The sequence below is a fragment of the Thunnus maccoyii genome, chromosome 4 (genome assembly GCF_910596095.1).
Source record: "Thunnus maccoyii chromosome 4, fThuMac1.1, whole genome shotgun sequence".
NCBI classification, from domain to species: Eukaryota; Metazoa; Chordata; class Actinopteri; order Scombriformes; family Scombridae; genus Thunnus; species Thunnus maccoyii.
The window spans coordinates 11,491,438-11,628,230 of NC_056536.1; the positions used below are offsets into that span (position 1 = coordinate 11,491,438).

General features: G+C 39.5%; 1 protein-coding gene across 2 annotated transcripts; it reads left to right on the forward strand.

Moving 5' to 3' along the window:
- Positions 1 to 40,522: 40,522 nt before the first annotated feature.
- Positions 40,523 to 121,234, forward strand: sema3b (sema domain, immunoglobulin domain (Ig), short basic domain, secreted, (semaphorin) 3B). 2 transcript variants are annotated; one of them, XM_042408171.1, is made up of 18 exons: positions 40,523 to 41,136; positions 93,313 to 93,915; positions 99,426 to 99,583; positions 101,048 to 101,110; positions 109,581 to 109,700; positions 110,426 to 110,519; positions 110,768 to 110,887; positions 111,410 to 111,552; positions 111,784 to 111,898; positions 114,282 to 114,351; positions 114,505 to 114,649; positions 116,980 to 117,199; positions 117,317 to 117,408; positions 117,540 to 117,581; positions 117,963 to 118,120; positions 118,252 to 118,307; positions 120,058 to 120,197; positions 120,639 to 121,234. In XM_042408171.1, exons 2-18 carry the CDS (start codon positions 93,735 to 93,737, stop codon positions 121,149 to 121,151), a joined length of 2,430 nt encoding a protein of 809 aa, XP_042264105.1. In that variant the 5' UTR covers positions 40,523 to 41,136; positions 93,313 to 93,734; the 3' UTR covers positions 121,152 to 121,234. The 2 variants fall into 2 exon arrangements, with proteins under 2 accessions (XP_042264105.1, XP_042264106.1); XM_042408172.1 differs by lacking the exon at positions 40,523 to 41,136 and adding an exon at positions 85,271 to 86,040.
- The last annotated feature ends 15,559 nt before the right edge of the window (positions 121,235 to 136,793 follow it).

Consider the following 136,793-nt stretch of genomic DNA (forward strand, 5'->3'; position numbering starts at 1 on the left):
TAAAATGTAGACGCTGTTTAAAGGCCACGTTTGATCAGCATTAGATCAAATCAAATCAGATCAAATGTCCTCCTTTCCAATTACACCCTGCATCACCTCTGTACTTCTAACCCTTACCTTGACATCTACTACCTCCACCTCCACTTTTCTCTCGGTCCATGTGAAGTGAGTTTCGACCACACTGCCCGGGGCACGATGAGCTCACAGGTAACCCCAGCCACGTCCTTTCTCCTCCTTCTCCTCTTCCTGTCAGCTAAACAGGTCTCTACCTGTCCAGGTGAGCCAATAGCCGCAGTGCTCATACCACTAACACACTGTTTTTTATTGCCTCAGGAGCTCTGTGTGAGTTTCGGTTGAGAGAGAATGAGAGATGAGATGAGGGATGTGAATTTTTTTTAAATGATGTGTTTGACAAAATGCATTTTACAAAATACAATTTAATTGAAAAAACTCATTGTGAGATGTTGGTCTTGATTCTGTTATTGTACGTGAAGAACTCGTTATGTAAAAGCAAGTCAGGTGTAACAAACTGAATAATGTGAAAGTAATGTATTGAAATACTGTCAATTACTAAAGTTATTATAAAAAAGGTTAATAGGGTATAAGGGTTTAGAAGGCTATAATTTAACACATGAATCCACAATATATTGTATACTGTAGAAAAAAATCAATCAAAAAAGCATTTTATATTGTTTTACTATTCACAGTGAAATCATAAAAACTAAACTGTTCCTTATTTTTACAATCAAAGTCAGTTTGTTTGAGTATTTGGGGCATTTTTTGTTTGCCGTCAAATTTCTTATTTTCCACATTTTCATGGCTTTGAGACATTAACAGAGACACAACAGTGAATGTGACTAAACTGATTCTTCTTAATGCACTGATGATAAATCCATAGCTGCTAGTGTATAGGTGCCAGCACCTACAGTTTAAAAATGATATATTGACTGCAGTTACACAAGGAAAATAGACTTCAACGATGAATAATGAATATTTTTCCAGCACGACTTTATGTCATTTTATCCTTAATGATACTGTGTTTACACAGTCTTTGTATTCATACATTGATTCCATTAAGTTATTATATTTCAAGACCAGAGGCCAACTCATTCACATCTGCTTTTGAAATCTGAAGACCAGCCTACTGTTCGGATCTGCAACCTTTCTCAGCTAAAGGTTTCCTAATTTCATCAGTGATTGGCATCTGGCCTGAATATAGTGTAAAAGGATCTGTTTTCAGTCATGCTGTTGGAAGCGGCTTCTGTATGGAGGTATTTTCCCAGATCTTGTTTCTAGCTCTTTTTTTTTTCCACAATAGTTGTAAATGTGACATTGAAGTTTTGTTTGATGATTGGCATGTGGCCTAAATGAAGTGTAAATGGATCCCCACTTTGCCTAAACAACCTGTACTGTTAAGTGTGTGTGACAAAAAAAGTGTTATAAATCTTTTTTGTACTGCTCAGTTCTTTTCTCAGGTGACGTCTTTCACACGTGCTCAAACTTCATACACAGGCGTATCAGTGTCATACTGTAGGGATCTGTGATAAGGAAACAGATGTGGTTCTTACTGATGGCTGCTTGGAATGTTGATGATAATGGAAATTAGACTTATTGTAATGGACTGTGTAAAAGGAATTACAGTGACTTTTTTATTTAACTTTGATATTTCGGGTAGGGTCAACTGTAGACAGATGTAGGAGGCTGTGATGTATTCAGTTTTTCAGACCAAATAAGATGAAAGAGATTTTGCCACTGACTGGATCAACTTTAGGTGATGATGGTTTGCTAAAAGCCAGATTAGCCAGATGAGATAGTATTTTTCCAAATGTGATTTTCAATAGACTGATTTCAACCTCAGAGACCTGCTGGTGATGATATGGACAAACTCTGTTCAAACCCACAAAACTCTATTTTAATTATACCTGAGAAAAAGTTAACATAATGCATTTGGAAGTTTATGTATTTAGATTTGTTTTAACTTGTGGCAGATGTTGCTTCTCTAGACATGAGTACTGTTCAGATTAATGAAAACATGTTTGATAATCTAGCTGTAGAGGAATGTAGGTACATTTACTAAAGTACTTTTGAGGTACTTGTACAATACTCAACTATTTTCATTTTATGTTACTTGATGCCTCTACTACACTACATATCAGAGGTAAAAACTGTACTTTTTACTCCACTACATTTATCTGACAGCTTTAGTTACTAGTTATACTTCAGATTAAAATCTTACATAAAATAATGCCATGATAAAGCTTATAAATTACACTGCGTTGTTAAAAATTAAACCAGTGGTTCCCAAATTTTTTGGCTTGTGGCCCGTTACAAACAATCAGTGTATATTTGTCTCCTTGTCATGTTTCAGATGTCTATGAGCTGTTAGCAGTTCCACCAAAGAGACATTTCCCCTCGCATGGTTTCAAATAAATAACTGTTTGAGGCCCAAAGAGGTAAAACTCTCCAATATTTCACAAAAACGCAAAGGTTAGAAGGAAAAAAAGGAAGAAGAAAAGAAAAGTTCTGAAAAATAAAACCAAATTTATGTAGCTATGTTGTTGTTTTTTCTTTCCTACCCAATCCATCCTTTCAAGACCCCTCAGATTGATCTTGTGACCACAAGGCAGGTCAAACTAGCTGCACCTCAAGCAGTCACAACATTAAAATGCTGCTTTTGCAATGACTCATCAGTATTAATAATTTACTCTGTTAAATTTATTTAACATATCAGTCACAGCCTGATTTTCTGCAAAATGAGTACTTTTACTTTAGTACTTAAAGTAAATTTAGCTGGTAGTACTTCTATACTTTTACTTAAGTAAATGCAGGACTTTTACTTGTAATGAAGTATTTTTACATTGTGGTATTGATACTTTTACTTAAATAAAGGATCTGTTTACTTCTTCCACCACTGTAAGCTACAACCAACAAACGTCTCTCTTCCTTCCCTCTTGCACCACAGGGGACGCTGCATCCTTGAGAACTGCAGTTTATGAAATTTCAGCCATAGCGCAGCCCCGCCTGACTTGCAGTCAGTCTGCTGCTTTTCCAGCCCATAAACCATAAATAACTAACTAGTAAACTAATAGTAAATATTCAGTCATGAACAATAGTAACGTAGCTCCTCCCAGCACCAGTTAGCCAACCTTCACCTATAAAACTTTTTGACTGCGCCCCTGTGACACAGCACATAAACCTCTAAACAAATTTCTCAAACGTGACTCACTACTTTGCCTCGATGTGAGAATAACAGTGATTCACACACAATCTCCAAGTTGTCAGCAGGACTATTATCTGCTCCTCTCTGGCCTTGACTTTTAATCAAGCTTTTACCTGTAAACCGTAACAACACATCTGCACTGACGCAGCCCTTTGGGGAGTTTCATCGTAGTGTGAGAGCCTCCTAAATATTCTCAGCTGCTAACATATAGAGACAGATTTGAAGTGCATGTACTTGAGTAAGTGCCTCACTCCTGTTATCATTCATGTTCACCCCTCTCCTTCACAGTCAGATTTATTGTCCTGTCGGTGGTGAAAGGTTTATGGAGCCTCATGGCTCATTCCATGATGAAATAAGTTGGATGAGTAAGAGGATGTACGTATCTGGGGACAGGCCATTGGGAAACAGAAGGAGGGACACAATCCTGAATTTTTACACAGCAACAGATACGCTCATGCATTCACATAAACACAACGGAGGCACATAAACACATTCTCATATACTGTACAAAAGCTCCAACACACACATACAAGGACACATACATACAAGCGCCGGCATGTTTTCTGACATGCAAAAGCCTGAAGGTTTTTTGTGTGAAATACTGGAATGTATGATATAATGAATTGCAAAAAAATACTATTAGATGAAAACTGAATTCAATGACCACTCAAGATACTAAATATCATCTATATGGTTTTGGTTTATGTGTGTCATCTCATGTTTCATTTTGTCTTTTCCAGTTTCTCCCTCAAACTTTACTTCTTGACCTACTGTCTCCATGCATTTGTCTGTTTTTCTCTGCCTTCATCCCCCTCTCTCTTTCAGGTTTTCCCTTATTTTTTTCCTTGTCTGTCTTTTCATTCAACAGTATATACAGTAGAGTATACGCACAGTATATTCATACACTGTATGCCATGAGGTTGTGCTGAATAGCCTCGGGGTACAAAGCAGAGAAAAGAAAGGTGGGGGTAGACTAGAGACTAGAGAGGAGAGAGCAGGGAAATAAAATTAGTTTTAGTTTCAGAGTTGAAGAACTATGGACTGTCCACGTTTTTGGGGAATGGAAAGTTTACAAGTTCAACTTAAATTTAGATACAGTCAAAACTAAAATTCAAGGTGAGGTATTTTTGCCTCTGTCTCTGTTTGCACAGCAGTGAGGATGAACAGAGGTGGATGTGATGATAAAAGCAGTGATGGAGCTACTTTTTAGCCTTTGTTGTTTCAGTGATAATCTACAAAATATTTTATATAAAATATATCTGTTTTGCTGTTTGATATAACGTAGCAGGTTGATTTTCATGTAGTGTTGTTCCATGATGAGTTGCGGACCTTATCAGTTAACATTCTTGGTGTCACCGCCAGGTTAGGAATTGATTCACAAATAAGACGGTTCAGTCAGTTAAAATCACTGTCAGAAAACAAAGTTAACACTGTGTTTTAACACCAACTATCAAACACTAACTCTCCTCAATTTGCTGTGAATAAACCACGACAGAGAACCACAAACAGTGAATAAATCACACTTTGTCTACAGAACTTTCATTGCAATAACATCATAATAGTATTCCCCAACTCGACTGACAGCTGATCTTTGTACATTTCAGTGAAAGACACTTGACAGGTGCTTGGTAAGTTGTCACCAAAATAGAATGACACAAAATGATTTAAACTTCCACTAAATCAAACGTGAACAATGACAAACCTTGATAAATGAAAATAATAATACATCAATTATTATATAGTTATTCTTTTAAAAACAATGCATTTTAAAGCAGGTAAGGACAGGCACTAATGGCACCCTCATCTGTGTCTTAACATGATGATCCTAGGATCTCATAACACTGAATACATTGACCAGTAAATGCCCCTGAAGCTCCCTCTGAGGTATCCTGGTACAGTGGTATAGTCTGAGCCTGCCTGCCTGCGGGGGGACACCCTCGTTAGCACAGAGGTGTCACTTTACATCTCAACCGCATCATTTTCAATAACTGATATAATATTTCACCAGTTATGGTCCTAAATAAGCAGTTTCACTTAATCAAAAGTGCATCAAAACTTTAAATGCTTTCTGCAGTCGTTCTCCACACATTTATTATTCAAGAAAAGTAGCTGAAACTGTAACTTTCCTGCTAAATCTCTTTCATGGAAAGAAGTCCTAAAACAACCCGAACTTCCCATAAACTTTAACCAGGGCTATCATTGGTTGTCTCTGGAATAGTATGGAATTTCTCAGTGGTATTTTACTACTAGACACATATGCACAAACCCACATACACAGACATAGACAAGATAGAGGGGAAACATCTACCATGGTTCTTCAACAGATTGATTTAAAATGTTTCCATTTTTAAAGCTAGGGTTGATTTTTTCTCACACTCAGTTCAGTTTATTGATGTCTCTTGTCTCTGGCAACTCCAGCCAGCCCTGTTTGACTTGCTGCATCTTTCCTGGCCAGCAGACTGCTGCATGCAGTAAGTTGTCAGAGTGGGAGAGAAATATACAAGTAGGAGGAAAAACAACTTGACATGAATCTTGATGTAAAGTGCTTCCTGACACTAGTTTACACTGGAGGGCCTGTCCACTCCTTCCCCATTAAGTACTGCAGTGTCTGTATTTGTGTGTGTGTGTGTGAGTGTGTGTTAGCGAGCTGAGCGCTGACTCTGCGAGAAGAGCCTGACCTATATTTAAACCCATAAGGAGTGATGCATTCATACAGTGTTGGAAGAAGTACTTGGATCCTTTACTAAAGTCAAAGTACCAATACAGCAATGTAAAAGTACTCCATTACAAGTAAAGTCCTGCATTTAAAATCCTACTTAAGTAAAAGTACATAAGTATTCACAGCAAAATGTAGTCAAAGTAGGCTATTGAAGTAAAGTGAGTCCCTCAGAGTCCCTCTGACTGATATATTATTATATATGACATCATTAGATTATTAATACTGAAGTAGAGCTGTCACGGTGAAGGAATTTCCCCTGCGGTGATTTAGGGTGGCTCAACACCACGGTATGCAGTCATATGCAGTATTAGCGCCATTTTTTTTTTAAAATCAAGGTACGTTAGTCTGATTATGAGTCAGTTGAATGGAGCAATAATACCTGACAAACACAGAAACAATTTAAATCATGTTGTGGCAGGAAACAACGTTGGCCTACAGCCGAGTCCTCTTAAACCTGAGATTTATGAATGGAGTCTGGCTGGACGCACCTTTAGATTTTATAATTGGTGGAGAACTACTTTATCTTGCAGGTGAAATGGCAGCCAGCTCGGCCATGTGGTGACCCCGGAGAGTTTAAACATACAACCAAGACAAAATATTCACACAGAGATGTTTTTGACCACTGAGCATCAGCACCAACCCCCAGTCAGTTCTGCTATGAGGGCTGGATGCCAGGTTAGCTTGTTAGTCTGTATGCGAGCTGTGGGAGGCTTGTGCAAGGCTCCTTGGAGTCCCACGAGCGAGAGCTTGGCACACAAGACGGAACGCACCGTGGGCGGGATCCTTCACAGCCGCTGGACCAGAGGAGCCGTCAGACTGGACCTGGGAATGGCCCTATACTGATCAGTGTGTAAGCAGCATGTCCAGTGGTTCCCAACCCAGGGGTTGGGCCCCTCCAAAGGGTCACCAGATAAATCTGAGGGGTCGTGAGATGATTAATGGGAGAGGAAAGAAGAAAAAACAAAGTTCTGATACACAAATCTGTTTTCAGTTTTTGGACTTTTTCTCTCATCTTTGATTTTTGGTGAAATATTGGATCATTTGAACATTTATTGGAATGAAACCATGTGAGAAGTTTAGAGGGGAAAATCACTATTTGGTGGAGCTGTTAACAACTCATAGACATATGAAATGTGACCCCGACTACACACTGCTTTTTGTAAGATGTCATGAGCCAAAAAGGTTGGAAACCACTGGTTTCATCTTTAACAATGTGTTGTATTTTAAAAGCTTGTTATATTATCCATTGTGTCAAATCTTCATCTGAAGAATAACTAAAGCTGTCAAATAAATGTAGTGGAGTAGAAAGTACAATATTTTCCTTTGAAATGTAGTGGAGTGAAAGTATGAAGTAGAATCAAATGGAAATACTCAAGTAAAATACAAGTACCTCAAAATTGTACTTAACTACAGTACTTGAGTAAATGTACTTACTTACTTTCCAGCACTGCATTCATACCAGCAAAAGTATCACATTAAAATGAGCGGATTCTTACTAACTCTTTCCATTTTTCTCTTTCTAACATACTGTACATACATGCCAAAGTTGATCCAAGTTAAACTTTAAACTGTTTTTTTACCCACCGCTGAACCCCTGCTATGCCAACACAGTGTTGTTTTTTTGATGCACTGCTAATTCTGACCTTATCCTCTCCTTCTTCCTGACTTCCCCCATTCTGTCTACCACCAATGGGAGAACAGCTACATTGTGAGGAGATTATTGTCTTTTAATGTGCAATCAAGGTGCGGTTACTTTAGCGTCATGAACGATTGCTTTAAAAATCTTAAAAAGCAAATGTCAAGACTATAACAAAGCAGATATTATAAACACACACTGTTATAAAGGTTGTTTGTTATCTGATTTTTATTTTTAACTAGCACACATGAATGCAACCAGGTGTACCGACTGCTGAGCTGCAGTCTAGCTTTTCCTAATTTGACATATTGTGAGTCGTTTGTGGTTCACTGCTCTCTGTCACTCACACACACGCAGAGCCAAGCTGTGCGTGTACCAAGAACAGGAAAAAGTTTCTTTTCAGAAACGTAAAGAAAGAGAAAGAAAATGGCTCGCTGTTTGTTTGGAAAGGAAACGAAGCAGAGCAGAACAGCTGGCTGAATAGCGAACCAGAAAAAGAGAGAGTGGAGAGGTGAAAGGAGAGGAAAACAGTGTGTGATAAAGGAGAGGCAGGAGGTGTGTGTTTTAAGGGTGAGAGCAGGAGCTTAGGGTCAGACCTCCCCCTAGTAGCTCCACAACAGGAGGAGGAGGAAAGCGGAGGAGGGGGTTACAGACCACACAGACTACAATAGATCCTGACAAAGCACATATTTGAAATTGCTTCCGATTTGAAAAATGGATGCGTTGGTTTGCTTTTTGGCTGTCTTGGTATGTGATGTTTTCACTTCTGAGGCTGTCTGAGTGGGAAGACAATTCAAAGACTTCTCTAGAACCACTGAGCCTACAGTAGAGGGGACATAAGGTCAAAACTTCCTTCATCGCTTCAGTATAAATAAACACTTTCAGTGATAAATTAACTCCTTTTTCTCCTCTCTCACAGGGAGACATTGCTGTGCAGAGTGATTGGGATGGAAGGGATTTAACAAGAAAAGCACTGGCAGTGCTGTGTGCAGAGCGAGATGTGGTTAGACACAGTAATTATCCTGTGTAGCCTTTTTTTTTTTTTTTTTAATAAAGTGAATAAAGTAAAGCTAATAAAAAGTGGCATTAAGCAATCTCTCACTTTCGTCAACCTGATGGCCTGATATTTCGGCCAGATCTAAATCTTGAAAAAAAAAAACCCCAAATGAATTAAAATAATAAAAAACAAATTAAAGAATAAAACATCTATTAGAAATGATTATACAGTTAATAACAAGACTAACAACATGGTTTTTAATTTTATTAGATTTAGTAAGAGGCTTCTCAATCTTTAAGGTGTGATTTTTAATTAAATTTTTTCAAATGTTAGATGATAAATTATAGCACCATCCTCTAGTCCAAAAGTGAGATATGAACAGCATAAATCTCAGCACCAGGCTGTATAATAGTCAATGCCATCTACTCATACACAGTATATTATGGGTTTTAATGAAGTGAAATATGTAATATTTCTTGTAATGTAAATATGCATACAATGATGATAAATTGACCTTCATTATTTGATTTTGGCATAGGCAGACAGCAGAATATCAACCAAAAATGTCACACTGAGTATAAGGCAAAGTGAAAATACATCAATAGACGTGTCACATAAAACATTAACTAGATGGATAGGCGGAGAAAGACGAAATCCCCTCAAAGAGAGCAGAGCATCAATCACTTCATTGTGGATGTAAAGTTCACATTAGCAGAGTCCGGCCTTTCTACTCGAAGACAACACAACATTTACTTTCTCTCCTGCAGACACAACAATGTGTGTGTGGTCAGGGGGTCTGACTGTCCACACCTGTACGGGTCGTTTCTTTCACACTGTGATGGACTGTTAATGATGTGTGTGTGTGTCTGTATTAGTACAATTGTGACATGTGTGTCTTGGGTTAAGGTGGACTGTATCAGAGAGAACAAGATGTAGGAACAAAGGGAGATAGTGCACCATTACAACAGCTGTGAAACACTTTACAACCAAGGCAAATAAAACGTTTCAAATTATACATTAACACTACAGTCGAGGAGTGCAACACTTTAAAACGATATTCTCATTTTGTCTTCTGCAATTACACATGTGGTTGCACAATGAGTGATATGCAGTTTTAAAGCCCCAGTTAAAAGAGAGCCTTAAAAAGATGCGTTTATTAAAAGATTAAAAACATAGGTAGTCAAACATGTATTAGTCTCTCCAGTGTATTAATGTAATGTAATCATTAATTTATGTCTGCTCTACATGCAGTGCAAATATAGCAGTGGCCTTGGATGTGGAAGAGGTAGAGAGATAGAGCAATGTACATCATTGAGAGGGCAGCAGGCTACATCCTGAATGATAGATAGAATTGAATGTAGAAATGAAATGAAAATGAGTTTTTCAAGGACGCTAATCTGTACAGCTGGAAGGTAGACTGACGTGAGGCTTGAAGGAGTGAACGTGAGGTTAGAGGTGTAATGAACAAGTGATCTAGGAGAGGAGAGGAAAGGGAAGAAAATAAAATTGTGAAATGGGCTCAGGGCGATACAGTGAGGAAGTCACCCTGATGGCAGAAGAGAAAAAGGGGTGAAAAATGGATACAAAAGCAAAACATGCACGCACACACGCACATACAGAAGTCTAGACGGGATGATTTATTCGTGAGATTACTTGTTTGTCAGAACGGTTTGCTAAAGGTCGTTGTTCAGTTGTCTGAATACATGCATGGATGTATGCATGAATGAATTTGGCTGGCATAAAATATTTAGTCATCATATACATGAGTCTGTCTGCATGCATGCGTGCACGCAGATGCGTGTGCGAGCTTTCATATTAACACAACATGCAGTGATGTGCTTAAAAGATTTTCTAATATCAAGATGTGAACACCTCAGCACTGGAGCCGCTTAACCTTTTTAACACTTTGATTGTTGCACTTCTTTCTTGTTATGGTATTGCTTATGCACTTCTCTACTTCCAGTTGCTTCTTACTTTAATAATATATATATATAAAACTTCTGTCTAGCGCTCTTTCTCATTGCACTTGTACCTGGTCAGCTACTTGAGAGTTTGGACCACAGCTCTTTCTGAGTCACTGTCCTCTAACACTTGATTGTCTTGCCTTGCTTGTATGTCGCTTTGGATAAAAGCATCTGCCAAATAACAAAATGTAAATGTGATATTTGGTCCAGTCTTGGAAAATCATGCTTATTTTTCAGTCAACTAAAACTCCACATACTGGTCGCCTTTTGTCTTGTCTTCACCAAGCAGCAACTACTACAGTTTGAGGATTGTTCAATTGCTAAATTCAAACCCTCTAATAAGTGTGCTTGTGGTCATTTTAGAAATGATTCCTCTGTTAATAAGATTTGAAGACTTGTAGTAGGCTTTGATGTCTGCCGTGTGGGCGTGGATTGACAGCTGTGACTGACAGTTTGCTCACCTGCTGCTCTCCCCGGTTCTTGGCCTTGCACTGAGTTGGATTATGGTCACAATATTTCAGTAAGTTTAATGTTACTGTGCACCACTCAGTGTTCCCAGCAAGCTAGCGTTCACTTCGGCCCTAGCAGGGCGTGTTTACCAAGCGTGAAAGGCAACACCCGCACTCATTACTTGGAAGGCCCTGGGACCAAATGGAAAAGATGGCGCAGACCATAAGCAGCAGTTCTTCAAACAGGTTCCAATGCAAACCAAAGGGTGACATCACATCTCACTACATCCATTTTTATATACAGTTAACGGTCTGCATACTTTGGAAGAGGCCTATGGTAAGATGGCAACAGCAGCTAGCCTCTACCTCCTTGCATGTAGCATGACGGCACTGGTGACTGCTTCTTGGGTGGTGGTGTTTTTAGGTTTTCTTAGTTGTCTTGTTCATACCGAACACCCCTCTATTGTTGTCTTATTTGCAGTTGGCATATTTTTGCCATGAGAAGTCCTGGTCATGTCACAACCTATCAAACCTCTTAGAAGCAAAGTCTGTTCTATGAACAATCTTGTCAACCTGCCACACTTTAATTGACTGACTTCCAAGATGCTGGGTTACTGTAAGCTAGACTTCCGGGATAACATTTCATGTCTCATTGTTACCTGAAGCAACACACCCCACAGTGCAGCCCCCTGCATTGTTATTTTGTTCTGAACGTGGCGAAATAGTCCACACATGGTCACTGGTCAAACAGAAAAGGAGGAGTTTGGGGAGACCAAAGGAAAGTGTGAGAGGGAAATGGAAAAACGAGAAATTGGGGAAATTCACAAAAAGCGAAAGAGGGGTGGGGAATTTTTGACATTATTGTTAATGGACGGAGCAGGCAGACATCTGCTTTAGCCATAGGGGGTTTATGGTGCAGGTTAACCATTAAATACACAGAAAAGTTGCCATATGGAGAGGAATAGAGGATGGAGAGGAAGTGTGAAAATTGACTGTTAAAACATATCAGTGCCATATGCCGGAGAAAGAAGAGAGAAATGCACTAAAAAAACTTACTGCAAGGAACAGGCCAACAGCTTAACCCTCGGAGCCTATACTTATATTTATAGTCATGAATAAGTATAGTTATAGTCATAAATCACAGAATGTGAAATCTTGTCATTGACAGGAGACTGAATTCTATAAACCAGGTAGGAGAAAAAAAGATGGTTAAAAAAAAAGCCACAAAAATGAGTTTAGACTAACAGATGCTTTGTTTCTTTAAAAAAAAAAAAATCTTCACATTATAAAGGATAAGCAGATACATGCTGACATACACCTCCACATGATGTCCACAGAATCAACCTTGACACCTTATTCAACAGTAACTTCCTCCACTAACAAACATGGGATATTAAAAAAGAAAAAAAAATGGCGAGGGGAGAAAAGGAGAGTGAGGTCATGTCTGTATTTTGCTTTTCACTGTTTTAACAAGTTAACTATGAAAACACTGCGGTGTGTCGAGTCAGATGCAGGAACACAAACAAAAGAGGATGGACGTTGGAAAGTTGACTAAGAGGAGGAGGACAAAGTAAAGGGAAGCAATGAAGAGATGAGAGGGAGATAGAGGACGGTGAAGAGAGACAAAAAAACACAGGGGACAATAGGAGTGAGACAAGGGAGAATTTAATGTTAGTAAAGGCTGAGAGCTGATTCACTTTCCAGGAGATGTTGAGAGTGGTTGCCAGTATGCTATGTCTGGGAAATGTTCATTCCAGTTTCACTTCCACTACCATGGTATTTTCCAAAAGTCCGCTTTCAAGTCACAAACTTCACTCTCAGCCAAGAAGTAAAAGAACTGTGACATGGAAGATGTGGACAAATGTCGCATGGTTAGTCAGTCTGACCTGACAACTGCTGTGTGTAAATAAACATGTAAATAAAGCTTATTAATTTACTTCCTGTATAAGGCTCCATTCAGATGCAGCTTCTGCACTGATCTGTTTGAGCCTAAACAGCAAACATCATGGAAGCCAGCAGTAAATGACATTTGGATTCAGAGCACAACTGATCTGACCACAAGTGGCCAATTGTGGTAAGCGGTGCCTGGCGGCCTCGCTGTGTTCAGAGGAGGGGAGGAGAAAGCGGAAAGAGTGACATAAACTAAAGGACAGAAACAGAGTAAAAAACAAAGAATGAACTTAACAGGTTGAACAAAAATTATCCAAGAAAAGCATAAAGATGGAACATGATGTCAAACTCTCTATATGCAGAAAACATGTTGGTCATATTTCAACAAGCCGAGTGTTCAGTCTTTTCTCTATTACCAATGTTGCATCATGTTGTGACGGACGGGGGACGGAGCTCTCTGGACTCAGACTCTGTGATAGCTAGATGTGAGGGTGTGGAGAAGAGAAATGTGTCTGAGATGTGGATGGAGAGCAGGTGGTGTATTGTTAATTAGGACGGACAGCAGCTCTGCCAGGAAACACAAAGCAGGCTTTACAGGTGTGTGTGTGTGTATGTACATACCATTGTGCACATTAAAACCATTAAGACCAATCATCCTAAAAAACAGAGAGAAAAATTCTAAATGAGGACATTTTACTGGCTTTCATTTCTTAGAAGGCAAGTTTAGGGTTTAAATTATGGTTCAGGGTATAGAACTGGGACCTGAACCAAGAGGTGAGATTTGTGGGTTCGCGAACTTTCTTTGGGCTTAAGTCAGATTTTCCGGTATCATGAATCTGCCAGTATGACTGTTTATTGTGTCTGTAACTGAATTTTCCAGCGGGTATCACCATTTTTGATGATGTCACTTGAAATGAACAGGTCATGCTTGTAGCTGGATCGGAAAACCCAGAGTTAACTGAGCCAGTTGTTAATCAGCTGTGTGATACTGATTATTTAGGATCTCCATTGTTGGGCTAAGTGAGACCAGGGAGCAAAACTAAGTTGAGCTTGATTCTTGATACATGTTTTTTCTTCTTTCTTCCTGAACTGAAGCATGACTTTTATGGTAGTCACCTGCAAGTTGTGACTGTAAGGTGGATGTTGGCTGTTACTGGTAGTTTTGATTGTACATTTACAACTTGTCTAAAACTCTTATTTACCACTATAAATTTACTCCATTTTGAGTAACTGGAAAAGAAAAAAAAAAAAACTTTATAAGGAATAAAAAAAAACTTTATAAGGAGTTGATTGTAAAACTTGCTGCTTTGTGTTACTATATGTAAATTTTTGTTCTCTGATGTGGCAAAAAGAAGGGAAACAAGGAAAATTACAAAGACGTAAGATGACTACTACTGTGTGCTTTGTATATGTGTCTGAAATACCATAGATATCAATGGCCTTAAATGTCAAAATCATGCCATTTTGACATTAAAGGTTAGCTATAAGAAAGATGACGGTATGTGTATGTCGAAGTGTGTTCTCGGAGAGCTTGGTGAAAAGTTCACAGAGAATGAAAAATAGGAGGTTTCGTCAAAGTTGCTGACTGTGAACAGATTCTGGATCTCCAACAAAAAACTACCAGAGCGTGTAACAGCAGCACGCCGCAACAGATTAGGGTGAGAGTTAAGGTCATCTCATAGTGTCAGGTATTCTACAAGGCCATCCGAACAGATCTGCACGTATTTACTGTACATTTGTCAGTGTCAGAGGGAGACAGGTAACAGGAGGATTTCCTGTATGTGCAGATTTGTAGCACCTTATACTCTGTTAAGCCTTATAGTACTATTCAAAAATAATGCAACTGAACAAGAACTGCGAGTCATATATACGTTTCTGTCAACAAAAACTGACAGAAAAGTAAACGAAACAAGACCAAAAATATCCATAACTGCAATTGCTGTAATTAGTTTCTTTCCATTGCCGGGCGAGATGGGGTGAAACAAGGGTGAGGCAAAGGCTGCTGAGTGAGTATTTCCAGAGGAGAGCAGCACGCTCACATTACGGAAAATACTGGCAAAGACAAAGAGGCTGAACTGATGGGAAGACACCAGAAAAAGATCTGGTTGGGTGAAATGCGGAGGAGAAAGGTTAGCGAAAGGTTGCTGACTGTGAAATTTCTCAGGAACAGAACCGAATAAACATAGATTCAAGATCAAGATTCAAGATTTCTTTTTAATGTCATTCAGCAAAAACATCAGTGATGCAAAGCAGAACGAAATTACAAGCATGGTACCGTTAAAAACACAGATAAAAAACAATATATAAAAAAAGAGAGCTCGGTAAAAAAATATATATAAAAAAACTGAATAATTTCTGGACATTGCACAGGTGTGAGGTGTAAGGACTGTAAACATGAAAAGAAAGGGGGAGAGTTGTTGCACACATGATTGTGTTATATTGCACACATTTACATTTTACTGAACCTGACAGTGCTGCTACGCAGGCTGCTGTACCTCTTGCCTGACTTCACCTCCTCTCTGCAAGTGTTCTCCTGGTTGCTCTGGATCAGGCCCGCCACTGTTGTGTCATCCACATACTTAATGATGTTATTCGTACTCCACTTTGCACAAGAGTCGTGCGTCATCAGGGTGAACAGTAAGGGGCTCAGGACACATCCCTGCAGAGATCCGGTACTCAGTGAGACGGTGGATGAAGTGTTATCGCCTGCTCATACAAATTGAGGCCTGTCTGAGAGAAAGTCAAAGATCCAATTGCACAGTGGAGTGTTTGGTCCAAGTGGGCCAAGTTTGTTCACCAGTTACTGGGGGATAATGGGCTAAAATGGACAAACAACATCCATACATAGCAGCATCGCTCGCAATATGCAATAAGGTGGCTAAGAATCCAGGGAAGAGTACCTTCAGCTCATCAAAATTTAGTGTATGATTCCAGGAAAGCACTGATACATACACTGTAGGACATCAGCTTTACATGAAAATAGTTTTCCAAATGTAGCCGGAAGGTTCAATCATCAGGCATCAGTTACACAAATAATTCAGTCAAGACAACTTAAAAAAGATGGTGTATCGTCAGCATGAAGCTGTATAAACTGAGCAATTGCTGTTGTACTACAAAATATCACTAAGGAGGAATCGTCAGGAATAAACCAACAACATAACATCTCCAGTTATTGTGACTCCCTCACAGGTGCAATCAATCCCGGTGGAGCCAAGCAATCAGGCACAGGACTTGAAACACCTGAGACCCAACACTGAGGATGTTATGTTGTTGGTTTATTCCTGCAGTTTTTTTGATTGAGGACAGATAATGAGATGAGCCAGGCCATCGCAGAATCGATCACCACACAGTGCATACCGCTTATGCCAAGCACACACTACTTGACTTTCAAAGTTGTCAGATCACTGTACTGTTCACAATACACAACTTTCTGTCCTGTAATCGGGAATCTTGAAGCTGTTCTGGTTTGCATGCTACATGACTGATTGGCAACAGGAAGTCACACATTACAAGCTCTTGCACCAGGAGGAATCCCTGATGAGTCTGTCTGGTCTGCAAACTATGTTTTGTCGCGAAAAAACATGTGAAAAGTGACATGGGAAATGTTTCCTCTCAGCCTGTGTCTTGTGCTCTCATTGGCTGTAGCTTGTTGCTGACTCATTGCCAGGCACAACACTTTTCACACTACAGGACTTAGACTCCCCGACAGGTCCAGATATTTAGCCTATTTAGCCGATTGCTAATTTGCAAGCGCTGAGCAAATGGCGATTTGCCTCTCATCTGGGGCTTTTGTTGGCATTCTCCAAAAACTGTCAAAAAACAGGCTTAAAACAAAATATACTTGTACTGTAAAAACTGAACAACTTCTAGTACAACCAAACGCAGAACAATACTTTTTAGGTGACCAAAATGTTACAATTAACTTTCATGAACTGAAAACACTAAAATAGCAACCGCTACAGCTATACTCCTGTTCTAATCTGGGTCTATTTTACGCTAAATGGGACCCGCCATTGTGCATGCGTAGACACGTGATTCTGTTTACAGAGCTTTGCTAGCTTGTTGTGCTACATTTCACTCACACACCACCTCTTGACTTTATACTGAAGTTCTTTGAGAAATTTATAATGTAGTACAAAGTCAAGAGGTGTTATGTAGCAAGCTAGTGAAGCTCTGTAAACATCACATGTTTCTGCATATGCTTATGCTTATGGCTTACTAGGAACTTCACTCCCAGTGTCACCCAGTGCAGCGGTGTGGCTCATTTACATGTTTTTAATAGTTTTTGGACAATAGAGATCTACGGCACAGAGGAATATGACATATCAGACTTTGGATACACACATAGTACTTGTAAGTAGGATGAGTTGATTGTTGGTTTGGCTCTGCACATGAGAGTTGTTGACAATAAGAAAAATATAGAAAATCGCCAGTCAAATCCTTTAACCTCTGATCGCTTTTTCTTTTTACAAATTTACTGACTTGTAAATGACATTATCCCGAACTACACTTAACAGTCCTGGTGAATTTATTTTATTATATAAAAAGTCTGTATCTCTATATGATATTTTAAACACGATGATACTTCCTAGGTAGTAGCTTAGTCACAGTTATCAACCCTCAATGACACCAACCGTTGATCCAAAGAATAAAAAAATCTTGTCACTTTATTTGAACAGAGCATCATCATGTTATACTGTTATACTAATATCCGTTCTCGAGTATTCATATTTTGTTTATTCATCATCATTGTCACTATTATCATCATAGTCACAACAACTTCTACATCCTCCTCCTCCCTCTGATTGCTTCAGGTTTGTAGATTGCACATTTCTGTGCACTTTAGTTTGTTGGCAAGTCAGGAGCAGTCTGGAAGCTTGCAGGTCTGTCTACACTTGCAGGCCATAAGTTCCAGGACGGCCACTGGTGTGGGGGTTCCCTGCATCCAATCTAACATCAGCATACCTGTAAGAATAAGTGGTACTGGAACTGTAAGATATTTCTCATCTGTTTCAGTGGAGAGCCCAAATGTCTAGAAATTACTGATACATATTTATACTATTTTATTGTATTTATAAAGCACTTGCACTTAAAGGCATGTACACCTACAAGGGCATCATGCAGTTTATCTTCTTACAGTATCCAAGACAAAGGATCATGACATCCGTATCCTTGCGCACAATAACAGTGATTTGATAGCCATTCTGGCTGGGATGATTTGCATGCAGGAGCATAGGGGTGTCTGCCTCCTCAAGGGAAGATTTCAGCTCTTCAACAACATTCCAGTCTTTTTTGCTCAGACAATAGCAGGTCTCTCCACAGGTTGTAAATAGCTGCTTGTCCTGAAGCTTCACCCGGTTTTCTGCTTCCACCAGTCCACAATGAATGTTATCAAGGCTGTTTTGCTTTCTGTATTACTTAACAGCTTTCTCCACTGCACAACATTGTGTCCTGGGGCAATATTCTTTCATTGAGTGCTACTTGCTGAACCACGACTGCATCTCTCAGCATGTTTTCCAGCACACATCAAACACCACATCTATCTCTTACTGTTTCCTCCTTCGTGCAAAGTGAAGTTCAGCACAGAACCAGCGATCTCTCCAAAAAACTTACTACCACCTTTCAGTTTCTGAACAAGGCTCATTGCATCAATGATGCATGCAGAGTGTTCTCCAATATCTTCAACTGCTGATGCTGATTTCTCTAACTCACTCAAGAGCAGCCTTGTCAGTTTTCTGCAATGAACCATCTGGATTTGAGAGTGCCCGAGAGAGTGAACGTCCCCCCATAAATGACAGGTTCTATGAGTTTTTTTTCAGTAACATGTTTATATTCTTTGTATATATGTTATAGTCTATGCATTTGTAATTTTATGTGTGATTCAAACTTAATTATTGCATATATTGATATATAAGATCTTACAACAGACTGCACACAAACTTACCGTGTGGATACTGTGGCGATAATGACAAAAACAATGATTGTCCTAAGAAATTAGTAAAGCTACTCATTTGAAACGGTTATCATGTTTCAAAGTACTTATGGACCCTACAAACAAACTGGTAGCAAAGAGATTTTGCCACTTTAGGTGGTACCAAATTCTGGCCTGGCCCATGGATTATACTGTGTCCTCTCCTATAGTACTGCAAAAGTTAGCTATAACAATTCCAGCTCAACTTGAAGACGCTTGTCCAGCTGTCGTAATACAACAAGCAAACAGCACGGAGAGAGTGAGAGTTATCATCAAAAAAAAAAAACAGCAAATTTCTTAAGCAAAATGCACACAGCCAAGCAACCATTAGTGACGGACACTTCAGAATCATGGACAGAAAGAGCAATCATGGTGTTTTTGAACCCACCACCAAAAACAAGCAATATTGTTGATAAATAAAATCATTCAAAGTTAATCTTGAAAATGATGTGGATAATAAATTTGCAACAATTTCCTTCTCACTGGCGGTAATGTCACTCGCAACTTCCATTGTGAACCAACAGGCTAGCTAGCTAGTTCATACCTACCCTTACTGTTTATTCTATTCATATATTATACTGTATGTACATTACACTGCACTGCACTTTACTGCTCCTTTTGCCCTTCTGGTTAGATACTAAACTGCATTTTGTTGTCTCAGTACTTGTACTTTGTGCAATGACAATAAAGTTGAATCTCATCTAATCTAATCTAATTTTTACACTTTCTAAAACTAATAAATTCTAATAAATGTTTTGTACCATGCTGTATAGCGCTGAATTAAGGATGAAAATTGGTAAGTCAGACTGAGGTGTGAGGCTTTGGATGTCATTTCCAGATCTCCAACAGTGCAAACCAACCAGTGTATCCCCTCTGGAAGAGATTAGGAAGTACAGATCAAAGACAAAGAAAGAAAAAAGGAAAAAAATATCATGCTGGGTAATTGAAAGAAAGTATGAGAGCAAGAGGGAGGGAAAGGCTAGTGGTAAAAAAAAAAACAATGAAATAAGTGAGAAAAAAGGTGTTGGAAGTTCGACAGAAGAAAAGAAAACAAAAAAATAAATAACGGGAGGAGGTGAGGATTAAGAGGCTATTGTTAGGTGATAGAGGGGAGAAGACTTAGGGAGCGAGGAATAATCTGAAGGTCAAAGCGAGGGTTTGTTATGTTATGGAGGTCTGAGACCTTTTTAGCTGCTAGAAGAGGTGGTGGAAAGGATGCAGGGAATGAAAGAAAGCTGCAGGAGCAACCGAAAGGAACGGGGATGAGGAAAGCAGGAACAAATTTAAAAAGGGAGTTGAGGGGCGATGGAAGAGGTACATACAGTACAACAGGCATATCTGGTGGACTTGGGAAAAGAGGAGAAAAAAAAAGGTGTCAGACTTGAAGGAAATCTAAATTAGGTAGTTCCTGTGCTGATATACACTGCAGGTGTGCTATCATACAAACTTGATTAAGTTACCACATTGAGAATGTCATAAAATGCATCGGTATTACATTATTCGGAACTGTGGGCTTTGGTTAGGGCTCATTAAAAGCAGTAGGCTGCCACACAGGCTCATAGAGGTGTTGGTGTTCTGGTTGGGCCTGGATCAAATTTTCAGTCCTGTCAAACTCCAAAAGGAAATGATTGTTATGGTCTCTTGTTACGCAGTTACAAATAAGTCATCTGGAATTGCATTTTAGAATTAAAAGCTGCTTCTACCTTCATGTGGCAAGCATAATATGACACATGTGCACAAGGGGACACACACACAGATCTCTCTCTCCGACAGGCTGCAGGAGAAGGGGAAGCGCGACCTTGAGCGAATTATAGAGATGAAGGGATATAAATTGAAATATGAAAGCAGCGTGAAATGAGTTGCAGCGAGAGCAAAAACAGAAAGACACTTTTGATTTCTCTGAATGAATCATTGTTTCCTGTATTTGCTGAGGACACGCGATAGAAATGGCAGTCTCATGGGTCAAGAATGAAGTGGGTGGTTCTGACTAACTGGTCCAGACCACTGTGACATGTGCTGTCTGTATTGTTTTTGGGGACATTTATAGGATCTTGTCATTAGTGATTACCATGGCTGCTGAGGTGGAGAGATGCCCTCAAATTAAATCAGATCCAAGGTTCGTCGCTTCATGACACTGACAAGAGTCTGTCTTGTGTGGTTGCTTCGGGAAACAATTGTTCATTTTCACAAGTACAAGGCTGTGCTGTCCAAAATTACAGGTTTAAAATGATGACGTCTTGCAGCTCAGGACCACCTGTTATATTTAGGTGATACTTTGTCATCTGTTACTCGGTCTTCTGTGTCACTTTGTCATCTGTTACTTGGTCTGCGTCGATTAGTTTGTCATTGTCAGTCCTATTGTGTATCACCAGATGACATCAACGACAGCTGCACATGTCGAGTTCAATAAAACGATGAGCTCACTGCTGCACATGACATGACAACACAAGTTTATTTATCTTTCTATCTGCCTTTTATCTACACATCTTGTGAGGTGATAAAAACAGGGACTGTGTTTATGTGTGCGTGAGAAACAAGAAGAGAGGGAAGAATAAATAGAAAAAGTGTGAGTGAATTAGTGGCCATTGCTGAAAGTGATCTCATATGATCCACTTGGGCCACCTTAAGATCTAAGTAGTTAATGAATAGCATTCTCGGATATATACATAAAAAATGACATCATTCACTCCTTGTTCTGGCTTTTGGGATGTGGGAACTCTGCCATTTATGTGGCTGTGTGTGTGTTTTGAAAAAGCGCATTTGATGTGGAAAAGATGTTGGTGTTTGCTCGTCTCTGTGATGGAAACTTCATCTTGCTATTGTACAGCGGTCAATGGTTTGCATATTTTGCTGTAAAGCTGCCACATAACTAAATAAATATTTTTTTAATCAAATCACATTTGATCAGTTTTTCCATCCAGATGTCAAGCAAAGTTTAGGTTTTTGAATTGTCACCAAACAAGACTAAAACTCTGCAACCACGCTAGCGGCCCTGTGAGGCTGTGATGGTCATTACACTCCAGTCAACAAATTTGGGTGGAAAAGGAAACAACTTTGCTTTTCTTAGATTCTTATCAGTTTTAGGGCAAAAAGTGAAAAGTCTGGCCCGAGGATGGTGTGAGAGGTTGTTGTTGTTAGAGTAACATTTATCCCATGGATGTATTTTGAGAACTGGATACCGGACTTAATGATGGTAGTTGTTTCTTTCAATGACAGCTGCTTATCCTTTGTGTACGCTGCCTCCGCACAGCGCATTTCACTGCAGTATTTCTTACATCACTCCCTCACATAACAATAGTAGTAATACAAAAGTTGATAATTGTTCTTGTTTGCAATTAAAAGTGTGTTGTTTTACAAAGGTCTTTTTTATAATGTAGTCTATGGGGAAAGTAAATTTTGTGCTTTAGGTAATTTATTTTGTTGTTGTTGCTGCAGTACTGCAGTTGGCCACTGGGAAAATTGGCAGCCAGACTGACTTACTGCGTTTGATCCAGATGAATGCTGCTGTATGTATCCTTAGATTTTCAAACATCTCAGACTCAGCTTGTCAGGCTTAGCTGTCCGTTGTCATCTAAACTTCCATTAGGGTGAGGGTTAGCTTGCTAACATGGTAACATTAGCATGTTTATCATGTCTAGAGAGAGAATGTTAACATGACGTTATCAACTATTAGATGTTACAGTGACATGTTGATGTTAAAGGATGTGCCTGGCAATTTTCTATATTTTCTTGTTGTCAACAAATCTAATATGCAGAGCCAAACCAACAATGAATTGATATACTTACAAATATTATGTGTGTATCCAAAGCCTGATATATTGTATCCCTCTGTACATCCATTGTTGTCCAAAAACTATTAAAAACAAGTCATTGAGCCACACTGTTGAACTGGCTAACATGTTCCTTTCTAACAAATAGTTTGGTTATGGTATTTTTTTAAACAGCTTAAAGAGTTATACCAGTGATCACATTTTCAGTCTCCAGAGAGTAGTGCCGTGTAAGGTAGACACCACTGCTCATGTACGGGAACGCAGTTCCATTTACAGAGCTTCGCTAGCTTGTTGTGCTACATATAGTGAACTCTTGACTTTGTGCTACATTGCAAATTTCTCAAAGAACTTCAGTACAAAGTCACAAGATTGTGATATGTAGCATAACAAGCTAACTAAGCACTATAAATAGACTACTTTATTAGTCTTTGGAGCCATTTCTAGACAAACTACTGAGCCCATACTCTTCATGATGAAGGACCCAGTGTCACCCAGTGCAACGTTGTGGCTCATGTCTCATGTCTGGAAGAAAAAAAATATGCTTTGACTTCTTATTTCAAGAGAATTCTTGTCTGTCACTTTGAAGTAAAGATGTAGCAGCCATAACAATTGACTCATCTGAAGCCACTTCAACACTGGGCTCAGCGCTCAGTTGTGGTGGTGGCTCCTACTTTAGAAATGCACACAAGAAAACTTATATAGATTCAAATGCCACAGTTTGGTGATAATTTGTGGGATTTTCCCAGTTTCAACACCCATCATTAAAACATGTTCTCATGGCTGCACCTGCTCATCTCTGTTTTGTGTTTTTTCTCTATCATCCCTCTCTAATGCTCTTGCAGGTGTGTCAATTTACAACAGGATTAACTCTTACAGGAGCTCCGTATCACCTTTCACCTGCGGTTCACTGGTGAGGAAATGACGTAGGATGATTTGTGAGGATTTGACAAAGGAAACAGTTAAAACAGACAACACAGGAAAATAAATCTTGAAACTGGGAAAATTCAATTTAGCTTTGTGAGTAATTTTTTACAAACTTTTTTTTACATTCAGACTTAATGCAAACATACTGTAAACATTAAGTACTCCAGTAATTTAAATCATACTGTATTTCTAATAAAAAAAAAAATGTCACTGATAAACATTGTACTTAGACAGCTTTTCCTAAACAACTGAGCTGTTAACCTTACAAATGTCTCAATCTTCTATCTGCTCAGTGTAAGTAAGTTTATTTGTGTGTGTTTAAGAGAAATTCTGTTTTACTGTGGTTTCCTTTTCCTCTTCTCTGACCTTCGGATTTTATCTTTAGCCAGTTATCATATACAGCATATAAATCCTTGTCCAAACTGAAAGAAAGCCTATTTCTGAATGTAAAATCTTGAGGTTTGGGGTTAACCTCGTCCAGTTTATCTGCTTGTTTTAGCATTATCTTGCCATATATTCTAGCTCTCCACTGTCTCTCTGTATCACAGTTTCTGTTTGTGTTTACGGAAAGTGTGTCTGGAGATCCAAGCCTTTGTCTAAGTGTGCCAGTGTGTGTGTGTACATACACTCAGGGGAGATGTCTGGGAGACTGGCCAGCACGTCACTGGTTCTGTGTGTGTGTGTGTGTGTGTGTGTGTTTGTGTGCATTTAAACAGAAGTAAATGGCCATGACTCTCGTCTGTCTCTGGAGGGGACTTACATAAGCCTATTTAGCCTCCTAAGGGGATCCTCACCTTCCTCCTCGTCTTCCTCAGCCCTCTCCCTCCTCCTCTTCTCTCCTCTCTTTCTCTCCTGATCCTACCAACCCACCCACTTATCCCTTTAGCACACAGACTTCAGCAAGGGGTTTTACCGATCCTTAAGGGTTTTTTGGCCGAGTCTTTAATCATATCTGGCACAAGTTCACAGTCTTCAACAATGGTGATATCTACTCCCAGTACCTCTATTATCTTCTGTCGCTCTAAAACAATCTCAATCTCTCATCCGATCCTTCTGGCACCCGTTCTTTCCCCTTTAGGTCACTTTCTTATCCCCTTTGCACACATTCTCCCATCCTCCATGAAACCCCATTCATCCTACCTTTTCCTCTATCCCTTCCCTCCCACCCAGCATTCACCTTCCTCCTCTCCCTCCAGCTCTCTATCTCTCCATCCCCTCCTCTCCCGGCAGCACTCCCATTCAATCCCCCAATCCAGCTGCTCCCTCATTTCCCACCTTTGTGTTTTTTTGTTTTACTACTTTTACTCACATCTATTCATCATTTACTTATAGCCTGGGATGTACATGTATGCATCCCATTGAGAGATGCTATACATAACACACATCACTCCTTCTGTCTTTCTTAGCTTCTTTTCCATATTTTGTCTTTCCTTCCCTGTGTCCTCAATCCTTTGTGAACATCTTCCTGCACCCTCCAACAAAACAACATAATTTTCTCATCGCTCCACCCTTTCTCCCCTTGCTCATCTCCCTTATTCTTTCCTCTGCTACCTTCCTAAAATTTTTGCCAGTTCTTTCCTTCTTTTTCCCAACATACTGTTCCTTTCCCTCTTTTAAAATATATCGATTTAAAACAAACACATAAAAATGCTTTAAAGAGCTAATTTAGGAACATTTTTTCTTTGCTAAAAGTGAGAATAAGACATTTATCTTGCAACTAAATCCTATTCAAAATGTAAGAGTAACCTTTAAGAGCAACTCTCAAAGGATCTCAAGGTGTATGCTCAGAGAGAAATTGCCAGATATTCAGTATTCAACCTACCCCATTGTCCAATATTTTAAAGAAATCATTACATTTCTCGGTGAAATAATATTCAGAGAATAAAAAATAATGTAAAAAGTTAGAAATGAAATTATAGGAAAGTGGCCGAAATGGAAACAAAAAGAGAACCAACCTGGAGCAGTTTAAAGGTGGTACATCAAAGAAAACATACAATTAAATGAATCTATTACCACATTCACAAGTGCAGACAAAAAAAATCCAACGGTTGCAAACAAAATCAATACCAGCTTTATTCTTGCCTTTTTCACAAAGTGGTTTAACATCGTGTGGAAAGTGTGTTTGGAGATAAGAGTTTAAAAGAAAGCAGCAGCTGCAATTGGTAAGCATTAAACTACCCGATTCTAAACTAAACATTTTGCTGCAGAAAATGCACTTTCCATCATGACCAGTTAAACTGAATAGTAAATCTGAAACACTTCAGGCGTCTATACTCTCTTTTGTCTCTGTACTGCAGTTATATAAGGCCCTAACAGGCTACTCTAAAGCAACATAAGAGACCGGGCCAGACCTCTCTGAAATATTGGAGTATGTCAAATAAAGTTGATAAATAGCTTTTATTCTTAAATTTGCAAGTATGAGTAACAATAAAGGGATTTTACTTTTATCTTTAAGTCCAATATTTCAGTTTAAATGGTTTTGGTGAATGTCTCCCTTGTCTCCCTCTTTTTTCCTACTTTGAACCTTCTGTGGTCTCTTCTCACATTCTTGCTTCCTCCTCTTTTTTTAGGGACCTACACATGTGCACTAACACACTTACGAATACAATCCCTTACCTGTAAAAGAAATCAGCATACAGAGCACTCTCAGTGTGCATAGCTGTTGTCTATGGAGATAAAGTAAAGAAGGCAGTCAGATATAAAAGAGCCACGGATGATAACAGGAACAGACAGAACAGAGAGTGAGCGGTGAGAGCCAAGGGCAGGACAGGAGAGAGAGAGAGAGAGAGAGAGAGAGAGAGAGAATGAAGGGGAAAGTGATACAAGAAAAGACAGACACAAACAAAGACAGACCGATGAAAGTCAAGGACAGGACAGAAAATAAGAGGAGGAGGGAGGGAGTGAATATAAAAATGGGGGATGAAAAAGAGAATCAGATGGAAAATACTGGAGAAATAGAAAAAAATAGGGTAGAGCAGAGTGCAACCTTTTGTGTGTGCGTGTGTGTGTGTGTGTGTTCAGGCACTTTATTGTGTGTATTAAGTCAGTGTTAGCGACTAATCACTATATGTGTGTGTGTGTATCATATATATGCTGCTGTCCCATCTTGTGTGCTTCAAATATTGTTCATTTGTCTTCCATTTCATGCCAGAGACCATTTTATAACCATAAGTGTCTATTTCCTTGTGTATTTGTGTGTGTGTGTGTGTGTGTGTGTGTGTGTGTGTGTGTGTGTGTGTGAGAGAGAGAGAGTGTTTATCTGTTAGTGTGTGAGACACTTCGGCTGACTGCTCTCAAGGTTTCTAGGTGTGGGGCTGTTGTGTCGTTCCACTTATCAGCGTTTAAGTGTCCTTGGGTAACACTGGAAACACACACACACACGCACACGCATGCGTACACTCACACACATCCATGAGCATGTTTGTGTCCATGTATTAAAGTAAATTGACACATTGTAAAAAGAGGTGGTGTGTGAAGAAACAAAGAGATGGAATTTATATGAGGATATATAATAAATACACACACACACACACACACACACACACACACACACACACAAAGACAATTTTGTTGGACGGTGGAAAATGGAGGAGCATAGGCTTGGAATTTGACCCTCACACAACACACACACAGTCACACAGACACACACACACTTTGTGCTTGTTTCCCACGGCACGGTGTGAGTGTATTTGGTCTGTGAGCGCCAGGCTTATCTGTCCGTCGTGTCATAACAGCCAAGTGCACGTGTGAGTGGTGTGAGTGAGGCAGGGTGCATGCAGTGCTTGTATACATGCACACACACATATGCAGGAAAATTTGGACACTTTGCCCCTAAAAAGGTCAGGAAGGCCTCACACAGGAAGTAATATTTCAGCAGCGCTTCCTGATAAGATTTTGGAAATGTGTACGAAAAATGGGCAGACGTAGAATTACATTCTGTATATAATCGCTTGTCTACATTTTATTTTTCAGTCATTTAGCTGAATTTCTTAACCATAGCGATTTAGCCCTATAAGGTGAAGACCCACCGAACATGGTGTGACACATGGGACATGAGTCAATTGCCTCTCAAAGCATTGTGGGATGGCGGGCGATGCAGGAGAGACAATTGACATGAAAAATGGGAGAGCGGTCGAAAGTTGAACATTTTTAATTTAATGCAAATTGAAGCTCCAGTCTTATTTGTTGAAAGTGAAGCAGTGTTGGATCAGGCTGTTTACTCTTTATCAGGTATGGATACATATCTGTCGAAATCATTGTTGTGATATCTGGAATTCCTCTTTTGTGTGTCACTTGATTCCAAGATTACACATACAAACAAAAACGAAGTGCTGCTTGGCACAAAGGAGAAAGTGTTGGTTGCTTATTTAGATAACGTTTGCTAACGAGAGCTGACACGCCTGCAACAACGAGTGAATCTTGTGGTGTAGCCTAAGAAAGCTACTACCGCTAAAGCTTTTGAGAACCTGTGCTAAAATGTACAGTAACTGTAAAAAGGGCAAAACAAGACTATAAGAGCCGTGATTGTTACATATTTCAAATCCATCTTCTCCAAATAAGCAAATACAGAGAAAATAGTTCTGTATGAAAGCCTTTTTGTGTCCTAAAAATACATGGAATCACAGCACATTTAAAGAACAATGTTGTAATTAATTATATTTACAACTTTTAAATTAATTTTGATAAATAAGATGGGTTTCTGACTTATACAATTTATACAGTATTTCAAACCTGTACCGCATTCAGACCTTCCTGAGATTTTAGAGCAGACCTCACGCTACATTCAGATGTTTAACATGGATACCAGCCTGAAAGAAGTGCCTGACACATCTACACTAACAAACTCATCCTCTCTTAAAATTCTCTGCCATTTATAGCTCCTTACATTTCTCTGAACCATCACACATCTGTACTTGTTAGTTTATTGTCCAGATCTTAATTAGTTAATTGTTTTAGTTGAAAACATGTCTGCTGTCATTATTCAATAAAGGAAAGTAAGCACATACATGTGATCCCGTCTTTACAAACTAACCTCTTAGAGCTCTGCATTAGCTGCTGGGGAATCCCTTTTCCAGATGGTGTTTGTAAAAGTGTCTCCACAGTGAATATAAAGCCAATTTTCTTTCTTGTTTATTTGGAGAAATTTCAGCCTATTTGGAGTTCAGCCTTTTCATATACAGCTGATAAAAAAAATGCACTGGTGTCTGTAGCTGTAGCTACCTAAACACACACACACACACAAATTATACTGTAATGTCAAACATATTAACCACAAATTCTACACTCAAGTTGAAACATTTTTGATTTGCATCCCTGGGGGCAAATCTGTGTTTGTATCTTACCACTAACTTTGTGTTCAGTGTGAACACATTACGGTGTGTATGTTTCAACTTGAGCGAAAAATCCATGCTTATCCCGGGGCTTTATGAATGTTCAGAGACAAAAAAAACTGGAGGGAAATAACAGAAAGAACATGAGTTCACACACACACACACACACACAGGCACTCCCACATACACGGTTGGTGCATATGTTGCTAGCTCGCTTAAAGCCAACATCTACAGTTGATACATTGGCTGTTTGGGGTCCACGGTCCAGTGGTCAAATTTAAACTAAGGGACAAGTTATATTTGAAAAGAACTAGTTTGTACAATGTTTTGTTCAACCTTGTCGGGAATCAAATGTGTTTATAATTGTTCTGAAAGGCCGAATGTTATAGAGAGAGAGAGAGGGGGGAGATGTGATATAGCCTATGAGGAGAACAGAGCACATTTTCAAACAGTCTTTCCTGGAAGACATTCATTGTTTTGCACTTGGTTGATGCATGAACAGTGACAGAAATAGTTGCATAAAGAATAGAAAAAAGAGAGCAAGAGAGAAAAGTCCTCCTTTTCTTTTCATGCCTGGCCAATCACTGCATGAAGTGGGTGTAAATGTCAGATTCTCAGTTTCACAAAATTACAGAAATTCTCAGACACTGAAAGTTTGGCATAGCTGTGATTTTTTTTAGATGGATCTTTCACAGCAAATGCTATTTTATTTTCACTGCATGTTCCTGTGTAGGTAAAGTTTTGCATGTTTGTGTGTGTGAGAGTATTTGTGTGTGTGTGTGTATTAGCAAGGATATCCTGGTTTAATCATAAAACACAATGCTATCTCCAGTCGTCATTACACTGAGAGAACAAGGTCACTTCCCATTTAAACAGGTCATAGTTTTAGTGTTGGTAGTTTTTATCTAGAAGGTCACTGTGGTAGACTTCATGTCTCTGCGCAGTGTTGCCTAGTAACAAAATACCTGTAGCTGGTTGACATTATATTACCCTTCCCAAAGATGTGTCCTGGTAAAGATTTAAAGTGAAAGTTAGATCACAAGAACATTTGTATTGTGGCAGTGATGATTTTAATAAAAATGAAAAAAAAAGAACTTAGATGTCTTAAATGTGACGCAGTAATACCAAAGAGTCAATCTGAAATTTGGACGCTCTTGATGGCAGCTGCTACAGTTTACTGAGTGATGCAAAAACTTAGAGCAGACTCAGGAACTGACCCAAGCAAAAGACTGGATTTGTTTCTCTTTTCCTTTCACTTTGTATCAAGTTTCCTGTTTTCCATGACATGTCTTTTGATTTCATTTCTGGACGAAATTAAGGAAATATTTAATTGGAAATCGGTCGAAGATGAGCAATTCAAGATTATGGGAAAAGAGAGAAGCTTGTGTGGGGGAGGGAAATGAAATGGATGAAAAGTAAAGGGCTGAGAAAAAGAGCAACGACTTCAGTGAAAGACTTCAGGATCATGTTGCACTATCAGATCAGTGTCCTACTTGGCACCGGTTACGTCATTACACAATTCTCACTCTTAGACTGATAAAGTTTTAAAATCTAACACAATGTACCAGATATATTTTGTCTGCACTGCTTTGACAGACACAAGCAGCTCATTTCCTACATCTTTTGCTCATTTACAGTTTCAAAACAAAAGCAATGTTCAAATGGAAATACTCAGTTTTGAAAGAATTTAGTGTCTAATCAAATCAGATACGCAATTGAAAAAATATTTTACAGGAAGGGAAAGGCAAGAAAAAAGGCGCACAAGACGGTCTGAAGAGAAAATTGGAACAAAGAAGGACAGACTGTTTATCATGTTTATGGCGAGTCTGCTTGAACAACCCGTTGATTCGGCATTCCCAACTCTGTAAGTCAAGTGTTTACTGTGGTTTTGGGGGTTTTTTTTTCTTTGTTTGAGTTACCTCCTTATATTTTCATTGACAGTCTCCAACAGTGTTCTGTTACAGCACTCGACAACAACAAAAAAAAACTGTATACTTGAATTTCCTTGTCTAAAATACACCCTGACAGGTTCCATATCAAGGAGGCATAAAACCAGAGGGACAGGTTGAGGTGAGAGACTGATATCGAAGGAGACAGACTGAGGAAGGCAAAGACTAAGTAGAAGAAGGAAGAAGACATGCAGTGACAGTGATGGATGGACGAGGGAGAGAGGGAGTGGAGAAGATAAAGAATTGTACAGCAATCGTAAGAGCCGAGCCATCCAGTCTGCCAGAGCTGGAAGAGATAGTGGAAATCATTAAGGGAGGGAAGGAACATGCAGGTCATGGCCTGCCAAGCCAAGTTAAAAGCTGATGCAACTTTGAAAGATCAATACTACAAAAAAAAAAAAGTTGATATTTAGGTTCAATTAGATTATGAACAGGGTTGCATAGCATTTATAGCTGTCAGTGGATTTGAATTATCATTCCTGGGGTATCAACTCATAAACTCTGCTAATGGACGATAATGACGAGGGATTTAAAAATGTGCTGCTAATTGCCATTCTCCTCCTTTTTTTTAACCTTTTTTTCCCTTTTTATCTGATTGGTGATGATAACAGGATGATAATGACGTATGATGACGAGGACAGTTGATGGGAGGATGATGGGCTAGAGGACGAGCTGAGGAGGAGGAAACTTAAGAGCGGGCAAATGAAGATGAACGATGATCCAAGTTGAGAGGAGCTGAGGACAGGGGAAGGGTGAAATTTAGATACAGTAGCTTCTGATTACACTGTTTGGACAGGCAGTTTATCTAATTAGAGGGGCCCTGAGCAGTGAGCGATGGCAGGGAGTGAAGGATGATCATCCTAGTTTGTTTACCTTCAGACACTTGTGGATTCCTGTCCTCCCTTAAAGGGGAGGTTCGGACGTCAAGAAAGAGAGATACTGAGAAATGAGAAAAATAAGTTGCTGCTGGCGCTTGTGATGAAATCTGAGAACATGATTTTTTTGCGCCAACTATATTTTTCCTACATGTTTCCAAGAGTAATCCATTTCAACTGCAGGAACATTTGAGACATTTAGGAACTTTACCTGTGTTTCATTTATTTAAGTTTTTCCATTAATTTGTCATCTGTCTGCCTTTACTTGTGGCTCCTAAGTTCCTTGAACTGTTTGGTCAAGGTAGCTGAGTTGCCAAAACAAACAACGAAAAAAGCTCTGGCTCTTTAGACCTAATGTGCTCTTTTGGTTTGTATTTTCCGTTATGTTTCATTGTCGTCCAGTCTTGCACTGTGGATCACTGGCTCTCGGTTCTGGTACTTGGTTGACCCCCAGTCCTGGGAGAATCGCCCAGAACTGTTCTAGGATTCACAGCGAAGCACAGGGAACACTTTGTCCTCCTCTTTCTCTCCTTCACATCCTTTCATTTTCATCTTTCTCAGTCTTTCTTTCTCTCTCTCACTCACTTTCTTTGTCTTTTTTTCATGGATCACTATTTCCCATCTCAGAGAGAGAGAGAGAGAAAGAGAGAGAGAGAGAGAGAGAGAGAGAGAGAGAGAGAGAGAGAGAGAGAGAGGGAGAGAGAGAGATTGCCATGGGCTCAAATGTCAGAATGTCAAGGGTTTCCCAGCCAGGCAATTACACAGACTGCAGGACAGCAGCGACACACACGCACACAGGACATCGACATCACACACAAGCATGCAGTCTAACCACGCGACTCACACTTTCAAAAAGTCACTATTTCCAAGTCTATGCACAGATTTACTTTCCGGTTGCCACCTGTCATTCATACTGAGGCCTGTAAACACACACACACACACACACACACACACACACACACACACACACACACACACACACACACACATACACAAGCACGCACACTCAATGAGGTCAGGTGGTTTTCCAATCGACGCAGCTGTGTGCTCTCCAGAGCAGTAAAATGATTTTAGGTTCAGTGTGTGACGGCTTTGATGGGTCTAACACACCACTGAGTTCTGCTTCATTCTATCTGCCTACAAAGACTCTGACTGACGGCTGCTAGACTGTTATTAGACACTGCAACTGCACCTGTTTGATGTGAGCACACACACACACACACACACACACACACACACTGAATCACACACAACAGAGCGCATTTTTCTGTATGCATTTACGGGCCACGGGAGAGTGGGGTACAAAGTAAGGCAGACTGGATTCATGCTGGCCTTGAAATTGTCCTCTCCTGGCCAAAAAAGAAACAAATTAAGGCCTTGAAAGTATTTGAAAATGAATGTATGACTTTAACAGTAATAAAAATAAGATAGCAGAGCTGTTTTTACATCCAAGAGACAGCTCACAAGTCCTTGATGGCGAGGAAGTCACAGTTCTTCACAATGAAATTGCAAGTCAGTCGCACGTATTTCAGCTGCATGTTTTTGCTCTCAAGTCTCAGGTCGAGTCTTTAGAGACTCAAGTCTCAAAGTCACTCAGCAGTCACATCTACCTAAAGTCTCGAGTCCTCATTTTTGTGACTTGTCTGTATGATTTGAAAGCAAGTCCACAGCTCTGGAAACAACATCTAAATTCCTCAATAGAGCGCGTCTATCTGTCCTGTAGCATTTCAAAAGTGAGGAAACAGTTGTGACCAATATGTCGTAACCCAAAATAAACAAGCTTTGACTTTGAGGTCATATAATAGAGTATAATAACAGCCTTAAAATCTCTGAAATAATAATTGATGGTCAATCAGAGAAAGAAAGAGCGAGAGTGTTTCTTGTCCAGTGTCTGCCGATGTGATGGGTGCTTTTTTCGGTGTTGAATCATTTTGGATAATTATAGGAGAGGCACTGAAGAAAATGAATTCTTTCCGGACTATTTGGCCTCCTGTGCAAAATGACACTCAGTTCCCAGAGTTCTAAATATAATCTGCACTTTGGGTTTTCTGACTAATGCAGTATTCCAATATGAAACTAGTATGGCAAATAAAAGTCTCGACTTAAACAGCTCCCCAAGATCTCTATTATGCTTTTGTTTGGTCCAAACTGGGAGAGTAGTAGGAGAGAGTTTTGTGAAAAGATACTGGATGGTTGATTTTTAGGTGATACGCTGGCTTTCTTTTGATATTTCCATGAATAACCATGAGGCCCTCAGCAGTATCTGTGTTTTGGTCAAGCAGGAAGCTATAGGAGTGTTTTAGAGAGCAGAATCTATCAGCTCTTCTCATCCTCATGACATAAATCATTAATGAGGTGTGTGTATCTGCCTGCACACCTCCCTGGTCAGTCCAGGGCCTGCAGTGCACAGCAGCGTCTGCGTGTGTGTGTGTGTGTGTGTGTGTGTGTGTTCAAGTCTGCAATTTGTGTGTGGGGATGTGTTGTATTTCTTTATATACTTGTAAATGTGTGTGCGTATGAACTTGGTGTTACTGTAAATGTGTAGTTTATATGTACATGGTTGCGTGTGTGTGTGTGTTTGTATTTGGTGTGTGTGCAGGCGCGTGTGTATGAGGGAGTGATGCATACACCGGGGTCTTTGAAGTGTAAAGTAACAGGCCTTTTTAAGTTTTGGGATGTGAAATATTTATATGAGCAGGAGTGCTGCTCTGGGAGGACGAGTTGAGAGAAAGAGAGAATAGTACAGAGGGATGAACTTGTATTTAGACAACAAATAAGCAACGGACCACGGTCACATGGAGTCACTCCATGATTAAATTGCACTTGGTCCTGTCTCGTCATTATTGTCTCTCATGTGTGTAAAATCTCCAATGAAAGTTTCTGCAGGGTTGAAGAAAATAGCATTAAATTGTTATTTTGCCAATTTGGAATGTTTTCTCTTTTTAAATACATTTATATGCTTTTTTCTTACTAACTGTTTTACTTTTTAATACCAATATGAACAACTTTTGGATTGCCAGGTTATGAAAAGATCTTTCTAGCTAGTGTGCATCCACCTATAATTACTTGTTTCATCCTTTTAATTCATTAGGACAACCTCTCCAACACACATTCACATTACACAATAAATCTATTCATTCTATTCAAACGTGATGGATTATTAGCAAGTGGAGTAAGTCATTATTAAAGGAGCCATTAAACATTAATAAATCCCCTAGTTACAACTTGTAAACTGCTTAAAAACAGCTTCATATCAATATACCGCAATTATGAAAATGATTGAAATGATGCATCATCAAGAGATACTGTTCTTCCATATACAAGAGGTGAAAATAAGAGACTTTGGTTTTAAAGTGAATGTGTTAAATAATGTAAATATATTGTTGAAAGGCACAACAACCTCCTGTTAAACCAGATTGTCGAAGGCAGATTTCCAAAGCTGTCCTCCCAAGAAACTGATCACCAGTTGTTTCAGCAAATGTCAAAAAATGACAAGTGCCTCGTGTCCAACTGACAGGGCCCTCTAGCACCCAAAGAAAACCCAAGTCCAAACCAAGAGCTTTCTTTATCCCTAAGTCGTTTTTGCCTAAACCTTTGGTTAGCCCAAACCTAACCAAACTTTAGCCATAGCTGTAATTTGTGATGGTTTTGAAAGGCACTGACGAGTTATGTCATGGTGCCAACATCGTAACTTCAGAAAATGCTTATGTGTCATTCTGGAGGGCAGTTACACATCATGTATTTTGTTGTTTAATCTGGAGCACATGTTGATATGAACTCTTTGGCTCCATTTCTGTTGTCGTGATCCAACACTGAGCACAGCGTCCTTGCTGCTACATCGCTGCCTGCTTTCTGCATATTTTTAATTCCCTCCACCTCCCCAGCTGCTTTATGTATTAGCATGTATATAAAATATTCAAGAGTTATTGAATGCTTTTTTCAATATGTGTTCATGTTCGTTGCATGTTGTGTATATCAGGCTCTGCCAGTGGTTGTGAATTCAGAGACAGTCTGTGTCAAACTTGCTCAGATTCAAACTAGTATTACTGTTTCAATAACAGTTAATACCTTGACATGAGTGTTGTGACTTAATTGTAGTGATTTTAAGGTGGTTATTTAAATGCAAATTTCCTATCGCCTATAAATTGCCTGTTATCAATGTGGCTCTTTTCTCTGCATTACAATATCCTGTCGATCTAAATCAGTGAATACAGGCCTGAAAAGAGCTCAGTGGTGGAGACCTGGTGAACTTGGTACTCATCCTGTGTGTGTGTTTGTGTGTGTGTGAGGGAGTGATAAAGCCTAAACTAAACGATTAGAGGTCACAGGACAAAGGACAGAAGAGGCTGAGACCTTTATAGAGAGCGGTGTGTACTTTCGGGTGCATATTCATAAGTCTGTGGGTTTGTGTGTTCGTGCTCATGCACAAGTGTCCGTGTGCGTGTTTGTGTGTGTGTGAGAGGCCAGACGTCAGTATTGACAATAGCCTGTTGAGACCTGGGAGGAGGTTGGCTTCGTTAAAAGAGGCCTTGAACAAACAGAGAATAGAGACGGAAGGTTAGAGGAAGGGAGGGAAGGAAGGAGGGGGTGCAGGGGCAATGTTTGGTGGGGAGTAAGTGAAACGGTGGGAGAAAAATGGAGGGAAAAGGTGCAAATGAGGGAAGTGTGTGGAGGAAAAAAACAAGACTGGCATGGAGGGGTGTATGGGTGGAAAAATTGAGGGAAATAGGAATAGATGGAGGAGAGGATAAATGAAACAAAGAGTTTTTAGAGGCGAGGAGTGAGAGAAATGGGGGATTAGAGAGGTAGTGAAGGAGGGAAAAGAGGCATGAAGGGGGCAAATGAAGTCAGAATATGAAACACAATGATTAAGGATGGAGCGGTGGATGGAGAAGAGAGAGGGAGGGGACAAAAGAAGGGTGGGGCGATGAAGAGTTGGATGAGAGAAGGCTGGGATTGGCTGGGTGGATGGGGTGAATGATGAAGGGATTTAAAGGGGAGGTGGGCAATTTTAGATAAAGGTAGAGGGAATTGAAAGGAAAACCACAGGCATCTTCTGAGTAAAGGTTAGCTGTGACAGAAGACAGGCAACAGGATCAAGTGCGTGCGTGTGTGTGTGTGTGCGTGGCAGAGAAACACAAAGAGACAAGAAAATATGCTTCGCCTTGCACATTCTTCACTATTTCTGTGTAATGAAAAAGTGAGGGAAAGGACGTTTGTGTTCTGGTATAGCAGGAGTAGCAAATCAATAACTGATAAATAAATGATAAGCCACAAAATTTCAAAAGGCACCAGCAAAAACAAATGATTGAAGTACTCACAAGCTACTAGAGGGAAAAGATGGGTGTGTGGGCACTGTGTGCATGTATATGTGTGTTTGTGTGTGTGTGTTTCTGTTGCGATGGAAAATATGTGTCGGCTCATTTGTGGAGGTGTTGATGTTGTCAGCACGGCGTGACATTTTTCTGCACTTATGTCCGGTTTGTGACATCAGAGAATGTCTTACAGGCTTATCAGCCTTTGTGTCTGGTATCGGATGTCAGTTTATGTTGTATAACTCAGTCACACACATGCAAGCAAGTGCTTGGAAGTATACACATGCTTAAGAAATAAGAGAAAGAAGAACGGAAGGACGGAAGGAAGGAATTAAACAAACAATAAACCCTCCGAGAGGATGTAAACCACGGTGGTAGACAGCCTCAGCACAGGAACAGGTGGACGGATTATTGATGCTTCTTATAATATTATAAATTGGTGATATTATTGATATAATTTTCTATTAACAATTGAGACCATTGCCAAGATTTTCACCCTGCACTGGCCTTCACACTATCTGGTGTTTCAGCAGGTTGTATTTTGTGGTAAAGTCGTTTTCAAGGCCAGAGGCAACAAGGAAGATGGGACTGTTTTTCAACCACAATCAGACTAAACATTTGTTGGAATTAATGAGGAGCTGATGGGACAAATAACTTCCAACAAGTTAAGTTTTGTGAGTAAAGTAGAAAAAGGTTCATTCCACTGAGATGTAACAAATGTGAAATGTGGCCTTACTGTTGAGTAGTACTGACTATATCACTGATAAGCTTATAAAAGTGTTACAGTTACCTTGACAACAATAGCATGTTTTAGCCCACTGACTACCAGTCACATACTTGACATTCCCGCTGACCTTCTATGAATATGTTTTCTAGACAGCCATTTGTTTCCATTGATATCAGCATACTATAAAAAACACCTTGAACAGACTAAACACTCATCTCACATTGGTAATCCATCACAGTGAACATCATGTTGGCATGTATATATAAACAGTATATGTATATATGATGCATATGTAAATACAAATTTATCAGAAAGATCTGCAAAAATATTGTAACTTTAAAATAAACAGACATTGTCATTGTGATGGTGGAGTCATTTTATATGTACATAGTAAATTGAAATGAGTGGAGGCCAGTGGATGCCTGGGCAGTAGTCTATAACACTGTTCCCTGGAAACTGGCCGCTAGTAATTATGCATGATTTTGTATAAGGTTTGTAACAACAAATCTGTTATTTAAAATCAATTTTTTATTGGAATTTTGGTAATATTATTTTTCATATCAAATCAAATAGCAAAATATAATAAAAACACAAAAAATAATAATCCTTATAAATAAAACATATCTTTTATAGGAAATGGAAGGAGAGAGAACAGCAGATGGATGAAAACTGAATGTAGAAATAACTCAGGTTGCTGCAGTTGCAGCAGCTGCGTCTACATGCTGCACAAAAACAATAGTAACACGGAAAGTAGAAAGGCTGGTTGAACTGTCTTTGTCAGATGATAATGCAGCTTCTCCTTCTGGCCCAGTCAGCACAGCTGGATGAAGAATGATTACAGCAGAAAGACAATTAATAGCAGCTAACAGTGTGCACATCTGTTGATACCATTATATCACTGAATTGTTTCATTTTTCTGTTTCCTGTGATTATAGTTGCGTATTATCTCATTCTGATCTAATCACATGCACACACTTACACACTTCTCCCAGTCTGGAGTCTCTTTAGGACCCACTGTGTGTGTGTGTGTGTGTGTATATGTGTGTGATAATGAAAGCTGCTGACTGGCAGTTGTGATTGGCTACATCCACAGCCTCTAGAGATGGCCGTCTGAATGGTGCCAGCTAGACGCCAGACAGACGGCACACACTGTGTTTATGTGTGTGTGTGTGTGTATGTGTGTTTTGTGTGAATGAGTGTTTGTGCTTACATGAACGTACCTACAGCAGGTGTTTATGTGTGTGTGTGTGTGTACCCGCATGAGTGTGAATCTCCATGTGTAAGTGTGAATGTCCCTATTGGCAGTGTCTACATGAATGTGTGTTTTGTGCGTGTGTGTGTATGTGTGTGTGTCACTGATACTTCGCTGCGCCCTGCTGCCTGGGGCCTGATTATAAATACAATAAATTAGTCCATGTTTTGTGTGAGTGTATGTCCCATAAGGTGTAGGTTTTCACCCTGGTTGTCTCTTTTGATTTCGGTCTTTCTCTCTGTCTGTCTTCCATGTCGGTCTCTTTTTGCCTCTTATCGTCTGTTCCCTCATGGATTTACTGTGATGTAAATAAACACTGCTCTGGGGTGTGGACGTCATATAAAAAAATCATTAACAGGTATGCAGATAATATACTGTCAACTCATAATGACGTAATTTTAAAATAGTCCAAACATGTATTAAAATTGAGCTTCTTATTTATCTATTCTATTCTTTATCCATCATCAGCCTTTGCCAGTTAAGGGAAGGATGTTTTTGTTTCCATACACATTCATGTTTTCAAATATGGAAGCTTTACAGGTTAGGGATTAAGTGCCATGCTCATGGGCATGTCGTCAGCTGATTGTGAGACAATCTGTCCTCAGTTTAGAGTCACCCTCCAAAAATAGTTACAAGGGATCATGGCAAAATAACTCCACTGTGTAATTAGAGGATGCATTTGTGACTTGAACTCGTCATCACAATGCCACAAAGTCCAAGTGTGGCTGTTAAATCTACATTTTAAGGTGAATTGTAACTTCACTGAGACGACGTCCGAACTGGAACACAGATTTGGGTCAATTGGAAAGGTTTCCCCAGAAGATTCAGGATTCAGAGAAGCAACTTTCCATACACAAAGCACATCTTTTTAATCTTCATTTAGACATGACACATGTTACATTACAGTAACACAACCTTCCCCCAAATCCCTTATCATGTATCTGTGCTACATCAGTCGTTCATGCAGCCAATGCTGCTTGTTCTTTTTGTACAGTTGCAAAGCTGAGGTAAAAAGGTCAGAGATATCACTGTCAAGGGTTTATTTATTACTTATGCATTACTGAATCTTGAACTCGGCTGTTTGAATAAGAGAGAATAGGATGCAGGTTTTGTATAAATGTCAAGCTGCACAAAAAATGCAAGAGATTTCATATCCAATGTTGCAAATACTGTATCTTCTGTGCAGAACAACGAATGCACGGATGAGTTGACATTTTTAAAGAATGTGTGAACTTTGTGAAGGAACTTAAATCCGAGCGTTAAGTGCGCCCTCATCCTAGTCTCACCCTGATCTTTATCTTCATGACTGGATTAGTTAAAAAAATTTGCTGGGTCACTGAGAGAAACACAAGCACAGACACAAGGACTCTCACAGTGCTGTATCTTTGAGGATGAAGCGTGTTGAATCATTATAGCAGGAGAAAGACACTGCGGCTGGGTGACAGAGCAAGGGAGTGACTTTACCTCTGGACTGAGGCAGAGGGAGTGGCGTTGGGAGAAAGAGGAGGGTGTGAGTGTGTGTGTGTGTGTGTGTATGTGTGTGTGTGTGTGTGTCAGAGAGAGCTTTGCTTTCACGCCTTGCTGAGCAGTGAAAGAGTATCTGTCACACAGAGGAAACCAAAAGACAGGGCATAAAAGTTAGGCAAAAAGAAAGAGACACAAGGAAAGGGACAGTGGATGGGAGAAGAGACAGAGAAAGAGTTGGTTGAAAGAAGCTTCTGTCCTCCGTCCCACCCCCTGACTGTCTTCCCCTCCTCTCTGCTCGGCCGGGATCGAGAGGAAAAAGAAAAGGAGTGCAGAGAGAAAGACAGAGAGGGAGCTCAGCCACGCTCACTCTTATAGCGCAGGACTCAGGAATTCCAGGACCTTTGGAGTTGTGTGCGCATGCACACACACACACACTCACACACACACACATACACACTCACACGCTCACACACATGCTGCTTTTCTCGTGCTGATACAAATCACAACAGGACTCAGAGAGGGAGTATAAGAAAGAGAGATAGAGAGAAGATTAGAGAATAGCCCTTTCCAGCCCTTTCCTGTGGACTATTTGACCATGATGGCACCTGCCGAGGGGAAAGTGACTCGCAGGAGCTGAGGACTCACACGGGACACAAGCAGAGGAAGCTGCTGATGAAAAAGGTGAGAATTTGATTTATTATCAAAACCTTCTGCTCTAACATCTGTCTTTGTATTGTATGCCCTTATTACCACATAAATCTGTCAAGTGAAGGTATTTATCAGAGGTTTTTTTCATTTAATGAGTAACTGATGTAGGAAGTTGTGTGTTTGACTGTGGGGTATGCTGAAGTGAAATGTGTTTGCCGTGTTTTCAGGTGTATTTATTTTTTCAATGGTTGTTAAGAAGTGATTACAGTTCTTGTAAGTGTTTTTAAAGCTGGGGAATACCCTTTTTGAAAGACTGGAGGTGTTTGTGTTGGAATCACTAATGCACTTGTGTGTCAGCTCTGCTTTATTTGGCGTTTCATATCTATGTTTATCATTAGGGTGATTCCCTTGAGTAATATAATGGCGTAGCTGGACAAAGTGTTTGTGGACTTTGTTTTTTTGGATGGAGAATGTGCCAGCGAGAACATTTCGTGGTTTTCTTATCTGTAATTGGATTTGATCAGTGGGTGATTCATCTCAGATAAATCAGGAAGGGAAAGAGTTTGCATGTGTGAGTGAATGTGTGTCTTATTTCCTGATGGTCCACCAGTGGAAGTGGGGGATTTAGAGGGAATTATTATTGCTTTTGAACAGAGTCTGTCTTTTTCTTTAGGCGTTGATAAATAATAACAATGAAGTTATGTTTTTAATTTGAAAATGTGAACTGTTTTTTTTTTTTACTTTTATTTTTTTATGCTTTTATATGAGGCTCAGGACCTTGCACTCAAGCAGTAAATCGCACAAATTTTTACACACAATAAATCAGTGGTGAATAAAGAAACAAGTGGACATACAGAAGATTATAAGTCTTTGGATCTTTTACACATGCGGTTATTGTGTGCCTCATCCTTTCACTCCTCCCTCTACCCTCCATCCTGCCGCACTCTGCCACTTTTGTTCTCTAATCTCATTTACTTCTGCCTTTTCTGCAGGTTTTCAGAGAAATCCAACAACTAATGACAGGGGCTTATCCCATGCCACTCTGCCTCGCTCTCATCCTTTCTCACACCCCTCTCTTTTCTCTTCCTCATCCTCTTTCCGACTATTCATCTGCTTTCATAAAGCTTTGAGTATCTGTTCTCTCTTTTATATACTTTGGCTCCTTCTCGTTCTTTGTTACTATCACGCAGAGTATCTTTTCTGTTTATACCCAGTTATCACCGGTATGTTTTGTGTGTGAGCGGGAGTTTACGTGTTTTCAAGCTCACAGGTGTGCATTGTGTCTGTCATCTCACCTATTCAGCCCTGTAATCCCAGGTCTCACTGGTCTTTATAAGCCCTCCACCCCAAACCCACCTTAACCTGCACAGTAACCCTTCCATTACCATACCACTGAACACACACATTAACCCTTATAGTTTACCTTGGCGGTAAGGTGTGTTCTGCATGCAGTGGCTGGTCCAACAAGGGTTTACATGGTTGTTATCTATGTGTTCTGTTACACACCCAGCTCATGAGGTGGACAAAACATGGGAAACACCTTTCAATATAATGCAGTCAGGTGCAATATCACCACCCACTATGACCTCAATAATAAACTGAAACTAGAAGTATTTTCTTACAGTGTCAACAAAATCTGCTTTATTGCATATTATGTATTCATAAGCTTCAAATTCAGAGCTCTTTTTTTTACTAGATTACATTAGGTTGTACAGGTGTATCTAAAAAAGAGTTTCTGTAGGTGTCACTCTTTGTATTGTCTGTTCAGTCGTGGTGGCTATTGCCTCTCATACTAATTAACCAGCTCTTCCCCCTGCTGATGCACATTTAAAACACATCACTTCCTGTGTGCCACAGGATCCCCCCCCCCCCCAATTACAGACAGGCAGACAGTCTAGAACAGCATACATGTAATAGCTTTTCACCACCTGGTCAGAGGTTGCATTCGCTCTTGTGTCACTTTACAACGGCGAGCAGCAAAGTGGACATTTATTTAACCTAACAGCTCCTGTGGGTTCAAGGTGGGTCTGTTGATTGCCTGGTGATGTATCGACTACTGAGGTAATTTTACGGTTAAGGTGGCTATTCACTGATCCTCTGCCACACCTTAAAACCCATTAACCTCCATCTCAACCCTTCCTCAGTGTAAAAACCCATTAACCCTTCCCTCACCCTGTAATATCTGGCAAGTCAGCAGAAAGTAGGTAACAAATGTGTAAAGCAGAAACACAAAATTTTTTGGGAAGTATGATACAATAGTAGAACACGGGATAAATATCTTCTCTTGCACTGCCCAGTGTTGGTCTATTAGCTCTGTATTGGTTTCCTATTTGCCTTTTTTCTCTTTATGTGTATTAAGTATAGAGTGAAAAAAGTAGAAGAATAGGCTGCCAAGAGCAGATGAAGCAAGGTACAGAGCGAGAGAGAGAGAGAGAGAGAGAGAGAGAGAGAGAGAGAGAGAGAGAGAGAGAGAGAGGGCAGCGATGTCAGCTTTCCTTTGTTTGAAATATTTAATGAGTATCTCTGCTCTCTTGAAATATTGACTTTTTCCTATATAGCCAGAGGGGACAGACGGGAGCGGAGGTTGTTCTCTCATTCAAATAAAAAGCAAAAGGCTGTTAGCATCAAACTTTCATCGGCTTCTTTTATTTGTTTATTTATTTATGTATTGTTTTCCTTTTAAATTCTGTTGATTAAAAAAAAAAAACATGATACTCGCCCTTGATGTTAAGTCGCGGTTAATAAAGGGTAAAATATGCGTGTGTGTGTGTGTGTGTGTGTGTGTGTGTGTGAGAAAGAAAGAGAGTTTGGGTTCAGCTGTAGATTTTCTGTGTGTGTGTTACAGTATATGGGATCGTGTCTCCAGAAATGTGTGTTATGATTTCTGTACTACTTATATTCAAAAGTACACTTTTCACATTCATATCATGAGTGCTCAGGGTTCTTTACAGATTTTAAAAACTATTTTTTTTACTAAGACTGTTTTGAACTAATTTCTGGCTCTGATTTGATGTCCGAGTGTATCTAAAAGTCGATCTGTTTCCTGCTTCCGTAACAAACTGCTCATCTGCAGTTTACAGTAAATTGAGTCCTCTGGTGGCAAGGTCGACTCAGAATATTACTCCACTAATAGAAAGCGAAACAAAAAATGGACAGAAAGCTCATATGGTGCACATAATCTAGTGTCCTTCAGAGTAATTAAAAGCATACATAAATACCTGCAAATTGTATCTTTATAGATGGATCATCAGTTTTTATTACTCAAAGTAGTATAACTGCCTCAGTGCATTTGTGTATATGCAAGAATGTTGACTGTGTTAGAGATATAGGATACGGTTGAAGATAAAATATCTCATGTTTTAAAGGTGTCATTTGATATGTGTAGATAACCTGCACACATGGATGGATGGATGACAAATGAGTTGAAGCTGAGGTCAGGGAAGCTAGCTTCCCTAATTCATCACTCTCTTAAAAAGGAAGATAAAGGATGTTTAGTATTCTAGGTGATCAGTGTCGATAAAAGTGTAGATAACACCTTAATTGATGTTCAAACTCAATCCTTTAAGTTTAAAGAGGTCTTAAAAGATAATAGGGGAAATGGAGGCACTAAAATAAACCAGGATGGCAGGTTTCTTAGAAGAGTAGTGAAGCTAAAGTTGGACATGTGTAATAACACGTGAGAGAAAGTTAACGGTAGATTCCTATACAAGGTAAAGGTATTGATCGTGACTCAGACAAATGAATAATTTTCACTAAATGAGGCAAGAAAAGACATGAAAAGATGACATATTTTGACAGGTAACAGTCAACCTTTGTCATCGCATACAGGCAATTTAGAAAAATGAAGAGAAACAATCTGCAACATGTTTTCATCACTTGGTAAAAAAGACATTGAGTCCTGATATAACAGGAAAAAAAAACTGATTTTCCATTGTCATGAAATAAGCAGTAGAAGAGAATGAGATGTTATGAACAGTATTAAGCATCATCAGTATAAACCAAAAACATCTGAAAGACATTCAGTGGGAGACTTCATGTCTGTAGCGCTGGGTATTGTTTGAAAATGTTCAATTATGATGCCAAAATAATTGCTTAGGCACAATACCAAAATAAAAAAACAAAATCCAAAACTTTTATGCCAAACTTTTATGGTTTGTCCAATAATTTCACCGACCACATTTTGAATTGAGATATCTTGTTAAAAAAAAATGTTGTACCTGATCCCTGATTGACCATCTCTACAACGTTGTTGAAGTATATCAGGCCCCAAAACATATAACACAGTGTGAAAAAAAGAAAATCATGATTTGAAGAGGAAATGTCAAATTCAAGAATAGGTTAACAAGAAATATCAGTCCAAATATTCTCTGCTAGCTTATGGTAGTTCATTCATTTTCCAATGACTGTGGGTTACCAAAGCAATTCTGCACTCAAAAAACATTGGCATTTCATAACACAGTGTAACAAATTTTTACTTGTCTAGTAGAATAATAGGGTAGTAAGTGTTATGCCCTAATTGCCTATGCCTAAGAAGTATAGGAAATGGCGATTATTCCCTTCAGACTTTGCTTTTGTGACCAGGACAGTGATATTTTGAAATTTACCTCAGGTGAATTTGCACATTTTCGTTCTCATTAAGTCAGAAAAACAACATATGAATTACTGGATACAATAATGGGAGACCATATTTAGGGGCTGATTTGTGAAAGTGATTTACAGCATAATCGTAAATCTCCAGAAACACCTCACTTCTAAATCTTTTGTGGTCACTTTTGTATAACATTAGTAGAAATACATGTTAATTTTGATTCATATGTTGTTTTTTCTGACTTCATGTAAATGAAAATGTGCAAATTTGCTTGTTTTCCCATTGGAAATAGTTTAATTTCAAAATATTATTGTCTAGGTCACAAATGCCAAGTTGGAAGGGAATAATAGCAATTTCTACACTTTAGGCATAAGCAATCAGGAAATAAAACTTACTACTCAGGAACAAAAACTGAGTTATCAGTGATCAGCTGAGCAATAAACACCTATGGCATAAATGATAAGCAAAATGACAGCAGGATGATAGTAGATGGGCATAATTAATGGATCAGTAACTAGATGTCACAATATTAAACCAGAGACAAAAACATGAGAATGAGGTTAATTACGACTGCGTATCTGCACTTGTTGTTGGTTCAGGAGGATTAATGGTAATCTGGCTCCATGTCATCAGATAAAAGCAGATCACTTAAACATGCTGATGGCCTGAAGTTAAAGTTAGGCTGAAGACGGGACAATCTCAGATCACTATCAGTGGACTGCTAGGAATGAACCGACGGATGTGTAACCTGGAGGTTTGACCACTGGGTTAACTGGTTTTTGATCAGAAGGTTGCTGTTTTGAATCTCTACAGTGGCTGAGAAGCTGTTCAGGAGGAAGAAATATGTAGCTGATACTTTTTCTCTTTAGCTTTTGTTTATGTACCCTGGTGTAAAAACACGTCAGTCAGAATAACCACCTGATCAAACTCAATGAAACAGATATTGGACAAATAGTTGCAAAAAACGTTCAACTAAAAGATTGTTTTTCCTCTTCCTTTAATTTTGTAGTGCAAGACGGGAACAGTCTGGTATAAGTCTGAGGGGAGAAAGTGAACATGCACACAGTAGGAAGGATAAAGAGAACAAACATGATTTAATGGACGAGAGCTCTACTTTCTGCTTTCTTTTGGCTCACGATAAGACTCACTGCTTGACTTGGACAAGACTCGTGCTCCTCTTCATTCCTTGTGATCGTACTGACTACCGTCACTACACACACTTCTCTACTCCAGTGGGAGTGAGATAAAAAATGTAATAGGGTTTGAGTTAAATAGCATTTTATCAAATCTGTATCTTTTTACATCTATAGTTTATAATCTCTTAAGTAACAAAAGCTTTAAATAACTAAAGTTTAAGTGGCGTAGTTGATGAAAATGTTTTGTATGTTACTCTTTGGTAAAGAAAAAGCATGAGATGATGAATGGTTTGTAAGAATTGTATTAATAATCTGGGTATTTTCTGGCATTTCAAAGCAGATCCAGATTGGAGCTATGTATTGAAACCAAACCTTACTGGTTTATGTACGTCCGGTTGAACACCAGATGGAGACCAATGAGATCAATATGCCTTACAATAAAACAGACGAACAGTCAGTGTCATCACCCTCTGATATGAAAGACATGATGTTGTTTGATCTTTATTATTTTTATGGTTCAAAGGGGGGTTACAGTATCCAGTGTTTTTTTTCACCCAACCAATAACCCAAACATCTCAATATTCAAACTTGAACATGTTGAATATCAGTCGTTGGCACTTCTAGTCTATAATGTAAGTATTATGTAGTATCAGCATTAAAAAACCCACACCAGTCAGTAGGGATGGGTATCGTTAAGATTTTATTGAAAAGCCGCTGTCAGTGTCTTTGTGTTCCCTTACTTTCCTTTCCTATACTGTCTCACACATAAACACACAAACATGCTCACACCCTTCCTGTCCTTCCTCATTTCTTCTTTCTTCCTAGAATGCTCAAGTCTATCCATCGCTGTTGCGGAACAGCCTCTCCTTTGCCAGACTGACCTGTAATTGCACTCTAGATTTGTGTAGATGTGTGTGTGTGTGTGTGTGTGTGTGTGTGTGCATACGTGCATGTACATGTGTGAGTTGGACTCCGGGCCTGTCCTGTCCTATCACCTTGAGCGGCCATGCAGTGTTGAAGGTGAGGTGGAATTAGGAGGCTTTACACAAGGAGATAGGAAATAGGAAAATAACGAGATTCTCGCCATCCCCGTCTCTCTCTCTCTCTCTCTCTCTCTCTCTCACACACACACAATATTCCACACATACAAGCACCCTTACACCCCTATAGTTTAAGAAACTCTCTCTGCCTCGACACACACACACACACACACACAAATATACACACATGCACACTATGTCCCAGAGGAGTGCTCGAGGGGCTTATGCAGGGGATTTTGCTGTTCTGCAGTGTGCCTGTCAGATAAGGAAGGAGACGCAGGCCTGCCTGGTGACACGCTACTGAGCGTGTGCAGTACATCCTCCTCTCCTTCCCCTTTCCCTCTTTAACCTGTCACTCAAGTCACCTGCCACCCTCTGCTGCTACTGGTGATGATACTGCGCGCACACACACACACACACACACACACACACACACACACACACATACACAGGGACTGTCTGGTATCTCATTTGCTGAGCTCACAAAGAAACAAACACACACATACCGGCAGGGTTTTTTTTTCCACTGAGTTCCCTCACACTTCCTCCATCTCTGTCAGGCTGGTATGGCTGGGACCAGTCTGCTCTAATGAGAAGAACACTGGAGAGACTATATTATAAACAGTCCTGATGCCAGTATTTGATTAAAAGTGGGTCAATGATTGGTAGATTTAGGCACAACCCCTTGCTCTTCCTTCCTTCTTTTGTTGCCATTTTCTCGTTTTTGCTCTCATCTTCTTCTTTTTTTTCTCATTTTTATTTCTTTCACCTCGCCCCTCCACCTTCTTTCACAACCCCCCCCCCCCCTCCTTTTCCTCACTCCCTTGGCCTGTTCCTCCTTCTTCCCTCTCCTCCATGTAACCCCCTTTCCTACCTCCCTCTTTTCCTCCCTCCTCTCCCTCCCTCCTCCTCTTCCTCTCTTCTCACCACCTGTAATCCTGCTTACTGCTGTTGTGCAGCTGCTCGGGATCACAGATGGAAAAAGATATAGTGAGCGCAGAAGGAATTTGAGTGTGTATTCATCAGGGGTCTGTTTTTCAGCACTGTTGCTGATTCTTCAATATTATTTTCATTAGTATTTGATGGCTGAGGCTAGTCTGTATTGCCAGTAGTGATTTGGTTCAGTAATGATTGATTTGGTCCATGAATGAGCTGCTTGGTAAGAGAATGGCATTTTGCCAGCAGCTCCAGGCTCTCACCATCATCTTTCCATCCACCCCTGTTAGAGTCTGCAGTACGGCTGCTGTCTGCCGTAACTTCATGAAAAGGACAGATCGGTCAGTCAAACTTCTTAGTTTTTCACCGTGTCCTTCATGTGTCTTCCAGTTAGTCCTGGACTTAAAACCAGTCTTCATGTCTTCTTGTCCCAGTCTAGCATAGTATTCAATCAGAGCAATGTTGTTCAGTGTTTGTGAAGCTTGCAGAAAATGTTTGACATATTTTCCTGATAAATAATTAAAACAATTGATTGTCAGAATAGTTGCTGATTAATGTTCTAAATCATGATGGATTAAGGAACGTGTCCAAAGTGTTTCTGCCTTGTGCACAAATGTGATTGGGCTTGATGAGAAGGCTGCTCAAACATCCTCCATCTGCAGGTATTACCCACTAATGTAAATGTTTCAACCTTCACTTTTTCTATTTTCCTACAAGTGAAATATCTTGCCCAGCAGGCCTTCATGTTGCAGAATGTTCAATCCTGTCTATCCACCATCCCTCCAGTGAAAACCCTCTTGCCTACGCCCTTGGCCTCTCCTGTCTCAACCAGTAACCCCCACTACCACCAGCCTCTTTACCGCCACCATCCCCCAGCCCAGCCCCAGCCTCTTGGCAGCTCCTCCAGGCAGGCTAATTGACTCAGTCCCAGGAGGGGGGGGATCATGCCACATTTCTAATTTGGCTTCCCCTCCTCCAGATAAAAGCTACATCCCTCCTTCCTTCAAACCCCCCCCTCTCTCGTTAAGCTCTCGGTCTCTATCAATCTAACCCCTTGTTCAAGTATTAAGGTTTATTTAAGGCTGAGCAACTTACAATTTCAAGTTAGTAAAAACTTCACTTTATTTTTGTTTGTCTGTGTCTACATATCTTCCATTTTTTCATCTTCATTTCTTTTTCTTTAGCAAGCTGGCTGTCTACGTGATTGCCAACCCCAAATACAGACATTATAGACAACTGAATACATGAAAGGACAGATACACACACTCACAGAGCGCAGCACCCCGCCTTTGCTCACCATGGGGTTCACCTTCAGAGAGCCTCCATCTCTGCAAACTGCACCTGGGGACTACAATGGGCGTGTCTGATTGCACGCGCGTGTGTGTATGTGTGTGTGTGTGTGTGCTTTATCCCACTAACAAGCAGACAGATGGAGAACAAAGACATTTTGTTATTGATTGTAACACACTTTCAGAATCAGAAAAAATAATCTAAAAAGTCTCCAATGTGCCCAGTTTGTGAATTTGAGGTTTTGCACTTTTGTACATAAAAAAAATATTTTTCTGAACCTTTAAAAAGTGTATTTATACTGCACTGCTACTCAAATGGTCTGAATGCATTTGTGGACATCAGTACTGGTTGTTTCTGGGTATTTCTCTGTGTGTGTCTAAGCATACAAATCCAACCCAATGCATACTGTATGATTTAAATGGTTAAATGGACTATGTGCATGTGCTTTGCGTGCCTTTGTGTGTGTGTGTGTGTGTGTTTTATGTGCCACTGACAGACTGTAGAAAGGCATTTAAGGTGCTGTGTGTTAATACCTCTACAACAGAGAGGTGGAGTAAACCTCAAGTGCATTGACCCAAGGAGGAGTTTCACGATACAGTGACTGAAATTAAACAAATACACACACACAGACAAGCAGGTATGCCCACAGTAACACAGCAGCAAATCACAAGTCAGGCATCCTGACAGATTCTGTGCAGGAAGCATGTTTGGTATGTTGCAGTAGCTGTGGCCATTAGTAAAATGGCATTTTCAGATGGACAGATAAGGTACTTTAGTTGGAGGCTCGGGGGTGGCAGGACTTGTGGAAAAGACATTTGACACGTAGAGAGTTGTTAGCTACAGTACAATATGTGGAAAGACTTCAGGTCTGTTCTCAGTATTTGTAGAAGAGTGGAAAATGTTATTTCTACAGGTCAGAGCAGGTTGGACCGATAGTTTGGACTTTTAACGGAGATTTCTAATTGTACCTTTTGTCTGTTTTTTTACTCACTCAGTGTAGAAAAAAATTCACTGCAAATTTAGTTCTCTACATCTGTTTGTACAGAAGTACATTATCGCAATGAATTCATCACAGATGTACCATAACAAGAACATAATGGGCCCCAGATGACTTCACCTTTTGATCGACCAGAACGGCACAAAGTCATTTTTTGAAGTTTAAAGAACAAAAATGAATACCAGTTACGCTTGAACTAGAGGTAAAGTTTCAAATTTCACCATTAGGTGGTGCACTATGGCAGAGACCCAGGGTCAATTCAATGGTGGTACTTCCAGCTGGGCCACTGCAAAACTGATACTGGTACATTTTGTTCATGGGTGGGAAGCCAGTCAGGGATCATGTCCTTGCAACACTTGCAACTCCTGCTGATTAGTCTGTCTGCACTGTCTCTGCATCATCCTCAGGTAAAGAGGGGGAGTCAGACGCAACATGGACTGTGTTTAAGTGACCACTCCCTCACTCAAAGGGAAAAATGCAACAAAGAAAAAGTTGGGTACTGATTTTCTCAATACTGTCTAATGATTGTGCCATTATTTATAGGCATATTTTGGCTTACTTGGAGTATATTATTGTCTGTTCAAAGATACAAATGGTATTAGGGTTTCACGTCTCACCCTTACGGGTGCTAATATGCTCGAAAAGAACTACTTCATACATGTTGTCCAACCACGTCGGAAGGCAATTGTTTAAAGCTGTTTCAAATATAGCCACATTCAAAGGCACAGTGAAAAAATCAGCCATCATAGAGAGGTGTGAGACATGATAATTGTTTAAATATGGCCGCACACTTTCACTTTCTCATGGAAGGCGTTGATAGTATTACACTCATTTGTACCCACAAAAACTGACTCTGACTGACTCAAGCAATCTTGGCGAGCCAAACTTGAGGGAAATCCCCAATCAGACAAGATGTCATATCCCATCTTACCTGAGAATGCTTCAGGATACCCCAGGAGGAGCTGGAGAACGTGTCTAGGGAGTCAAGACAGCCTTGCTTAGCCATCTGCAGTGAAGTCAAGTGCAAAAATTTCACAGAAACTTTACTATAATGCATTAAATATACTGTCCCACTGACACGTTTTGTACACCATAAGGTACAATTTCAATGTTGTTTTCAGAAAAGTATGAAGTTGTTCTTTTATTCACCATTCTTCCTTTACTTTACAGCTAAATTGAGTTAAAATAAATTGAAAACAACATGATGAACTGGCGCACAGTCTAAGGTTTACCTGACCAAAAGCATATTCAGTTCTATTAAGATGTGGCCGGTTCCTTGCAGAAATATTTGTCACAATCCTTTCCTCTCACTCGCCTACCTTATGTTGTATAATGGCATGGGAAGGTCATTAAATATCTAAAATGATTGGTAATGAAAGAAACACACAAAGTCAGATAGAAATTCAAACTTGTTTTTATTGGCTGGCATGAAAAGTTGCCATCTTCAGATACAGAACTGACAGTCTTTCATGTGACCACTGACTATGAACTGGAGAATTGGCTGACGTCTTGTGTGGGTGAGGGGGCTTCAAACAGCCAGTCTTTTATGCTTCATAGCCCATATGTTTATATACTGCTCACTGCTTCCCTCATTAGCTATGTTTGTATTTGTGTGTGTGTGTCTTTTGATGACCACCTTAAATGTGAATTCTCTGTTCCTCCATTCTGCATATATGCATTTGATTGTGCACATACGTATATATTTGTGATGTTGGATGATACGTATGATTGATTACTGAAATGTCAGATGTGACTGCTTTTAGTTGTACGGGAGGAGAAAGAGGAGGGACATGAGAAAGAGAGAAAAGGAGGAAGGAGGATGGTAGAAGACAGGTTGAATATGGGAAGAAGGAAATGAAATACAGAGGAGTAGTTTTTAAAGACATTGATCGATTAATGTGAAATGTGCGGCAGCAGGTAGTCCTTGGTCATACAGGTGACTTTATCCTCCCCTTATCATCCCCTCTTTCCTCTAAACATCTTCCAATCCTACTTCCCATTTTCTTCTCTCTTCTCTTTGACTTCTTCTTGTCTCTCACTTTCACCCTGCCACTTATTATCGGTCCATTTTCTCAAAATAACAGGATGGAAAGATTCAGAAGACTAAATGGGACAGCAGAAGAAATATGGTAAGGGGAGGTAATGAGGGAGGTACAAAACTGCATTTGTACCCATTTGCTGATAAGGTCAGTGTCAGAGGTCAGTAACTGATAACGGTATTTACCTGAGGGGCAACATAAACGCACTCACCTTCCTCATTTAGACCCTACAGTTTGTGGTTGTGTAAGTACTTTGTGTAAGCACTGTGCATGTGCAATCTAGATGCAGTTTAAGGCGGTTTCCATCGCTCAAATAGGCACAAGACACAACAGCAGACTTTCAACTGATTTTCTTCAGTCCTGAAAAGTGTCTGTATTTGGTGTTATGAGGTATTAAGTCTGTGTGTTTGGGTTTTTTGCCCTGTGTGTATGTGTGGCTCCGTCTGTATTTTGACAGTAATGGTGATAGATGAAAGCCAAAGACATAATGAGTGACCAGCATGTTGCAGGGAGTTTAGTCTGTGTGCTGGAAACATCAGCTGAGGAGAAGAAAAGAGCAGGCTGTGACATGCTGAACAACAGTTGGTTTCACCGACATACCTACACTTTATACCTAAAACTGGCAATAATTTCAGTAAACCTTTATGAATCTATATCTGTGTAGAAAAACCCCATGCTGAACATGTAAGGTCTGTATGTGTGTGCTTTTTTTGATAAAACAAGAATTATTGATATCTCTGTTCAAGCCACATTTAAATATAGAATGAGGTGCGTGTACACGTCGAGTCTGTAAGAGCGGTCTAACTTTTGGCTTTGCACCTCTTGTTTTCACCAGTGGGGTTAGGAAAAGATGAAAATCGGAATTTCTAAATTTTCCCTTTTCATTTCCATGCATCAATTCCAGCTTTTGTTCAAGGCACCTGTATGGCTACCGAACCGGTGCAATAATTTAGTGATTTTTATTGACACGGCGCAGGATTCTGTGCCAGTAGTCCACAGACTGTTGAAAAGACTGGTTTTCCGTGCCGATAGTAGTTTGTTCTACTGGCACGGAATGGGTTTCTGGAATTTATTGTCAGACCTCTTGTAGACAACCAGACATTTTTTACCATCACGTCGGGAATTGTGGTGCCGTTAAATGGGATATTTTATACCGCATTTTATTGTTTTAACCCAAACCATGATCCTTCTCTAACTCTAACCAAGTGTTGTGCTTAAACCTAACCATTTTAATCCAAACAATGGGAAGGATTGCCGTATCAAAAACGTTCCCCCATTTTTGAAACAATTTCATCATGTGATCTTGCGCAATCAATACCAATGCGCATCGTAAAAATTCCGTACCAACAATAAATGGACTAATGACATGGAGGAATCCATACCAATAGCCACTTACTTTGTTCAAAACTTATTTTGAAACTTTTGTTAATGCTCAGAAATTTCAGATTGGTGGCAAACAACAACTAAAAACAGCTTTTTTCTTGGTCAGATAATTGTTGGGTCATGACATTGCAGTTTGTGATGGCTAAAAACAGCAATGTCAGTGAGAGTTTAGATCACAAAGGCTTTTTAACCAGCAACACATTTTTGTTTCCCTATTCTTCATTTTTTTTTTTTTTTTTTTATGGGAGCCACACTGGCAGCATGCAGTCAATAGGAGAGCCACTTCTATCACGAAAGACCAAAATCCACCCTAACCATTAAGTAAATCTGCCTACTAATTTGTCATCCCACAACATAAAATATGTAATATAGCAAATACAATCTCAATTAAAGACAGGCTTACCTTAATACTGGATTGAACAGAGGCAGGCAAGCATTTCCTTGACTTCCTTCATGTTATATTTGTACTTTGTTGTTGCTGTCCTTGTGAATTATGTGTTTTGGCTGCATTATCACAACCATAGGGATGGTTATCGATACTCCTCATTGGTCTGGTTCTTTATCCATATTCTTATTGGTTATTTTTCATTACTACAGAATTGCTATTTTTAAAAAAATATCTTAATTAAAAAAAGAATAAATTCAGAGCAGAGTTAGAATTTGTTTATATTTTAAATATAACTAAATATTGTTTCTAGAGCAGCAACAGTAACCTTTACCTCAGAAAGTCACTATATAAACCCAATAATATCTCACTAGAGACAAATCTAAAATGTATAATAAATAATATTTCTGAGATGATAGTGAGTAAAGATCAGAAAGAATGAAGAACACATACATCAGTCGCTATCAGTCATTGATCCTGTCCTCTGTCCTCCTCCCTCTACTGCTCATGTGATTCACTGCCTTCAGGTACCGCTGGTAGTTTAGTTTACAACAATTTGACTAGTTTTAATATACGTTAAAAACTAAGCTAAATCATCAGGCTACATACAGACAGCTTTCTTTTTAGCTCATTCATAGCGCTTCACTATAAGCCTGACGATCATGTTGTGGTCGTGTAAAACATGCTGGCGGTGGATGGGAGACTGTGGACAAAGTTGTTTAAAATATCACTTTTCTACATTGTTGAAAAGGTGTTTTGATAAAGTGCTCTTATTGGCCTTTTACTTGCAAAGTTTTTATTTCACTCAGTAACGAACATAGTTGTCATCAACTTCAGTAAAATGTTATTCACTTTACCTGGTTCACTGTCTCCACCTTTCTGCTCTGCTCCCTGCTCTGTGTGTGTGTGTGTGTGGCGGAGTTGAGCGCCCCGCCCTCGGTCAAACACAGTCACAGAGAGCAGAGGGGAGGACAGAAAGGAGAGGCTGCAGCGTCACCACAAGTTACACCAAAATGTATAAAAGTACCAATAAAAGAACTGACCTTAAAAATACCCCGGGTTCTTAAAATTTTAGAACTGGTTCCCATTCAGAACTGTGTTTCTGGGGTCGTCCCTAATCATAATTAATAGCTGGGATGCGAGCCGCCAATTAAAACTTGGTGAGCTGCATGAGGCTCGAGAGACACACAATGACTAACACTGTGCTAGAATGACAAATACAGGGCAGACACACACGCAGACACATCATCGTCAAACCCTGTCATTAGTCCATCAGTCCTGCCGGGCTGCTGTGTGGCAGCGGAGGTTTGACAGCAGGGTTTAACTACACACTGACACACCGATGCTCACTTCCTGAACGGGGGAAAAAAAATGTCAAGCACAATTTTAGTTAAGTAAGCAAGACCCCTCTGAAAGCCAATGAACCGTAGGGTGTAAAACCACTTCCATCCCTTGCTGTGTGTAACGATCTCTCAGTGCACTTTATGTGAGGTCCTATCATCCATCCTCCATAACAACTCTGAGACTCTTAAAGTTGTCAGTTCATCTCTGCAACTCTGTCACCAAGACACACTGGGGTTGGAATTACACTGCAAATGACAGCAGTGCTTTAAAAAGAACATTTTTGTAGCAATATTTGGTTGTAACAACCTCTTGACTTTGTACTGAAGCTGTTTGAGAAATTTACAATGTTGCACAAAGTCAATAAGTTGTAAAATGTGGCAGAATAAGCTAGCAAAGCTCTGTAAACGTAAACACATTCCCACGCCTGCGCAGTGGCGTCTGCCTTACAAGGAACTACTCCTGAAAGTTAAAATCTTATCACTGTTATTACTCTTTGGGGCCATTCCTTAACAAACTAACAACGGTGTGGCTCGTTGATGTATTTTTAATAGTTTTTGGACAACAACGATCGGATATATGATATATCAGACTTTGGATACACACAATTTTTGTAAGTAGTATGAGTTAATTGTTGTTTGGCACAACCTTTAATCCTTGTTAGTTTTGACTTGCATTTGGTATAATTAATGAGCAGAAATATTATCAGTCCTCAATCAGTCTCCATCCATAGACTGTGTGATTAATTCATCATGACAAGAGACAAAGAAAGAAGGATGTAAAGGAAAGAAAGATAAGACTTAAATCTGCTGAATCCAACTCTGTATTCCGTTTCTGGCCTCTCTTCCTCCGCTCTGCTCTTCCTCTCATCCTGACATGAAATAGTCATTAGGTGTAGTGGTAATTCAGCCCATCCGTCTTTCCACATTAGCTAATGTGCATCAGAAAATGTCAGGGGCGTGTACATGTGTGCGGGGTGTTCATGTATACAGTATCTGGAAACCGTGTATGTGGGTCTCTGTGCGTCAGCATTCGGAAGTGTGTGGTTCTGTGAGGACTACAGCTTTTGTGTGTGTGTGTTTCTACGGGTCGCACAACAAGGTTTTCTGTTCTATGGTCGACAGGTGCTAAATAATAAAAGCACAGAACAAGCAAGAGGAGAGGAAAAGACAAGACAGAAGTACACGAAGAAGAGACGGGGGTAAGCAAGAATAGAAGTAAGAAAAGTGGAGAGAAGGAAGAGAGAAAAAAAAGTGAAACAGGAAAGAAGAGGACAGATGTTTGTTCAACTACAAATTCCAATCATCACTTTCTCCTTTGAGTGCCCTTCCTTTGTTTAGGTTATTGCTTCTCCACTCCAAAAAATAAAAAAAATCCTCATGCCTCTTCTCAGCTGCTGCTGGGGAGCAGTGCCAAGCAGCAGCAGCAGCAGCAGAGCTCTTCTCATTATGGAATGAAGCAGAGGTTTGGAGACAGGGAAGGCAAAGCAGCGCTGTAGGGCATAACTGATGGTTTGTTGGTATTGTGTGTCTCGTGTATGAATAAGGTAATTTCCTCCTTTGAAACACGAACTCCTGCGACAAAGCGAGATAGATAGACCGGGGGGGTATGGCGGAAAATGGAAAAGAGACAGACACAAAAGAGAGAAAGACACCACAAGGTGACATCTGATGTCAGGTTTCTGCGACTGTCGCCTCTGTGTCTGTATTTGTGTGTGTATATATGTGTGTATGTATTTCTATATGGGACCGTTATCTTTAAATGTGATTTACACTTCTTTTTTTTTTAATGTGCATATTTAAAAACCAGTAAAGGTAAATATACACCTGTATCTGATGAAATCAACATGCTCTGTTCAACATTAAGCTGAGTGTATAATAACTGTGTGTCAACAGAAAGTGTCAGCTATCTTCCAGTGTTGCGTTTCATTGATTCACCCCGATCTGAGACAGCTGTACTCAGGGGCCTCTCAGTAACTCTATACATAGCACACACACACACACACTCAGAGGAACACACCTGGGCACAGTGAATCCTACCCCAAGGGCAGCTTCGGACAGCTGGGAACAGAGAAGGAGGCCAAGATAAACGTCAGAAAGAGCTAAACGTTATGGAAAAACTTACCAGCTACCAAACTGCAGCGCTACTGCATGACGGCTGATCACAGGCAGCTGTGTGCTAGTTGGAGCATGAATACGCTGAGGCTACTGATTAAAGTTGATTAAAGATGCTAAGTTAAGTTTTCACAAACTTTAATGTTTCAAAGTTAGTGAATTCCTATCATGATATTTCCATTAAAAAAGACAGTAATGACAGCCTCTTGAGTGATTTGGGGTATGTTTGAGTAATGTTTTGACCTTTTGGGGAACAGTGGAGGAAAGCTGGATGAGCAGGTCCCTTTTTTGTGTGTATCTCATGCTCTATTAGCACATGCACAAGGATGCACAGACAAGTGCATGTGCATGTGCGTGACTTGATACACGTTCGTATCCACTGCAGAAGGCAGTAATGCAAATATACAGATCACACAAGTCTCGCTCTTCCATGACTTGATAGCTTGTGGAGCACACCAAGAAGCAAAGCACGTGCCATTAAAAGGCAGAAGAAGAAGAAGACGACTGCTAGCAAGTAAACAATGCAGATAAAAAAAAAAAAAATCTGCTTTGTGAATTTATTTGAAATATATTGTGTTATGTTATGTTACATATGTGCTATGTTATGCTTCAAGAATACGCACAATATGTTTTGGTGAGGATTGAAGACATATAGTAATAATACACAGGATACTTTTAAGTTCAAGATCAAGACTAACATTAGGGAATGAAGGCAAAATAAAAATGTCAACACTACTATAAAACAGGACGTGAAACTTGATTTTTCTGTGCACTGTTTGAACATTACACTACTTGCATTGGTGTTGTACATTTCTCACGCAGAATAGCTGCACATAAAGAATCAGAACAGAAACAGCTTTACTGTTATTGTTCAAGACAACAAAATTGTAGATGTTTTGAAATTTTCATTAGGCTGATACTGAAACTGGAGGGTTGCTTGCAGTATGAATGCATGATTAGGAAAATCAAGTCTCCTTAATATAAATTGATAAACAGTGCTAAACCACTGCAAATAATACAGAAATTAAACATGCATCAACAACAAAATCAGAAACACATTGCATTATATTTGGCCTTGACAAAACATCTCAGTTTTGTGTAAAGGAAGAATAGCAGTAAGCAAAAAACAAAAAAAAAACAAAAAGGAAGGAGGGAAGACCATTTCTGTCTACTTTACTGTGCTTTTTGGTGAGCTTGCTATGTTAGGAGATTTGCATTAATCAGTTTGACTAGACCTGGACGTAGCTACGGAAAAGTATGTCATGAAGTCATTTTTGTTAATAGTGTCCTGAGCTAAGAGTGCAGGTTTGCCAGGAAAAGCAGTAAGAGATGGAGTTTTACGGGGGTTGGCAATGGAGCATTGTGCAGACAGAATGACTGGTATGTGTCTGTATCTACAGTGTGTGTGTGTGTGTGTTTGTGTATGTGTTAATGTGTGTCCTGGGATGGGTGAGTAGGCTGAGCACTGAGGCGGAGTTTGGACAATTAAAAGAATTCCTGACTGCATTCTTTCTCCCATGAAAAACTCCCATACACACCACTGTTGGTGTGCTCTCTCTTCCTCTCTCTCTCTTACCGTGTCCCCCTGCTCTCATTCATAAGTTCACACTCTTCTTTTAGCCAATTAAACTGTCAGTGTGTCTCATGATCTGGCTCTCTGTCTCACACTCACTATTTAGCATGTTTACTGTAGAGTGAGTGTTACTACCTCTTCTCTCTTTGACAACACAAATTGATATTGTCATGTTTGTGTTGTTCCTACGACATCATAATTAATGTTGTTCCAGGACCATCATTGCAACTGACCAATCACATTGTGATCTCATAGCTTTGCGTCTTGGGGAAATAGACTGGAATATACAAAAGTGCAGCTCCTTGCCCACTTACCCGCATACTGTATGTAGTGGAGAACAGAAGGTAAGCCTTAAAAATACTTTCTTTAATAATATGATAGGACATTTTAATCACGAGATCGATCTTTTAAGCTGAAATCAATTTATAAGCCTTTTTGTAAGCCTTTTCTCGTGGATGCATGAAGCTCTAACTTAACCCAGTTAGTCTCACATGGCTAGCCTTTGGTAAGACAGACTCATTTATCTTTATTTAATGGTAATTTACCGCATTGCTGCTCCTGCTGCTGTCAGACTGTTTGTTCTTGCAGTTTGGGCTGCTGACAGTCGCTGTGTGGAAACAACAACACGGCTAATATGCATTTGAAATACACCGTGCATTTCAAATGGCTAACAGAGCTAACAGAGCTAACAGCTGACTGAGCTAACAGAGCTAATGGCTAACTGAGCTAACAAATAAAAAGTTCATTAATGTAACAGATGGGGTCAATTAAAAACATTAATATTTTTAATAATGCACAGGGTTAGAGGGTTCCTTGTACAATTTACAGTATTAGTTCTCTGAGAATCTCTTGGTATTGTAACTGAAATGTCCCTAACCGAATTGATATTGAATCGAATCAAATCAAATCAAATCGAATCAGAAATCAAATTGAATTGGAACCTTGGGTAGGGGTTGAATGAGAGAATGAAAATAATTACCGTAAATATTATGAAATGGCTCATGGATGTGGAATTTGGCTTAAATAGACAATTACCTTTGTAGCTAGCAGTATCTGAACAGTAGCCCAGAATTGACAAACCAAACACTGGCTCTAGAGAGGGCCTTTCGCATTTTTTGCGAGTTTCATGGCCATCGCAGGTTCTTCTACACTTGTAAGGGGAGTGGTATTCAGTTGGTTGCAATCTGCAACCTCACCGCTAGATGCCACTAAATCCCAAACACTGCACCTTTAATGTTTACCGTCTGTATACCTACTGCATACAGTATGCGTGTGAGCGGATAAGGAGGTCTTTTTCCTGGAGTCACAAAGCTACGACATCACAATAACGTGATTGGTCAGTTGCAATGATGGTCTTGGAGCAACATTAATTATGAACAACACCAACACGGTGATATTAGCCTAGATTATGCAAGAGAGTACACACCCAAAATCCTCTAATCCGTTCTCCTGTGTGTGTGTATGTGTGTGTCTCTATGACAGCACCACACAAAGTGAAGCTTATTACTCACTTGCTGCTTACCTCTCTTGGTGTGTGTCTTGCTCTGTGACTTTTGTGTATATGCATCTTGCTTTGGCGTGTGTGCTTTGCATTTTTGCAAGTTTAGCTCTTATTAGTGGGGCTTTCAGATCCCTCCACAGAAAATGACTGAGGTGACTTTATCTTTAAACACATGCTCATCTACACCCTCATATCCCCAAACTGCTGACAGCAAACACCCTCTGCTGTTGCTGAATTTCAGTAATGTTGCATTGCAGTATGAGTATTCCAGTATGCAACACTGACTGATCGACTGTTTCTGTCTAATTCATAAAACTCCTGAGTCAAATCTCGCATTGCTGTAACTTCTTGTCTCTCCACAAGATTTCAGGCATGTTGACACTTATGGAAATGAAGTGAGCTGAGGATAAGGGGATTTGTCACCAATCCCATCTGTCATCTTCCTAAGTGGTCTCAAATCCCAGCTTGCACTGTTGGATTATAGTCCTTCTGAGAGGATGATGAGCTACAGTAGGGCTGGAGCCATTTACAGGTACTGGTTTCACTTTTTACTTGCTATAACCTACCACTGGCATCTGGCTCCACTCCCCAAAATAAAAATAGTTTTGAGAAATCTAAACAGCTGTTGCAATGAGTTTTGTTGCAATGTATTACTGTAGTTTCCTTTAAAAGTATACCAGCTGTTGGATACTGCAGAGTAAAGACATACAGACCTTTTCATGGTATTGTTAGCTGTTCCAGTGATACACAATATGCTCAAGTTTGTGCTAAATTAAATAAATACTTGGCAAACATATAATATTGCCACCAGCTGCACATTTGCCAAACAGTTGCAGCGTTCCTTTACTGCCTGGAAAATGAATTTAGTCCTGGTACTCCTGGGTCAGATCTCATATGGTGCAGCTTCTTAAAAAACGACAATACTTTAGACATGCTGTCACTTTAGGAAATGAAGAGAGCCAAAGCTGCCTAGGATTTGTAACCAATCCCATCTGTCATCTTCTTAAATATCTTCAAATCCAAAGCTGTTGATCCTTGCTAAAGCAATTACATTTTTTTTTGCTGTAGTGAACTTAGGACCATTGTTTTTACTGTATGTAGCCACTGTAAGTCACTTTTAATGTGTGCCGGCTGAATTATTACTGCACCTGTTTGGCTCCTTTCACCGAAGGAATTATTTATAGAGAAATATACTGTCATAACATTCCTTAAAAGGTATGTACGTATTCTGAAATATTGATTTCGTGCTGAGAATGCAAACAGTGCAGAGACTACCATAGTTCTTAAAGAAAGTATTTTAAGACAATACAATGAAAGAGCACACTGTTTACACATGTTCATTATGCGGAAAGCTTGAGTATATTTAGGAAAGGGGAACTGTAGTAGTGAGCTTGGTTTATGTTTTTGATATGGTTATGAAAGGAAAACTTGAAAACCTCAATCACATTCTCTTTTACACATCACTTAACAAATCTTTTTTTGTGCGCTGAGCCAGATTTTACATTTCATACTGAAACATCGACGGCAGAAATATGGACACATGGACGGGAAATATCAAACAAATTCTTAACATGGGTGTGTTCGGTGTGAAAAGGGATCAGACACATTTCACAATGTGTTCCTACATTGTGGCACGTGTGGCCACAAGTATCTACAGTTGACTTCAGTTTGCCTACAAAGGCTTGCACTTATTGTTAGCATTCCTCATGGGGACCAAAGGGACAGTTGGGCTACATAGCTGTCCCGTGTGGTTTCAATAAGGAATCTCTATCATGTTTACAGGAAACGTGAGAAGGAATGGAAATATTTTTATGTTTCCCTCTCAGAAATCTGCTGTGAGAATTTAACCTCCCAGTACCACGATCACTTCTCTAACCTTTTGACCCATTACTCCACCTCTGTCCTTTACATTATTAACACAGCTCACACACCTCTACAGTTAGTGACAGAGAAATCATTGCACCTTGAGAGCTGATGTAGCCTGGCTAGTCTGAGCATTTGTACATGTGAACATATGAGTGTCACTGTCAGTATGTTTGTATGTCTGTGAGGACAGATAATAGCCATGCATAAGCTGTCATGTTTTTTGAGCCTGTCTACATTCATTCTGGCAAAAATGCCATGTGTATGAAACCAAGGCTGGACAAGTTACTTGACTCACCAAAATCATGAATTAGTCATGGAAAGACACTTATATGACAGTATCATATACTGTACAATGAAAAGTCTACAATATTACTAAAATATGACCTCTTCACAGCAGATGTTTTGACTTGTTATGGCAAGAAATGTCCAAATGGAACAATTAACATTAACAATGGCTCTGTTCCATGTATGTAAGTGCCCAGTAGCCATACCAGTGAACCCTAATGCACAACACCAGGAACTGTTATTGGAAGCGTTATTAAGATTATTAATCACATCTGTGCTTTTTCTGCTATGACATGTCAAGATGTCTGCCATGAATACAGAGAGTATATTTAGCTGTTTCTCTCTTCTGAATGTTTCAGGTTTTGCTCAACCTCTAATACTGTATATCTTTATTGATTTTTTTTTCTTTTCTTTTTAACTTTAGTTAAGCAGACAGATAGATGGTATATTTTCCAATCCTTCCTCACCACTGTCTGATCCACCCAAAATCAGAAACATAAGCCACAGTGAGAGCGAACTGGACGACTGAAGTGGTTAATTGGCTAATTAACTCTATGAAGCCCCAATCAAAGAGCTAATTAGCATGGGACACATGCAGTTTGACACGGCCAATTAGTGGCTGTGTTCAAGCTGAACTCGTTAAGCATGAACTTGTTAAGTATGTTAATTAATTAGGCAGGGTGAATGAGGGGAACAGTGTGGATGATGTGCCACTCCCACTGCTCTCTGAGAACTGAGGCCTCTGTGTGTGTGTGTGTGTGTGTGTTATGGTATTTATATACATTACTCTATGGAATTTCTATATGTATATGTGAACAGAGTATGTCATATGGTATATGTGTCTTTGGGTAGAGGGTACTCCTACTTTTCAAGACTACCGACTGATAGTGTATCTACTCTAACATGGAATTATTGTTAATTGAACACAATTTAAATCTGTCTTCTGAAATGTGAGCTAGGAGCTGTTTTAATTACAGTGACATCAAGAACCAATCAGCATGTACAAAACCCTGGTCTGTTTTTACCACTAAGTTAATATGGGAATAAGAGTAATTATGGGAAATATATTTTAACCCATTTTTATCACCCCAGTCTAACTTTTAGTGTAACGTTTAGTGTAGTGTAAGTTTTTTCAGTTGTGTTGTATTTTTATTTGAATATATACACAGGGTCACAATAAGACATCACAATCACAAAACAATCATCAGACACACGACTTAAAACAATCACAAACATTCTGAAGAATAGCAGCTAATAAAACTTTAAAGTCCCACAAGTATCTTACTTTAAGCTGTGTTGCAGTTCATTCCAGTAATGAGGTGCACAGTACCTGAAACCAGTCTTCCCCAGTTCAGTTTGTATGAGGAACTTTTAAAGTCAATCTCCTCTGTGATCTGGTGTTATGGTTATCAGCTCTGAGCTCAACTGTGTTAAATAACTCAGCAACTTAGATGGTAAGGCCATATAAATGACGACACAGGTATGCTGGTGCCTTCTAGATGAATTTAGAAAACATTATCAGCGTACTACAAGTGTATCAGTCTACAATATAAGGTCTATTTACTACTCATGTGAAGACCTGAGAGAAATGTGTGTGTGATTCAGGTCTGATCTGTGTGTGTGTGTGTGTGTGTCTTGTCTTTAGTTCATTAGTTTAAAAAGGAGATGGTCACCAGCTCAGTTCAGCCATACCAGGTCATGTTGGGGTTTCTCCTCTCTGTGCTTGGTACTGAGTGTTTGGGATAAACACTCCAGTGGTGTTACTGTCGTCTAGGAACAAAGAAGAAACTGTGAACAAAATTAATGGCATTTTTACATAAGGAACATGCACTTTCCAGGAATCATTTGTAAGCGACTGTCAGGCCTTTCCCCTCAAGTTTTCCTTTGATCAAACTTGGGTTTTTTGTAGTTAGTGCTTCTCTTTTCTTTATTGGTGTCCATCCTTGCTCAGGCTGAACATCCATTCAAAGCAAACATAAGGTGCATTGTTTCCCTTGAGGACTTTTTCCCTGAAAAACCTACGAGACACTAGTAGAGCACTGTGCTCACTGCTTATCACGATACTACAATCACAGATTTTATGTAATATGAGATACTTGAAAGGTAAATCTGTCTAGGTACAGATTCAGTCACTGTATTACTGTTTATGCCAGTTGGTGAAAGAAAGTAGGTTTCCAGACATTTACAATATACAGTAAAATGTCACAGATCGTTACCTTAACTGATGTAATTATGTGACGTTCCAAGTGGGACTCCGGTATTTGGCAGGCAGAGAGCAGTAGGATGGCAGAGGAGTGAGAAGTGCCGTCAGGGGGGAAGAAAAAGAAGAAATAAAATGATTTATGAGCAGGCTGTATTATTCTTTCCTTTGTTATTCCTCTGGGTCCCGCCTCTCTTCCCTCTCTCCATCTCTGTTTGCTTCTTTCTCTGCTCGTTTTATTATCCATCCATCCCTCTCATCTCTGTCTCTTCTTCCAGCGTCGCTCTCTATAGTGCACGTGTTGTTTGGCTAACCTCATTAACTGTGTCTGGCTTGCAGCTCAAATTCTTGTTGAGGCACACTCCCTAGTGAGGATTCATAGTAGTTCCATTATATCACCCATCTGCCATTACAAAACAGGCATGAGTAATCGAATTACAAGGAAAAGCAATGAAGTATTTGTGACAAGTTGCCACAGAGAGGAAATAATTATAATGTACAGTCATATTCCTGATCCAAGGCTACATGGCCTTCAACTGAAAGAAGTGACACACACTCTTAGGAATTGATTGATTGCACCAATTCAAAATAATTATGGTGCTCTTACAAGCTGTACAAAATTTAGAGATGCTTGACCTTATTCTTGTGGCCGCCACAACCCTGGGACTCAAAGATTGTCATGAACTTAACAAAACTTTGACACATAAATGAATCTTTTGAACAACAACTAAGAACAAAGTAAACATATGTAGCCAGCGCTCATTAAATTCCCACAAGTCTGAGGAAGTTAAGGCAGAAAAGTTTCCTAAATAACCCTGGCTGTTCTTAGTAGCCTACTTAAAACTAGCACAGTTAGGGGAGGAAAAGCCTGAATGGGTGTTTAAATATTAGTGCTGGATTGGTGCAAGCAAGAGAATGTGTTTTCAAAATCAGAATAAATCTAAAAGCTGTCAAAGGTTTTCCAAAAGCCTGTTATATGCCTTTTTGGCAAGTTTTCCCCTGATTTCTCTATTGATGAGACAGCAGTCTAGCAGTGTGAGATTAGATTTAAAGTTAGCTAGCAATCATGGCCACTGGCTAGATTACAGAAACTAGATTTGGTAGCTGAAATAAAGACACTTGCTCAAATGATTAGTGCCCTGTGTCACCAGTATGAAAAACAAATTTACTACATCAGATTATTCTCTCATGAACACTAGCAGTGGCCAGGTGTAAATCAAAGTGGGTGAATGTATTTCATCATGACAGAATACACCACTGTCCCAATTTCTAGTGTTGACACCGGCTGAACATCCAGAAAAACAAAATTTCAGAATTTATCCCTCGGGTTACAAATCCAGGGTACTGCATGACCTTTGTCACAGGTCTGTATGTCCTCCTGTGTGTCTGTCCCAAAATTATAAAGATAATAATTAAAAAGGCTAAAAAGTCATAGCTGGAGATATTTGTTTTTCAAGTATGGAAAGAAGTGAAATTCATATGAGATACGTTACATATATTCATATACATATATATGGTGTGGCACTTCATGACAAGATTTCTAATTCCAAACCAAGTCATTATATAAAATGATAAATATTGGTCTAAATCTCAATGATTGTAAATATTTGGGCTATGGCTGGTCTTCCAGGTCGGTAAACAAGGGAAAGAGTTAAATAGAAGATCTTGTTTGCTCTTTCCCCTGAATATTCATCCATATGGGTTCAGTTTGGTCTTCATTCAGTTTGGTATCCATTCTCCATATGACATACGGTATTGTCTTAATATGATCTGATTTGCCTTTAAATCACACCATAATCTAAGTAAAACCAGTGTGGAAGTCAGAAAATCAGAGATTTATTTCAACTGAATTACTTTTAAGCCATTAGATCTTTCCATCTCGTGTTGATTTCCCAGACAGATCTCAGTTGCAGGTGTGGTGTGTTTATCCAGCTTTAGACAGAGTGCAGATACAAGTGGTTGTCAATGTGAGCAGATCTTATGGTGTCTGATGTGTTTCCCATCTGAGGGATCGAGTGGATGAGCTGGCCGGAGGCTGCAGTGGGGGAAATCCGTGGCAATGAGAAAGACAAAAATAATTAACCACAACGGGTACAAGCTGCCTTCACAGTTTAATTTAGACTTATTTTATTTTGTTTTATTATTATTTTTAGTGGGAAAGAAATAAGAGGGAGGAGATAAAGGTCATGAAGTATGGAAAGTTGAACAGTCAAGGCAGAGAAAGAAATACGGAGGGAAGCAGATGAAGAGGAAAGCAAAAGAAAGGAAAAAATGAGAAAGACAAAGAGAAAAGGAATGGAATAATTCATAAAGAAGAGGTGGTAAAGGAAGATAAAACCTATAAATGAGGAGGTTTAGGGAGGGAAAATAACAGAAAGAAGCAGGAAGAAGAGGAGGAGAAGGGAGGCAATCCCTTTCAGGGCTCCTCCAAATGGCATCATGCTGTTGTGGTTGTGGATTACTGCCAATCGCTGCATGAGTGTGTGTGTGTGTGTGCTTCCTTGACCAGTGCACAACTTATTCACAACTTTGCTCCCTCATTTTTTCCTCTAACCAGTGCTTGGTGAAGTCCCGACCACAAATTTGCAATGCTGAAAGGCACCACCTATTTTACAATCCTTCCTCAAACACATGGCAAGAGAAGCAGTTTGCTGCTCTGCGGCTCTGCTGACCGACATGCTGTAGGGTTCACTGTTGTGGCCTTGACAGACGTGTCCCATCATGCATCTGTCTTGCATTAGAAATCTACCAGTGTACTGTTATTTGCTACAGATGCACTCATGAGATGCAAGCAAAAATGAGAAAAAACGTTAATACGCTAACATGCTAACATACTTATAGAATACTCTACCAGCCAAACCACTTGTTTCTGCTGGCTGACCAAATGTAAATCCTTGAACATCTATAAAAGTGGAAATAAAAATCCAAATTAGTGATCAGCTTAATGACAAAAAAAGAGAAAACAATGACCTGAACAAGCAAAATAAGCATGCAGCGCAGCTATGCATTACATGAAAACGTTGTGGTAAAAGGAAGAACATGGCTTGTTACTTCTGTATTTAACATAATTTTTCTTTCATGTACTGTGGCCAAGCTTTGGTAAACCACAGGCAATGTTCTCTCAATATCCTAATAGCTCTCGGACCGGCCCATGCTAGGGTTATATGAGGTTGCATGTAACACACACACACACGCTCACAAGCACACACATGCAGTATGCACACACAACACTGGTCACAGGAAACTAAACATTGGTTGTGTGATAATGAGAGATGCTGACACAGAAAACGTACACACACATTTTATGGTAGAATAAGTTTTGGACACGCTTTGAGTGGAAAATTGAAAATGACCTTCTCCAGGCTTCCGGCATTTATTTATCAAGTGAAAGAGCCTGAAATGGGAAATTAAAAAATCATCTTGTGCATCATGTTTCATTTTCTGTGTGCTTACCTACGTCAGGCGGCTTTGAGATGGTATCCCACTGGTTATATTCTTAGATATTCTGCATTAAATATTTTCATTGGGGCAGTTTATCCTGATCACTTTAGTTTAAGTCCTTCCTGAGATTTATCAGAGCAGATTGAGGTTTTGGACAGAAGTAAAGAAGGAAAATTAATAAGCAAATAGCAAGGGAAAAAAGAAGCATTCAATAGAACAGAAAATGTTTAGACATGTCCCATAAAAGTGATTTAAATGTAAAGCACAGATGCCACTGTAGGAAGTGAGGATGACGAGTGAAGAACGTACAGCAAACAAAGGAACAAACAGTGAGACAGAGAGCTGGATGGAGCAAAAAAGTATCAGAGGGAGAATCCCACTAATGATCAACAGATGTATAAGACGAGTCATACAGGCCGTAGTTCAGTTTTATACTGAGAACAGTCAGTTGTGTGAGCGCACGCACACACACACACAAACACACACACACACACATACACACACACACACACACTGGGCAAACTTACTTTAATAAGTAGTTAGTTCCCTTTGCTACTGAGCTGCCCTAAACGGTATAGTTTAAGAAAAAAATCTTTAAAACCTTTTAAAATACTTAGAATAAGAATTAATCTGTTAATTAACTTGCTAATGCATGTTTGTTGTCATAATTTCTTTAAAATGTAGTGCAAGAATGTTTGAATGTTTTAAAGGAGTAAACCAATGTTATTGTTTTTTTTAATATAACAATGTTGCATCAGTTACTGCAAGATTCTTCATTGCCTAAAAGATGGGTTGTCTTTGGTTTTCAGAGCCATAGACAGTAAACAATATAACAAAAAAATAAAGTTTTAACAAATTTTGAATAATTATAACTAATATTACTTTACAATCATTGCTTAAAGGTGATAATCAATATTTTTATATTAACAATGAATCAAATGACCACTTGAGTGTGAAAGACGCTTGTAGTGATGAACCTGCAGAGAATTATCAACCAACTCTGAAGTTCCTCTCAGCTTTTTAGCAACTTTGAACTCATTATTTGTTTTCCAGCCCGCAACAATTTTTGTTCACCTTCACCGCTCTCCTCTGCATTGTTTTTGGATGCAGCAGGATCCTGTTTTCAGCACTAGCAGCACTAAATGGTGGGAAAAGTTAGAGCCTAGCTGGTGAACATGCTAGAGCATTAGGCAGTGGCAGCTAAAAAGTTACATATCTCTCTCTAGAATTAGTTGATACCAAAAAAAGACCTAAAAGGAGAGTGAATATTGGACTTACGTTCACCAAGGGGCAATAAATACAACTCCAAATGAATACTATTGTTGCTCTGTGTCATCTATATATGTACTGTTTCAGGTGCAAGTTCAACATATCAACTGAAAAAGTGATAATATGTCAATGTTGTGTTTCTGCTGCCCCCAAGAGGCCAAATAAATAAGTTGTTGCAATTCTAACAACTCTAAAGAGATTACTGGTTTTCAAAGAAGCGCATGGTTCCCAACATGGTTCCCAACGTTTATTTTACTCAATAGACACGGAATATCTTCAACCAAAAAGTGAGTCTTGATCTAAAATATTGGTTTATCTTGTTGAGAACGTCTTTTTGTCCTCTAATGGGAGATGGGTCCCCACAATGTATATAATCAAGTACACACACATAAACATTAATACTTCTGAAGACCCTCTTTGAGAAATTCTGGTCCATAACCTAAGCCTAAACCGAAACTGAATCTCACCAATCCTCAAACTCACTTTCCAGAAATGTCCTCTCAAAGCCCAAAACTGGTCCTCACAAAGTGAGAAGTACAGGTTGTCCCACACACAAACTCTTTACCACGTCATACTTTCTATCTCTCATGTTATTTCAGTTAAATTGTTTGCCTCGTTTTGGATAAGATTTAATGTGATTCAGCCAATATGGCATTTCAAACTTAAGTAATAACACATGAGAAGCTTTTTTTTTTTTTTCTTTTTTATTGGAGCGGGTGTGCTGCGGTCACAGGAGGGAGGCTGCAGGCTGTGTATTTAATGTGTTCGGGAGTAGTCACGTTAGCCAAGCTGGCTGCAGCATTTTGGCATAAACTGCCTTGTGGTTTCATTTACACAGAGAGAAGGACCGTGTGCCTATTTATCTACCATATGAGGCATATCAGCACTGCTGGAAAGCCTCTTGATTCATCACAGATTGTGGTTGAAACCAGGTGTCCATCTGAGGGTGTGATGGCTGATGCATCCTTGTATTAGCTCACAAATTAGGGGGACATTTAGAATAAAGGAGGATTAGATTTAAAGGGATCAATCAGTCATTTACAGGCTTTAAATTGAACTTCTTCCTTCACTAGAAAGGGTTAAAATGAAGACTTTTGACAAGTTGTTCTGTGGATTATTCAATGTGACAGAGACACTGTTGCCACTATAAAAACGTGTTACTGTTGAGTTATTTAAATGTCATTTTGAATGCTGTGAGCACAACAAACAAAACTCACCTTAAAAAGAATATAGAATTTCAATCTAGTTTGGTATTTGATGCTTCTTTACTTTTGACATGGACATACTCAACGGATGGCACAAAATCAAAGAGAAGATTTCTGGCAACAGTTTTGCTGCAGCTGCTGGGTGAAGAAAAGCTTCTGTACAAGTTCTGAGAGACGGTACAGATAATAAAAACCAGTGACCTACAAGTTCCACATGTTTACATGGTAGACGCACAAACTAAAAGTCATAACAAGTGTGTGATTAATCTTTTTTAAGAGCTAAAAGCAAAGAGAGACCATTGCGAGTTTGTGTTTGTGCCTTGGCTAATGTTTATGGAGCATTAGCTTGATCCATCCTATCAGTGGCGAGTGTTTGCTGTCCTCTGGGTTTAATGTGTCCTGTCCCCGTGTGGATGTTCCGTACTTGTTGATCAGTACTGGCTTTTTATCAATGTCTTGACTTCATCATCTGTTTCTTTTTGCCTGCTCTCCTCTGGACATCCAAATTTCTTTTTCCTTTGTCATACAATATATTTATGTTCAGATCCAAGAAATACTGCTCATATGCTTTCATGTGTAATATTGGCTTAAGCCACTTGCTGAAAGACTTAAAAGTAAGAAATATTCAAAACAAGATCTGTTGTTGCTGGCTTGCCATATTTATAGAAAGTTGATGTCACATAGAGGTCTCTTAAATCTCTCTCTTATGATTCACTACTGTAATTGCCAAACAGGAGATAACTGATGATAAAGTTTTTATTATTGTGTCATGCATCAATAGTATCTTCTTCATGTTTATCAGTTTGATAACGCCAAGTCATGTCATGTCAAATGCACCTTTCACATATGTTTCAAACAGTGTAAACCAAATAGCTATTTGTTATGAGGAGAAATATTTGATTTGACTTGATTGGTTGGACTTTTTGGTTGCACCTACTTATGGAGCATTATGTCACTGAATATGTGCTGCTCTCCATGAATTTCAAATGTCCTTTTCATGGGATTAAATTGAAATCCAAACAGCCCTAGGCTTTCTGTTTGTGTCTTATCTGTTGTCTGGTGACTGTCATATAGTCACTTTAGCTTAACTTTTATGAATGTGCACTGGAAGTTTTTTGTTCTTTTTTTTGTTTAAAATGAATAAAACACATTAGACCTTTCATGTAAAGAAGAGACATTATCAGCTGCTACTTAAAAAGCATCTCTCTTTCTCATTTTCCCTTTAACTTTCTATCTCTGAATCTCTACTTCAATCCTCCCCTGTGTACCTCCCTCCCTTTCTTCTTTTCATGCTGCTCAGAGTTTAAACAGCTTTGTTTTTTCCCCTTGACACGTTGGCTCCAAGAGGAGGGGAGGAGTGGAAGGAGGGAGGGAAAAGAGGGGTGGAAGGAGAAGAAGAGCTGAGCCAAACAGAGGGAAATGACAGTTTGTTTGGTCAGGACAGCCTATTACTTAGAGTGCTCTAATCTTCCTCTACTTGGCTGACTACCTGTAACCTCAAACAGGATGGATGGAGGGAGCCTGGAGTCAGAGGCTGTGGTGTAGAAAATGATTTCATTATATTTGTGGACTAACTTGTATATTTGACCCAATTTAGCACCATAAATAGAATAAAATACCAGGTTCTGCTTGAAATAGGCACAGCACAATATTTCCATAAATTTTAGTCCTAAAATAGTTGACACGCAGCAACAAATGGGGCAGCATTTACAGCAAATGTTTGACTTTTTTATAATCAAGTATGGGCAGAGATTATTGCTGATGCAGCAATATATATTTTTAACATTTTTAGAAAAGCTTGAGATTGCTGTGTGTTGCCTTAATGATGTCAACCAGCTCTGACTGGACATCTTGAATCTATGTGCTTGTCTAAAGGAGAGCAGGTTTATCTATTTTTAGTTAAGGTTGGCATCAGATGAAAATGAAAGTCGTCGCATATTTCTTCAAGAATATAGATACCAGATTTTATTTTAGTGCTTTTAGATAGTTTTCTTATGTGTGTGTATGTGCACACGTGTTTGTTCACTGTGATTTTGGGGCTATGTTAATGACAGCTGTTGCCTCTGTGATAACGAGGTGATTTCCCATGTTTCCCCGGCAACCCAAAATCACACCCTGTGTCATTTACTGTTAGTGTATGTGTGTGTGTACATGGCTGGCTGGCAGACTTCTCCTTGCTTTGTGTCTGGAATAAATGTGGGCTCAATTGTTCCTCAATAGCTTTGCCATTCAGTTGAGTGCTGTTGTTAAAAAAGCCTTTGTTCTCCGATCAGGATTTGTTTAAAGGTCTTTAAATTTTAGAAGCATTCAAATTCTTAACATGTTAAACTTTCCTGCTTGGGAGCCAAATTAGCATTATGACTTGCAATGAATTTTCCATCGTTCCTGTGAGAAGTAAGTATTCAGTAGAAGTAAGTAGTCAACAGAAAATGAGATTGCTGTTTTTTCTGTGTAGTGAATATTTAATAGTAGGTAGGTACTGATACTGAGTTGATCATCCTGGTGAACTAAACTTAAATTGAATTGAAAGGTACCATTTGACCACTAGGAGGTTTACCTGCACCACCACAGAGAGCTGTGGTTTGATTCTCGGAAGGGTAACCTTCAGCTTGGTTGTGCGTTTGACACTATTGCCTGTGTTTGTGAGTGGGAAGCCAATGAGGAATCATGTTCTTTTTGCTGCACCGGTCACTCCTAGTGGTTGTTTAGTGCACCAGCAGAGTTGTGGTGGATCTGGGATGGATGGTGCCCAGGTAGACTCACAGGTCAGTATTTAAACGCTTTGCTCATAGAGACTGAGGACAATCTCCTAGGTCTTTAGGGCAGCTCTTCATATTGACATGCAGTTCACTATAGAGGAGAATTTAGAAATCCTCAGACTTCGGTGGGTGGAGATTGTCTGGTATTGCTAGATGAGTGCCCAGGTGACAAACAGTCTATGGTATGTGTGATGGAGGTTGCACCTATCTGTCTGCAGCCTCCCAAAAGACAACAGTAACATTAGCAGTGATGAGCATCGCTGTCTGGAAGGAACCGGACATTTGTGATGGTTATAAAACAGAACCGAAAGTCTGAAACAAAGTGAAAGAAAAAAATGTAAAATATGGTAGACAAACTGTGTGTGTGGGCTCTGGCTGTCTTTGTATCCTGTTTTCTCCTGGCTGTTCCTCATCATGTTATCATTTCAACTTTTTATGTGTGTGAGTTTTCCTGTTCCACTGCCATATCATCCTCCCTGTTTTGCATCCACTGTTGGCCATAAACGCTTCAGTTTTCCAGGTGCCTTATGGGTGGCCTCAGTAATCAAAGTTCTAACTTGGCACTGTCTGTAACTTGTTCTAGCCAGAGATACACAAATATTTGAACCCCTAAACATAATGGTATTATAACTGCTACATATCTTCTCACCTTCCACTCATCCGTCCCTCCTCCTCTCCTCTCATGGCTGTTTATTCATTCATTCATCCCCCTTGTTCTTCTTCCCTTGTAACTGTCTTAAATTACAGGTTAATGGTGGGGATTTCTGGCCCGCCAGACACAGACTGCACTTCTCAGTACACCTGAGAAATATATACGTGTGTGTGTGTGTGTGTGTGTGTGTGTGTGTGTGTGTATGGGATTTAAGTATTTATGTGTGAGCAGCTGTTTTGACAGCTTAAATCTAAAAGTGAAATCACAATTATGGCAAAGCTGAAAGAACTTCAACCACTCATGTAATCTGCTGTAGCTGTTATGAACACAGGTTATATGTTTGATGAACATCTGCAGGTGTGTGTGTTTGTGTGTGTTTGTGTGTGTGTGTGTGTTGTTGCTGTGCATTTCTGGCAAAGAGAAGTGAGCAGCTGCATATTTTGCATGCTTTGCTTTGGGAAAGCGATTGTAAGTGAAGGTTTACACGGTCTGAGTGTTTACTTGAAGGTTTTGCTGATAGCGTGTTGTGTACAAAGAACCCAGAATAGGCAGTAATTTCTTCCCACCATTGTGATAAATCTCTGATGCTTTGTTTTAAAACAGAGACACATTTTGAAACTGAGAGAACGTAAACTGAATATTTTACTTGTGAAACTGTCTGTTTTTAAGCCTGTACTCTGTTCTTTAAGTGAAACGTTTGATTGCAGATCAGAATTATAGAAGTATTTAATGAAGGCAGAGTAGTTAGGTTGCAAAAAAATCTATATTATTTGGTTTTAGCTTCAGTGGGCAAAACTAAAGAACCACTGAGAAGCAACACAATTGTGGCATGAGTTTTGAAGTTCAGGCAAACTCATTACCTTGTGTTATTAGTTGTTTGGCAAAAATGGCTTTTTAAGCTCAGTCAGCACGGCTAACTAGGTGGGACTCAAGAAAAACCTCACCCACTGGTGTAATGAGATCAAACACAACATTAACTGTGACCTGTATTTGCTCCAGACTTAGTTTCAAAGACTGAAACTGTCTGCTGTAGTATGAAAGGGTTCACAAAAGTGTGTGTAAAGCAAAATTATAAACATGCAATCAGAGTATGACTAGTATGCATTTTTCAGTAAGTGGCAAAAGCACATAGCCTCTTTAAATGAGCTCTTGTACTTTCACTGTCTACTTCATTGAGCTTCATTCAACAACTCATTCTGTGAGATTTAACTCACCAGTATTGAACACAGAACTGTACATTACTGCTTCATCATAGGTCTCAGGACTGAAAAAAATAGTTTTTTTAATTGTAAAAAATAAAATTTTGTCCAAAACTGTCTTTTTAAATAAAACTTATTTTTCACATAATGTGGATCATGACTACCTGCTGTTCTCACACTGCAGCAAATGGTGTCAGATAGAAAGTGTGTATGTACATATTTCCACAAGTAGAATCATCTGTGTGTGTCAGGACCACGAATGTTCTTGTGAAATCTGCTGAGCTTGTCTCAGATATCCCCTGGGGTTGTATGTGCACACTCACACGATAATAACTGCACATTCTAGTGTCTCACCAACCCCTTGGGAAGTGTGTACTTCAACATGTGTGTGTGTCTGTGTGTGTGCGTGTTATTAATCCGCGATGGCGCTGAGTGCAGCCTGTCTGGTTGGATCAGTGCCCATCAGGATCAGGAATCATTTGGTTGGGTCTGCTCACTGCTATCACGTCTCAGGCCTTAATGAGGCAGCACAGTGGCACCACAGTGTGTGGTGTGTGTGTGTGTGTGTGTGTGTGCATGTGTGTGTCATCACATGCCCCCCTGGGCCCTATCTGCCTGCTTTTCAGCAAAAATGTCTTTCCCAACCCAACTGTTTCCAAATCCAAACATTTTAATGACAGTTTGGATTTTGAGATTTTGTCTTTAAAATCATGAGAATAAGAAAATGTCAGTAAGTTAATATCACACATTTCAGATTGATTAATCCACTGCACCAAGTCTTTTTTTTAAATTCAGTACAGAATTAGTCTCATCCATGAAAATGAGTCTGAACATGAACATCGTAGCAGGTGGAGGAGCTGATGACTGATGTTCCTTGTGTCCTTCAACAACTGCCTTTAACGGCCTTGTACCTAAATACATCTCTGCTCTATTGACCTGGTATGTTCCCAGTTGGCCATTAAGATCTGTGGATGGAGCCCTGCTGGTTACTCCCAGGTCACGGTTGGTGACTAAGAGTGATCGAGCTTTTGCAATTAGAGGTCCCACACTATGGAACTCTCTGCCTGCTGAACTCAGACATACTGACTCGTTAACCTCTTAAAAATCTCTTCTTAAAACATTTCTCTTTGTAAAAGCTTTTGGAAATGTCTGATATATGTTTTTTTTAATTATCTGATCTTATTCATTTTATTGTCTCTACTTTCTTTTTATCTGCTTTGTCTGTTTTCATTTTCCTTTTGTAAAGCACTTTGTAACATTGTTAAGAAAAGTGCTATATATAACGTTTATTATTATTATTATTATTAATAGCCTACTGAGATGCTTTAGCCCACATTATAACAACTATCTTCCATTTATAATTATGTTTAACAATGGAAATGGGTGCTCAAATGAACATTCACTGATGTTTTTCACCATAGTGTCCCATTAGAATTTTCACTTGCTCTATTAGAAAAAAATCAGTGTATGTGTACAAAGATGCACATCAGCAACATTTGAGACACTAAAGGATCTCAGGAAGAGGAAATACATATATATAGTCATATCTTTAGGTAAAATGTTGGCCTGGTATAGCCAGCCCCTAGCAGTGTAACTGCAAAACTAGCCGATGTACCTGCTGAAGTCAAGCAGTTGTAGTTGTTCCAAAGATGCTTGATATGCTGGATAATTTGATAATTGTGCACTTTCTAAGTGATGCTACATTACACAGTATGTAATTTAGTGGCTTGCGTGTAGACTTTGTACGTACTGTATGTACCTGGATATGCACAGCTGTGCAGGGACTGATCCATGTGTGGGCCTTTAAAAACTGTAAATTTGAGTGTGCTACGTGTGTTAAGTCTGAGGTTTAAAGCTTCTGTCTTTTAAGAGGTGATTTCCCAGTTTTGTGTCTTTCATCCACTATCACTGTGATCTGTGCTGAATTCTCTCAGCAGTAGCAGCAGCAACAGCTCAGGTTTGATTAAAGTGAAGCTCAGAATTACAGGGCAGTACGTCTGGCTTGAAACCAGAATGTGCCTGCATATTCTAACTGTAGCCTGTATGTGATAAAAAATAATAATGAAATGAGAGTGATTGTTTGATTTTGTCAGTGTAGTGATTTTTTTTATAAGACTTTTAGCTGCATTATAAAAAAAGTTCAAAAATCAGTACAATGGGGACATCCTCTCACATAACACATTAAGTAAAACACTGTATTTATCAATAAATATGTGATGACAAATCTAGGCTACAATTTTAGTTGATATAGTCTTTCCTTCTTTTTAGACATCATCATTTTTTTTTTGCTTTTGCTTTTTGCTAACATCTAGAACCACACCTTCATTAGCCGATTTAATAGTGGTGGGAACTAGCGCAGCAATGTGCATTCCACTGAGAAATACTGCTTATTCCAAGTGTGTGTGTGTGTGTGTGTGTGTGTGTGTGTGTGTGTGTGTGTGTGTTTGTGTGAGTGTGAAAGAGACAACGCTGTGGTCATGCAAGGTGCTGTAATCCACTCACTGACCTTAAGAACCTGCTCGGAGGTGTGTGTGTGAAAATGTGTCACTAAAACCTTGCTTATGTTTGAAGGTGGTCTTATCCACCCGGTGACCCCCGGAGCCAGATGGTGTGTGACTGCCTTGCCTGTGAGAGTGTGTGAGAGTGTGTGTCCCACCTCTGAGCCTCCTGGCACCACGGTCAGTCACCCTCTACCTACCCACCCACCCATACTGCCCTCCTGACACACCAACAACCCCCGCCCCCCCTTCAGCCTCCATCCTTTCAGTTGGGTGTGATCACATCAAAGTGAAACAGGGAGGATTACAGGTTTCTGTGCCCTAAGGGTTCCCAAGCAAGACCCCTCTCTCCCTCCACTAACTGTAACTCTCTCTCTCTCTCTTTTCCGTTGCTGCCACTCTCCGCCAGGGCCCCTATAATCCTCGTGGTGTCAAGAGGTCAGGGGACCGTGTCATGGACTACCCCTCAGGACACATATAGTACAGCTGGATATGGATAGCTAGCTGAGCTTGAATAGAGACAAAACTTTTTATTCTTTTCTCATCCTTTCTGCCTTTTATCACTTATTTTTATGTCTCCTTCATTTCTTTCATTCACTCTTTTCATCTTTTTCACTTTTTCCTCTCTCTGCCTCCATGAACACATTTTGATTCAGCTGTTCTTTAATTATTTTGAAGTAACACATACAAAAAAATGAAATGAAATAACAGAAATTAAGGGAAATAAGTGGAAGAGTTAGCATATTGGCAAACAGAGGATCAGTTTAAGGCTGATAGAAACAGATTATATTAAAAAAGAATAATGTTTTATTTCTGGCCTTGTAGACGCAGCATCACATCATTGCTGCCATGCAAACTGCTTCACCATAAGTCCCCCAAAAACACCAAAATTACTTTTTGTTTTACCCAACTTCATCATTCATGTGTGTTCAACTCCTGACACACTGCTGTGGTTGCTATTAAAGGACACATTCACTGCACAAACACATACATACATACACCAGATGAGATAAATGTGGGGTTACAGCTGACAGAGTAGGCTCCACTGTTGTAGTGATGCTAATGATCCACTTAATGCTGGTATTTGTTTTATGTTGGGTCAGTGTGACACCCACAGAGCCCACACAGCACACAGTGAACGTGGTATTTCATGCTGCTAATTTTACATGCACGGCATCTAGGCCCAGATATTTGTACATCTGTCGAGCAAATGTTTATAATGCAACACTTGTAATGTTGGCAGGTGTCACAGTACCGCAACATCACAGAAATTTTACTATTAGGGTTGGCCTGCTGTAAGTACATGCTATTTGAAACCATCGTTCCTCCCATGCTTTTGAAAGATCCGACCTCTGCATGTGTCCTGCAGCATTCTGAAACCATTCCTCGCCGGGGTGGAGCAACAATGTAATATGCCAGTGTAGATTCATCTCAGTTATCCAGTTAAATCGAGGAGATTTTACACCCTACAGTACTGAAACAACCATGACTAAATGCGATGGAAACATGGATGCTTGCATCATACCTCAGTGTGTTTCTCAAAAAGTCAGTTTGGCCAAGAAAGGAGGGAGCAGTGTGACACGCTAGACGCCAAAAAGTATGATACCTTCTTCAACTATGTCCTCATCCATGGTGAAAAGTTTTCAATAGCGGTCAATCAAGTGACAGCCACACAGTCACTGTTTCTAAAAGTGAACACAGCGACAGTGTGTGCTCCTACGCCATACAGTGGAAAATCAAGCTGCAGGCGAGAGACCTTCACAGTCACATACCAGGACGTATCTTGTGATGTTGAAATTACCACTTGGATTCAATATTTTTGCTCAGAGATTCTCTTCCAACAATAACACATTGCTTCCACAGCACTTGTGTTAATAGGTGCAGTTTTTAAAGTCAATATGGTATAATTAACCTCAATGAAGCATGGCTTTCCAACACTGAGGCACTTGTATTTTGCTTTTATTCTGAGTGTTTTGTTTAAGGTTGCCTTCACCAATGATTCATCGCTACATTAATATTAGTATAATATACTCTCATAGTTGGCATTCCTAATTCTAAATGGCTGAAAGGCTTATTCTGGGGTTTGGTCTTAAGCAACCTTAAGCAAACTTCCACTTTAGCACAAGAAGTAGAAGGTAGCCGAGCTGTTCGACAACTGCTATTGTGCAGCTACACTCAGGTTAGTGTTACTGTAGCTGCTGATTGGATTATAATAGTTTTCCTGGAAGATTTTTCATGTATCCTCTGGAATATGTATTAAGTTCTTTAGCAGCATTATGTAATGAAGTAAACACTAATGTTTTTGAAGGACTGACGTAATCCAGAGTGTGTGTGTGGCTTTGATGGTGCTGGTGTATGACGTTGTGAATTATGCATATTGAGCGTTATATAACACAGAGGCAGTACATAATTAAGTTAATCATCTTACAAGACCAACAGTCTTTGGTTCCATGTCTATTTTTAAAAAGCAACAAGTTCGTCTCATCAAGTATTCACTTGGTTCATTTTTAGGTTTTTGGACATTTTCTAAAGTCAGGTCTAGCAAACTGCATTTTGGATTTTTAAAAAATCTTTATCCACCTAAAGAACATAGTGTATACTCCCATAATTAATCAATATAGAGTAAAAAGTTCAAACTACTCATGAGAAACTACATGACTGACATCATAGGTAAAAGTGCACATTCTGCAAGTACTCATAAGCAGCATTGCCTAAATAAGTCTTACAGTAATTAGCGCTGTCATGTGGGCTACATTCCTGCTCCTCTGATTACACAACGTAAAGCATGTGACAAAAAACAATAGTATCCCAATCAGTTTATGAAAGTTCTCACCAAGGGAAGCAACCCAATTCAGTCAACACACTTATGCTTTATGAAACCAAAACTGTCTGTTATTTGGTGTTTCGGGTTAGGAATTCTACAGTATGTTATTGTATTCATATTTTACAATGTGAGGTAAATATAAAACTGGTATGTACTGCATGTCATAAGCTAATCTGCAGGATAAAGTCAAAGTCCAAACCCTACTGGGCCAAGAGTTACAGACTGACACTCCCCTCTACATTGATATTATACAAAACACTGTACAAAACACAGCAAACCATTAAATGGAAACTGTGATTCAGCCTGTATTCAAGTGTCAAGAGCTTTTATTTTCATGAAAACATTCTGCAGAGCTGTTCACGCATAATTTAACCTCAACATGGTGAAATGACTTTCATTTTAATGTATTGTCTGCTGTTGAATAAGGGAGCACAATGAAGCTGACATATGTTGGAAAATATAATAAAAATAAACATCTGTTTTACCCTTTTCTCCTTTATATTTTATCTATATGTTTTGGAATACCTGAACTGAATAAAAAGTAAACCATAAGACCACAGGGGGAGATTTCCATATGGGACACGGCAGCCTGATTATGGTCCCACACTAATCTAAAGATCATTTCGGTTCATTGACTCGCAATAAAACAAAGATTCACTAAGATGCTATTAGGAAAGTGAGCTCTCATCTGTTTCAATAGCACAGAGGCTTTAGCTGAAACAAAAGCCTTTGTCAGGATCACAGGGCTTTCTCTGCAGCCTGTAGAGACATCAGACTGGTTTATGACAGACAGGTCAGCAGGGGGTGGGCAGTCAGCTGAAAACAACAGCATACGGCATACACACACACACATACACACACACACACACACTCTCTTACACCAATAGCTTTAATTGTATACATGCCCATATATGCATGAAAGTGTTTTAGACACTGAGGGCAAGTGTGTATTGTGTGTTCAAAATGCAGCCAAACCTGTAGACAACACACACACACACACACACACACACACATTGCAGTGAACACCCTAATGTGAGACCTATGACCTCTCTGTATGGGGACCGTACCCTGGTGTGAGCGGGTTTCGTGTGGGTGTGAATGTCAGGGTTGCCAGGCGCAGCACTGCATCTGCCAGAGGAATGAAGACTAAAGGAGTGGGACAACTGGGGAAACCATGGACACACACACACAGTCTGATTGTGAGTGTAACACTGACACTAAGATGTTAGCCACACTATAAAACTTTGTTATTTTAACATTTTTTGAATGCATTGTACGCAATGTTGGTATTAAATATTCATATTTTGGCATTTTGTCAATTAAAGCTCTGGGTTCTGGTCCTTCCTCTGATGATGGGGCAGGAAAAGCAGAGTACACAAACTGAGGATTTGAGCTTGAAGTTTTTGAGCTTGTTTATTTGAGATCATTTGGGTGTAAAGTTGAGCTTCAAGCACGGTGGTAATTTCAGTATTATACCCAACCCAGTCCTGGTGTCTGGAACACATTGAGTCTATCAGTAGACTGTAGACGAAAGGATTATGCTGCAGGAATTGTTTGATAAGTTGAATGGATGCTTTGATACTTTTTTTCCCTCGTGAAACTTTGTCATCAAAGGAATACAGTGTGGCTGACTGTGCTGAAGCTAACCACAGCAAATGTTCTCTGCAGAAAAAAATAAAGAAAATACAAACTACAGTAAATATCTATTCTATAAGGTAGAAAGTCGCTTAACTTTAAGATCTTCACCCTGGCACTTCTTTCAGAATCTGCTATTAAACAAAACAGGAAAAGACATTTTTGATGTCTTCATATCACTTTTAAACATTTCTTAAACCTTTCTCCCCTCATGTATGTTTTCATATATTTATGTTCATAGCCCGGCTGTCATGAATAGCTTCAACTTTGATATGTGCAGGATGATGTAAACCCCTCATATACTATAAATGTATGCCAATTACCCTCTTACTGTACGTACAGTAGCTTATCAGCCTACAAACCGTCCGCACCAGCATAGAGTCATTTTCTAGTATCTGGAAATCTTTCTCTCTCTCCCACCACCTCCTCCTTGAGTCTGTAGTGATCTTTATCCAAAAGCTGTTTTCTAAATACATGAATATCCTCTCTTCCAGAGCTGTTTTAAGTCTTATGAGGCAAGTCCAAGTCAGGTCTGACAGCAGTTAAATGTTCTCAAGCCTCTTTTTGTTGACATAATAATAATAATAATAATGATAATAATAATGAATGGGCCCTCACACCACACACACATCGGAGGGAGCGGAAGCTGTGGTATTGCAACTGGAGGTCGGTTGACACGCAGCAGTACATTTACCAGAGGGCAACTGACACAGATATACATTTCCATGAATATTGGACATGTAGGAGATAACTACTGTATCACTTCCTGTGTCCATTATGTGGTGCTAGAGAACACCCACTAAATGTACATTATGTTGCTGCATATCAAATGTAGACCACACATTTTAAATTTCATGTAAATCAAAGGAAGTTTGCAATATAAGGCTTGCGTCTTTTCGCCAGCAGGCATATGCATTGTCATGAATATTGGATATTGCACGAAGGAGTTAAAGGTATAATATGTAACTTTTCTGCATTAAAATGTCTAAAAACTACTGTCTACTGTTGAGTTGTGTACTTAACATTATCCTAAATGTTTCCAACAATGTTAAAACTCAGAGAAATCCATCATTTTAATCAAGGTTTGGTCAGCTGTCTATGACGTCATATCCCCTTTGCGCATGCATCAGCGTTGTGGTTGTCTGCCAGAAATTGTTATAAATTGACTTTTTATCCAGTTTTAAGCCACATTTTTTCAATACACTTTTTAGATCTTGGTAGTTTAATTATATCTTTTAACTGGATGAAGGATTTTAGTAATTGGATGTCTGGGGATTAAGTTATCAGCAGCTCAGCTGGCAGCCCCTCTGGACGTCCTGTGTCCGCTGAACGGCGTCGGAGAAACACTGATTTTTAACATGAAACTGCTTTATTAACTGTTTTTACTGGTTTTAACCAGTGTGCCCATTTGCTTTTGAGAGAGACCTCTGTGGATAATTCGGCTCCTGGTAAAAACCTCCTGAATGATGAACACTGAAGGAATCCTAACCAGGAGAAACTGACTGCAATGACGGCAATGGTGGTTTTTTAAAAAAGAATACAACAACTCCCATGATCCCACGCTACTTCACAACATCATCAAACTCCGTCTTTTGTCATGTTTTGATTGAGAGACCTCTTGTGGCAGAAAATTACATATTGTGCGTTTAAGTATAGGGAGCTTTAATTCTGAAAGATGTGCCAGGAGTTAAGTATAGGGGGCTTTAAGACTGACCTGAGTCCAAGTCTCTGCTGCTGTATTGAGTTTTAATGCTCTGCATAGAAGTTAATTAAAGTCACTGATCACAACCGTAGACTGTAAAGAAAGCAGTTTCATCCAGGTACCAATACACGCACTCACATGCACTGTAAACAACACAGTGCATGTCCCTGCCCCTTTCCACTCCCCTCCTCTTACATCCCACCTTTCCCTCCTCTCTGCAATCCCTCCCTCTCCCTCTCTCTCTCTCTTTCTCTCTCTCCCCTCTTGAATTAAGTCCATTATTCCTGCCTGCTCTCCCTCTGAGCACTTCTACTGTGCTCAGCTCCTGTGAAAACTCTGTGCGAGTGTGTGTGTGTGTATGTGCGTGCGTGCGTGCGTGTGTGTGTGTGTGTGAAGTCCTCGCGCGTGTGTGTTAAGAAGAGTTTTTATGTGTGTGTGCATAAGGTTGTGTGTTTTTCTAAGTGGAGCTGGAGTGCAGCCGTTCATCAGTGGAGCTGACTGCAGACTGGGGAATACTCAGATCTCACTGCGCTGCTTTTCAACTCGCGCACCAGCTGCTTTTTTGGAGTTTTTTTAAGACTCACTGGACTTCGCACCAAAGTGGGACTTTGCCGCTGCTCTGTTTCTGCCCTCCAGGCACCATTCCTATCACTGGAATTTTTTTAAAACAACTTACTGAGAATAATTTTTACAAGAATTTCTACCTGCCTCACACATCATTTCATTTTTCCTAACAATTTATGGACTGTCAAAGTTTTAAATACAGCATCAGTTGTTTCCACCTGATTCCAGAGGAACTTTTCTGTACATTCACATTTAATTCAGACATGCTCAAGCTGGAAACACATAACAAGAACTCAGTGAGTGTGTGTAGGTGTGTATACGGCACTCTGGGTATATAATATATTTGTTATCTTTTTTTATTGCAATGGAAAGACTATGAGAGGTTAAAAGCAGTACTGTTACTATGGAAACAGTCAGTGCTGTCAGAGGCATGTCGGGCTCAGGTGGACGTTGATCCCGGTCCGGAATGTGCTGAACTCTTTTGGAATTTGGTTCCCCTGGTAACGGATGGACAGGTGAGTTCATTTTGACTGTGGTCCAGTCAGGAGCATTTAGGGTCACTGCTCTCGTCCCTCAAGTATTTTCATCTATCATGTCAAGTTAAACTCAAAATAATCATGTGGCACAGATTCTTTTGTAGTATTACTACTTTGGGTGCAAACTATACCTGACAATATTATACTTTAATCATTTTTGTGGTGTCACTGTGTATTCCAAAAATTCAGATCTGGCTGAGGAAGAATCTGAAACATTCAGTCACAAAGTAACTTCAGCTGGCACATGTACAAATAAGAAATGATGATTAAAAACCATTAAGTTCACGTTTTAATAAGCCTGCTGTGTTTGTGACCTGATGTCATGCAGCAGTGGCTATTCCTGAGCCATTACAAACCCAAATATCTTTTTACAAGTCATGCTGATGACATGGGGGCCGCCGCCGCCTCAGAAGAACTGGCTTGAAATCTGCTCTGTTGTTTCATTTAGGAGAGTAGAGTAAGTTGTCTTCCCTCAGAGAGCTGTTTGGAGTGGCTCCAGTCAGGAGACCAGAGGTAGCTCTGTAAGGTCCTGACTTACTGCTGCTTCTGGGTTTAGCACAGCCAAATGGCCGGCCACCAGCTAACAGCAGGCTGCCCTCGCCTTAGTGGCTCCTTCATTGTTCCTCTTTTTTTCAGCTTTTTACAACCGACAAGAGGTTTAATCGTCCTTATGACCACAGCAAGGCAATTCTCCAATACCATTTTGATATATGTCTCCCTTGTAATATTTCATATTATCCACAATAACATTAGTCCAGTCACCACTCCCCACTCAAGCTGTGCAGCCTGAACTGATGAAAAAGATTAAACAGATATCTATCATCATGAGTGTAAGACTTGTATCAGCTCAAACTTGGCAGGGTACGCAACCTCTGGACACCAGTAAATAGATTTTGTTGACTCCAGTTTTAACACTTCTTAATTTCTCCCATTCAAACTTTGACTAGTGAGAATAATTTGTGAACAAATGCTAGTCATAGATTTGCAGGCTGGGAAACTTTCCACTCATGATACTGGGCCAGATGGCTCGTTACCAGCGACCAGCAGAGCGCTGTAGCCTCCCCGGCTCCTTCATTCACTCCGTCTCTTTCAGAGCAACCGGCTCTTTGCCCCGGATCGTCTCGCTTTCTTTCTCTCACTTTGTCTTTCTGATTAAATCCCATAAAGACCGGTAGTCACTTTTGGCTTGTAGCGGCTTTACTTTGCTTGATGTGTGTGCGCAAAACTCTCATCTACTTCTATAACTAACTTTGTCCCAAGACCCTCTGCTGAAAACACTGTACCTTTAAGCTGCATTACATTGTTGATGGAGATTTTCTTAACCAGATGTGACTTTCATATGACTGAGAAAAGAGAGAAAATAAGATTCCACTTGTCTTTAAAAAACCTTTAAGAGAATAAGGAGAAAATCACTTCACCAAATACCCAGAGTCATTTTTACCTCTTACTCTCAAATTAAATAATCATATTTATGTTGAAATAAGTAGTAATAAGTAATAAGTAACACAAAACAGAGTGAGCATTGGCCTTTCTTCTATTTTGGAAGGAGTCCTCTCTCTTCATTGGTGGTCTGTCTTTATCAACGTTTGTTTCTTTTTTCTAGTTTTCAAGGGAAATGAGGCACTGCTCAGCAGCTCTCCGCTCGGAAAAAGAGAAATGATCTCATGATTCAAACCAATAACAATGTCACAGCTGTAGTCATTGCACTCTACAAGTCCCCGCTCTTTACATGCCTGCTGCACGTCTGCTCATTGCTGCTGCTCCCTCTAGACATTGTTTGTGAAAACCCTGTAGTGTGTTGATGTGCAGCCACGCTCCCCTGCATCACCTGCTATACCTCACTTGCTTCTCTCTGCACATCTAAGGCTTTCTCCTTTTTTTTTTTTTGTAAATGAAGCAATCAGACCAACAGATTTTTATAAAAGCTGAATCAAAACATTTTAAATGGTGCAACTGCAGAAAGATGTTCTTTATATATTCCAGTCGAGAGATCCAACTTTTTAAATGCTCGCTGCACACACACAAACAAACTTGTACTAATATACTTGTGAAGACACTGACTCATATTCAGTCCCTGGAGGTTTTATCCAACCTTAACCTACATGCCAGACGCCAACCCTTTCTTTAAATCAACCCTAAAACCAGGTCTTAATATAATGGTTAACATTGTGGGGATCAAACCTGTCTTCAGATGGTAGATTAGTCTCCACAATGTAATGAATACATACTGAGAGCACACACAACGCTTTGCTTTCTGATGTACTTTATGAGCACTTTTTATGTTCCGCATATCATATTTATACCAAAGTAGGCCATGAACCTAATTCAGAAAGCAGTAAATTACCAGAATGAAAACATTTATGGCATGAAACGTGTTCTAATGCAATGCCAATGTATTTCAGATGTGTTTTATTGACATCATAATGACACAGACCTACAAGAATGTAATAACGCAACTGTTTCTTATCTGGTTATATGGATCTAGACATTTAATACCATTTATAGTAAACGTTATTGCTTTCACTCTAGTAGTTGACTGAACTACCGACCTCGCCTCCTCCCCGTCTCTCTCGTCTCTCTGCTTGGTCCAACTTGGCTCACCTTCAGCACCCATCCTCCCCTTTTTTCATCATTTCTCTCTCTCCATGTTTCTCCTACAGGAGCCCCTCTTCATCACCTTACCTTCCTCTCCTCTTTATACCCTATTCTACCACTTTTCTTCCTGACTGATGTTTTTTTAATATATTTATTTTATTAATTATTGATACAAATATATTGTAAAACTTCAAAAGTAGCCCTAAAAATCAGATCAAGTAGGCAAAAAAAGCTATTTCTTTGCCTGAGGTACTTTATGATAGATTGGTTTTTCCTGTTCTTGCTTCTCAAATTCTCATTCGCTCAACCTTCCACCCCCCTCGTCCCCCCACACTCCACCCCCACCCTCCTATATCAGAAAGCCACCAGTCCTGCTGTTTCAGTCATTTTCCTCTGTAAAACCGAGAGCCCCTCCCTCCCTCTTTCTCACCCTTTCCACCTCATTCTTCCTCTTTATCCCTCCATCCATCCCTCCTTCCTTTCATTTCTCCGTCGCAGGGAGGCTTAGACTTGTTGGTCACAGGCCAGGGAAACTCTTTTCTTCCTGCAGGCGAAACAATTGGCTCCTTTCTCTCTGTCACCTCTTGCCTTGCTCATTTTCTTCTCCATCCCTCCCTCCCTTCCTCCATTGCATTCTCTTTTTCCGTGGGACTGTATGCACGCAGGCAGGCTGAAGTGGGCTTGGTGTAATGTCTATATATCCTTCTGTCCCTCCATTCTTTCCTCCTCCTCTTCCTACCTCTGCTAAGTGTTTCAACCCCTTTTCTTACTGTCCCTCCATCATCTCTTTCCCTCCCTTCCCATTCACTCTCTTCTCCCTACCTCTTCCTCCTTCTTCTCAGACTTCTAATAATCCTCTTCCACCACTTCATTCACCTTTTCTTGCTGCTCCATTCACTCCTAAAGTCACACTTTACTTTCTCCATCTCTATCTACTTTTTCCACCTTTTGTTTTTTCACTACAACTCGTTATTTCTTTTCCTTCCTCTCTTCTCCTCATTACCACTCTCTTACTACCGTCTTCTCTCATGTTGCTCAATCTAACCATTTTACCTTTCTTGCTTCCTTCCTGTCGTTCCTATCCCTCCTTGCCTTCCCATCATGCCTCCTTCTCCTCTCCTCTCTCTCTCTCTTGTCAAACTTGTGGTAGTGGAGGGCTACAGGTTAAACTGCTGATATCCATTCATTCATTATTGTATGCTATACTGTAGGGTTGCACTCTAACCTCACTCTGAAAAAGCCTGTCTCACCCTGGAGGCGGCCCGCTTTGTCTGCCTGTCTTTATTTAGGCTGGTTTTTGACAGGACGGCTTGCCCCCCCCCCCGCCCCCCCCCCTCTCTAAAGAATCTCTCTCTGTTTCACTCTTTATTTTTAATCCACTCCCTCTTGGCATGCCGCTGCTCCGTGTCTATTGAAGCTGAACTGAATGCAAGTGTCAGCGGGCCCAGTGGCTTTTTTATTAAGATGCATTATGGAGCATTATGGAGTTTGTGTATTTGTGAGTGTGTGTGTGTGTGTATGTGTGTGTGTGTGTGTGCACGTTTGTGTGTTTGCTGATCTAAGTGCTGAGAAGCGGGAGTTTGTAGATGAGTACATATGCTCCTGCACGCATACTTATAAATGTGTGAGTGTGTGTATGTGTGTGTCTCCACTCAGGGCTCTGGGATGAGATGAGGATGTGCGAGGAACAATGATGCTCTCTTCAACTCATGATGGCAGATTTTGAAGATACACACACACACACACACACACACACACACACACACACACACAGCTTGGGGAGACTCATAGGAACAATGGGACCTCCTTTTATAGCAGCCGACAGGAGTGTAAGGGCTTTGCTGGTGCCCCTGACATTCCCAGGGACTGTGACGTGAAATGTGTGTGTGAGTTTGTTTCTGTTTGTGAGTCAAGGAGCTGACGAGAGTGCTGACGTCCTTCTCCTTGAAATACTGCAGCATCTTTGCAGCTCAGTGCAGAACCTTGAGCACACACACACACACAGGCCGACTCACCCTCTTTCTTTCTGCTGCACACACAAACGCACGTTTTATTACTGCATTTTGCACACATCATCACTCCCTTGATTGACGAGGAGAAATCTGATGTTTTCTGCTTCACACCAGAGGTTAGCAGACCTGGTGCTATAAAAATATCCCAGACGATTCACACTTTACAACACCTCTTTGTGCGCTTCTGAAACAGTGAGATGTGGCAGAGGATGGCAGGTTGTGTGCTGTTCATGGCTTGCATGTGCACTTTTGTCCATTCACAAGTGTGTGTGTGTTTACATACTGCAGGGTATATGGGAGTTCATGTTCCTATCCTGTTGTGTTGTGGCCAGGGAGCTGTGAGCTTATGAGAGCTCTCCTGTCTCCACGCCTCAATAGGTCTATTATTCATAAAATTCTGTGCCAACAGCCAGGACGGGTCTGTGTGTGTATAGAGTTTGTGTGTATATTCTCCTCTTTGTGTGTTTCGGTATGCATATGTGTGCCTACTGTGCTTAAGAGTGATAGCTGGAGCTTTCAGCAGTGCTTCCGCCAGAAATTGAGGAATTCATATAAAAATGTTTCTGGCTTAAAAAAGAATGAGATGATTTTTTCAGAAGAGTCCATCATACTCTCACTCTCCATTCACCAATGTAAGTCAAGACATACTGTACAGAAATAATTTTCTACCACTGTGCATACTCAAAATAAAAAAATGTTACTCAATGTCCACAAAGAAGGAAAATCAATTCCTTCAAAAAGTTAAGGCACAGCACTTTGTAAAGGTACAATTACACAGCGACATCTAGGTTACCCATTTGTTTATATGATAGTTTGACCCTGCAAGACCAGCATGCAGTCGTTACACGTTAGTGTTGTTTTTAACCTGTAGCCAACAAAGGCTTTTTAACTTTTGCACCTTGACAAAAGGTATAAATCCATTCCCTTTTTTGTGGATATTGATTGCTTACCTCTATATCATAAGCACTTGTTTTGTGTCACATCGTTGTCAGATCCAAGAGGCATTTTTCATTGAATTATTTTTTAAATGTCACTGCTAAACATAAAAATCTTGAGGGAAGCTCTTCTCTGTTTCTCGTAAAATTCCTGGTGCACTGAGCTTTGTTCTGTCACCACAGGTCTCAATGCAAATTGGGTCCAGCCCATACTGTATGTGGCGGCAAGATTTGGATAAGTTTTAGGGGTGCAGACTAAGGCAAATTTGGGCTTAGAATCAGCTCCAGTTATCAATGCTTTGGCTAACTTTGGGACAGTGCAAGTGTCCCAAATTTAGGCTTCTGCTGGGCCAATTTTTTCCATTTGGATTTCCTTAAGCATTTTGAAGCTTCTTATTTGAAAAGTGCCATATAAAGAAAGATAATTGGTGTTATTTTATGCCATATATTGCCCCACTTACTGACAGAGTGAGTTTGCAGTAGAGAGCAGAGTTAGCCCCATGTTGGCCAGGCAGCTGGTTTCGTTCCAAGACACTAGAAAGGTATTTATGGAAAGGAACAGAAGCAGAATGATAGAGGTCACTGTGAGGAGAGGGAGAAGAAACAAAGTGAAAAGGGGGAAAAGCAGGCCGTTGCCTGTTACTGACCGAATACCCACAGTGAGGTGTAATATAATAAAGGAGACTGTTTCTACTGAAAGACTTTATTGTTACGACTGACTGCAGAGTCCAAAGTCCTGAAAGAGGTGTGTGTGTGCATACATCCATGTCCCGTGCAGACTTTTTTCAACACAATATTCACATACATATAGGCTGACAAACCAGTGACCTCATTCGGGCTCCTGCCATGGCGAGTTGAGGTTTACAACAACACACTTACAACTGAGACACCAACTTATTGGGGATTTTTCCAAACCAATAACTAAACTGTCACCTTTAAATTCAATTCCAATTCTCAAATAACTTCTTTACTCCCTTAACACGCTCCATTGACAGCAAGCCCTCTTATACTTACAGTACAATAAGCCAAACCAGATTATAAATAACAACATTTTGAAGCTTTAGAAAACTTGTCACATCCTGTATCTCCTTACTGTGAAATTTAATATAGACACCAAATCTCATTACAAAAACCAACAGTTTTTCGCTTTGTGTAGCTGAAATCACTCACAAGTGACTTTCTGAGAAGCACCGATACACTCATCCATTCATACATCCATCCATGTCACTGTCAGCTCATTAGGCTTCAGCGATGAAGAGATCTCATCTGGTGACACCGTCTGTCTGTGTGAAGGGAGCGAGAGAGTGTCAGCAAGAAAGAGAGTGAGAGAGAGAAGCCAGTCTGAGTTGGCAATGCCACAGACACGGACATGGAGAGATTGCGCTTGGCTTGGCAGTGGGCAAAGCATATCTCTATCTCTATCACACACACATGCAGTCTTCATTATCATGGTCAGTCTGTGTGTGTGAGAGTGTGTTTTGGATTATGTCCTTGAGTCTTGCTGTAATATGAAGAGATATAATGTTGTGTCCATAATGGAGGCTGGCATTAACACAGCCTGGCAGGGGCATAAATCTGGCTCTGACTAAATATACCTCAGATGCCAGTGTTTGTGTGTGTTTGTGTGTGTGTGTGTTCAGGGGCATCCCTGGCAGAAGCTAGTAGTGTCCATTCCTAACTCCTCTCCCTCTCTGTCTCTTTATTTTTAGATATCTATGCCTATGTGTGACGTTTTTGTCCCATCTTGGCTGTGAAAGGTGAACTTTGTCGTCCTTCTCGGGGAGGAGCTGTGGATCTGCCAACAGAACTCTTCAGAACCAAGGAGGACATTGTAAAGATTACATTGAATATTAACAACTCAAAAGGAAGACTTGAAGAGATTGAAGCTCTGCTAAATTAGAACAACAAGAGAGAAAATCTGTTTTGGGTTTGCAAAGCAAAGCTGATACTGAATACTCGCCAAACAGGACTAAACCCAAACCAGACCAGTCCAAAGGCAGGTGGAGTTCTGAATCATTACCAGAACAGGACTGGTAACTAGGCAAAATCCAGCTGAAAACAACAATAAATTCACTACACAGACTCAAAATTTCAGAGTTGAAAGGAAGGAGTTTGTTTTAAGCGTGCAAAGATGATGACCATGATGATGATGATGGCGGCCATGATGGTCACCTGCAGCTCTCTGTTGCTGCTGGGGCTGGCCGCCGCCCATGCTTCCTCCAGCACCATGACCCGCACATCCTCTTCAACTTCATCCTCCTCCTCTTCGTCCTCTTCATCCTCCTCACCACGCATGAAGCTCTCGTACAAAGGTAAGAACTAAAGCTTTGGGGAGCAAAGTTGCAGCATTTCTGTCTAAAGAAAGCAAATTTGGCTCACGGGTGTACATGTGTGTGTTTGTCTCCTACAGTACACGTAATGTAGTAATGCAGTATACTTTGTATACTATACATTCTGTGTGCAGTACGTGTACACATTCTTAGCCACACATACACTTTCTCTGCTTCATGTGATTTTCTGCCATATCCTTTTCAAAGTACACAGTCCTGAACAGTAGCCAGGCGTAATTTGTGGTTACTGTGATTCACAGCCACACTCATACACAAACAGATGCATACACATGCACAGCTTAAACACACAGTGGCAGGGTTTTGTGTTTCATCTTGAGTATTGTAAGTTAGAAGAAGGCAGCTCAATGCCCGACACAACCACATGAACCAGGGATGTGTTCCATCATTGAGAGCCAGCAATTACAGCCTGAACTAACTCACCAAGGACGTGAGGCTCGCTGAAGGCCGCCTGCCCAGCTGAGATATGTGCTCCCTTTAATTTAGACTGAAGGTAAGATGTTGCATACAGGATGGAAAACCAGGGGCAGAATATTTTAGTTTTAGTAGACACATGAAGGACTTAAAGAGATCCTGACAATCTCATGCATCACTGAAATAACTTTAAATTTTATTTAGCCAGCAGGGAAGCAGAACACAGCAAACAGTAGCAGTCTGTTTCTGTATTCAGTATTCTGAAAGGGTTTGCTGTTATTTCTTATGTCTGTTCCAATAGAAATAAGCAGTACAAGTAGGTGGACATTAAAATAACTCTTGACATGGTGATTCAAATCCAAATAGTGAAGTAATGTTAAAAACTGTTTTTAGCTAGACTAGCATGCTGCTCAAGGGATGACAGTGTAAGTTAGTCAGTCTTTATGTCTGAATGTGATGCTAGCATAACATGTTAGCATTTGAACTTATCATGATAAATGTAAGCACATTATCATCCTAATTTATTAAAGTCGAGATGAAATGAAAAATGCACTTTAAACCCTTTTATATCACATCCCCGGTCATATTGTAAACCTATTTAACAATATATGCCAAAAAATCAATTTGTTTGTATTCTTGTATCAAAATCCAATCATGTTTTCTTCCTGTAAAATAAAAGAGGACATGTGCTTACATACACTTGAACCAACCAATTTTAACCAATAATATCATGATATCCACCCATCAATCAATCTTCAAATTTTAGCAGCACAGAGCTAAGATTCATTAGCTCGCCCACTTTTCAACATTCAAATCAAATTCCTATAACACAGTATACATACATTGTTCATTTAACATGTTAAATGTCAGCATGCTTGCATATAAAAGTTGTTAACATGCTTGTAAACTTGTTAAACTGTGACCATGTCAACATGCTAATAAGTTAACAGCTGAGTGAACGTGCAGCTGAGGCAGACAAATGCCACATTCATGTCATATGGGATAGATGGGAAAGATTCCCATGTTAACAACTTGTGAGTGTTCAAGTCACAGGACAAGTTAGGACGATTGTATGATTACAGAGTTGGTCAAATGAGGGTTAAAAATAGTGTGCATTGTCGATATACCACCATATCCAGTGGATGTCGGTTTAATCACCTTGAATGATGCATTTTGGCTTCATCCCTGTTTGCTGGAATTTGAGGAACTTGAAGCACTGAGTCAGATATATCAGAGCTTTCAGAAAAATCTGAGTTTTCTAGTCATAATTACGACTTGGATATTGACATGAACGCCGTTTACAAGTTGAGATCTCATCATTCTCGTCATTACAATCATTCTAATATGACATGAAAGATGAACCACATCAGATGATATGGAGCTCAGCCTGACAGGCTCTGAGTCAGATGTCCTAAAAGGAGCACAGGACATAAGATTGATTCGGCCATTTTTTTAAAATTTTTGTTTTAATTTTTTGACCTTGTAGTGGTTTTAAACAACCAAGAATACCAAAGTTGTCTTTTTCATCCATCCAGCAGTTTCATTTTCTGGTGTGAGCTTTACAGCCTCACAGGGTAACTAGAGAAAGTATCCATGACTTAACTCAAGGATTGCCTTAAAATTGTGTTTTTTGTTTTGAAAAATAATGTGAACATACTGAGAGAGGAGACACGACTAACATATCGGCAGACTTGACTAACACAAAGACAATTATACTATATTTAAAAGTTGTCGACTACATTATTCCATTAGTATTTACTAGACAATAGGTATGTTAAACACGTGACATTTTCAGTGCAATATGTGTCTTCTCTGGGTACACATTTATTATCAGTAGCAGTAGTATAGTAGACTTGAGTAATAAAACATTTTCTACAAATAGCACATTAATGTAAAACAGGAGCAGCAGACCTAAAGTCCCTGATCTCATGCAGGACGCTGGTTGTTGGCGTCAGTGTCTTAATTAAAGTTATAAATTCGCATTAGAACAATAGCAGACTAATAAAGCCGTTTTAATGTCTAAGCTCAGAGGGCCTCGGCCTTGTTTTCTTAAGTTCGTGGTTTAAGCTAGGCCAGCAGGGGAGGATGCAGTCCCTTTATTTCTTCAGTTTGTCAAGCCAAGAACAATGTTTTTTTTTCCACTGCACTTATTATAGTTTACGTTTACAAATACAAGTTGAATTTTCCTGGGCAATGTTCCCCCAGAATTTTCTGTTGCCAGCTGGGAAACAGCAAGGACACTCAATTTTTCCATTTAAACCAATATAGTGTCATTACTGTCAGAGGATTTCGTTCTGCTTGTTCACATGTGACTGGCTTTAGGACACAGTTCAGAAATGGTATATAAATAGTACTAGTTCATTTGAGTATAAATAGTACTTTATTTGAGTATCATGCTGTCATACTGAAATATCAGGTACCCATTCTTGTAGTTATTGTCTATATGACCACTGAAGCATTGCCCAATCCTGTCTGATGTCTCTGAGCTCTCATCTATCATCAGCTCTAACTATAATCATTATTGGTGACGTTAATTTACACATTGACAATGACACAGACAAGAAGGCAACTGAATTTTCACATCTATTGGAAGATCTGAGCTTCATACAACATGTTAATGAACCAACCTATAGCTGTGGTCATACCTTAGACCTTGTCATTACTTTCTGCTGACATTTCATCAGTCATAGATGTGGCTCTGTCTGATCACTACTTACGTGAATTCACCGTCTCTCTTCATATATTACATAGTAATTCTAGGCACACTGTTAAAAGAAGATATCTTCCATCTGAAATGGCAGAACATTTTATTTTGCATATAAATAAAATGTCTTTGCCAATTCTCTCTTCATCTGTTGATGATCTAGTGGACAATTTAAATACAAAACTGCAATCCACTATTGACCATATTGTCCCAGTCAGGTACAAAAAAATCCTCAAAAACAAAAACCACCATAGAGAAAACTGAATATCAACCAACTCAAAAGAAGCTGTTGCAAAGCTGGACGGAGATGGAGAAAAACAAAACTTCAGGTCCACCATGATATCTTAAAAGAACTCCTAGCAGAATACAATGCAGCCATCAGAAACGCCAGACAATCTTACAATCCAAGGGCTCTATTTTCAACTGTTGACAGTCTCATAAACCCTGCCCCTAACTATTACGCTGATCACCTGAGCGTTACTAAATGCAATGAAATTTATGCCTATTTTCAAGATAAAATCAGAATGAATATTATTCAGAAAAGGCTGGACAATGTACCACAAAGTATCGCCCCAAAATTCAAATGCACCATGCAAGTTTTTTTTCATCAGTGGACTTGGAAACAATCAAGAAAGTCGTCTGTGAATTAAAATCCTCTATCTGTGCTCTTTATCCCATTCCCACCACTTTTTTAAAATTGGTTTTTAACTGTTTAGCAGATGAAGTTTTAACAATAATTAATCAGTCGCAGGAACCTTTCCTGCAGCTTTTAAAACTGCTTTAATTGAACCACTGCTTAAAAAAGACAACGTAGAATTACGCCCCAAAACCAACAAATCCTCATACCAAAACGACAGAACAGGTCTATTAGTCTCCCAAAATGACCTATATGAGTTTTTTCTGCACCCTCTAGAGGATGGATGGGGACCAGTTTTATGGTGTGACAACACTGTGGTTAAGGTCAGGTTAGGTTTAGGCACGAGAACCACTTGGTTAGGGTTAGGGAAAGATCATTTTGGACACCTGAGCTGCGGTGACTCGCGATGTCTTTTGTGGAGAAAAACACTTGGTTGGAAGCAGGAGGTGAGAACAGTTTTCTCCTGCAGCAAAGGCCACTTTTTGCCTTTTTGCCACCATGTTAACTATATAGCCATCCCCCCTACCTGCCTCCTCCTGATGAGGAAGTCACCTTCTATTGACATCACTTGAACAGCATCACTTCCTTGGGTCATTATTACAACAGCTGCTAGATGGCATAAACATAACCATAAGTCATTTTTGCCGGTCTGAATTTTAGACCTATACTGTTGTTTTTCTTGTGACAGACTGCCCAAAACTCTGGAACAGTCCGCCTGAGGGTCTAAGAGGCTTTAAGTCTGTTGACACTTTCAAACAAAACCTTAAGACACATCTTTTTACCAATGCTGTCTCATGACGGTTGTTTTATCTTGTCTTATCCTGTCTTTTTAATTTAATTTCATCTTATTTTATTCTTGTTTTTATTGTTGTATCATAAATGCTATGACTGTCTACTTTTATAAAAGCACTTTGTGCTGCATTTTATGCATGAGTTGTGCTATATAAATAAATTATTATTATTATTATTATTATTATTATTATTATTATTATTATTATTATTATTAATATTATTATTATAAATACTAAAATTAAGTGGTAATCTTCTTTATCAACCTCATGACTTGTTGCAGCCCTGTGGAACTGATTTGGATCTGAAGAATCTGATGTCTCGAGGTTGTTTTGGCATTGATACACTGATCACAAAGTCTTTCATAGGTCATTGTCTATGGATAATGACCATGAATACAATATTTATTTTTATTTCGCCCAACTGTTGACAGTGCAATATGAGTTGAAAGAGTTTCCATGTTGCATTTAACCAGAATGATCATTTGTCCCAACATGAGAACATACTTTAGATTTTTTGTTACCATTCAATAAAAGGTCAGACTAACAGTCAGAAACTGGCAAAAACCCGGCTGGACTCTTGCAGTTATTTCAGTTTTAATTGAGGGTTTTCTGGACCATTTCTCTACCTACCAACACAAACACTTAAAGGCAAACACAAAGGTACATGCACACTCACATTAATGCGCACACACACACACAAACTGGAGCCTCACACATACAGACTAACACACTTCAAATCAATCAGCCAGTGAGACAGAAATCCTGCTGTGTGGAGGTCTGAGTGAAGCTGCAGAGGACAAAATCACCAACGACATGCAATAACCGGAAGCGGTTTTATGTTGTTAAATTATGGGATTCCATCAGTATATCACACATGACAGAAAACAGATAGAGAGGTGCCATGCCCTAAAATCCAGCGTGTTTTCAGAGTTGCAGCAGTTCCATGGCGTGCGGCGGTTCGAGCTGGAGCGTTCCTGCTGCTTCAGCGCTCTGCTATTGGATGAGGAGAGGGGCCGTCTTTTCGTCGGGGCTAAGAACTTCCTGCTGTCACTCTCATTGGACAACATCGCCAAGCAGGAACACAAGGTTGGTCAGATCCACTTTCAAAGAACCGATCACTAAAATCAGTAGAAACTACAATAAGTCACCAACATTTATTACACAGAATCTTTCCTTTTACTGCCCCACAACAGAATATGCTTGAAAAAATATGAGGTATGAGAGGTTTTTTTGATCAATACTAATGACTCTGCTGAGGTTTCAACATGCTTTTTAGAAAAAAAAACCCACGTTGCACTCCAGTCCATTAAAACAATTTCCAACAAAACAAAGCAGTATTATAATTACTGTATTTTTCATGGCAATACACTGTATTAAATAATGAAGACATATATCTGCCAGATGTGTGCTCTAATCAGCAACACTGTGTTTCTATGATAAAACGACTTCATTACTTTAGAGATTATACTGGCAAAGGATGAGAATAAGGAAGTGGTTCATATTTATAACTAGTGCCATATTAGCTGATTCCTAAGTATAATTTATTATTGTTGTTATCAACATCAGACTTCGCACGCTTTAAGGGTTTGTTTTCATGTGGACCTGTAAAGGCCTGACAGAAAGAGAAATACTGTGTGGCCACATTTCGCCAACATGCCTCTTTGAAAATGATTGAATCATATCCTTGCACATATGCGACCAATCAAGTGAGTAGCTTCACATGTGTAAGAAGGGAAGAAAAAGAAATGTGGGATTAATAGAGAAAGGTAGAAAAACAAAGAGGTGCACAGATATGAAAAGAGACCATTTGTCCAAAAACACATTGTGATTAATATCTAAATGACATACTTTGAATGAAGCTTTGTGCTTCTGTATGAAATAGCCAGATGCAGAAACACACTTGCACACATTACACATTGCAATACACGTATACAGATATACTCAGCCAAAAAACACTGAATGCACTTAAAAGCATAGAGACACACACAAAGAAAACATAGTTATACAAGCAAAATGCAGTCTACTGCAAACATCTGTCCACAGCTGTTTGGAGTAAATTATGTGTTTGGTACGTTAGATGTGAAGCCTCTGTTGGTTTTATGTACGTATGTGGGTGAGTTTGATTTATGACCTGGGTGTGCGGATTCACCATAGCTAAAGCTGCTCTTCGATGTGGTGGGGTCTTCCTCATCCTCTACTTTCGAGGGGGGGGGGGGGTAGAGGATGAGGAAGATGACAGGGGAAGATGAGGTCAGGAAAAAGAAGCAGATGGGAAAGGACAAAAGAGGGAGGAAGAGAAAGAAGTGAGTGTGTTGAACAGAAGTTTGGAGAAGCTGAAGGGGAGGGAGGTGAAGACTTTTACTTGTCTAGACCTCTTGCTAAATGTCATACTATTCATTTAGGGACAAACACTTGTTGTTCTGAGGGTTTTAAAAGGAAAATAATTTCTCAAAATGTTTGTCAAGCAGACTTTAAACCAGTAAATCAAACCACATAATAAATTCAGATTTCAGTGACAGGATCATCTGACCTTTGCCTGCTGTGTTTCAGATCTACTGGCCAGCCCCTGTCGACTGGAGGGAGGAGTGTAACTGGGCTGGTAAAGATATCACTGTAAGTCTCTTCACATTACTTCAACTGACCTTACTCACCCCATTTTCTACAGTTCTTTGGAACCTGAAAATCAACTGCATCCCTTAATGGCAAGTGATGTGTTAAGTTAAGACAGTTCCCTACCCTTCATCAACTAAAACAGACTCCCTGTGCATGAACTATGACACAGTACGTAACATCCTTTTTTTAAAAATAAGAAAGACTCCTCATCAGCCCCCAGACATCATACATTCTGCACGTAGTTCTGAGGAGCTCCTCGTGGAGGAGGTAACCGTCCACTCCTACCCAATGCAACACAATGCTACCTTTTAATCCACTGGAGTCATGGGAGTCATCACAAGACAGAAACACCACGTTTAAACAGATATAATAAAAGGTGCAACCCTCCCACTGCTCTTCTGTTTTGGATCTGCCCTGTGGTGAGATCACTTCCTCAAAATGTGTTTGTTTTAAAACCTATGTGACCTGCTCATTTTGATACTGAGCCGAAGACCTTGCTCTTTTTTGACAGCAGCTTACAGCAACCACCAACAGCTGGCTTCATGCAGTAATTCCTTAAACATCAACAAGGAATTAGATAAACCCACTTACTGTGGCACAGCTAGATTTCTGGTGGAGAAACCTGATTTCTTGACCATGTATACACGTCATTGGGTTTCAAACAGGGTTTTTACATGTGCATCACAAAGACTTTCAACAAGTATCACATTCTAGATGTTTAAAGTCTGTCTCCAATAAGTCAGTTTCACAGCTGAACAGTTAACTCCAGAAACATCTTATATCACTGATACACTTAAACTACAGTACTTTCCATGCCATGGTTCCAAATTAAGGTTGAGTTTAGAGGGAAAATCTAATTATTGACCTGCTGCATGTAAACATGTGTTAGGTTACATCAGGTTACAGTACATGATTAAACCTTATTTAATGCGACAAGGAAGGGCTATTTAGAGCGGCCCGGCCAAGATGAGAGTACAGGGAGGGACCTGACTGACAGCACACATGACTGCTGCATACACTACATGTTGCAGGGATTGAACTCATGACCTACTGTAATATTCACAGGGCCGTTTCTCCAAACAAAGGCCACCCTGCTACTTCCCTTAGTCTTTTTATTGGCTGCCAAAAGGTTTAAAAATCAAGATTTTCTATTTTGATCCACAGTAGAGAAACATTTAGTTTCCAAGAATATGTCGAGTAAATACTCCATGTGATGATTATGTGTCTAAATGTGTCCGGGCAGAGCAGGCTCCGCTTCACTGACCGACATGTAGAGGCCACCAGGAGCCTATAGACCACCCAGGATTACATCACACACAATTAACATACAGTTTGTGTGTGTGTAGGTGCGCTACTGTGTGTATGAAACAGTGATTTCCCATCAGTGTGTGCTGACATGCCACAAATTTTAATATATACTGTATTTATGTTCACATGTTTAACAGTGTGTGTACATTTGTTCATGTATGTATCCATTGTGTGTGTGTGTGTGTGCGTGTGTTTCTTTGTGTGTGTAAAACAAACCCTTCATCAGTGTGATTACACAGCTGTAGCAGACAGACAACGAGCTCCATTCATACAAAACTCCAGGCTCCAGTTTCACCTGACCAGGAGACTGTCTGAGTGTGTGCTCAGGTTTCTGTGTGTATGTATTCTGTGTGTGTTTGAAAGAGAGAGTAACAGTGGAGACGGGGAGTGGCGGAGAGAATTAGAAAAATTGCTCCAGAGGAGGAGGAGGAGGAAGGTTCGATGGAGAGAGAAAGAGATAAGAAAATAAAAGAAAAAAGTGGAAGAATTTTGAAGACAAATGATGCATTGAACTGAGTTTTCCCCTGGTCAGTCGTTCTTCTCTCCTTTCTGGCCCTGGATATGTTATTTTTATCCTTTGTTAAACACTCCCTCTCATTTCTTTAGTCTTCTATTTTCTAGGTGAAAACTCACCCACACACTGAGAACTTAGCTGACCTCACACCGTTGACCCTAATTACAGAGAAGTGTGTTTCTCTGAAGGAAGAGGTCAACATCTCTCTCCCTCTCTGGATCTCTCCTCCCCTACTCTCCTTGCTCTCTGTCTCAGTACTCCTTTCTCCTTCTTCCCATGTTCTCTCTGTATCTCATTTGTTCTCTGGGATGGTGCCTTGGAAAACACCACAGGGATTCAATACATGGCAGCGTCACTTCTAGGTTGGCCAGGCGCTCAATCAAACCGAGTCTACAGTGTTCTTTGGTGGGAAGCCAGTGAGCCATTTTTGTTTCACTGCAGTCAACCATCGTAGGAGTGGACCATGATTCAGAGGTCTGTAACCAGGCTAAGGACTAGGTAATGCTCGACAAGAACTAGATACTATGATCACATTGGAAATTAAAAGTGTTTAGTTGTTCCGAACAGCCACACTCGAAGGCGGAGTGAAAAGTTGGGCGTCGTAGTGAAGGGGGAGACGTGATAAGTGATGGCTTCTCCTGGAAGGCATTCGTAGTGCTGCACTTGGTTGTGCACATGCAAAATGACAGAAATAGTTATGTAACAAATGAAAAAAAGAGAGCTAGAGAGATAAATTCAAACCCTGGATCCTTTCTCATTTCCACACAGCTGGACAATCATGATGTGAAATAGGCTCTGATGAAGCAAATGCCAACCATCACTCCCATTGGGTAGAAGTGGATTAGTTATTGGTTGTATTCCTTAACCACAATTTACCACAATCTGTCTTTAACCTTAAAGTAATCTGTAATCATACAGTAACTGCCATGTGGATGTAAAAAAGGGGGGTTTAGTAACTCAACGCAGACTTGAGTATCAGAGTGTTTTATTAGGAAAATTCCTTTTTTTAAGAGTTTCATCGGTCATATTAGATAAGATACCAGATGCTTTCTGTAAGACAAATAGCTAGAAAAGCAGCCAGGTATTAAAGATGATGATTAATGATTAAAATGACAACTATTAAAAGGCAAAATGAAAGAAAAAACATCAAAACCTTGTTTTTAGACATAGCAAAAGCTTGCTGGGTTATTTCACAAAAATAAGTTCAGTACACACAGTATCATTGTAGCTCAATACTTACGCACGTAGGCATGTGATGGTCTTAAAGTTGCCCACATAAAGACAAGTAATAAACACTTCATCACTCACACACACCCAGAGACCACAGAAAAGCCACCTAACATGCACTAACACAAACCCAGACACATGCACATAAACACAGTCAGACAGTGGCAGTAAACAGATGACATTTCACCCAGACACCCAGTCTGACTCAGCACTCCGACTGACGCGTCACTGTAGAGCTGGAGCCACATTGAAACCTACAGAAGTGATAGATTGTATGTTTACGCCGTTATGTTAACACCCACTTTGTAATTTTCTCTATCTTCCAAGACCCATTAACAAATCAGTAGTGATTAGGAAAGTATAATTCTCCTTAAATTATTGAGTCAAAAAGTACTGTACATCTTTTAAACCCTTTTATGATGTAAGACAAATCACCTATGAAGAGGGATGAGGGCTGAATCATAAAACTATTAATTACCTCTGAGATATGAAACTATCTGAGCAGCAGAATGAGTCCTGTAACCAGCAGATCACCAGTTAAAATCTATGGACCAACTGGGAAATCGTGACTGGTTAAAAGGGTTGGGACTGAGGTCATTTGTGCAAATTGCCAAAAAAATAATCCATGTTAACATTTTCTTGACACGCAAATAATCTTTTCTTGATATGTGCATATAATGTCCATCTTCTCAGGAAATACAACAGTGATGCTAATTTGTTCAAACAGCTAATAAAGATCTTTGTTTATGGTCAGTTACATAGCAGGAACTAGCATGTCATCCTTGTATCGGCTTGACAAGGCTGAAGCTGGAATTTTGCTTCTCCAGGCTGCACAGATATGAAGATTCGTTAAGCCCTGATGAAGTGCCCTTGAGCAAGGAACTTAACCCTCAACTATCGAGCTTAGGGGGGAAGTAGCCACCAAATGTGTGAATGCGAAGCTTGATGAAAACCACCAAGTGTAAATCATTTGACTTTTGAATTATTATGTAGCTTGGTGTTTTTCAGATCATCAGTGTGTGGGAATTCACCTTTGTACACACAGCAAACACCCACAGAACATTTCCATCCCATTAATAAGAAGGAAGGAAATCCCCTCTGCTTCGATGGTTCCTCTGTGATATTATTTTAACTACATTTTACAGAAGGTCAGAGTCTAGAAATCAGCCTGTTCCAGGAGAAATATTACAACATAGAGACAACACAAATGTCAACGCTGTTACATTGTCCTGTCCAACAGAAGTGATCAAAGGCATTCCTGGGCTATTACATTCTGCTGTATTGTGTATCTAATGGTTGTTCACTGTGCGCCATCGCTCTGTGTGTTCAGTCTAAGGCTCTCAGCCATTAACTTTATTAAACTTTCCTGGATTGCTGGGACTCTTTTCTCTCACATACACTGATGGATAAATGGGAAAATGAAGGGAGTTATTTTCAAATATCAGCAGATTTTGTTATTAAATCTGTCTAAATATAATAAATGATATGTGTTTGACAGCATTCTATGCCCATTTAACCGTGACTGTATTCTATTATATTAAAACGAAACTTATGACATAATTATGGTGGAGATATACTTGGCAAGAATAATTTGAAGATGTCCAAATTGAAGAAATACCTTCAACCTTCAATATTTTTTGGGGGGATCATGAAAAAGCTTTGCAATATTGAGCAAATTGTACTTTTCATTTGTACTTAATATTATAACTCAACACATAATATTTCACATTGAAATGCTTGAATAAAAACCTAGCTTGTGCAAGACAAACAGACAGATGGAGAGCAGTAGCAGAGGGACAGATAATGGCTGGAATAATAAATGGGTAGATTGGGTTAATCATTTCTGGAGTGGAAAGGATAAAGAGAGAAAAGGGGAAAAAAAGACATCCACGACAGAACAATACAGCTTTATAAGACATGAAGGCAAGACCTAAAGCTCAGGCTGTGGTGAGGTCACAGCCTGCGTTTTGCTCACTGTTTCAACTAATGAGTGAGTGGTAGGTCAAAGGTTGACCGGTGAACCCTTTAACACACACACACACACACACACACACACACACACACACACACACCACGGTAATGTGATTGCTGGCATAATTCACCTCCCTCGTTCTCCTCCTTCCTTTCTGATCTTTTCAAGGTTTTTCAAGAGTCTTTTCTCTTCTTACCTTTTCCTTTCCGCAGCCTCCTGCTCTCTTTCTCCTTTGTCACATCAAAGGGTTGACTTTGTCAAACCGCCGCTCTGCTGATTGCCCTTTGACACACACATATACACACTAAGGGCTTAAAATACAATAGGGGTTAGATTGAAGAGGAGGAGGTCTTGCTTCAGAAACCCACTGGAGATTCGGAGGAAGAAGATTGATCGAAACTTGGCATGAGTATGTTTTACAGGACGAACATGGTCACTGGTGAGATGTGTGTTTTCAGTGTGTGTATGTTCATTCACAGTGTAAATGCGTGTGTCAGCCTAAGGGCGGTGGCAAAGTTGGAGCGTGTGTGCCCCCTTATTCCATGTGAAACAGAAGTCTCCTGTGTTTGTCAACAGCTTAATCAGCCGATCGATTGGTTTAACACCTTCTCATGTCCACACACAGAAACACCTCTGTGTTCACACACCAACTCCCACTCTAACCGCATGGTGGGTTTCAAAGGCTGCAAGGCACGCCTTTGTTGTAAACCACTGAAGGCTGTGTGTGTGTGTGTGTGTGTGTGTGTGTGTGTGTGTGTGTGTGTGTGTGTGTGTGTGTGTGTGTGTGTGTGAGGCCTAATGAGCCACAATTCCGCTTGTGCCACTGCTTTTATAACCTGGCCTGTCTGTCTGTCATCCTCGGGTGAAGCTGAGAGTCAGAAGATCCGGAAATGAGTAAAGATGTCAGATTAAAGAAGAGAGTAAAGGTGTAGATAACAGAGAGATGGAGAAACAGAAAATAATTAGAAATGTACCTTAACATGACTTCCATTCATGATTAACTTTAAACATGAAAATCATAGAATGCACCATGACAACGACTATCCACTTTCTAAAATGTAAAAAATTATAAAATTTAAAAATGCGAATATTTGTTTTGGGGTTTTTTTGTGATCAAATTTGTATTTGTCAATACTAGAGGGTAGATTGAATATATCAGGAACATTCTTTATCCTTATGCAAATCATCAACTCTTGCATACATCTGTATCTAAACATAGAGTGAACAGAGACCTTAAAGTCCCCGCGCCTCCCTCCCTTCCCCCACTCTGCATGGCACATAAGAAAACCCATTAAGAACAGAACTGAAATACACACACAAAAATAAAAACAAACAAACAAAAGTTGTTTAAAAATAGATATAGATAGATATATAGAGTATATATAGGGAGAGGAAAGTGCCATGTTCCTCTGATTAAACTTAGACCCTTTGACCAACTTGGATCATCAGATTAAGACAAAAGCCAAATAATATGCAAAACAAGCTCATTAAGCCACTTGAATTAAGTCAAAATAAAGACATGAACACTAACAAATGAAACTAAGAAGAATCATCACGCATTGTGCTATCTAGGATACACGCACACACATACAGAGGGGTGATTGTGCATTATCCCCGTCAGCTGCTGACGATCAGATTCATGTCTTTTATCTCTCCTACAATGGCCCCTGAGGGTCCGCCAGTGTTTGTAACTTGATCAACAGACAGATGTTACGGTGGCCTGTCTGGGGAAAAGTAGACAAGAGAGAAAGGGAGGGATAGTTAGGATTGATGTGAGAATTAGAGTGCGTTTACAGTAGTGAGAATAAAGAGCAAGATCTTAATGAGTAGACTAGGTTTTGGGAAATGTATGTAATGACAGCACAGACAATCAAATTCATTTATATTAGCTCATCATATATTATAGAGTCTTGGAGTCAAAGGCATAGAGGATGCACTGATAATGCCCATGTTCTCATCACTTCATGGGTATACTGTGGTTGAACAAAGGGCCAGTCTCCACAAAACCAGGTGTCAGTGTTCAAGATAAGGACTTAAGATTAGGACTGGAAAAGGAGAGTGAACCATTCAGTCTGTCCATCTGCTCTTACTGTACTGTAAATCTTTTCTTCAGAAATCTCCTGAGATCCAGCTTACCGTAACCCGACTCCCAGATGGACAGATGTGTCTGTGGGTCAATAGCCTAGTGTCAAGAGAAGAAGAGAGATTAAAAAAAAAAAAAAAAGCATTGAAAGTGGTCTGTTGTAAAGAGAGGGACAATTAAGTGCCAGTTTTCTCCGTTTTTCCTTAAACTTTAAGTCAGCCTGCGGATAAAAACAACACTTGGGAAGCAAATAGTAAACAAATGCCAAGCAAGTCTGTTGATATTAAAGAAATAATTGGACATTATGGGAAATATGCTTATTTGCTTTTTTTGCCAAGAGTTAGATGAAAAGAAGTTAGCCAACAGATCTTAGTTTAGCATAAAGCTTCTAACTCTTGGCATTGTATTTTCAAAAATGTCCAACTATTCTTTTAAAAGGAAGTGAAATGAGTTAATTTATTGGGTGCATGTGTGCTTCTTCACGGGTTCTCTGCGTCTAACTGTGAATGTAACCGTGTAAATGTTTTAACTAAGCCAGCGTAAAACATGTGCCCACAAATGTGTCTAACAAATGTCAAGCATAATACACAACTCAGGCGTAGAAAATAAACTTGATCCCCAAAACTAAACTGGAAAATCAAACATTAGTCCCACTGTGGCCATATTATATTTGAGTTTATTATGGTTTAGATATTAATCTTTAACTAGACTAACAATGCAGCACAGCTGTGTCCTACTGTTCACAATCGACCTTCGCGTAGCTCACACATTCCTATACGCATACATTGTCAGCATTTGTGTGTACAGCCAGGGCACAAAGGCTGTCACAACAGTGTGTTGGAGGTGGAACTGAGGACATGACAGTGTTGTCACAGGCAGACAGGGAGAGAGGATCAAGGAATGTACACCACTAAACCAAAAGAGAGAGAGAGTCCAGGTTTTGTTGGTGGATCTTGGATTTACAGTGTTTTTTTTTCATGTCATGTTAACGTATTCTTACACTAGTAAACTGGGCTGCAGCTAACTGAGGTCACATCTGCGGTATTATTTTTGTGAATCTTCCAGGGTTTTAGTGACCCAAAGTATGGTTGACATTGTACAACTGAATGCTTCACTTGGTTGTTAATTTAAGACTTTGTGTACTTGAATTTGACCATTTCAGACCATGACAATTAAATAAAAAGATTCAGTATTTACTCAGCAGAATTTTATTCCTGCAGTGCATTTTATTGCACTGAAGCAGTATTTAGATGATGCATGAAGGGAAAAAAGAAAAATCCAAATCAATAAAAATGTTCCTGAAGATCATCATTTAAATTGTGATTCATAGATGAACACTGACACTGTGTATCTGTGTGTCTTTCAGTCCGACTGTGTGAACTATGTGAAGATCGTGCACCACTATAACCGCACCCACCTGTACGCCTGTGGAACTGGGGCCTTCCACCCTACTTGTGCCTTCGTTGAGGTGGGACACAGGATGGAGGTGAGCAATACACAAAACAAACCAACACAAACACACATTTTATTTAAGTGCGTGATAAGATTTGAAGGTATGGAGACACTTCTTTAAGTAAGACCACTCAACCATATATCATAGCTATGATATAAAGTTGAGTTACATCACGATTACATAATTACACTGAGAATATTTAAATCACTTCGTACATTGTTTGTTCTCATCTACTCAAATAAAATGTTATTTAAACTCAGAACACGCAGACATAACTGGTTCCAATGTCTTATAATGCAAGCCTCAGTCCTCTGCCAACCAAATTACTTTACTCATCATTATAAGTGAGAACATAATCCGAACAAACTGCAGGGAAGAACCTCAAAACAGTAATATATCCAGTAGTTACTCACACTTGGAAAGCTTAGCATAACAAAATTGACTCAAGTCATACAGGAGTCTGGGCATGTGCTGTAGAGAATAACAATTATCGCAAAGAGTGCAGACAAATAAATCATGCTTAGCTTAGGTTTCCAGTTTCAAATTTGTTTTGACTCCCTCATGTTGCCAAAGTCTCTAAACCTGATGGGATGACAGGATCTCTCTCAGTTTATGTGACTTTTGTTCCCCCTTGTAATTGGTCAGCGTGAAACTAAATTAAACAGATATAAAAATGAATTACAGTATGTGTCTGACACGAGAAAACTAACTGCATGTGTGATCACAGTCCATTTCCCTCTGTCCTCTCTCTCCATCAGGACCATGTGTTCAGGATTGACCCCTCTAAGGTGGAGGACGGGAAAGGGAAGAGTCCGTATGATCCTCGTCACAATGCTGCATCTGTGCTCGTCGGTAACCAAATCCATGCATTTTATTATGCGCTGATTATCAATCAACTGTCAATTTTTACCTAACCATCCCAAAAATGGGTCTACACTGACAAAAGTGTATTATTGGAAATATATTATGGTTGTATTCACTTTCTAACATTTTCATATCATAATTTTAGCTGATCTTGGTGGATGATATAGACCCAGTCATTTTTAAAGCTCACATGATCAATTGCTATCGATGAGTTATTGATGAATTCTGTCTCCTAGGTGATGAGCTGTATGCAGGCGTGGCCACAGACTTAATGGGACGAGACTTTACCATCTTCAGAAGCCTGGGGAAACGCCCCTCCATCCGCACCGAACAGCATGACTCACGCTGGCTTAATGGTGAGTGTCTGTGTTTGTGTGTCAGATTAGGCATCCATTCCTTTTAAATTGAGTTTATTCATAATTTCCAACAAATCTTCCCAAATAAAGACAAATAGCGTTGTTGGTCCATGCACACCAGATGAGACATCTTGGTTTACCGCTTTAAGGTTTGGAGGCATTCATCATCCTGATTACAATAATAACCACATGGTTAAGGTTAGGGGACGACCGTGGTCATGGTTTAAAAACAACAATGCTGATTTGCAATTGGAAACAGGAAACAAACAGCTGTCTCCCGTGTTAAAGTCAGATGGTTCTGTTGACCCATCTTTCACCCGACCTACTCCCTGTCCTACTAGGGCTGCTAGTGGGCTTTCTCACTTGAATGTAAACATACTGTATGTCATTTTGGGGCACTTGCTGAAATTATTCTGTTGTTTTTATTTGGAGGGCAATTTCCAAATAGTACAAAACAAGTATCTTGTTTTGGAGAAAATGTTGGTATAACTGGTACTCTTCATCTTTGTTTCTGTCTAACAGAACCAAAATTTGTTGGCTCCTTTTGGGTCCCGGAAAGTGAAAACCCAGATGATGATAAGGTATTTTTCTTCTTCCGGGAGACGGCAGTTGAGGCCCAGGGACTGGGAAAGTCCACCTACTCCCGTATTGGACAACTCTGCAGGGTAAGAGATTGTTTCCTCACTGAGGTTCAGTATTTTAAATAAACTGGGTGTGAAAAAACCCAACAGCCTGCACCAGTTGACAGATCACATAATATTCTAAAAAATCTAAATTACTAAAAACTAAAAATGGTTGGTGCCCAGTAATGACACTGCTGTTACTCTCTTCCTTCCAAATACAAGTTCCTTTTGTGATCCTGTTAACCAGCTTTTTACTGTTTGGTCTTGAATCAGAACGACATGGGCGGTCAGCGAAGTCTGGTGAACAAGTGGACGACATTCCTCAAGACCCGTCTGATCTGCTCGGTACCAGGAGCCGACGGCAGCGATACGTACTTTGACGAGCTGCGTGAGTTCACTGTGCACACAGTCTGTGTACTATATCTGCAACTGCACTTTTCTTACAGTTGCTGAAGTCATTTATGACTAAAATTATAATGATGTAATATAAGAGGTGTTGAAGGTGGAAACCCGACAGGAAGCTCAAATGAAATTCTTCACACATGGGTTTTTGAGCTTGAAGAAAGTCCACCTGTGACCTCATCCTGGCCTCAATGTCCAAGTGGCAAAACTGGTCTAGGTTTCTTATTCTCTGTCAATCATAAAGTACGATAAAGAAATCAGATTTTTCAGAAGCTGGAAAAAGCCAAACAAAGAGTTGAAATTTGGGATGATTTTCCAACCTTACCTCTTTGGATTTTTACCCAGAAACACATTCTGAGGGCGCAAAGGGAGAGAAAATTGAGGAAAGCATAATAAATTAACCAGGATTTCTGACCTCAATTGTAGATTACCATTCAGCCTCACATTCCTGCAGACTTGGAGAAAGCATGAGTAAGAGATTAATTGGTAATAGATTCTGGCCTGATCCAAAGCCAGTGTTTTTGCTGTGGGTTCAAAGTAAGTTGCAGGCTTGACTCTGGTGAGTCTTCATATGACAAAAAGAAATAATGTGTTTTCATTAGACAGAGTCCAGAAGCAAGGCTAAATTTCTACAGCTCAGATTGTGGGCAGAAGAATTTATGATAAAGAAGAAATAATTTCACTCTAAACGCAAAGTGGTTGTTACACAAACATCTGGTGCCAGTTCGCCCAAGCATTTTCCTCAGAAGTACTCAGAACTGAGAGAAAACTGCACCAAACATTGTGTATGACCATAAAACTTTATACAGTAAAAAATCCTTGAACTTCCTAAACCCTAAACCCTAAACCCTTCCTGCGAACAGTGATTGTCCAATCATACCTCAGCAACTATCAGGCATGGCAGGCCTGTCAAGCTTTTGATATCTCCAAATTGAAAGAGCAATAGTTGGCATCTTAAGAGTTAGAGAATAGTATGTTTTTAGCCTTTTCAAGACCAAAAACAGAAGATCACAAGAACACAAGCATAAGAAATGGATTAAACAATGTGTTCATCTGCTGTGACAAGGCCAAGAGCGTTTTTAATTACCTAACTCCATTTTCTGGGGCACCAGGTTATGTAAAAGCCTCATTCACGACTAGAACATGATTGTGTAGTATTGCCCCACTGTGTGGAAGCTGGTCCTGTATGCTAATACAATATATGAGTGTGCAGACTAATGTTAGCATATCTGTCCTGCTCTATTGTATTTGGGGCAGATTGTACTCCAGTAACCCCAACCAAACTTATCAGACAGAGTGATACGTTCCCCAAACACTAAGGTTAGTCCTCATCCTAAAAGGCCTTTTCTTTTGTAATATTAAAAACGAAACACGCTGCTTAAAATATCAGCAAAGCATACATCTGAGCTCTAGCTTGCTTGTCCAAGAATATAAACTAATCACCAAAACAGGATTATGTTTGAATGAAGTAGTTTATTTTAAGAAGTAAAACATTGACAGATAAACATGTCCTTTAACTTTAAATACATCTTTCTTCAAATGCTACCATAAAACCCTTTAATTCAGACTTAAAGGAATCATTGATGAATTATGAAAAGAATGCACAATATTTGATTAAAGCACATCTCACAGAGTGAAACATCAAATCTGCAGTCATGTGGTTTGCACAGCAGCTGCAGTAATTATATTGATCTCTCTGACCATGTGTATTTGGGCTATAATATGATCTGTCTTTGTGCTTATCTTGTGACGCTGTGAAAGGTGAACTAAGTGGAAAAATTTGTCCAAATTCTTACCCTACCTTAGGCTACACCTGTCCATCACCTTCCTGCATATGAACAATGAGTCTCTTATCTTGACCAAAGGTTTTCTGACCACACCTGAGGCCAAATCTTTTGAAAGGACCTCCCTGTAAAAATATGTGTTGATCTGAACCAAGACAGACATGAGTGTTATGGAGCCAGATGTGATTCTGTCACTTTGTGACAAGAATCTGGAGAAAATTGAAATTATTTTACTGAAGTACCTACAACATGTTACTTTTTAATAGTAGTGGGAGCAGTAATATTATTTTTAAACTGCAGTGTTTTATTCATTCCTTCAGACTCAGAAATGCATTTTGTTTGTGGCAGGTTCCAACTTGACAAGTGTGACAAAATATTTTAATGGAACTAATTCTTGTTCAAAATAATTTTACAAACCATTGCTTGAGGCCATAGTGGATTTTGTTCCATGTCATGACCCTCAGTTATCAGTGAAACGTCTCTTTAAAGTGGTTAGACATGGCCATAGGGCTTTGTTTATCTTTCTCTCAACCTTTGACCTCTGGACCACCACCACCTGACCTGAGTGTGTGTGTCTGTCCTCAGGCGATGTATTCCTGCTACAGACAAGGGACAGAAAGAATCCCCTGGTCTACACGGTCTTCTCTACTTCCAGGTCAGAGTCCATTTATACCGATATGTGTGTGTGAGTCTGTGTCTGTCTGCAGAAGAAACAGAGAGAGAGAAATGAGTATGTGTCTGTGTGTGTGTGTGTGTGTGTTATATGTGTTTTGATGTATCTAACCCAGCTCTCCCTGTCCCCCAGCAGCAGTGTATTTAAAGGCTCAGCTGTGTGTCTCTACTCCATGAATGACATCCGGAGGGCCTTCCTGGGGCCCTTCGCTCACAAAGAGGGGCCCAACTACCAGTGGGTCCCCTTCCAGGGAAAAGTCCCCTATCCCCGCCCAGGAATGGTATGTCAGTAACAGTAAAGACCCATCAATAGAGTTGAGTCAGAGAGAGTTCATAACCACGGTGAAATGTAATTTAATACATTTAAACAAGTGCTGTACTCAAGTACAACTCTGAGGTACTTGCACTTTTCTGGGTATTTCCATTTTATACTACTACATTTCAGGGGGAAATAGTACTTACTTAATGACTCAGTTACATTTCATAATTACGATAGTATGGTCAGCTTATAAAATATGATGCATTGTCATATATTAAACTACTCAATGGAATATAAAGTACTTTATATTAAAATCAGCTTAAACAGGCTATAACATTAAATTTCTCCATATATCAATATCTTACAACAGTCTGAATGAGGACTGTGGATGCATAACCTTTACTTAAACCAGCTATAATAAATGTTTTTTATAATGATAATGTATCAAACGACAATGTGTAATGTCTGAGGTGTCACTCGTAGTGATGAACCTACAGAGAGTTATCAACCGACACTGCAGCTCCCCTAAGGTCTATGGAAATTTATAATGAGTTTCAGCACATTTTTTAAATGTCGGGCACTGCGACTTAACTGTTTTGGTTCATTCTCACTGTTTTCAGCCACAGCTGGCAGCTGTTTTCAGAGAAAAGGCTCTAAAAACCCACTGTACACTACCTGCTCAGTGCCAAACGGCATACAGACACAGTTAGTGACTTGCTGGTAACCATAGTGGAACATTTAGTAGCTAAAAAAAAGATATTTATCCTAGGAGTCGGTATAGAGAAAAAACAGAGCTAAAGGAGAGAGAATATTGGATTTGCATTTGCTAGTTGGACAGAAGCAAATGAATGATTATGTTGCTCTGTGACTGCTGGATGTGTAAATTAGCAACTGTTCGCTAACAGGTTCACCATAACAACTGAAAAGGTGATGATATTTCAGTGTTTTTCACAACATGCTTGCTGCAGGTTTAACTAAAATGATGAATGCTTTTCATAGAATACTATACTTCAAACTTCTGGTATTGGTACTTTTATTTAAATCTTAAGTAATAGATCTAACAGCATCATATTCTCAACCCAATAGTTGATACTGCTCTCTGTACAATGTAAAAATACAAAGTTGTAGCAATATGGATACATTAATCTCCTGTAATATCCTTGTGATATAAATCTTATGGGCACTTCATACACTTGCAGTATTAAACCTCATTTTATTCAAAATCTCTCCACAATCCTCCCAATCAATGTGTGCTTATTAGGGCTCTTACATTCTGCTAAACACACAAGCGTAACATCAGCAGGATTTGTTATGCAGAGCTTCAGCTGCTGCTGCCACAGCAGAACAATTCCCATTGTATGACTGCAGAATAGTAATTGTATTTGGCCTATAGTACCGTGAAACCTCTCTCACACCATCGTCACCTCTCTGGGTTTGTAAAACTAGCGGAACATATCAAATTAAAAGGAAATAATCATGCTTACAAGTGAATTATGCAAAATTGTATAGAAAGCAGATCCAGCGTTTAAAATGCATGAATCAGATCAAAAGCAAACTATGCAATGTTTGCTGTATATAATGTAAGATATGAACTATACTAACAACACTATGCTGTAAAATAACAGGAAAGGAAAAGATCATAATTTAAGAGGGGGGAAAAGTATACTGTATGTTTTAGTATTTTCGTATCCTGGAATAATCCAGAAGTAGTCCAGAAGTGGACTTTTAATTAGAGAGGGAGGCTGGACTCTGACCTGAGTAAATCTTTCACGTCCCTGTGACCCATCACACCATAATCACGTCACTGTAGCCTGTTGCTTTGTGTAATTCAGGGCAAATGAAACGTTGACAAATCAGACATTTTATTTCAGTTCACATGCAGAGAAAACACAAAACCATTTGTAAATATAAGTCATGGAATATTTTAATGCCAAAGAGTCTCTGAGAGGTGCATGAACTCATTGTCAGTCCTGTTCTGCAGAGCTGTAACAAACCCTTTACAGTAGAAGTGTCATACTGTTACTTTGAACTGCTGGTCAGCAGCCTAAATCTTTTCATGAATATGAAATGTGCACACAAGATTTCCCAGGGAAAAATTGCCATTGAAAAGGTTTCAATTGAATGTGTTTGGTATTATTTACAGAGATTGTTTTTTAATGTTTTAAGAAGTTTGCACCATTTTGCATCCCCGCCGCAAAATACCTACAATAATTACAACATACTTTACCTAATGTTATTTTTGTGCTGATCTCTTTTTAGATAAGATAAGCTTTGTTTTTGTTTTCAAGTTTGGATAAACAAGGTCATTTTATTGGGATGTGAATTCACCTTTTCTTTATTGTCCTCCATTAGTGTCCCAGCAAGACATTTGGCAGCTTTGAGTCCACAAAAGGTTTCCCAGATGATGTGATCCAGTTTGCACGTCACCATCCTCTGATGTATAACCCGGTCTACCCTATGAGCAGACGGCCCGTCTTCGTCAGAACAAACGTGGACTACAGCTTCACACAGATCGCTGTGGACAGAGTCAATGCAGCAGATGGACAGTATGATGTCATGTTTATTGGCACAGGTGAATGATCTGTTTCCAGTTCCAAGTTGTTAATCAATATTCAATTAAATTCTGAAATAACAAAGAAAAAACATAAATATGAAAATGTAATTTGATGGACTGCATCGCCTATTTCAGACAAAGGGACAGTACTGAAGGTGATCAATGTACCCAAGGAGAGCTGGAACAACATGGAGGAACTTCTACTGGAAGAGCTGGAGGTCTTCAAAGTAAGAAATCTATGAAAAAGTGAATTCTTGTAGATAACAATACTTATAATATGTACTGTGCAGTATATTATATGGTCATTTTAACTATTCAGTTCCTAATGTGGTATTCATTTGCTGTGTCTCCTCTTCAGGATGCTTCATCTATCATTGACATGCAGATCTCCTCAAAACGGGTAAGTCTGTTTTATATTGTGACTAATGAAGAAGAGAAACATTGTGGCTCCCATTTTCAGAGAATTCAGAATCAGTTATTTTCATTGAACTGATGATTGTCCAATGGTCATAATCCCAGACTGAGATCACTACTAAACTTGACATAATTTGTTATGGAATTTTTCATCTTTATAGCTGCATATCCAAGGAGAGGCAGTGTCTCTCTGTAAGACTTGATGTTGCTTACTCTGTGACCTCAAAGCCCATGCTTGACCCAGTATAACCCAATTTGTAACCTCTAAAGATGGAAAATTCCATAACATAAATGTTTGACTCTAATGTGGGAACAGTCCTGAAATCCTATTTTGAAACTTGTCCCTCCACCCTCTGCGTCCCCACAGCAACAGCTGTACTTGGGCTCAGACACAGGCATTGCCCAGGTTCCCCTTCACCGCTGCAGCGTGTATGGAAAGGCCTGTGCCGAATGCTGCTTGGCTAGAGACCCATACTGCGCCTGGGATGGAACCTCCTGCACTCGCTACCTACCAAACACCAAGAGGTCTGTGACACAAACTCTAATGACACTAATGAATAAGAAAGATATGATTAAAGTACTAATTCCTAATTGTATAGATAAACTGTAGATATTGATTGTGATAAACTCTTATTTATGTTTGTAATGTTTTACAGACGTTTCCGTCGCCAGGATGTGAGGAATGGAGACCCTAACACTCTGTGCTCTGGAGGTAAGATCCACTGCTGATTATAAACAATGCATTAATTTGATAATGTCTCCCATGTTGTCCAGCTATAGCTTATCTACAATACATAATCATTACATGACAGTTACAACCATTAAGGATGCCAAATTATCTCCTAATCTCTTAAATTATCTTTGTCATTTTTATATGAAGTTTATGTTAATGCTCTCTTCTGCCAGGAATTTCTGTGGCAAAAGTCTAAAAGAAAGTGGAAGAAGTAATATATTTTACATCTCCTTCACCAGCAACCGTAGATAGTTTGAAATAAACAGATAGTGAACTATGCTGTTTCCATGAGGAGAGATAGCCACCATGGTTGAACAGACAAGAAACATACAGAGGATCAAACCAAATCTACTACACATATACTCGATCCACAGATCAAAAAAACATATTGGTAGTTTGTTGATGCATCTACTCTTGCTGTGTTGTTTGACTGTTTTTGGTTCTGAACGCTCTGGTTTTGAAATTTCCCTTGTGTGAGCAGTTTTGTTGGTTGACCACTGTTGAACCACCAAAGAGGAATGTTCAATAAATAAGAACAAAGCCTCAGTCCGCTCATACTCTGACTCACAAAGGCTCTTGGCATCCGACATGTCCCTGTGCCAAAAAACTCCCAAATCCTTTCACCCTTCACGCCTGGTGACCTCTGTCCTCCTAGACCACAATACCAGCATTCTCTCGCTATCTGTCTTTCTGCCACATAACCGATTCAGGCTAATCGCTCAAACTGAAGGAACTGCTGGATATGATTACATCATGTGGCATGCAAGCCGGGTTGTGTAAAACTAATGAAGATCAGAGTAATTGTTTCTGATGAGAATGGTATTGCCCCGAAGTGCTGGTCAGGGTTCAGTCTGGCAGTTTAAACACCATTGATTCCCCAATAATTTGTGTATTGCAGGTGGTTAGAAAAAGAAATTGATCTTTTTCTGACCCAATTTTAGTGTTGATGTAGGTTGAATTTTTAAAAAGTCTTGTAGAAGACTGATTATAGCAAAGGTCAAAATTGGGGCACAGACACTGATCCTTTGTCATTACTAAACTTCATCACTCATATTGGCAACATGCATGACTAAACTCTGCTAGGACAATAAAAGTATTTGTTTAATGTTAGACGCATCAAACATCAATCTTCCTAAGTACTGACAACATTCACACATCTCCTACAGAAGGTTGTCATTATGTGTAATTGGAGTGAACTTCCCCATCAGAAGCCACAAAGAGGCAGTCATCAATCAGTTAACCAAGACTCTATTGTACTAAGAACTTATGTGCATTACATATGTTCTTGTGGTGCCAATACTTTGGACTTATGTTGGACAATACAACGTTTAATCACAAAACTTAACACGTCCTGATCTATATAAGTGTAGTTATTGGATAAGTGTTTCAAAGTAAGCTTTGGTTTCTTAGTCAAGCATCATAAGCTCAATTTGCTTCTGTCCCATCCTATCCTATCCTATCTTTCCTTGGTCTGTCCTGTCTGCTCTTGCCTTGTCTGTTTTTTTTTTTTTTTTTACCTTTCCTGTCTTACTCTTACCATGTCCAGTCCTTAGTGTGCAGAGAGCAGTATCTCTCCTGACCTTTCTGCATTGCTCTGTCCTGTCATGTCTTGCCCTATGCTTTCCTTTTTTCACCTTTCCCATTCTTGCCTGGTCTTGGATAGTTATTAGTAAGCTCATCTTGAGTTACAGTATACCCATGATGTGTTTGTCTCTGCTGCCCCCTGCAGACCATCATAAGCACCGTGTTGCAGAGAGGAAGCTCTATGGAGTGGAGGGAAGCAGCACTTTCTTGGAGTGTATCCCCAAATCCCTTCAGGCCAGAGTCACCTGGACCTTCCAGAAACAACCACAGAACCCACGAGAAGAGGTGAGAAGAATGAAAGAGAGGGAAGTGAGAGCTTGTAAATAAGAGGTCTGAAGAGGCTGTAGTATAGCCTAAATCCACTCTAGGCTCACACAGAAGTGTTTGAACTATTTCAGCACTTAACCAACTTGTGCAATGAGGAAATAGTTGTGATTTTGACAGACAGTAACACAAAGGCTTTGCATCATTAGCTGAAGGAAAAGAAAAAACAGAAACATTCCTCTTGAACAATATATCAGTACATCTTGACCCATATTTCCAAAACCATTCATTGTGGTCACGAATTGAAATGAAAACTAGTACATTTATTTTATCAAGCACAGATCATGGAGAGCAATGTGATATACTTACATTAGTCATAAGACATATACTTACTGTAAAAATGGCAGCAGTATCACATATTTTAGTTCCTCCATCTGATTTAATCTTATATCTATTTTCCAGGTGCGTCTAGATGACCGTGTCCTCCAGACAGACAGAGGCCTTCTGATTCGACGTGTCCTTAAGAGGGATATCGGAGTCTACCAGTGCCATGCCATGGAACACGGCTTTACCCAAACCTTGCTAGGCATCACATTGGAAGTTGTACCTTCAACATCCACTGCCATCTCCAATCTACCCTCTGATGCCCCTGTCCGATTAGACCCCCGCAGTGGAGGTGGGCCCCAAATGACCAATCAAAAGCTTTGGTACCGGGACTTCATGCAACTGGTGGACCACCCCAACCTGAGCACCGTTGACCAGATTTGTGAGCAAGTTTGGGCACGCAAGAATGCTGGCGGCGACCAAGTGGATAAGAGCTTTCCTGCTGTGGGGAAGGACGTCACACCTCTGGGCCCTGCTGTCCGCTCTGCGAACAAGAAGTGGAAGCATCTTCAGGAGATAAGGAAGGGGAGAAACCGCCGGACCCACGACGGGAAACCGAACCCTCGGGCGCCACGCAGTGCAGGGGAGTAACAACGTGGAGAAAGAGATGGAGGGAGAAAAGAATGACTGATACAGGGAGAAAGGAGGAGAATGGTAGAAAGAGACAGAGACCAAGAACTCCTGGAGGTGTTCACACACACAGATACACTCATGCACATAAAAACACATGCAGACACACACACACAGCACCTCCTCTATTGTGTATATTTATCTATGGATGCCCCCACTATATGGTACCCCAGTCCCTGAGTCCTCGTCCCACTGGCCAGCCCCTGCATGTGCTGCCTTACTGCCCAAATTGATTCTGCACGATCCCTTTACACGGTTCCACCAGTGTAGTTGAATGTACAAGCAGGTACATGTGACCTTTATTAAGCTTTGCCTACTACATGCCAGCTACACGTTATATGTAAACAGCCTACACTCTGGACTACACCACTCAAACAAAAACAGCTCCAAAGTTTTGGATGAACTTTCCTCATGGCTTTTCTTACGTGAAGATTTCATACCAGTGCAGAACAATAGTGGACTTGAGTGTTGCGCATAATGGGAATGAATGGAGAAACATGACAACTGGAACATACTGGAAAGTAAAGATCTCTAACTGGAAACACACGTAACTATATAAGTGCATTTGCACGCGCATGCAGAAAGATAATAGACATTATATCTACATAAACAGGTGAATTCATCAACTTCCTGTGGTGCTCTGGGCACATATATTTCCAGTAACCTCACTTTTCACAGGTTTTGTGTGCATATTACACAATGCAGTTACAGATGAGGTAGAGGATGCCAGCAGCGGGGCAGCCTGTGGAACAGAGCAGCATGTTGCAGAACTGATTATGTGGTAGGTTTCTTAGTGGTTTCCTTAGGCATATTGAGGCATGTTGCAGCAAAATAAATCACACAATACAATGCAGTCATGGTTAAAGAGCAGTCATATCTGCCCAGATATGATTATGTTGCTTTACTGGTCCAAACCACTACATAATGAGGAGTGAAAAAACTACTGGCATTCCATGATGTGAGTGAGAGATGAGATGTTTACAATACACAGACAACGCTGGAGCATGAAGAAATCAATTTCTAAAAACAAGTAAAAACCCAAATAAGACCTGGATTATATCTTAACAAGTCTTAGTTACTTTATGAGGCATCTTTCAGTGCAAAGATAACATACACAAATACTATTATGAGCATTGGAAGTGCATATAGAACAGAGTTTTGACATCACTCTAAAATTCACTATTTATTGGTTTTATTTTTGGCTGTGTTTAATGTCTTTTGCATTAACATTAAGGAGAAATTGTGAACATGGTGGTTTGAGTGTGAAGCATTAATTCAGTGAGGAGGATGAGAGGGAAGATCATAGTGGACTCCAAGTATGACAACCCATGTTTCTGGGCTACAGTACAGTACAGTATATATTAGCATGATATTTATGAGTGAGACTATGATTTTTTTTGTATTCTAGGCGGTACTTCTACTCCTTGCTCTTTTACACTGTTGTTGCATATGTTGTTTGTGATACATAGATATATGCGAATGATATTTGAGATGAGCGGGTCATGTACTCCTCATTCAGCACGGTAAAATGCACAGAGAGGTGTTCTTCTGCGGTACCCACAATGCATCTTCCATCTGACTTGATACACTGTTGTAATCACTTCTCAATGTAGTGTTACAGTCATTAATATCATTGACTTTTGCTGCTTAACAATGTCATCTCTTCCTAATGGACAATTAGTACTATAAGGTCTTCCTTCTCTCTGTCTTTAGTCCAATCTCTTCCTGTGTATTATCTGTAAAGAATCCTTGTTTGTTGGTCGTCTGTGCTAACATGGTGTGTGTAGCCTGCCCCCTAGTGTCCATTGTGTGTAAAGGCTCTGATGAAGAGCCTACCTGTGGTACGATACTTTAATATGTCATAGTCTATCCACATGAAAGAAAGCAACTGGCCTTGTAAGATAAAACATGCATTTATGTTTTACATTAATGAAATGTCAGTATGATTTGGTACATATATGGTCTAATTTGTGTTGCTGCCACTGATTTCTCAGACAATTATATATCAATAATAGCATCACAACCTCTAAATTTGGCTTTGGTGTGTTCATTAATTCACATAACTAACAGGAGGCAGCACAAACTAGGTCTGTGAGTGGATTTTAGATGTATGGAATCATTGTCGTTGTTATTTATATACCTTCTTTATAGAGATGTTATTAACTATTTAAACCGGACTGAACTGAACTGACTGACGCCTGTTAAAGGGACACTCTGCATTTTGACAACACATCCAGGAACAGAGGATTCACTGCAAAAAGATGCAGATCAAATCTGAGTTTAACTGTAGGAGGATGCTGTTGTAGTATCTGCATTTAAACCACAAAACAATTGAGCTTAGACTTCTAATTCACTAAATGGAGATAAAACATATTAGTTGTATACTTCTTTTTCTTTGATAAGAGATTATTTACTTTGGTAGTGATGTCAAACTTGCCTGAGTCTCCCTTTTAAGCCAGCTGTTGTTTTGTGCTCTTTGGAAAATGCATGACCAATGTTAGTGGCTAACGCGTTTGACAATGGTGTGGTGGTGAGAAAGAGCGAGAGAAAGAAAGCACAATGTTGAATATTATTATTATTCCTATGTATTTATGTGCAAAGATAAGCTGATATGTTGTGGTGGATTTTTATTTTTCTTATAAATGTAGATTTACATCTGTATCGTTCATGTTCTGCTGAAAAGGACTCATCCTTGACATTTTTTTGTACATTTCAGCCAATGGGGAAACTCCTCCTGAACACAGTGTCCAATTAGAGTCTTTGTTGTTCACACAGCCCTCCAATCAACACTCATGTAGTATCCCATGCCATGTGACGCACCCCTGTATGATAGCTTACAAGGAGAGGCTTGTGTGTGGGCGTGTGTGTGTGCGTATGTGTGTGTGTGTGTGTGTGTGTATGTGTTTGTATGTATGTGTGTGTCTGTGGATTTTGGGGGAAAGCAGAGCTCTGTATATAATGGCAAAGGAACAGAGGTGTGTGTGTAGGTGAGCGTTCAAAGGTCGGAGGCCAAAGTTAACATGGTGCACTGTAATACTCCCAGAGGTCTTTGTGAAATGTCATGTCAGATTGTTTTTGATTAACACAATAAAAAAATATGCAGTTACTTCAAGACATGCTTGTTCTTTCTCTTAAAAACTTTCATCCTGTTATGTTTTTAATAAAAATGGTTGCTTCAATGAGTGAAAGATGAATTATGAAAAAATCTTAACAGTGTATTTTTATACTTGTAATAATACTGTGCACTCAGGATTCTAAATTATGTCATCTGCGCTTCGGCCACATGGTGGCAGCCATGCTATGAGGTAAACTTTATGATACAGTGCTGCTTGAAAGTTTGTGAACCCATTAGAATTTGCTCTATTTCTGCATAAATATGACCTAAAACGTGATAAGATATTTACACAAGTCCTAAAACTAAATAAATTGAACCCAATTAAACAGATGAGACAAAAAATAATATTTTTTTTTCATTTATTTATCGAGGAAAATTATCTAATCTTACATATTTGTGGTAGGCAAAAGTATGTGAACCCTTTCAGTATCTGGTGTGACCCCCTTTTGCAGCAATAACTTCAACCAAATGTTTGCGGTAACTGTTTATCAGCCCTGCACATCGGTTTGGAGGAATCTTAGCCCATTCGTCCTTACAGAACAGTCTCAACTAAGGGATGTTGGTTGGCTTCTTTGCATGAAGTGCCTGCTTCAGGTCCTTCCACAGCATTTCTATAGGATTAAGGTCAGGGCTTTTTAACTTTCTTCTGCTTAAACCGTTCTTTGGTAGAACGACTTGTGTGTTTAGGGTTGTTGTCTTACTGCATGATCCCCTTCTGTTGAGCTTCAGTTCACAGATGGATACCTTGACAGTTTTTAGAATATGCTGGTACAACTCAGAACTCATAGCTCAATTGATGATTGCAAGCTGTCCTGGTCCAGAGGCAGCAAAGCAGCCCAAATCATGATACTACCACCACCATGTTTCACAGATGGGATAAGGTTCTTATGCTGGAATGCAGTGTTTACATCGCTTCTCATTCAAGCCAAAAAGTTCAATTTTGGTCTCATCCGTCCACAGAACATTGTTCCAATCACCTTCTGGCTTATCCATGTGGTCTTGAGTGAACAGCAGACGGCAGCAATGTTCTTTTTGGAGAGTGGTGGGTTTCTCCTTGCAACTCTGCCATGCACACCATTGATGTTCAATGTTCTCCTGATGGTGGACTCATGAACATTGACTGTAGCCACTGCAAGAGAGGCCTTTAGTTTCCTAGACATTACCCTGGGGTCCCTTGTAGCCTCTCAGAGTATAACACGCCTGCTCTTGGTGTGATTTTTGTTGTTTGACCACTCCTGGGGAGGGTAACGATGGTGTTGGATGTCCAGAGTCTTTAGAAATGGTTTTGTAATCCTTTCCAGCCTGGTGAGTATCAATAACTCTTCTTCTAAGGTCCTCAAAAATATTGTTTATTTGAGCCATGGCACACTTCCACAAACCTGTGTTGTGAAGCTCAGACTTTGTGAGGACCCAGATTTATCTTATTTAAATAAGGTAGGGCCTCCCAGACTCAATCCCACTGATTGAAACACCCAACTTTAATTTCCCCTTCAAATAAATTGATAATCCTAGAGGTTCACATACTTTTGCCACGCACAAATATGTAACATTGGATCATTTTCCTCAATAAATAAATGAACAAGTGTAAGGTTTTTTGTCTCATTTGTTTGACTGATGTCTCTTTATCTACTTTTAGGACTTGAATGGAAATCTGATCACGTTTTAAGTCATATTTATGCAGAAATAGCAGCAAATTCTAAAGGGTTCGCAAACTTTCAAGCAGCACTGTATATGACAAATCTCAATGAAGTTCTGTTTATGGAATTCCACAATGTTGTAACTGCAAGTCCAATATAAAGTGCAGAAGATACCCTTTAAAGGCAATGATGGATAAAGTGTTGGCAGTGCAAATGAAAAAGGTGGAGTTAATCAATAATCTTAATGAAACAGAAGCAAAAAAAAAACAAACACCCCAAGAAGTTCAATAAAGATGAAGAAAGCTCAATAAACTAACCAGCAGAAAGCTGCCAGTTACAGTCCTACGACCACAGAGACTGGACACTGGCCTTTTATCGTCCCCACTTCTGGAACCTACCATCTGCTCAGGTAAGCAGGGTGAGCAAGACAGGTAAAAATATTAAAAGAAAATTCCAAATAATAATGTTTTAGTTATTGCTTGGCATCAAAATTTACCTCAAGGTAAAGCACACATATGTTCATTTTTAGTGTTTTTATCCTGTGTCATGCTTCAATTTAATGAATAACACATTGTTTGCATTACATGCTATTTATACAGTGTAGATTGTTATACTTTATTTCATTTTTTTGTCTTTGCATGTCCAGGTCCTTCCTGTCTCCTCCCAAAAATACACATAGTCATACAATGTCAGATTGTTCCTCTTAAAGAACGAAAACGTTATACCATGAATGTGAGACACAATACAAATGTGTTTTAAGAAACAGAAAGAAAAGAAATGAAAAACACTCCTTGCAGCATAATGACATACTGTATACAGCACAGCTATTTTATCAAGGTGGATGCTTATATTTATGGGGTCCTTATGAGCCCCCTGTCTCTCACTCTCTCTCTCTCTCCCACCATTCCCCTCCTTCCATCTGTATATCAGTGTCTCCATCTCTGACATTAAGACCCACATTCTTCATACTAATATCATCATGACCTGCCTGTCAGCGCTGGGAACACAGATCCAGACAGGAACACACACACACACACACACACACAAACACACACATATATATATATATATATATATATATATATATAAGTGAGACCACTTGCATTCCTCTACACATGAAGAACATTCACATATGTTTAAGTATTCAGTGACGCTTACACACGCACACACACACACACACACACACACACACACAGAAACATACACACACACACAAACACAGACGCAGTATGTAGTCACTAGTCATAAACACATAGGAAATTAAATTGAGTCCATATTACTCAACCTGGCATCCCATTAGTCCCCCAGTGTTTTCAATAGCCTTCAGTTTTCTGTATATATTTATGTGTGTGTGTTAAATTGGGTCTGCAGTGGTCCGTGGGGTCCCAATTGAGGGCTCATTTCCGTATGCTGATTTTACTGGGTACCATTTGCCATTCTGTGTTTGTGTGCTCTCGTCGTTCTATCTTTGTGAGGACCACGTTTTAAAGCCAGAGGCAGAGGACATTTTTGAAAAGTGAGGACATTTTGTCAGTCTCACTTTATCAAAGGGTTGTTTGATGGTCATAATGCGGTTTAAGTTTAGGTTGAAGTTTAAGTTAAACCAAACAATCACTACATAAAGCCAAGGGTTCATAATCTGCCTGTTGCAGACAAATGAATGAAATCTGCGACGAAACCTCCTGTGGTTGGAAAAGAATCAGCGGTTGTCCCTGTCAAGACAAGTCCTCTTGAAACAGTTTCAGAGCCATCTCGGGCGTTATGGTCATTTTTAAACAGGTGAAATTTTATTGTGGCCAAAACCAAGATGCTCTTGTAGTCCTTTGAGATGGGAGATGAGTATATCCAATGAGAGAATAACAGGCAACCGGAGACAGGGAAGGATGAAGTGGATACACACACACACATACACACACACACACATACACACTGACTTCAACTGATTATCAGTCGGTTATCTTCTCAGCTTCTTGTAATCTGTCTGAGATCAGTTATGCAATTTATACACAGACAGACAAACAATGTTTTGTAGTAGAAGAAGTTTATCAATTCTGGTTGAAATTCTGAAACTCTTGTAGTCTGCAGCAGCTATTCAGAAATACAAATATGTGTGTGTATGTACAGTATTGAATCATTCTCTTTGTGTGTCCTGATCCAGGTACATATGTGTGTGTGTGTGTGTGTGTGTGTGTGTGTGTGTGTGTGTGATGCAGGTGTGCCTCTGTGCCTCTCTCTCCTGCTGAGTAAAGCAAATATATTTCCACATATAGTTGAGTGTATCATGACAGGGTGAATGTAACTTTGGAAAACAGCAGTGGCCTCTGTGTGAAACACGATATCACTGAGACCCCAGTACACACACACACACACACACACACACACACACAAACACACACACACACTCTAATGCCTTCTATATACATCAGCATGTTTACGTTCAATTTGTCGCAGCAGTAGATGAGAATAAAGAAGGCTTTTTAAAGTCATTCACATGCCATTCAACGCAATATTAAACATAGACTTATACGGAGCCAGTCAAAGGCTGAACTCAGTGAGGTCACAACAGAATTCAGATTACAAAGATGCTATTTTGACCGAAAAGACAAAAGTTTCAAAAGTTTTGTTTTCTGTTGGTCAAGTAGGAAGATTTTACAATTTTATAATGTACTAAAGTGCAACCAGACTATGAATCATTTTTGGCAGGTCAATGACAGTTTATTGATAATGGCCTTATAACAGTAGAGAAAAGTTTGCTCCAGTATTGTCTAAATGTCAGGGATTTACCCTCAAAGATAAATCAAAAAAACTTTGGCTCCTATATATTGCTTTTCTGGAAGAAGTCCAAAACAGTTCAAATGATTACAAACTTAAGTAGCTCAACTCAGTGGAATAGTCCAGAGAGGCAACAGGGGAGGATTTTTCTCTCTTTTGTCTTTTTTTTTGTGGGCTTCCATTCTTTTAAATATGTTACTCGTGTGTTGTACTGTGTTTTTTTTATTGTTATGTAAAGCGTACCATCTAACACACTGACCCCTGACAGTTACAGTATCAAATGTTCATATATACTGTTTATCTTTCCAATGAAGTTTTGAAAATGACCATAATGCACAAAAAGAGTTACACATTACATGATAATATCCATGTAACTCTACACAGTTATAGTACATCCAACCAGCAGAACAGTGGCTGGTAAAAGCTTAAAAGCCTTTGGCGATGCAGAGTCATGTACTTCTTTGTCAGAATAAAACCTCTCAAATGAGTTTTGTCCAAATCAGATTATTTTTTACAGCGTAACAGTGTCAGTAGATGTCCAAAAAGAATGGAGAAAAAGAAAGGGATGATATGCTGCAGAGGTTCTGACCTAGTTTCCAACCTCTTCTTTCTAAAATTTGCAGGCGCACATCACTCACCGATTTAATAACATGAGTGCATGTTTAGAGTCTTAACTGCAGAAAGGTTTCAACTCAATTTGCTGCATGAAGTAAACACAATTCTCTCACTACATGCAAGATTTATTTTTGTTGGGTTTCAAATGAGAAACAGAAGAATGATTGCATCGCTGTCTTGTACAGTAAGTATATTTTATGGTCAAAGTAAAGCAGTTTCAGTGAACCATTTGAATACATAACTGCTCCATGCTGCTGATACTATTGCTATGAAAGTTATTAACATCTGTTAACACTGAGCTATAGTGTATAGTGTCTAGATAAACGGAGGGATTATATTTCTCCAGTAGCCACATTAAAGCTGCCATAATTCAAACCAAAACTATTTCAACTATACAACTATTTAACTGACTCATTCAGTTACTTTATGAATTATTAACACATATATCCCTCTTTGGGCATTTTTGTGCTTCAGCAAAATCTGAAACTAAAGAATATACAAATATACAAAACATATGCAGGATATAGATTCAATAATCACCTTAATTGATACAGGATTTGATATTGCTGGATAGATTGAAAAGTCCATATGACACCTCCTGACCTGATAGAGCTTCTTTTATGTGAAAATGTTGCATACATGGTGTACCACTGTATATGTACAAACATGCCAAAAGCATTGATTGTTGTTATTGTTTTAATATTAACTCACCCTGCTTCTAATGCAAACACACAAATCTGATTAGTGCTACATCTTAAACAGTGTATCAGCACAACCAATGCAACTACTGAATATTATCAGAAAATTGTTTTTGGTGGCTCGACACGTTAGTGTTATCTGTCTTCAATTTTCACAGTGAGGTGGTGAAACATATTGATATCAAATCTCATTCACTTCTTTTATGATTACTCTTTCAGAACAGTTTTGTATTTGAAACCAGATTAACCCCATATTGCTTGTCTTTCAGCTATTTATAGAACACACACACACACACACACACACACACACACACACAAACACATGCACCAGCTACCAGGCAGTGAAAAAGGCTGACAGGTCTAATGATTAATGAGCCTAATTAACAGTAATTACCCTGGTGATTAACCACAGCAAGTTAGAAAGCCTGTTGACACAAAGGAGACAGGGCTCCCACTAACTAACCATAGTCACTCATTCAGACACACACACACACACACACACGTACACCCACACACACCTCTGACCACTGCTAAATTTGTGGCGATGGAAGCCTACCACCTTGACAACCCAAACATTTTCCCACTGCAAATTGTTTCTACAGAAAACAAATACCTTCGGCATGAGGAAGAAAAAGAACAAAAGAGAAAACAAAGTTGAGAAAACAGCAAAAGAAAGATGAAAGAAAGAACCAAAATAGATAAGAAAGGTTGAAAAAAAGATATAGAGAAAGGATTTTTGAGGACTTGTTTGACATGAAGTGCTCAGACAATTAGCTGACTGTACGGGATAGTTTATTCTACTCAGACATAAACATAGCTCGAATTATCTCCAATTACCACTTACCACCGGCCAAGTCATTTCAGACACAGAGTGTGTAATGAATTGGCTCGTCTAATGCCAGCATCTCCCCGTCTCTGTTATGTCAGGTGTCAGCACATACTGTGTGCAAGTCGAGAGCTGGCAGTCTGAATATCAAACTGTTACTGAGCTCTGTTAAGAGCTTTGAGGACTAATAATGTAAATGTTCTGCCAGGGTGAAATGTCTCCTGAGCAAAATCAGGATATTGAATCATCTGTACCAGTGAAGGGGCAGCTGTGTCCCCGCATCACACCTCATTTAATCACCTCTCTATATTAGAAACCTGGGGTCAAGTGAGTTCATACCTCATACCTGCATGACAAAATAGGCGGTGTGTCAGAAATGGCTCAAATGAGAGTTTTCTGTCACCTCTATAATTAAGGTAAGTTAAGTTTAGACAATTAAAAATACTCGGTTTAGGTTAGGGAAAGATCATAGTCACGATAACAACATCACACTAATTCCACAACTTTCTATTTTTTCATTTTCAGAGAGGAAAGTCACATTCACATGAAATTAAGAAGTGAGTTGTCAGAAAAAATGTAAATGTAATGTTGTTTTTCTGGACGGTTTTGATATAAAAGTTATTGCTGTAACCATTAAGGCTTAATCCAAAAATTCTTTGATTTGACTTCCAAAAAGTACAGAAAAAAATGATGTAAATTTGAAGAAGAATCAAAAACATACAGCGATCAACATATTCTTTGAACTAAGGACTTTGTCAAAGATTTACATGATATACAGTATGTGACATGTGATACTGTGTAACAGCTCAGTATGAAGTACCGGTGCATGAAGCCAAACAGGAACAGAAAAAACAACGCGAGTGATCAGTTAAAACAGTATTTCAGCTGTTTACTTTATTAGGAAAGTACAAATAAGATGCCGGTACTTGCATCTGAGGTGTATCAAAATGGATGAGATCTTTAAAATGCAGCTCTTGTTCTGGATAAAAAGGTTATACTGAGTAAAACTGTAAAAACAAGAAACAATGAGCTGCATGAGTCAAAACACACACACACACACATACAGTAAGAAGCTGGTCCTTCTGTGGACAATGCCTCAGTCTGTGACTTCCTGCTGGTCAGACACACCCTTAGGAAGGAAGTAGCAGAGTGACGACTGCATGTGTCACACACGATACTTCCTGTGACACACACACACACACACACACACACACACACACACACACACATGTGCGCTACTCCCCCCTTACCTGTAGAATAAATTAACCCTGAGTACGTGAAGTAAGTTAATCTTTAATAAAACACACAGCAGGACTAATTGTTAACTCCACTGGAGTCTAAAGACACCTTTACACACTGCAGTGGTGTGTATAGTGTACTCTGTGTGTGTGTGTGTGTGTGTGTGTGTGTGTGTGTGTGTGTGTTGTATGTGTGTGTCTGCAGAGAAAAGGAGCTGTGGGAGGATTAAATTCAATCAATATGTTTGTGATGGGACTTTGCACAACAAGATGTGAGGAAACTTTGGGAAATAACTTGCTATTTTCATTTCATTTATTTGTATATTTTTCATTTTAATATTAGTTTTTTGTCTTTCTCTGTTTTCTCGTTGTATTTATTTATTCATGTTATGCTGTCAGTCTTTGTGTATATGCTTTGGCAACATGTTTTTGATCAAAATGTCATGCCAGTAAAGCTTGAATTGTTTAGGAAAGAGGGAGGGAGAGTTAAATTGACGTTTTTTGCTGTATTGACCAGTGTGTATAAAAAGGTCTGGTCTCAGGTGGGCAGTTCCAGAGGTACCTGCTCTATTGCCAAGTACAGCTGTTATAGTTATCACACACACACACACACACAAACCAGAATAGCCAGTCCTCTCAGGTCATTACCCTGACATAATCAATGCAGTCTGGAAAAAGACCAAATCCAGATTCAGCCGTGTTCCTAAACAGGAAAGAACAGGAAGTGAACTGCAAGAGTGTGTGACGTAAACAACCAGAGCTTTTTTGTGTTAGACTACTTGACCAGACTTCCCAGCAATATTCAATTAACATTTAGCATGTTTGTTTGTGTTGGCATTCGGTTTACTTCCACCTTTAAAATAACCAGGCGTTTTTCCTCTCAGTTGTTTATTCCACTCTGGATAAAAACAGCACCTCTTTGTCTCTCTCTCACTCAGTTTCTAACAGCTAAAAGATGGATCCACAGCAGCATGACATGAAAACATGTGTTCCTCTCTGCGTTGCAACAAACATCTGCTTATGGGTCAGATGTCCTTGTATTTATTGAAAAGAATCTGAGCAATGTCAGGAAAAAACAGGCCCACACATAATCAGCTGCAGTTCCTGATGACAGGAAGTGAAAGGAAGAGCTACTTGTTTTTAATAATATTTTTCTTTTTTTTTTACACACAGCTGTTTGCAGGATGCATAGGGATAATGATGATGTATATGTTTGTGGCTATGCAAGATTAATAACTGTAATATGATGATGGTGAAGCAAAGTAAATTTTGTTTTAGTACCCTTCTTACCCCTGGTTTAGATGTCAGGCTGCATTCACACCAAATCCAGCAATGCTGCACCTTCCCGCAGGAAGGATACTATGGAGTGGATATGAACATGAGGTGAAACTCATCAGTGTCATATACTGAAATAGTAAAAGCATATAAACCACCAGTTAATTATTTTGAAGTCAGATTTACTGAGGCCTCCCTCCATCAAAAAGACTGTAATACATCTATCGCATTTTTAAGCTGTATTATTGTTCCACTACTTTTGTTAAACACCTGTAATCGTGACAAACTCTGCAAGAAAATAATTATTTCCAAGTGAAAAGTATGATTATATCCTAAAAGAATGATCTAATTTGAGCCAGACCATAAATTTCGAGAGCAAAAAAAAAAATCAAAGACCTTTACATCTTTTAGTTAGATGATTTATAGTCAGGAGAGATTTGTTGTGTTTAGCGTTACCAGATGAACCAGATGAACCAGATGAACCAGATTAAAGAAACAAAACAAGAGTAAATGGATTTTTTTTTAAAAAAAGATTCTTTGTGACGGTTCATACTCAGGACAACGAAATCGCAATAACACGGAAATGTTAGTTTTGCATTTGCTCTGCAACAAAAGAGCAACAGCCGATCTGTGACAACCTTGTATTACCATCTGTGTCTGAATATACAACATACAGAGTGTTGTGTTACATGATATACACATACTGTGTTTACTAACATACTTGATTAAGAATACACAATCACTGCTGAAGATATGTAATGTAGCTGCAGAAATGGAGACTATTGCAATACCAACACATAGGAAACACTATGAATCTACATTCATAGTGTTTCTTAAAGTATTATCTGTTAATCTTACTATATTGACAGAATAAGTCTGCATGCAAAACAGTTGAGCTTTTGGCTTTGCAGTTGGATTTTATGCATAAAATATGTGTAATATTTGGGATTTCTGTATCACCATTAAGCTGTTGTAATTTTCAGGGAAACAAAATTCTATTAAACATGTGTTTTTCATGGCAAACATTGCAGCTATCAGTCTATTCCCATTAATGGATAAAAAACATTTGAAGGAAGTTATTTTGCTGTGAAGAGCCAATAAGTACTCATTGTTCGTCATTACAAAAGGAAGTCTAACATTGGGGAACAGCTGTTGACAGTCTAATCTTGTTAGATGGAGGAAGCTGATATCAATACATTGTTTTTTCATGGCAAAAGTTAGAGTCCGTTTTCCCAGTTTCTGTATTACTGTCACTAGGGATTAAGTTCATAATTTGACTGAGTACATAAATCATTCAGGAGAACTTAAGCATTTCTTTCAACCTCGGTGTTTTTATGTTGACAGATTACTTTTTTTCATCCATGTAGTAAATGCTCTAGTGACCCCAAAACACAGCCAGGATTCGTACCGGTTATGAATTTTGGAGATACAACAAAGTTTCTTTTATTTCTATGGGACCCACTTAAAAAAAATGTAATAATATCTTCTCTCAAGCGTGTTATCTCGTTGATACATCAATAAATTTGGATAAATCCCTCTCAGAGCACTGCTCCCCTTTGAAGAAAAGTCAGAGTCTTCCTGGTGGACTTTGGTGGAATTTTTCCACACGATTTTACTCTGATTAAACATCGTTTCAAGCTGCTTTGGGGAATTCTTCTGTGTTTTTTTGTTTTTTTTTTTGTGAAAGAAGCCTGGGAGACCAAGTACATTCGGACCTTCAACATGAAGGAGAGCAAGGTTCCTGTGGTTGCGTGGAACATCAAGGGGTCAGAGAGTGATAAACGATGTTGGTGTGAACACTGAAAGATGAATAATATGTAGTCCTGCTTAAAGTGAGTCATATAATGTGGGCGCATTCGTGAGTGTGCGCGTTGCCATGTGTCCTGTGAGATTATGGTGTAATGTCACTATCTGTCTAATGAGTAATGAGATGTGTTATTGGGACTGGAATACATGCTCGAAACAGCCCCAGTTCAAACTCCTAAAACAGGTTGTGACACACCAAGAATTTCATCTTTATTTCTTTTTCCCAGAGGACGAAAGGAACTGAACATAAGAGATTAATGACTGAACTCTCCTGCTCTCCCCACAAGGCCTCCCTGTATCTCCAGTCATTATTTCATTTCCCTTTAACGTCCTCTTTTGCTCCCTTTATCATCACTTACATTTTTACCATCCAGTGCGCCATCTTTCATTCCTCCTCTCCTCCCCTTTCCTTCATCTCCCTCTCCTACCTTATTTATCTGGAGTCTCAATCTACCACCTGTACTAAAGTTCCCCTCCCTCTTTTCCATCCTCTTCTTCTTTATTGTTTCTATCCTTCTCCTCTTCTCTTGCTGTCCTCACTGCCTGCCCTCATCCTCGTCCTCATTTGTTTCCCACATTGAAGAATCTGAAGTGCTACAGTATGTGTAGAATTTTTATACATCAGTTTATCATTGTAAAATTAATTATACTACCTTGATATACTCACCATAATCACACAGTTTCCATCAGTCATCTTTGTCATGATACTGTTTCGTTGTGGTGGTACAGTGTTTGGTATTTGGACCACATTTCTTAGACAGTGTTTGTATGTCCTGTCTCTTTGGTATAATTCTGATGATGTATTGGAAATTTTTTTTCATCTATCACTCATTCCTTCCATCTCCAAATAAACTCTGGATAATTTTAGTGTGTTTGCTTTGACAAGCAGCACGTTCCTTCTTGTTTAGGCTGTAAAAAAATGTGCAAATTGTAGAAAAGTTTGGAGGCTGGTAAACTGACCAAAAATAGAAAAGAAGATTGAAATAGATAAAATGAGTTTCACTCATGGGTTTGTTACTGTAAGAACATCATGTGCAACCCATATGTCATTTTGTAAGCATGCTGTGTCTCCATGTTGTGTCTAGACAGAATAACAACAGTCTGATCTGTGGCCAACCGCCCCAACTTCCAGATGTTATCAGAAATTAAGCCAGATAATATTTGGTGGTTTTATTTATTTTATTTAGTCATGGTAAAGTGGTGAGAAATGACTTAAAGTTGTATAATCTCCTGAAAAATCTCCATATCAAAAAGAGAGAGAAAAAAAAAAGTTCAACATTAAAATGAAGAATCAAAACTATCATCACTTCACAATGATGGACGCCTTGAAAATCTTCTGTCTCTATCAACACAGTTTTTACACTCCAGTCTGCAATACCTGCAACAACAGGTAAAAACATGATTCACAGTTATGACAAAATGAAATGTTATTCAGTTCAGAGTTTATGGGGTTTTTTTTTCAAATACATGCACTGTTTTTCAAAAGTCCTGCTGACTTCAGGTCCCCAGGGCAGCCACTTTAAGCTGTTGACCGCTGATATTTTCCTTTTGAGGAATAGTTTTACAGAAACAGGAATTTTCTACTAATATCACTTCACCATCCCTCCAATCCAGCCAGTCC

Bases quoted from the DNA above. Each gene is read 5' to 3' on its own strand.
- sema3b (XM_042408171.1), top strand. From the start codon at position 93,735: ATGATGACCATGATGATGATGATGGCGGCCATGATGGTCACCTGCAGC. The intron at 111,553-111,783 runs GTAAGAGATTGT...GTCTTGAATCAG, and splicing joins GTATTGGACAACTCTGCAGG to AACGACATGGGCGGTCAGCG. The intron at 114,650-116,979 runs GTATGTCAGTAA...GTCCTCCATTAG, and splicing joins CCTATCCCCGCCCAGGAATG to TGTCCCAGCAAGACATTTGG.